Source organism: Salvia hispanica, unplaced genomic scaffold, assembly GCF_023119035.1.
Source record: "Salvia hispanica cultivar TCC Black 2014 unplaced genomic scaffold, UniMelb_Shisp_WGS_1.0 HiC_scaffold_321, whole genome shotgun sequence".
NCBI classification, from domain to species: domain Eukaryota; kingdom Viridiplantae; phylum Streptophyta; class Magnoliopsida; order Lamiales; family Lamiaceae; genus Salvia; species Salvia hispanica.
The window spans coordinates 10,482-142,724 of NW_025952049.1; the positions used below are offsets into that span (position 1 = coordinate 10,482).

A 132,243-nucleotide genomic window follows, 5' to 3' on the forward strand; every position below is an offset into this window, starting at 1 on the left:
TCTTCCTTTCAACAAAATAGAAGCAAAATTACGAGAGATGGTAACAGTTTTGGGGCACCAAACATTGTTGTGTTACAAACTTGACAGAGATATATTTTCTTTGTTGATTTTCCTGTGTTTTAAAATTAGTAACTTTTGTAAGTAAAATCAAGATGTCCTGATTCTGTGTTACTCAACAATAAAGCTATTAATGGACTTGTATAATTGTTTCATACCTAGAGCAACAATTGTTGCCGACCTTCATGATACTTCAGATACTTTGTCTATGCAAGATTGTCCTTTCCATCAACGATTGTTGTTTTATTTGCTCATACTGCATTCTTCCTATTATCCTATCAGTTTATGCTTGCTGCTAGCAATTGTATTGTACTGTTATCTATGTTAATCCTTTTCATTTTATTCACTCCAGAACTATATTCCAATTTTTCATTAAGGAGGGTGAAACTGATGTCATTTTGCAGATCACTATCTTCTCTTTGATTTCCCTGGCCAGGTGGAACTCTTTTTTCTTCATGAAAATGCCAAAAAAGTCATCATGAGACTTGTCAAGAAGTTAGATCTCAGGGTATATTGTTCATCTCTGCAATTGCTTCCATTACCTTGAAATTTTACAGGATGCAACTTCTTTTTCAAAATGATTAGTTTTGTTATTTGACGCTTATGTATTAGTACTTGTAACCAATGAGGCTTCCTATTTGGAACTAGTTGTTGAAATTCTTAATGGTCCCTCTCTGTTTTGCAGTTGACTGCTGTTCACTTGATTGATGCTCACCTTTGTAGCGATCCAGGGAAGTATATTAGCGCACTGCTGCTTTCACTGTCAACCATGCTACACATGGAGCTCCCCCATGTTAATGTTTTGTCAAAGATCGATCTTATTGAAAGCTATGGCAAGCTAGGTTAGAGCTATTTGATTAGCTAGGACATAAACTATCTTATTTAAGTTCTGATGTCATGCTTGTATTAACCCTTTGCTTATTTTGCAGCTTTCAACCTTGACTTCTACACTGATGCACATGATTTATCGTATCTACAGCATCATCTTGACCAAGATCCACGATCTGCTAAGTATAGGTATGAAACCAGTCTGAGTCATATATAGAAGTTGACGTTGATGTTAGAATGCTCTATTTGGCATCTAATGACTTGATGTATTGAAGTAGCATAAATCTCCTTCATATTAGTGATTGAGAATGAGCTCTAGTGGAATTTAATATCAAAGACATAGGTCGTCCATTTAGTACAATCATCTGTCTAATGTTTCTGTGACTTGGCTGTTGAAACTCTACTCATCAATGGTGGGATCTTGCAATCTCTGGTATTGCATAATTGGCAAGATATGAAATGCATTCTGTGATCACCTCTTATAAGCTTTTATGGAGGATAATCGTTTGATATCCAATAGCTCCAGCACACCTCTTTACTTGCCTGCTAGTTGCTTATAGAAATCTTGATACTTGCATATACATTTTGAACAGATTATTCAAAATTTCAATTTAGGGTCTGTTGTTAGGCCCGATCTGGACGCTATAATACTATATACGATGGTAGCATGTTTGACAAGCTTAAGCTATGAAAGATTGTAATTGTATTGTATGTTGGTTCCAACAAAATGGCTATCTGCTTTAACTTCTATAGTTTCATTTATTAATTGCTATGTTTTCAGTGGAGATTCACTATAATTTGGAGCCAGGAATACTAGCATGTATGAGTTCCACTAGCTATCACATGTAGAGGCCCATTTTTCGCAATTTTCATCCTTTTGAAGATTAATCTGGTTCCATAATTGTGTATGTTTCATGTAGTCAAGCTACCAATACACTGTTTCTTTACTTTCTCCAGAAAGCTAACAAAGGAGCTCTGTGAAGTTATAGAAAATTTCAGCCTTGTCGACTTCACCACTCTGGACATTCAGGCATGTTTACATCCCTGTATGATGTAATGGTCAGTTCTGAGTGCATATATACTGAGCTTCTACCCATGGTTTTTCAGGATAAGGTGAGCGTTGGGAATCTAGTTAAACTGATTGACAAGACCAACGGATACATATTTGCTGGGATTGATTCAAGTGCAGTTGAATTTAGCAAAATCGCAGTTGGTCAAGTTGATTGGGATTATTACAGATATCCTTTTCTCGTCTTAATCTTTCGTCTACACATGCTCCCTTCCTCATTTTAGTTCTTTATATTATTTCCTTAGTATACATATGCAATTGCTTTTCACATTATCTTGATTTTTGTACTTTTGACACAGTAATTTTCGTATAGGAGTATATTCTTGTTCGATAATTCAGTGCGAGCTAGATTTGCATAAATCTAAACCTCAAAGAGTCTTAGCAAGCAACATTTTAATTCATGTTCCAGATATAAATTATTGTTGCTCGTTCCTCGTCTGAAGCTGTTTCTCATTAAACACTTGAACATTCTAACATTTGATCCAACTATGAATTCAGTCTGGTTTTCCTTGACATAGCAGTTCACAGTGGCAGCTGTGCAGGAGAAGTACATAAAAGACGACGAAGTATTTGATGACGAGATCATCACTTCACCACAACCACCATCGTCTATTGCTGAACATGATCTTCAAAAGGATGAACGTTGATGATATTGCTCGTGCACTTTAAAACTGTAAGTTTCCTCTGCAGTTGTGCCATAGATTTCGACTACAGCTTGAACATAATGTAGTACGGAGGCAACATTATTGTATATGTGAAGATCATGAATTTTGTCTTGTTACTTTAGCTTTGATGATCGAGTTCAAGATCATGTCTACTGAATTGAATTTCCTAGTTCTTTCTTTTTTGGAAAAAGAAAAGATGTTTGATTAAATCAAGTCTGAAAGATTTAGGAAGATTCTTTCACTTTTGCCGATGTAGATGTAAGTAGTCTAGTAGGTCGCACGATTTATGAACATATTTTTAAAAATGCGATTTATCTAGAAAATGTAAGTAAAGCATGAACAAACAGCAGTTTCAAGTCGTCTTCTAGATTACCTTGATTTTCAAATTTATTTTTCTACTTCTAGATGCCTTGATCAAAGATGCCAATCATTTAATTTTCATGCATAATTTGACTTGCATAAATGGATTTTCCATTTCATACATGAAGCTTGAAAGTTCTCTCAAAACTTGTGGATAAATAATGGTTTTAAATTCTTTGGGATCTTATCTTCAATTATTACATGCTATATATGGAAAAAAGTTACTAATATTCCAAAAAAATCTCTCATTTTCATACATCATTGGCGAGCTGAAATGTAGTCATTCTTGAGTGGCTATATGTTTGGACTAATTATAAACAAACTAATTCTGAATACTATTGACACGTTCGCACAGTAAATTTAAATTTCTAATTGAACTACAAATATGCGAATGCGACGCATATTTTGTTATTAACACAAGCTTATTTCGAATAAATAAATGGTTGTATTAGGAATTGATTTTAGTTAAATCAATTTTCGCAAGTGATGTCGTGAATCCCATTTGCAACAATAATACTACTATACTAGTAGTAGTATTTAATTAGAACATCTAAATCTCATCAACAAGCTCGTGTAAAAAATCATGATATTCGAATAGGACAAATTGAAAGTTTGAGACATTGTTAAAACGTTTTCCATTGTGAATTTTTATAGTTCTTCACAACAGATTGAAAGGCTTTTATAGAATTAATTCACTTGAAATGATGAAAGTCATTTAATTTAGCCCATCCATGGAAATTTAGGACTCAAGCTTCCAAACCCTATTATCTATTATTACAGCGCGCCTTTTCCATATATTCATTGACTACTATTTCAAATATAAACTAAACCTTTCTCATTATCGTATCATTATTATACTACAAGAATGGGATTTATTCGATGATGCGAAATACTTACACAATTGTCCAATGCTGTGTCGGGAAATCTTGTCTACACCTCATCCAAAAAACCTGGGAAAATATCGGTGCACATATAAGATTGAACCCAAGATCTATCGCTAAGGAAGGTGTTTGTGGTACTTGAGCTACGTATTCATTGATGAAACTTTAATTAACATTAAATCCTATAAATGGCCGTCCATTTATAAAATACTAATTTAACCAGCCTTCTATACTATCGATATTTATACAGATTTAGGCAGAACTAATTATGCTCAATAAAGATATCCAAAACACACATATACTACTATTACGTTCTTTATTCGAATTATGTAAGATTATAACATACTGTCAATAATATGCTCCAAGTTTGATTTAACAAAATTAATAAGCTAGCTTCAACGGCTTATCTAGTGATCAGAAGAATATTTAATCAAATATAAACAAATCAAACTCAAGTTAATCTAGTACTAATATTCAGCTTGTGAGTTTGCTGGAAAATTAAAATATAAATTAAATTTGTTAGTTTGAGAAGTTAACATATTGTTTTAAATCCATAATTTGTTAGCAATATTCCCCTTGGAAATTTTAGTACTATCTTATTGATTTCCGTCGTACAAATACGTACAGCCTAACAAAATCATATACCAAAATTTATTCCTCCTCTCACTCTCCTCCATTGGCCTTCAGAAATTATATTATGTTTTTAGATAAAAATAAAATCGAAATGGATCATGTGATTGAGGCCTCACGAAGAATTGTTTAATACTACTGCAATTGTTTAAATAAGGATTATCTTACATTATTGACGTGGTATTTTAAATATTCCTATAATTTTGAAAAACAAATAATCGGTGGCAGTTGATAGCTTGCAAGTTACTCCACCTAACTATTTAATATTCCAGCCGCCATATCTACTAGTAATAACAAAATAGGGGTCTCAGTTCTTAATTGTCATCGGTTGTGAATTATCTGATTTTATTATTATCTTAATTAGCATTATCTATTTTAAATATATACGCAATATTGACTGTTGGGTAGCTTCAAAATAATAGTGTACTGTATTTTTCAATACCATATTTTTTTACGTTCGATTTGATAAGTTAGATTAAATTAAGTTTTATAAATTTTAGTACATTAAATAGATTGTATAATTTCATAGTCAATTTTGGATATTATGTAAGATTATTCTTGATTTATGAGTTTAATTTTTTGAGCGGTTTAATTTCAATACAAATTTAATTTTGAGAAATCGAACACAATAAAATTGTAATTAACTAAGAAAACTATAAACAAAAAAGTTAGAAGGATGTCTTGCCGATCTATTAAGTAGTGTAGTATTTTAAAAACGGTGAGAGGCGTTTTAAATTAATCAAATGAATAAACCAACAACTACGGTTAATAAATACATTAGGTATTGTGATTAATGCGTACATGCATAGGTAAGTATATCTGAACGCCTAGGACTCTCTAGAAAAAATACTACTTGGACTATTTATAGTTTTTTATTTAGGAGAATTGGACTATTTCTTTGAAATATCAAAAAACCATCAAATTATAAGATCTTCTAAATCAGATCGAAATATTTGACTAATGAATATGCAAATAAATCAACAATTGCACCAAAATCCGAATTCAGAAACATCCGAATTCATATTAGCATGATTTAATTCTATATTTCTATATTCTTTAGTCTAAGTTCTCGCAGTTTATAATCTTGGAAAATGTCTCATATTAATAAAATTGGATTAATTCGCAACTTTACTTTTACTATTCGATAATTTTTTAAAATGTTTCACTCTAAAATACTCCTAAAAGTAGGATCATAGTACACACCATGCACCATGTTCCCATTTAAGATTATGATCCAAACAAATAAATAAAAAAAAGAAGAATTATTTACAAACCACACCAAAGTCGAATACTCTTCGATCGACTTTCACAAAAATAAAAATAAAAAATTAGAAAAAATCAGCAACTGCTCTTACGATCATGCTGAAGTCCATTGATCACACTTTTTGGCGAAGAAGGTCCCTCACTATGCACAACCGCCATCTTCTCGCTCCTTTTCCTCACATACTCCTTCTTCCTCTTCGGCTTTCTCTCACCATCAGCCGCCGTCGCCATCGACGTGCCGCTGATCGTCGGGCCAAATACCACACAATCGACGTGCACAGGATCGCGAACGACCTGCCGTAGATCGCCAGAAACAGCAGAATCAGCACCACCATCACCGGGAAAAACAATTGAGGACATTTCAGATCCTCCAGCTTCAAATTCCCCTTGCATCTCAGCGATCTCTTCTTCTTCATCGATTTCTCGCTCTTCGCCTCCGGAGCGGCGTCGTCGCTCTTGAAGCTGCGCTGATCGGTGAAATTCTTGGCGGATTTCGGGGGAGATCTGTCCTTGACCTTGATTACGATCGGCTTGACGCTGTCGGAGTCGTTGTCGTAGACGAATCGGACGAAGGAGATGTCCTCGGAGCCTTTCTGCGTGTAGATCTTCTGCTTCTTATCGTCGAGATCTGCTAGGAGCGCGTAGAATTTGTCGAGGCCGCGATCGGCGTAGGGATTTTGGAGGCGCTGTCTCTGGACATGAGTTTGCAGAAGCTGGTGCTCCGCCGCGATCGCTTCGGGGTGGAGCAGGGGCTGAGGTAGGGTTCGTCATCGTGATTGCTGAAACTTCCACTTCCGCAAATGAACATCTGAGAATTTGTTTTGCTGAATTTTGATGATTTGAAAATTGTTTTTGGGGGTGTTCGGAACTTTGAATTCAAATTGGGGACATGAGGGGTATATATGTGTGGGAGGAGACTTGAGGAAGAAGGGCGAATTGGTCAGACAAATATTAGTTTATCTATGCCTGAATCTACGATTGTATATTTGTATGGAAGCTTCTATTTTTTTGCAGCTTATTCTATTTCTAAAGGTTTGACTTTTGTGGGAATTGGGAATTGAAATGGTATCAAATATTGCTATTAGCGCCATGTTTGAACTTGGCCCAGGGTCTTTCCAGTAATATTACTAGTGGTTTGTCACAAGTACAAATATACTCCCTCCTTCCCCATCACGACTCGCAGTTTTCTTTACATTATTATATATTTACCTTACCATTTCTCCACTTTAAGAGCATCTACGAGTGCGGCTAGTCGATTGTGTGGCGATCGGCTAGCCGAACCATTGCAATCGCCAACGCGAATCGGCTAGAAAACCGGCGTGGGCTAGCGAGTGCGTAGCATGCGCATGCACCCGCCATTGTGGCGTGCCGATCGGCCAACGCCTATTTTCTTTTTCTTTATTTTTTGAAAACATATGTATACGCGATTTTAGTTTCATTTTCATTTGCAACACTTGGTTTAACGAGTTTTCTCTCTCTCTCTAACTTCGCACAAGAGCATCATCGAGGGATGAGTCACGCGGGTGATAGTCGTGGGGATGCGAGGAGTACGAACGGAGATGAACGAGGCTATGGAGGCCTACATGAACCGCGAGATGGAGCGGTCAAGCGAAGGGTGGAACAGGCGGTCCCCCCGCCCTCCACGGTTGTCCACCGCGACGGTGATTGATCGGGATCACGTAGGCACATCGCGGCTATATGACGACTACTTCGCTCCGGACCCGCGGTTTCCGGCAACCATGTTCGGCGGCGTTTTAGAATGCGCGGGGGAGTTGTTTATGCGTATCGTTGACGTTTTGGAGCGTCGATATCTTTATTTCAGCTCGGGCACGATGCGGTGGCGGATCGGCCACACCTCTATCCAAAGTGCACGGCGGCAATCGGACGGTTGGCCTACGGGGGCGCGCGGACATGTGGGATGAGTACCTCCACATCGGTGAGACGACCTCCGCAATGTCGGAGTATTTCGTCGGGCGTGATAAACATTTTCGGTGAGCGGTACCTTCGAAGCCTACTCCCCAAGATTGTCGGAATTTGATGCGGATGCACGGGAGCAACATGGGTTCCCGAGATGTTAGGAAGAATAGATTGTATGCATTGGGAGTGGAAGAACTGTCGATGCTGGAAGGGGCCTACAAGACCGGCTACAAGGGAAAGAATCCCCGATGATCCTCGAGGCCGTAGGCGATTGCAGGCTGTGGATCGGCATGCGTATTTTGGGGTAGCCGGGTCGAACAACGACCTCAACGTCCTCGACTCGTCGCCCTCTTCAACGAGAAGTGTCGGAGGCATCGGTCCGATCGTCTCATTTGTGGCCAACGGCAACTTGGCATGATATGGGCTACTACTTGGCGGATGGGATATACCCTAGGTGGCATGTCTTTGTGAAGACGATCGGGCACACAAGTGATGAAAGGAAGGCCTCTTTGCGGAACGACGGGAGTCGGCGCGCAAGGATGTGGAGCGCGCATTTGGTGTGCTCCGGTCTCGATGGCGGCAATTAAGGGTCCAACGCGTTTGTGGGATGTCAAATGCGTTTCCCAAATAATGTATGCTGCATTATCAAGCACAACATGATCGTCGAAGACGAAGGCGATACAAGCGACTAGTTGGGCCAATGAAGATGAAGCCGGCCCGAGCCACGGAGCGGCCACCCCTAGCGTACGGCGTGGGGTGCCTCTCGATGAGTCGGCCGCCTCAAGGAATTTGCCGACATGCGCCAGTGGATGCTCATATTCAACTCCAAAGGATATAATTGAAGAGTTGTGGGCACGGAAGATATTGCAGAGACGATAGTTTTTTTCCTTTATTATGTAATCTATTTTTGTAAATGAATGTAATTTTTTTTAATGCAATTAATGAATTTTCCGTATATGTCTCGTACATTTAATTCTGCAATTTAATCGTAAATTTAATTGTAAATGTAGTTGTTTTTGAATTATTTTTATTGCGGTTTGGCTATGGGCCTAAATCATCGATGTGGCAGGTGGATTTTTAGTGCTGCTGACGTGGCGAGGTGGAGAGAGTGGCGGCCTATGGCTGGCCGATTTCTATTGTGGATCTCTAACTATTTATTATCATTTTTATAAAATAAATGCGAAACGGAAGTGTCACTCTAATGGGGGATGGAGGGACTACTAATTTAAATAGCAGAGTACTAGTAACAATTTTATGTGTAAAGTTGTAAATTGAAAAAAATAAATGTATTTATGTTACTATCTTAGTCTCAATTTTGTTAATGAATTCTTCATGAGTTATTAAGAAAATAGGGTGTAATGAGTTAGATGATGCGGAATTTATTTTGCGTATGAAAATTAAGAAAATGATGTTTAGTCGTTTTAATAAAAAAGAATAAAATAGATAAATAAAGGGAAAATAAAATAGCTGTATAAAATAAAGTATGAGAAATGACTCATTTCTCTCTGGGCACAAAAAAATATAACTCATTAACTTAGGTCGAAGGGAGTAAAAGATTAAAATGATCCTAATTACAAATAAAAGTGTAACTAAATTATAGATTTACTCCAAATTTGTAGTAGGAGTACTATATAATGGTTGAATACCAATGTCCTCCATCCACCAAATAAAGACTATCCTCAAGAGTGTGGCATGAGTTTTAATAAAAATTAATTGGATTTTTATGAGTGGGGAAATAGTTTTAACTTAACCATGTTGTTAGTAATAATTGAAATACTACTCTATTTTCATACCATAAAGATGTCTACACCTTTTTTCATTAATTGATCCATAAAAATTGGCACATTTTCCATTTTGAAAAGAGAATAAATAATTATTAATATATCCAATTTTATTTTCTGTTATTCTAATAATCTTTTCCTTATATTGATTTTGTGTCATCCATTAAGTGCGACATCTTCTCCCGAATGAAGAGAGTATGTTATGAGTAAAGAAAGTAGTAATTCATGTGGTAAAAAGAGTAAGTAAATTGTTATATTAAGAGGTTTATGGGGTGGGATGCTATTTACAAATGGAAAAAGACCATTTTTTGGGACGTGTAACAAAAGCTGTTTTTTTGTTAAAATAGAGAGTAGTATTACATTATTAATTTATTATCCTTAATGTAAATTTAATTTATTTCGGAATTATTAAAGTTAATAAAACAAGCCCAGCCAGTCACATCCCTTCATAGTTGGGGGGCAATTGTAATTTAAATTTATATTAGAGAAATTAGAGTATCTTATGTTGAATGTATGTTATTTAATTAAATTAAATAGATAAACGTGAGCACGATGGGACACGTCGAATCGGATACCTGCTCTATTAGTCTAAGCTTACTTATCAACAAATACATGGAGTATACTTTATCAACACGGTTTTGGTTTGAAATGCAAGTAACTACGTACTAGGTTGATTTTTCAATATTCTTTCTTCTTTTTCTTACTCGTTGTAATAATTACTACTAATAAATATGAATTGTATAATCCGTCAAGATAATACGTACGAACTTATTAGCACATTGTTTTCCAAATCCCAACTCCTTAAATTTGAGGAAGTTATATATTTTCAACAAACCATTCAAAAACAAAATGAAACACGGGATTTGGACAGTGTATATGTTCAAATTTGATAGCATTAATTATGTTTAAATATGCACTAATAAAATATTAAACTAATTTAAACTTTAAACCGTCTATGCGCAAGGATGTAAAAGTATTTTGTTTATAAATTACGTTCCCACTATAGCTAACTCAAATTATTATTTTATTCGTTACATCACTTATAAATTATAAAATGTTTTGTATTTTAAAACCGAACTTATTATGTTGAAATAGTTTTCCCTTTTAAAAGTCTTAGATATGAATCCAAAAGTTTTGTTTTATCTTATGTCAGTCTCTATTGGTGTCATCACTTTTTTCAGTTTTCGAGTTCACATATGCAACGCACAATTCGAAAACTAAATAAATGAATACAAATAAAACTTAATACTAGAATTTTATGAAGACAAATCAGAATAATAGCTAAATTTATTATTAATAAACTGAGATTTTCAAACAAATTACGCCATAAAATGGGACCAGGTTGCACGTTTAATAAATGGTAATGATAGCTAGATCAGAAATCAGTAAATAATAATTAAAGTCGAATAATGTATAGGCCATAGACGTAAGGCATAATTGAAAACAAATTTAATTTTATCCGACGCTATAAAATGTGGATGATTATCCATTTATTACTGGGATCAGCGCCAGATAATCATCTTCACCTCCCTTTCACAACTAAATTGAATTCACAACTTTAACTATATGAAAATTGGATTCAATATATAAATTTTAAAATTTTAAATGTAAGTTTAATTAAATATATTACTGTAATATTTACTACTTCTACTATATATATCTAGATTCATGTGGATGAACATATATTGTGTGATTCAAAATATGATTTAAAATTAATTCATACTCAAATATGATTCATAACGAGTATGCCTCGTTATGGATTTTAAAATTAAATTTCTGAAAAGGAAATGAAAATTTTGTGTTTATGAATGAAGTGCTCATGGCCTAATAAGAAATAAAGTGATTGGCCCATTGGACTCAGTTGGTCCAACTGGAGTTTTGAGTGAGTAAGTAGAAAATTAATACTCATCTTTTTTAAATCCAGTTACCCATATTATTATGGTCTTGATTAGTTACTAGAAGTATTTTTTTTGTTGAGATCTTGGTCTTAAAGAACACTACTATTATTAAAGAACATGATGGTAAATGAGAATTAATTATTAGTAACTTTTTTCAAGTCAAGCGAAGAAATGAGAAACTAACAATATTGTTTGCAAAAAGTAAATTAAATACAAAAATTAGTATTGCGTGGTCGGCAGGATTCGAACCTGCGCGGGCAGAGCCCACATGATTTCTAGTCATGCCCGATAACCACTCCGGCACGACCACACATGTTTAGTCATTATAAATTAAGGCTTTTATATTAGCTTTCTGTTTAATTTTATTTGAAAACTTGGTACGCTACTTACAAGCAATTTGCTCTATTCCAAATGCTATATACTTTCCCTAATCCCTACAAGCTTCCCTATCTTTTTATCAACAAATAAAAAAAGAGATTCATTTTTCTTACAGACATGGGTTTTACTTACTTAAGCCCTTAGCAACAAATTTGGATGCACTTCTGATACTTATTATTCATGCAAGAAATTTCACTAGTACTTTTGATTTCTCAACCAATTGCTCTGTTACTCTTTGTTAATAGAAGACGATTCTGACTTTCCTTGAAAGAAAAACTATGATGTTGCAAGCAAGGTGCATAAACTATTCAGATCATTTTATTTATGTATAGGAGTTAGAACACTATTTTATGTTTGCATAAGTGGACAGCAACTTAACAAGATAGCAAATTAAATACTACGAGATCAGCATACTGGGAAATAAATAGCAATCATACAAATTTTATGATACCTATTTTTACAATATCGATATGACATAGTTAGACAAATTTTACGATGGGGAATTTTCAATTTGTAAACAATAGATCAAGCCTAACTATTTGCGGGACATTCAATATTGAAAGCTTCAATAACTATTAGATGTATTACTATAAAAAAGCTTTTCAAGATTAAACAGCGAAAACTTTAGACTTGAAATATTTGGATTAAAGTGTCACCGGATAAAGGTTTCAAATGAAAATATTGATGTCTTGAAATCAACAACAAAAGCATGTCGTTCAACAGAATAACACAAAACTTCTTCAAGATTGTCAAAAAAACTAGTAACACAGGGACCAGACTTAAACTTGTTACACTGAAAGAAAAGGAGTTCAAGATCAGCGGTAACGACGGAGGGACAGGGTCTGGTTTCTCTTCCATGTGGCCCTCCTTGATGGGCGTGCCTTGTGGTGCAAGTGACCTCTGCCTCTGAGACCCCTGAACTTCTTTCCAGCAGAGGTGAGTCCTCGGAGCTCCCTGTGTTTGTGGACGGGGTTGCATATCCAGTTGATCCTTGGGTCATTGCGAATAGTGGTGTGAGCCGGGTCAATCAATATGACTTCAAAGTACTTATAGGTTGAGTCCTGCAGTGCATGAAACATTCAGGTAATTGAAGGGATAAACTTCACATAATAAATACAGTACATATTTCAAAACAATCAACTATTCACAAAGCACAGATGCTAATAAGAGTAAACTATTCAAGTCATTTGGCATTGATCTTAATGAATGGCCATGCAGTGACAAGAAGAAAAGAATAATACGGTGATCAGAGGTAAAGAAAAGGAGATGCAAACCTCATTGATCCAGTAAGAACTCAGAACCCTAAGACCACCCAATTCCGCCCGGCACGTTCCTCGGCAACAGATCGCTTGCTGCGTTGGAACTTAAGCTGGGTAACTCCCTGGTTGGTGGGCTTTCCATAGACAATGCCCTTGGAGACTGGCCTCTTCCTTCCACCTCTTCTGATACGAACTCGGTAGATCACATATCCCTGTGTGATAAAATCCATCGATCAATCACAACTCACAAAGCATCAAAAGTAACATTATGCAAATTAATAAATCAGTGATGAACTCAATGGGTGACATCCTAGAATGAAATAACAATCTCTACATATCGAAAGACTGCAAGTATACACATGAAACATGGGAATAAGAGTGTTTTTATACTATTGAATAAATCAAATACTATTGTTTTTAAGCACAAAACAATCATATTTCAGATGGGAGTTTGTGATGAATATTAAATGTTTCCTATTCACTACAAACCATATGACATACAAAATGAGTCAAATCATATACTACAACTCTAACATATCAACGAATAACCCAAAACGGTATCAACCATTACAATGTACACGGAGAATCATATCTTACAGGCTTACAGCTAATCCAGAAATCAAATAACATACTTGCTCATTTTTCCCCAAACAAAGAGAAATCATTTAGGCAATAAACAACAGCGACCAATAGATAAACCTAATCCACGCATCAAAAACACACAAAACATTCATCAAAAAAATGACCTGCTTGGCCTTGTAGCCGAGGCGGCGGGCCTTGTCGGGGCGGGTGGGACGAGTAACGCGCACAACAGCGGGAAGCTGGCGATACTCCCAGCAGCGAACCCTAAGTAGGAAGCGCATCACATCGGATTGCTTCTTCTTCCATAGCTCCGACACATACGTGTAAGCACCTACAATATGAGAAACGAAAGGGTAAGGTCGGAAAATGAAGTTAATGGAGGAGGAGGCGGCGGAGGAAACTCACCCATGGTTGTCTGCAGAGAGATGGGAGCCAAGTGCGATACAATTATATGTATGGCATTTGGGAGCTATCTAGGGTTTTAGATCAGAGTATTTGGGCCTCTCACACTCTTTGGGCCGACTTGGTATGAGATTGCACTTAAATAAATTAGTTACCAGAAATATGGATTTATTTTATTCAGATGACGACCCAATGGCCCTATATTAACATACAAAAACAGCAGCGCCAAGTGGATTTCCATAATCATCAAACAATCACATAGTTAAGCCTAAAGCAAAACCAAGGCACATGCAATAAACCAAAAAACATATGCACCAAATCAACAAATTTCAATAAATTATACACCTATGTATTATGTGTTGTGTCAATCAACATCTACCATGGAACAAGGCTCTAATACTTCTATTGTGGTATCCGATTATAAATTGGCTGACCTTGTTGGAGTGTGATGAATTCATGAATTACAATATTACATGATTACACTTCTTTCATCATAAATATCTTTGACAAGTAAAAAATAAGCAGCCAAACTAAGCCAAGGATCGGATAATAAAAATGAATAACAAACATAAAATTACAAAGATAAACCACCACTAAACTACAATAGTCATAAATTGTGCTAGTCGGTCACGAGTGTAGACGTGTCCAATGTTGCATTAATAAACAACTATTAGAACATTATAAATTGATGACTAATTTACAATGATACATAAAACTGAGCACTGTCCATCGTACCACTCGAATTCGCTTTGTGCCAAAAAAATAGAATTCGCTTTTTCATCAGCGTGGAAAAATAAAGGTTGGAACGTGATGCTATGATAGTGGATTATCTTTCTAAATGAGTACCATGCCTTTACTACCTTTCACTTTGTGTCTTGTGATGCAGTACTCCATATATTATCGCTAAGTCTGGTTGTCCATAATTTATAATTTATTGCTCCAACATTTGGCAACGAATACATTTGTGTGATTGTGTCCAATCAATAATGCACCATTTACTCGTGGTTTTCATAGTTAGCGTTATAAGAATCCTAAGTCACTTCAACATATACTCCCTCCGCAACGAAAAATGATATGTTTTAAAAATAAAAGTTTTTAACAACTTATCTCTTACTTTTTTCTCTTCTCTCTACTAATAATATAAATCCCACATTTCACTAACACTAGCACATTTTTCCCTTCTCTCTTACTTTACCAATTTCACATTAAAACTTGTGTCATTCACAATGTGTTAATTTTTAATGACGGATGGAGTAGTATAAACAATATAAACATCTTTCATTATTTCAATTTTCTTTAGCTTTAGTTAAGCAATATTTTGAAAAAGTAATTTAAATGTGACTGTATCTCTAGACTAAATATAATACTACAATAATAATATAAAAAACATTTAAAAAAATAAAGAATAAAAAAAAACAAAATTGACATATAGATAAGCCATTCAAATATTGGCTCACCACATGTTCTCATTTCTACATGGGATTTTCATAAACTCTTATTCTTAAGTTTTAAAATGTCATAATTTATGATATAGAGACATAATTTGCACGACAGCTATATAAGTACATATCATCTATCTTATGCGAAACTTCAATGAATTTTTATTCCATTTTTCTAAGGTTTAGCAACTGTAAACTTGTTTAGTTACTTCATCTGAAAATTCATAGTACTATCAAATAATAATTGAATCACGTGTTGAAAGTTTTAAATTTGCAAATAGTAAAACATTTGAGTCGTGGTAGTAGGTAAACCATTTTACCAACTGCGCTTTGTATCTTTTGTTTTGGTTTAGACTTTTAATTCCTACCTTTTTAAAACCAACTTGGGTTTGTCAATTTTTTTAGATTATTCCTTTTAATTTTATTACAATTGGAGGTTTTTTTAAGTAGCACTGCTACTCCACTAAAGACTAAAGTATTACTACTATATGTATGTGGACGTCAATTCAGATTGTGATATTTATGGGTTAAAATGTGATTATAGTCGAAAATTTATAGTCAAATAAATTTGCAAACTGACTGACATGTAAGTGAAAAATATGCATCCAATCGGATTGACTCGATGAGATCCTTAATTATATGTAACACCTCGTATTTGTTATGGTAAACTCATTTTCTTCTTAGTTCTTATGCAAAAATATAAACTCAATGTGTGTTCTCAAGAAAGAAAAATAAAGCTTCTTACCACAAACAATTTAAGTTTAATTCCGTGTAACTGTATAAAATATCAGTTATGATTCCAATTTGAGTTACACACGATAATTCAGTGCGTTAGGACTTAGGACTTAATTAGTTATAAGTTATAACATGAAGTCAATGACCAATTTGAATAAATATTTCAACTGAAACCAGTTACTCCATAAGGCAAATTAATACTCTAATTTAAATGCTAAGTAAATATGAATAAAATTGAATTTTATTACAACTTGGATAGTTGGATATGCAATTAGTTCCGACCAAAGTCAAACCATAACCATTATTTAGCGTATAAAACGAAATACTGGTCTGCTGTTTACCAACCATTTTGGCACGATACCACGTTTTTTTAGTTTTTTATTCTAACCATTTTTGGTAGTGACCCATATTCCACTAACTCATTCATACTCACATTTTATTATAAAACTAATACTTTAAAAGTAGGACCCACAATCCACTAACCTTTTCAACTCACTTTCTGTTACATTTATTAAAACCGTGCCCGGTCAAAACGGACAATTTTCGTGAGGAGGAGTAACATATTCAACATAAATCGAAGATTCACAATACACACATTCAAAACTACTTAAATAAAGAGAAAATAAATTATATTTGAATACAAATAAAAACTGAGGATTTTGATAAAATCTAAACTCTAGATTATATCTCGCTTTACTCTGACATGTGTTAAATTTGTAGGATGTGTCAAGATACGTCACATGATACTTATACTCAAAGGGTGTGATCAATTCTAACTTTCTAAGTTCACTTAGTATCATAACGATAGATTAAAAATGTCAACACAATAACATTAAAATATCAACACATAATTTTGTTGAACTTCAATATAATGTATTGATATTATGTGTTGACATTTTGATGTTACCATGTTGACATTTTCAATACATGTATTGATGAGAAGCAATAGTAGCAATTTAAATAGTTAGAAATAACGCACCCTATACTCAAATATATATATTTGTATCAACACGGCACACTTTTTTGTAACAAATTTATTTTATTTGAATAATAATACAAGAGTATTGATTAACATTGGTAATATTAATATTCCAAAAATAAGAAAGTGTTGTATTTCTATAACCGTTTTTTTCAGAAGTCACGAAAATCTCAAATCATCAAAAGTGACGAGAGTACAATACTAACAAAAGCAACTAGACTACCAAACTGAAAGAAAAAAGCCCAAGTAAACTAAATGCACAACAACACAACACAACTAGCGGAAAGATTGACTGAACTAGAAGAAAACAATAGGCAAAAAGACTAGTAAAGGATAAACAAACACCTAGAGGCTATGTAAAAATAATAAAGGATAAACAAACACCTAGAGGCTATGTAAAAATTATGGAGGTACATGAGAGAACACCAGTGGACACGTAGAAAACAAGAGTTGACACTTACCTGATTCGTGTATTTATCAAATAGTCATTCCTGGCTGGTATCAACTCTCCTGTGACATTCCAATTCTCCAGTATTGGATAACCGTAATATTAAATTAACTGAATAAAAATGAAATAATCATAATTTGAAACCTAATAGTATTCATATTCCCCAAAAAATAATTCTTGTACTTCCATAACCATAATTAGTGGTGAGTATTTAGATGCCAAATCAAAATTTATATCTTGATAATCCGAGTTTGGGAGATACAATTTGAAAATATTTTATGTTATTATCAATACTAGGTTATAGTAAATATTTGTATTTAATTCATTTAAATCTAATTAAGTCAATATTTGCGTTTAATTCGTGGGATTATGATATATTTCCAACACGTTCGCCACAAACTTGCTTTGAATGAGTCGCGAATGGTGGAGACTCGACCAGTTCAATACATTCTCATCTTCTTCCTTCCCAGCTCTGACGACTGCCGTCTCTTTTTCTGAAAAAGGCAAAACTAATTCAACTATATAACTATATACTACAACGATTCAATTGACTCAAACAAGTACGCAATTTCTACACTTTTCAACAATATTTTTCAAATAAGGCAGCGGCAAAAACTGTTGCGAATCACCTCTGTTTCATGATCTGCAGCTGAGATTCTCGATCGGCGGCGATGGGGAGCTATTTGAAGGATTTTTCCGACGTGAAGCCGAAGAACTCATCCGAGGAGGCGCTGCAGCGATGGCGGAAAGCCTGCTGGCTGGTGAAGAATCGGAAGAGGAGGTTTCGCTTCACGGCTAATCTGTCGAAGCGTTTCGAAGCGCGCGAGATCCAGAAGTCCAATCAGGTTTGACCTATTTTTTTCCAAAACTTTTCAATTAGGTTCTTCGCCTCGTTGACCTCTTTGATTTTTGCTCCGATTGGTTCAGTTTAACTGTGCTTAATAAACTATTTCCTGTGATTTAAAGTGGAATACTGAAACTGTGCCAATATATTTACACAAAATTGATAGTTAAACGAGTCATGAATTTCTGCTGTTATATGGATTTGGAATTTGAGATAGAATTGCTGAGGGAATTAGGTCGTAAATGTCGCCTAATTACCTGGTGACTGTGTTTCATCAAATAAAGGCTAATTTCTGCTGAGATTTCATCAAATAAGTTTTCATGTTGTTGTATTGCAGGAGAAGCTTAGAGTCGCAGTATTAGTTTCCCAAGCTGCTCTTAGTTTTATTCAGGGTAAGAATTCTACGACGTGAATTCCGTGTTTTGTCTCAATTTTTTTATCTGTAGTGTGTGCTGATTCTGTCCCATAATGCCCCAGGTATAAGCTACAGTGTGCCTGAGGATGTCAAGGGGGCAGGTTTCGGAATAGATGCGGATGAACTAGGGTCGATTGTCGAAGGTCATAACGTAAAGAAGTTGAAAGTTCATGGTGGTGTTGAGGGTTTAGTAGATAAGCTATCAACTTCAGTTAGTGATGGGATTAATAATTCTGAGGAGGCGCTTAGTCGTAGAAGGGAAGTTTATGGAATTAATAAGTTTGTGGAGAGCCCGGCTAAGGGCTTTTGGCTTTTGTGTGGGAAGCCCTGCAAGACACTACCCTCATGATACTTGCTGTTTGTGCCGTGGTCTCTCTGATTGTTGGCATTGCAACGGAGGGATGGCCGAAGGGTGCTCATGATGGACTTGGCATTGTAGCCAGTATACTTCTTGTTGTATTCGTCACTGCTACAAGTGATTATAAACAATCGTTACAATTCAAGGATTTGGATAAGGAAAAGAAAAGATTACAGTCCAGGTTACTAGAAATGGATACAGACAAAAGATTTCAATATTTGATTTACTCGCAGGAGACATAGTTCATCTTGCTATAGGGGATCAGGTCCCGGCTGATGGACTCTTTGTTTCAGGTTATTCGTTGTTAATCAATGAGTCTAGTTTAACTGGAGAGAGTGAACCAGTAAATGTATCAGCTGAGAACCCTTTCTTCTGTCTGGGACTAAAGTGCAAGATGGTTCGTGCAAAATGCTTATTACTACCGTTGGGATGAGAACTCAATGGGGAAAATTGATGGCTACTCTTTCTGAAGGTGGTGATGATGAGACCCCTTTGCAAGTTAAACTGAATGGAGTCGCAACTATTATTGGAAAAATAGGTCTATTTTTCGCTGTAATCACCTTTGCTGTTCTTGTGCAAGGACTGTTTAGCAAGAAGATGATTCAAGGTACCGTATGGAGCTGGTCAATAGACGAGGCACTGGAAATGCTCGAATACTTTGCTATTGCAGTCACCATTGTTGTGGTTGCTGTCCCTGAGGGTTGCCTCTAGCTGTTACCTTGAGCCTTGCATTTGCCATGAAGAAGATGATGAACGACAAGGCACTGGTCCGTCATTTAGCAGCTTGTGAGACTATGGGATCTGCCACAACTATATGCAGTGACAAGACAGGGACTCTAACTACTAATCACATGACAGTTGTAAAAGCGTGTTTTTGTGGGAAAATAAAAGAAATTAGTAGCTCTATGGAGAAATCTACCTTCTTCTCAGACATTCCAGATTCTGTTGTTACAATGATTCAGAAGTCTATATTCAACAACACTGGAGGAGATATTGTCCTAACTGAGAATGGAAAATCGAAGTCCTTGGCACACCTACTGAGGCTGCACTTCTTGAATTTGGCGTCCTCCTTGGAGGAGATTTCAAAGCAGAGAGACAAGCATCGAAGCTTGTCAAAGTCGAGCGTTTAACTCTGAAAAGAAGCGAATGGGTATAGTTCTGGAATTACCTGGAGAATGTTTTCAGGCACATTGCAAAGCGCGTCCGAGATTATTCTGTCCGCCTGTGACAAGACCCTGAATTCAGCAGGCGAGGTTGTTCCTCTAGATGAAGAAACATATAATTTTCTTAATGAAACAATCGAACAATTTGCTAATGAAGCTCTGCGGACTCTGTGCCTTGCGTATAAGGATATTGAAGGCGACTACAAGGCTGATAGTCCCGTTTCCTTTGAGGGTTACACTTTGATAGGAATTGTAGGTATCAAAGATCAGTTCGTCCTGGAGTGAAGGAGTCTGTTGCAATCTGTAGGTCAGCTGGAATTATGGTGCGGATGGTGACAGGAGACAACATTAACACAGCTAAGGCTATAGCTAGAGAATGTGGAATATTGACTGATGATGGCCTTGCAATTGAAGGCCCAGAGTTCCGAACGAAGAGCGACGAGGAATTGCAGAAGATCATCCCTAAACTACAGGTACTTCTCTACCAAGAAGCACTTCTGCTTTTCTTTGTTTTTTAATTCTTGAGTTTATGCATAATGTATCCACTTTACTGCATACATGGCAGACCATCACTTGTCTTAAGTGGCTGATACTTAAGCAGGACTTTGAGTTTAAGTAACTTTAGGCATCGGGTGGAGATTTGAGCATTTGTCCATCTTGTTAGTCATGAAAATATAACTCCTAAGCTGGCTAGATGGTCATATTTTAAGCATGATGATTATTCTCATTATGTACATATTTATCTTAGATAGATTGCTTGATATGGGTGATATACATTCATTAATGATACCTATTCTATGCTTCTTTTCTGAAGGTTATGGCTCGTTCTTCACCAATGGATAAGCATACCCTTGTCAGGCATCTGCGGTCCACATTTCAGGAGGTTGTTGCAGTGACTGGAGACGGAACAAATGATGCTCCAGCACTTCACGAAGCAGATATTGGTCTTGCAATGGGAATTGCTGGAACTGAGGTATTAGTTTCGTCCATGAGTAGGATTATGCCTTGTGTGCTGGAAGCCTGGAAGTCATGGGATCTTTATATGTTTCCATTATTTTAAGACTGCTTCATGATATTGGTCTGATCTGAAAGTGATTGAAATTCTAGTTTTGTACTTCTAAACACTTACTATGAAGAACACAAAATCTTGTGTATAAAAAATTGCAAATTTGTGGAAGTGCCTGTTATGAAACTCATTACATTTTTTTTTATCTTGATTATCGATTTTGGGTTGGTAAATTTTTTTCCCTGATTAAATGAAACTTGTAGTGTGAACAGTGATTTACTTGCTGCTCGTTAATTTTCCAGGTGGCTAAAGTCCCGATTTATAATTTTGATGAAACTTCTCCACTATTGTTACTGTTGCCAAAGGGGGCCGTTTTCTTTTTAGCAATATTCAAAAGTTGTCCAATTTAAACCCACGGTTAATGTGGTACCTGACGCAACTTTTCCTCATTGCTTGACAGGTGAATCACTTCATCAGTTTTTTTCATATGGATTATTTGTACATTTTTACAATGTAGAAGTTTTTCTATCACATGATAAAGAAAATCTGATCCTGAGTTATGATTCGCGATCGGGCCCAAAACACCCTCACTGCTGTACAGCTTTGTGGGTGAACATGATTATGGACCCCTTTGGGGAACTTTACCACTGAGCCCCCCCCTTACTTGATGAAGAGAACCATCGGAAGGAAAGGGAATTCATCACAACGTCATGTGGAGGAACATTTTTGGGCTCTATCTACCAGTTTGTCGTCATTTGGACCTCCAAACTGCTGGAAAGGCTGTGTTCCGCCTCCATGGAGACGATTCAGGCGATTCTTAACACAATCATATTCAACTCATTCGTCTTCTGTCAGGTAATCTTTGTTTGACTTTCTGCACGCCAAATTCCTCGTAAAATTATCCGGGGTTGAGCTTGTCTTTGATGCAGGCTTTCAATGAGATCTCCCGGGGCATGGAAGATAAACGTCTTAAAGGCATACTCGATAATTTTGTCTTTGTGGAGTTCTGAGCTGCACAGTCTTCTTCCCAAACCATTATTGCAGTTTCTGGGCACGTTTTCAAACACACATCCCTCACATGGGAGCAGTGGGTGGCGACATATTGATCGGGCCTGGGCATGGGTGCAGCTGATCAAAATGATCCCCTCGGGGCAAGGTAAAACCAGCCTTAGATTTAGACCTCATTGAACCAAACATTTGATCTTATTTTTTTGGGGCAAAACTTTTGTGCAGAAGTGTGACGTCCAATTCTCACCTTTATTGTCTGCTTAATTATTATTGTTATCATCATTTTAGAAACAGTTTAGCATACAGAAAGATGACAATTTTTGTACGCATCATTTACTTTGTTTTCATATGTTTAAATTACAAGAATATTTTGCTAGTGATGAGCTTTGTTCATTATTTTCCCCCCTTTTCATTTTTTGAAATATTACTACATTACAAGTTTCTGATGCTTTTGTAAGTTGAAGTTTAATTATCACATGCTGATTTAGCCTCTCTCGCTCTCACTAGTTATTAATATGACCCTATTTCAACATAATTAACTCTGAAATATTTTCAAAATTGTACCAAACAATACAAAGTTTAAATTTAAATTGGTAAAGGAAGGGAGAAACTATACGTTAAAGTACAGTTAGTGAAGTAAAGTACACATTAGTAGTATTTAGATTTTTTTAACGAGTAAGTGAATTTAAATTTAAAGATCGTGCTACGGAGGACTTATGCGAATCGAGATCTTTGGCCGGCGTTAAGCTCTTTGCGCTTGCCACTCAGACGCACGTGTTTGGAATCTTTAGATGTGGACAGTGGGAAATAAGAGAATAATTTGTAATAAGAAGATTTATGGATAATGAGTTGTAGAAAAGTTTTCATAAATAAATGTTAGACTAATTTATAGGACACGGAACAAAGTAGACTACAATTTTTTATTGAATTATTTTTCTCACTTTATACTTAAACTATTGAATATATTTTTTAACCATGATAGATTTTGTATCGATTCTGACCCATAAATTTTTTAATTACACTATTAAAATTCCAAATTATTTCTACACTATTAAACAATCGAAAATATTTTTTAGACCACACCTTATTAAATTTTCAGACTACAGAAAGTTGACGGGACATGCTGAATTAACCCAATGTGTTCAATATTTAAAAGAAAACTTACAAGGCAAAAATGACGGTGTTTTTTTTATTTGTAAATATTTTGTAACAAATTCATTATAGAAACAATATATTCTCACATCATTTGTTTGCAAATTGTTTTCTTCGCTCAACTAATTATGGTTAAAAAGTTTGTTTCGGGATAGATTTTGTCTCCAGTGTCTTTTTTTCGAAATATTACGCAATTTCGGGTGCTTTTGTAAGTTGGATTCAATTCCCAAATGTTGATTCAACATAATTAACTCAAATATTTTTCTAATTAATTAACCCCATGTACAAATAGAGACGGTCCCGTCCTAGAATTTGTTTAGATAAATATTTTCTCACATAGAAATAGAGACTATGGGATCACAAATTTTGATTGGTACAAGTAAAAAAAAAAAAAAAAAGATAATTAAAGTTACTAGTAGTATTAATAGAGTAAAGTACACTTAAGTAAGTACACATTAGTAATATTTAGAATCTTCAGAAGTGGACAGGGGGGTATGAGAATAATTTGTAGGAGTAAATAAGATAATTTTATGAGTTTAAAGGTCGTGGAAAATTTTTTACATAAATTTTGTCAAATTTGTGACTAATTTTATAAGATGGGAAAATAAAAAATTGACTTTTTTAGGGAACAAAAAGAGTTATCACTTTGGACCTAATATTTTTTTGCACTATTAATTACTCCCTCCGCCCTACTAAATCTATATACAATATTTGAATTTTAACAGAGATTTTGTGTAGTATATTGTGTGTAAAGTATAAACAAAATAGTATTTCCATTTTGGGAAAAGATGTAAATCTTAGTGAGATAATCTAAAAAGGAAAATTTTAAAATTTTTAATGGGACAAAGAAATTAGTATGTTTTAAATTAATTGAAAATATTTTTTAACCGATAGATTGATATTAATTTATTTATAAATTTTATAATTACACTATAAAATTCCAAATTTTTCTACACTTTAAACAATCGAAAACATTTTTTAAATACCTTATTATTTTCAGACACAAAAAATTGACAGGACATGCTGAATTAACCCAATGTATTCAACATCTTTTTAAAATAAAATAAAATAAAATAAACTTACAAGGCAAAAAAAAAACGCTGTTTTTATTTGTAAATATTTTGTGATAAATTCACTATAAAAAATACATCTTCACATGTTTTGTTTGCCGAAATTGTTTTCTTCACTCAACTTATTATATTAAAAAATTAGTTTAGGGTAAGTTTGTCCCCAATGTCATTTTTTTTCATGCCATTTTTTTTAAATTTTTTAATATATTGTGGCAATCCACTTGTCACCTCAATCTTTGGGTCGAAAATAAATGTAAGATAATTAAATTTAAAACTTAATAATTTAAGGTTTAAAAATTAACCCTTATTTTATAAGAGGCTTAAATACTGGCATTTAAATTAAATATACTGCAGGGATTTTTTAGGCTGATCATGATCATGAAAAAAAAATAATCCACTTTCTAGTTTCTACCAAATTACATTACCCCCATAAAAATAAAAATATTTTCTCAAACTATGGGGGGTAATGACAAAGAATCTTTATAAAGATTGTTTAAGTACCTTCTATATAGATAGATAACTCAAACTCAAAGGCCCTCAGTGATTATTAGGATATACTAATTTTTAAACCCCCAATTCAATGACATCAAACCTTTTGTTTTTGTCACTCTGAATTCATCATAAATATATCAATAAAAATACACATAATTCCTGAAAAATTAAATCGTTAAAATAAAATTATATTAGTATCATAAATATATCTATATACATAAATACACACAATTCCTCCATTTAATTTACACAGAATAATTTCCAAAAAGGGAGTGCAGAAGTCAACTAAAAACTACTCCATTTAAATGAAAATTTTCATCAGAATTTTTTTATACGTATGAGACAACTGCCAAATGATTTAATTTTGCTACTTTTGAAAGTTTCCTAAAAATATTAATGATATCATAAATACATATTGCAATATTCATAAACATAATTCCACCATTTCATTTTTTTTTCAGAATTGTCCAAAAGAAAAGTGCTGAAATTGTTGAGCAATGCTGGCAACTATCAGCCCTTAGATTGCCCTGCCCATCATCCTTCAACGGCTGAGATTGCATGCATCTTGCTACAAGTATCACCTCCATCTCTTCCACCATTGCACAATCAAGAGCTCTCAAACTACATACAATTTCATTTCTTCTGCAAATCATGGAGAATTCCATCTTTCAAATCCTTGAAAGCAGCTCCAACATTTGGCCTCAATCCACCTCCATTGATGACTTGTTCATCCCTCAAACTTTCACCAATAATAATATTTCTCCCAACCAAGATGCGGAAATGATCACAACTCCTGATCCAGAGCCAGAGCCAGTCAAGAAAGTCAGACAAGGGAGGAAGAGGAAAGAAAAGGAGAAAGAGAAAGAAACATGGTACAAAGGCCCTTGGACCAAAACTGAAGACAGGTACTAATTTAGTAAGAAATCTTGTTTTTGTCCAAATTCTTTAATTTTTAAAAAAATGATTGATTATTCTAATTGGAAATGGGAATGCATGCAGAAAACTGGATAGCTTGGTGATGCAATATGGCAACAAAAATGGGCATCAGTTGCTAAACACATGCCTCGAAGAATTGGGAAACAATGTCGAGAGCGATGGCACAATAATCTTCGTCCCAATATCTCGGTTTCTATTTTATTTCTCTTTCCCTTTATATTTCTCTTTTTCAGTATTTTTTAACTAAAATGTTAGAAGTAATGATTAGGGTTTGTTTTGTCACGAGTAATTTTCATAAGATTACAATAAAGCATAAAAATTTGTTAGAGTGGCACTGAGTTTTATGTTCCACGGAAACAACTTAATTAGTTGGATTTTGGGTATACTAATCACAACCACTTTACCAATTAGGATCTCATTCATCGAATTTATTACATAAAAAAAAAAATCATTTTTCAGTTATTATGTAGTAACAAATTTTGATGTATGCATTTCAGAAAAGTGTAGTGTGGAGTGATGAAGAGGAGCTGAAGATAATTGAAGGCCACAAAATATTTGGAAATAGATGGTCTCAAATAGCAAAATTCCTTCCTGGGAGAAGTGAAAATGATGTGAAAAATCATTGAACAAAACCAAAGAAGGCAGACTTCTTCAAAGAAACATCCAAAGGTCTAAGAAGCTAAGAGGCTTTTATCAGTCCACTGTTTTAGAAGAATACCTCAGAATGGGATCTTCAACACCGCCGCCGCCGATGCTCCTCCTCCGCCGCAGCAAATCGGCGACGATCAAGAGAAAATGACGGAACCAATGCTGAGGATGGTGATGTAATTCCCTTTCTGTTGATGACTATGACATTGACGGCGTGCCTTTCTTCTCATTCGAGATCACCCGCTTTTGAAATAGACAACTGTCTTGATGCCGCCGCCGGCGAAGCATCTCCGGTGATGGGCGGAGATGACTACGTCAGGCGTCGTATTTGGCGATGGATGAGGCGGTGGATGAGGAGATGAACTTCTTGAGAAGTCTGTTTAGAGATGATATGTAAAATGCTATCTTCAAAGAGTTAATTAATTAGCTCTTTTCTAAATAATTTAGAATTAAATAAATGTAGTATTAATAAGGAGTACTTAATTATTGTGGAATACAATCTTACTATTAATTAAGAGATTCAATCAATTTCGATTCAATTCTATACAATTTTCTCCTTTTTTTTCTAAATCTACTAGACACTATTTTATTGTATTTTACACAAAGTATTTTCAGCTGTTTTTTTTGGTTTATAGTTGCATGGAGTGATATTTTACTGAAAGTAATGTATGTGACGATTGAGCTATAGAAATCATAAAGTAATATAGGATATTTCGGAACTCCTCCACATATATAAATTCCCACGCATTATTATTTTAAATTTTAAATAAGGGAAGGACAGAGAAATTTAATTATTAATATTCATAAATATAATATTATGCATAATTAAATTTAATATACTTCATAGGATCATGCTCACTTTTATGCACACGAACTTAATCCTAGTAAAAGTAAGATAATGGTATTAATAAAAGTTCTATTTCTATTATGAGGTATGTGGATAACTGTATGGTCCCACCTTTTATTGTGAAGGAAACAAAATGTGGGCCATCTAAGTAGAAAATATGACATAAGAATTTAAGAAATAATTTTAAAGCAATTAAGCATGCACACTCTCGTGCCATAAGAAAAGCGTATATAATAATCAACTCCCTTTTTTTTTATAACTATATAAAAAAACAGAGTATATGTTTATGAAACAAAAATTTCATATGTTACACCTTCAACAAAAAAAATCAAATTTATTGAAAATTTTATATTTTACACCTCCAGCTTTTCTTTTCTATCATCTATGTATGCAAATAACTTTGTTGTAGATGAAAAAGAATCACAATTTGTTAGAAATGACACTGAAATTTGTGTCTTATAGAATTAATTGTTTGGAGTTATCTACCTAACACCACCTCATCCCAACTCGCCCATCATCATTTTCTTGGTATTCGATGAATAAACCAAAAGTATATGCTTCTTGGAACCTTTTTTCCGGATTATACTGAAAAAAAAGAGAAAGAAAAATGAGAAATAGAATCATAGGAAAAAACAAATTGAGGAAGAAAAATGATAACATAGTCACATTCAAAGCATGAACATTTTTTACATCCAAAAATAAAGAGGCCTATCTCAACCCACTAGTTAATTAAAATCTTGAGAAGGTGTCAAGGTGAACAAATTTTAGCTAACTTGATTATTTGGTCATTCGGTTGAATTTCAAGTTTAATTTAGTACTCTCGATTTTGTATAAAATGTGTCATTAATTCATTTTTTGAAAAAAAAATTACATGGTTAGTCTGACTGTAATATAGTTTGAGGAACATTTTTTTTAATTTATATCCTTTAATTATTAAAAATGTATGATAGCAAAAAAAATTGTGACGATAGCCTGAGCCCGCCAATTTTCGGAGCCAAAAATGAATGGGGAACACAATTGGTCGTCTACATAATGGCGGCGCCGCCTTATATCAATGACGTTGAAAGAACTTAATCGATATAGATACGAGAGAACGCCTATTTTAACACCTTAACGGTCCTGTAGATATTGCATGCGTCAGTTATTTTGTAATTGTCGATTAAAGAAATAATTGCGATACAACATCTAAACGTTCTATGCGTTAGCTAATTTGTCGTTATGGCGTACAAAATTATCCATCGTACATTTATCCGTTATTTCATTGATAAATAGTTGTAGTAATAAAATTGAGTAATGAAGAGATGGCAATCAAATTTTCTTTAATTTCAAATAAAAAATATATTAGACTACAATATTAATATTTTTTTAAAGTCATATTAAATTAAATTTAAAATTAAAATTGAGACTATAAAATGAACATAGTACTACGTGAAATCATTTCAGAATCAAAATGGGCCAAAAAAAGATGGGCCACATTTGGTCAAAAATTCAAAAAATCCGAATATACTCCTATAATTTTATTGGTTTTGGGTTGGGCCAAAATAAAGAAATACGGATTATTTATCAAATAAAAAAACATTGACTGAATATAATAGCACATGTAATATAGTAGTAGTAATTTTTTTACCTAATATATTCTACATAAAAAAAAATGACTTTATAAGTACTACATAAGAATCTGGCGTTGACATGGTATATAATTTAATTATACGTACTTGTTAATAGATTCCTTAGAGAAGGATTTTAGTCAAATAATGGGACATGACAAATTTCTTTGAAAAGATCACAGTTTATGCCTATAAAATGACTACGAAATTATTAATTAATTGTTTATATTTTATTGTCTTTCTCCTCAGGTTTCAACTGCAATTGTGTCGGCAAGAAAAATTCTTCCAGTTTGAGTTTACATAGCAAACTACAGCTATAAGAGTGACAACAAATTTAAACTAGCTATAACAATATTTTAGAAAGTGATAATAAATTTCGGTCAATATTAGATATGTTCAATAGTGTTATACTGATAGAACACTATAGTATCCGTTCAGTTCCCACTGCAATTTATGATTATATGTTATGTTTATTCTTAAAAAAAAGGTCAAGTTTAATTTTACCTTGATAAGTGCATATTAATTTTAACTAAATATTGCTAATTAGTACTACCTCCATCCATCCCATCCCATGCTATTCCCACTTTTATGTTTCGTCTAGTTCCAAATTAATTATACTATTTATATTTTAACTAAAAATTAGAGTATTTAATTAAATTATTGAGTTAATTAATTATTTTCTTTATTAAATATTTTTTATACTTAAAATACTAATTTAATTATATTATTAATTATTCAAATCTAAAATTAACAATAAAATAAAAAGTGGAAGTAATATGAGACGATTAAGTAATTATTAAATTATTTATGTTTATTTTATAATGTGTACAGTATTATTTTGATAGTGCACTTTTGCAAAGGGAATGTGATTTTATGTACTGTACTGATGCATGTATCCTGATTTAGAAATAGAGGTATGCCAGTTAGTTCAATGTAGATTTGACCAATCACAATATCAATCATGATTTTTAAAGTATTTTACTTTACCACAACAAAAGGTCAATAATAATAATATACTTTAGTAAAAGTCATACTACAATAGTACAACTTATTTGATATACTAATGTTTTGGAATCATAAGCTCTATAACAAAAGCAATTCAATTACAATCCCAATATTTTAATTTTTTTCTCCTCAAACAGAAACATTCCTTTTTACATTTGACATTTCCCCATAAAATTTTATTCGACGGTCACCCAAATCTATCAATTTTGTCATAAATACTCATTTTGTTCAAATAGTTATATTTTCCAGTGTAGTCGGCCCATTTTTTAATAGCTCTACTAATATTATAAAGAAAATGTCTATATAAAATATAATTGCCGCCATTAATACAAAAAATTAAAATATAATGATAGGGTGGAAATCGATTGGTTAAGCAGCACGAAAATAATATTAATACATATTGCTAATTTAGAAAACCGTGTTGCTAATTATGATTTAAAATATGTTTTTTTGAGTATTGACATGTTTGATTTATGAGAAGTAAAAGTGTAAAACTATCATTTTATAAAAAAAATTTTTTTGTACGAAAATAAAATTTGAGTAACTTAATAATTAATATATATTGGAAGGGTGAAATTATAATAGTTTAATTTATTATTACTAAATAGAAAAATTAAGTTTTTATTGTATAAGGTGGATGTGATCAAATGCAAACCATTAATCTGATACAAACTCCAAACTCCCAAACCTAGCCATTATTTTTTACGATTTGGGTTAAGATTGCGTGATATTTGATAACAAAACTCTTTAATTTGGCAACGAGGATATTTTTGGGTATTTTGTGAGATTATTTTGAACTTTATGCTTCCCGATTTTTCTCCCACCTTCAAAACTGAAAATATTGAGATCTTAACACATAATTACGGCAAAACTTAAATTGATTTATACGCCAATGAATTGAAGAATTTAGTTTATGACTTTACCATCACCCTTTTAAACTCATAGTATGGAGTTTCCATCGATAAAGGTAATGACCGTCGGACGTGATTTTGATTTTTCATTTCCATTCTTGTTTTCCATATGTTGAAGATTCCAATTCGTGATTCAAAATTTCCATACGTTGAAGATTGACACATTCGTGATAACGTTGAAGATTGACACATTTGTGATTTCAATATATTGAAGATTTTTTATTTTGGATCGCGTTTGTTGAACGTGTTGAAAATTTTTCGTTGAACTGTTGAAACAACGTTGAAGTTTTCATATGTTGAAGATTTTTTTAGTTGAACTGTGTTGAAATTATTGGAATTTTTGTTGATAGTCATATCTGATCCCATGTTGAAATTTGTAAGCTACGTTGAATTGCGTGCATTCGTTGACATTTTTGTTGATTCTATATTGATATATATTGTGTGAGTCCAAATTTTTTTTTGTTGACATTTGGCGTTTCTCTTCAATCATTTTAGAATGTAGATTATTCACAAAAAACTTAGTCGTTCTTTTAATCCCAAAAATTTTGGTGGATGGTTTGTAGTGGTTGGGAGCGTCCCCGTTCCGAAGCACAATTTTTGGGTTTTTTTAACTTGTCCCACCCGCATCAATAGATTTCCCCTTTCCCCAATACAACCATTCTTACAAAATCAACAACAATCAATGAATTCAAAATAAAAACCAAATTCCACAAAATCAAAAATAATAGAAAATCAAACTCAGAAAAAAATTCAATAAAAAAAACAACATAAGTAATCCTAAAATCCGGAAATCAATAAAAAATTTAAAACAAACTTAGCAAACCAAATTCAACACTAAATCAACATAAGTAATCCAAAACAAAAACAACATAAAATCAACAAAACAAAAAAACCCACAATGATTTAACACAATTCAACAAAAAAAATTTTAAAAATTTAAACAGATTTTTTTAATCAAAATGAATCTACAAGATTTACCCAAAATTCAACATCAACAAACAATGCAATTTGCAAAAAAATTTAAAACAAGTTTTTTTGGGAAAAAAAATTTTAAATATTGTTTGAATAAGGGTTTTGTAAAAAATCACTCTTGAGGGCCCGCCCGATCCCCCCTAGGGTTTTGTCCACCATAACTCATTGAAACTTGATGCCCGTGCAAAGAATTCCTGTCGTTCGTTCACAAATTCGTCCCGGAGAGAAAGAGGGGGGAATAGTCGAAAGGATAGGGGAAAGAAAATTGGTGAAGGGGGGAAATTAAACGTTAAATGTGTTTTGGGAAAATAAATCGGGTTTGGGGTTCACCTATCGAAATTTTAAATAACCCTTTGTTGCCAAATTCAAGCTTATTGAAATTTTAATCGTTAATAACTTGATCATTAATAATTGTGGCTAATTAAGTTTAAGTTTTATTGATTATAGTTTTCATTATATCACTACCCCCGGGGGGGCTTATTTATAATTAGAGCTTGGGGGTAATATATCATGAAATATGTTTTATATAAATCTTTTGAGTCACATACAAAAAAAAAAATCACAAAATATATTATCATATTATGCTGGATAATAATATTATTATCCATAAAACAAATAATTTTGGGGGTAGAATAAATATTTATACAGTTAATAAATTTATTTTGTATTTTTTTATTCGGTGTTTTTTGGGCTAAATAACTGTGAAATTAATGATTTAATTAGGTGTTTTTTTAAAATATGAGACGGTGTGTTTTGGGCCATAACCCAAGTCCATGATTAGTTCAATAGGCCGCCTTAAACTTATCAAATTCACTATTTCAATAGCATTAAAAAACTTATCTAATTCACACTATTTCAATAGCATTAAATTTAACTATATAAATATAAATTGTTCTTTAAAGCATCATATTAAATTCTGAAAAAATAAAACCAATAAAATTTTTTACATACTATTACCGGAATTGATCCCCAAAGTTATTAATTAAAAAAATGCCCCCCAGATACAACCAAGTTATAATTAATTATCTCATCTAAATAAATAATTAATTAAGAAATAGAGAAAATATAATATGTCTTGTACAACATTTAAAATTGTATTTTCCGCAAAAATTATGCAATGCACTTCATTTATCTCATCCCCAATCAAAACATTTAAAAATTTAAACCCTAAAAATCGATAAATTACAAAAATTGTATAAAATATTATATTCCCTTTTTATCCCTATAAACTAGGGATATTTTTTTTAAAATAAAAATAAAAATAAAAGTATCTAAATAAGTGGATGGACTAATATAGTTTTTTTCTTTTGAAGGGGGAACTGATATTATATAATTGATTTACAAATTCCTGTAATGATTGTGTATTGCCTTAAAAGCAAATTAAGTTGAATAATTACTATCATAAAGTTGGTAGTAAAAAATAACATTATTTAATACTATATAAAATTTTAAAAGTATTTAATTTGGGCTGAAAACTGGCTGTCTTAGTTGAAAAAAATAAGTCAATAAGGGGTTTAAAAAAATTTTGTCCTAAACTTCAAGCTAAGTGCCCTATTCACTAAATAATTAACTTTTAATTAAGACTATACTTGAATAATACAATCATGTATCGTTCCATTTAAATTAAGCGCCTAAATATTGATTTATTTTTATAACATTTAAGCACTTTTAGTTAGGTGTGTGATTGATGGTTTATAACTTTATATTTATGTTCATTATATTAATCTAAATTTTTTTTAAATGCTCATTCCCCTTGGGGTCTTTTAATTTGATGGAATACATTAACAAAGGTATTTACCAACTAAAATGACGTATTTGGGTAATTCCAAAAAATTTAATTTATTGTTTTTTTAACCCTTTGATATATATGAATACGTATTGTTTTTTATATTTGGATTGTCACCATTTTTATTGGGTTTGAGAATGTTATGTTCTATTAAAAAAATTTGTTTATATTTGAATTTTAAACATAATTTATCATCATGCTATTTCATAGGATTTAAATTTTGTTAATAATTTCAAAAATCCGCTGCAAATTCCCACGATAAGAAAATAAACATTACAAACAAAAATAAATTTTAATAGGATCTGTCATTTGCTCATTTATAAAAAAGGGGTACGTGGTTTAATACCCTGAATAGCTTCGAATTCGTTCTTAGTTTGATCAGACGATTGCTGTCATTCTTCGAATCTTAATTAACTTAGTTCATATGCAATATAATAATTGATGATTAATGTCTTAATTAAAATGATGTAACTTCCCCCCCCCCCAAATTGTGCCGGCCAAACTAACCCCTAAAAATTTTTTTAAGAAGACAGAACAATATCTGATTTTGGGGTTTTAAATTAAAAATTGGGAACAAATGGAACTTAAAAATTAGATATTATTCCCATATTATTTTTACTATCAAATTTTCTGTTGGGGTTTCCCCCCACCCCTCGATGGCGATCGTGCAATGGGAAGGAAATTTATGTCTACTACTTGTAAAATTTTCCCAATACTTATCTTTTTTATTAAATTCTCTTTTATCTTTTTTTGTGTTTTACTTGTTTCCCAAATTAAATAAATTATTTTTGAGTTAGTAAGTTTGTGTGCTGGGAAAAGCTGGGATATTCTTATTGAAAATTTTATTTTTTTATTGATTAATTGGTTTTTACTTTTTTTTTCTCTGGTTATTTTTTTTATACATTCTTGTTTTTTTCTTGTTGTTAAAGCTTTGCTTCTTTGGAACAATTGATTATTCTGTTTAGAGGTGTTCGATTAAGAATATATGTTGTTGATTAATGCATATTCTGTTCTCTTACTAAAAAAATTTAGCAATGCACCAAAAGGGAGGGACAAATTAAATGGATGAAAATTATGGGCAAATTAAGTGTGCTCTAGAGCCATGGTCCATGATTTGATTTGGGTTTTTTTATCTTTAATATTTTTATTTGAGGACAAAATTGGGCATTTTAACTACACCAAAAATCCCTACACTTTCCCCTTTCCCAAAAAATTTCCCAATTTATGTACATCATTTTCCCAAAAATTTTTCTAAATTTGTAATATAGTAGTTTTTTTTTTTAAAATTTTTTTCCCCCCCAAATTTCAAATTCCTAAAGTTTATTTTCTTAAAAAAATTTGTTGGGGTCCAATAGTTTATTTTCCAATTGTAAAGGGTCGATAGTAAGATTTTTCCCATTAGAATCAAAGGGTCAATAATTTAAAGGGTGTTTTTCCAAATTGAAAACCAAAAAGGGTCAATTTGGCAAATTTTCTTCAAGTGACTTATTTCAGCTATCAAAAGGGGGAACCCCCCAAAAAGAGATCCCCAAAAGTTCCCCCAAAAATTTAAAATCAAGGGGGCCATCCACCGAATTGACCCATCGAAATTTTGGTAAGCAGAAGAAGAATTCCAGCTATTGCAACAATAATAAAACCCCCTTAATTTAAATTTTTACACCTTAATTGGGATAATGTTTTTCAACTTTCCCCTTTTTCCTTTTCAATAAACGCCCCTTTTCCCAAATTTTAAAGTACCATGTGTTAATAAAAAACCGGGGACAATCTCAAAAAGGAAAAAGGACCCCCCAAAGACCCGAAAATTTTTAAAATTGAATTTTCCCCACAAATTTTTGATTTAAAATAATATCACAATTTTTACCCGGTTTTATTTCCCCCAACAAAAAATTCTGGCTATTTTAAACGGAGAAAAAAAATTTTTGGGAAAGGGTTGTACTTCAAAAAAATACCCTAAAAAGATTGAAGCCCCCCAATTTAAAAGTCCCAATGAAAAAAATCAAAATTTATTTTAAATTTTTTTTTTTTCATTAAAAAACAAATGGGTGAAAATTAAATACCCCCTCTCGCCCCCAAAAAGCAAGAATTTTTTTTTTAAAAATTTTAAAGGTGGTGGTTTTAAAAAAATTTAAAATTATTAAAAGTGAATTTTTTTTGGCCTCTATACTTTAATTTTAACTTTCCCCCCACTTTAAAAAATATCATTTGGGTTATACTTTTAACCATTTGCTCATTTGGTCTTTTTTTTTTTTAATTTTTTTGGGCCCCCCCAAAAAACCCAGGGGAAATTTTTTTAACCCAAAAGTGGGTATTTATTTTGATATTTATTTTTTTTGGGGGTACTTTAACTATGATTTGTTTTTTTATTAAAAATTTTTTGTTTGGTTTGGGTTAAAAAACAAACCAAAAAAAAGGGGGTGGGGGAAGGGTGTAAAAAAAAACCCCCAATTTTTTTTTATTTTTTTTTTTCCAGTTTTTTCTTAAAAAATTTTTTCAAATTTTACAATTATTTAAACCTTTTAAAAATTCCCCAAAAAAGAAAATGGTATTGTTGAATGAATGAGAAGGGTGAATCGGAGTAATTTTAAAAATTAAAATAATTAAAATTTGTTTTTTTTAAATTGCTTTTACTCTATACAACCCAATATATTATTAAATTAGTTGTTTTTTAAAAACCAAATATTTTAAAATTTAAAATTTTAAATTGTAAATTTTAATTTTTTTTTTAAAAATTTTTTTTAATTGATTAATTTTAATTTAAAAATAAAATATGTGTTTTAAAAATTAAATTTTATTAAGTTAAAATCCAAGATTAAACTTTTAATATGTTTTATACTATAATAATCCAAAAAAATATTTGAATAAAATATAAACCCGGTTAAAAGTATCAAAATTAACATAAATATCAAAAAAATTTCCTATTTTTTTAGGTGAGTGTACAAAAATGTCCTTTAGACTTTTGGGGGTGTTTTTGTCTTAAAATTTGGTCAAAAAGTGAAAAAGACTAAACGAGCAATTGGTATAGATGGAGACCGCAAATGATATTTTGAAGTATAGGGACGCAAATGTTTGTTTTGAAAGATGAGCTAAAAATGTAATTCACTTAATTATTAATAGTAAAGTAAGAGAGGAGTAAGGTAAGATAGAGAAGAGAAAGAAAATAAAAGTAAGAGAAAGGATAAAGTAAAAAAAAAAAGAATAAAGTACGGAGATGAGTGAGTTGATTATTGCCAAAAATGGAAACGTCTCACTTAGGTTGGGACGTACCAAAAGAATACGTCTCACTTAGACTAAGATAGAGTGAGTATTTGTTAAATTCAAAGTTAATGGGAAAAATTCAAACTTTTTTAAGGTTCCACAATATTAAAGGTCAATATCTCAAAAAGAAAACGAAGAAAATACTCATATTTTGAAAAAATAATTCGTAACATAATATGGCTACGTAACTTTTTTAAGAGAATGGTAATTAGTAAATTAATTGTTCATTTTATGGGAATTGATTGCGTCTCTATCCGAGCGTAGAGTTGAAGCGGTAAGAACGGCGGAACCAAAGGTGACTAAGTTCATCTAATCTAAATAAATTTTGATTTATTAATTAAGGAACTTGTGTTTTTAATGAATCGTTAATTAAGTTTTTTAAAATTGAGATATCACAGCTAGGAACTCCCACTTCATAATAAATGGAGTATTATTATTGTGCTTTTCGTTGCCACATAATCCCAAGTTCACTATTAAAACACCTGTATGTGTAATGTCCACCAACATTTTTTTAACCAATAGATAATACTATTTTGATGGATATGAATCTTCCTATAATCTCATAAACATGTAGCCAGCCCAAACACAAAATAATTCCCACTACATAATATAATTTGAGTATATATTATAACACAAATCATGTATAATAATTCCAACATGGATATGTGGTGGGATTTAAAATCGAATTTTTTGAAAATGCATGATTTACCTATAAATTCCTATTTTAATAAAAATTGATTTTACATATCAACTTTAAAAATCGTCCGTAAATTATCAAATTAAATATGTAGGCAAGTACCGCCTTTGGAAAGTAAATTAAAATGGGTCACTTAAAAACCTTGCAAGGGGAAAGGTCGTCGTGTGTATGAGTTGGCCAAGCAATAGATAGATAATGCCTAAGACCAAATGTCTCGGTTCGAATCCTCCGAGCACGACCTTTAAATTATATCCATTCACTCATAAAAAAAGAGGGGGAGATGGAGGAGAATGGGAAGGTTTTCAATTATTTATGAGACATGATTATCAATTGCTTAAATATTCTTAATTGTAATTGTGTTTATCTTATTTTCAATATAAAGTACCCTCCCTATTAGAGGTTTCATTTTGCCATTTTAGTCGAGTCCCCATTAAAGTTAATACTACATTATATTTTTACTATTTTTAGGAAGTGGATGCACATTCACTAACCTACTTCACTCAAATTTTATTATAAAATCAATATACTCCATATGTCCCTGAAAAACTATGAACATTTGGTTCGACACGAGTTTTAATGTTTAATTAGTAAAGTAAGAGAGGAAAATAAATGATAGTGTAAGTAGTGTTAGTGGAGAGTGAGCTCCACATCATTAGTAGTTCATTAGTAGTGTATATGTATAAGTTGTAATAAAATGATGTATTGTGTATTGTGTATTTTAACTATTTCAAAATTAGGAAGTTCATATTTTCAGGATCGACTAATAAAGAAATAATCATAAGTAGTTTTTAGGGACGAGGAGTATAAAAGTAGGATCCACATTCTACTAATTTTTTGTATCTCTTTCATTTACAAAGTCAAACAGTTTTTAAAAACCGCGCCGGTCAAAAATCGAACTTGAAATGAGGACCGGAGGAAGAATTGGTATTAATTTGTAAATATCCCAAAATATAAAGATAGTAAAATTATTTTTGTATAATTTCTGGGTACATACAACAGACCACCACCATGTACGTGTTGTGAACAGGTGCAATTGATTACTAGATCGAATATATATATAAACACTTATATTTGCAACATGGGTTGGTCACATAAAATAATAAGATGATGCAAGTAATTCGAAGATGATACCTAATCTCATGTGATTTTATCTTGATCGAAATTGATTGATCGAAACGTAGTACGGAATATTTGATTTTATGGATCTTGTTTGAATAATTCCAACTATATGTGATCATTAATGTGCAAACACCTCGAACATGTGAGTATTTTATTTTTGCTAAAAACATTGGTAAAATTCAACACAAAATATATTGTTTTACTTGTAAATTTCAAACAAGTATGTGGATAAAAAAAAAAAATCAAGAATAAATTATATAACTGCAATAAATAAATCCTTCAAAACCAATGTCGTCTTAGTACATGGGTCCTGTGGTCGGAGGAGCAACCACACGGTATGTGTGGAAGTTTTTGGACTCAAGGCCACTTAGTGCTCGGATCAGACTTGACCTATCCAGCACATGGAACGGCTGCGATTACCTTGCACGGCCTGTTTGTTTTATCTTTCGTCCTGGTCGGTGCACTTAACTCGACTTCTATTTTTCTCCGAGCTTTGCCCTTTCTTCACTATCCATCGAGCCACGACCTACGCCAATCCATTAACACCAAAGTGAGTTTGTGAAATACATAAAAAGTACAATAAATTAAAGGAAAAGATACTATAATTTGATACACGCCAAAAATAGTTTGTGATTTTGGACCATGAAAGCTAATTGGACAACTCTAAAAACCGTTAATTTGATAAATAGAGAGTAATATTATGATGAAGTAGCTAGGGTGGTCAAAGGTTAGGTTTAAGGCAAAGAGCGATGTTCGCGGGAATCATGTCGGATAGTTATTGTGTTGCTACACAAATATTTCATACTCATCGCCACGATCGATCATCACCAAAAAAGCCCACTTATTTAAATTCTTTTTATTTATTATACTATTTCCCACGCTCTTCCAATCTCTAATTTATGGAGTATTTTTGTGATCGTTGTTATATGGATCTTCTCTTTGGCTTGAATTTATTGTTCATTTTATTGTGTTTTTTCTTATTTTTGTGTAGTTGTTTTGGATGTAGTATTTTCTTTTGTCGATTTCTAAATTATAAAATACTTTCATGTAATTGTAGTTGTCTAAGTTTTTTTGTTTGTTTGTTTGAAACTGTTGTTAAATAACTCATATTTAGTGGATGAGGTTGATAAATATCGATAAGATGTTTGTTGTTCATTTGATTTTTTTTTTCTTGTTTCTATGTGATATGTTATTTTATTCTATTGATACGTTGATTTCGTTTTTTACACGACTTATATACCGAACTACTGGTGTATTGATATTACACTATTCATATTTTTCTATTTGAATATTTTATACTTCATCCGTCCATGATTTATAGTCTTACTTTGATTCGCATGTGTTTTAAGAATTGTGAAGGAAAGTGATGGAAAAAGTTAGTGGAATATAAGTTCTAATTTTATATACTTAATTTTATAGTAGAATGTGAATGTAAAAATTTAGTGGAGCGTGATTTTAAATTGTAAATGCCCCAGCAAATTGAGACATTATTTCGTCACGATAAAAAGTAACATATAAGAAAACAATACTTAAATCAGGAAGAAGATGGATGGATCATCCCATCAATTATGGGATATGATTCTAATCCATCTTGATTTAATTAAACTTGTATTGTGTACATGTTTCATTGTGATTACATATATTTAAACTTGTAGTATTGTGTTCATGTCAATGTGATCACATATAATCTTAGATGGAGCGTGAGCACATGAAATATGAATTTAAATAATATACTAGAGCATTAATTTATATTTTTCACGATGAATTAGCTTTTAACAATCTTATTCATGTACACAATCATCATGTTATATATGCAACGCCACACATTTTAATTAAGATTATATAAACAATTTGTATCCTAGTTGATTCCAATGAAGGGATCTATGAATGCATTTCAAAAGTAAAATAGGGGTATTCAACAAATATATAGTTTCAACTTTCAATTAATTAATTAACTACAAGTGATATACTTTATGTTGATGAGAAAAGTTGAACATATGAGTTTCTGATGACAATTGAAAAAAAATGAACCAGATGTAACATTAGAAATCATATCCTTTATAAATCTAAATCGATTGAGTAAACATCCACAGTACATTCGATAAGAAGACGATTCAAATCATATCCTTAATAAATTCTGTCATTTACTCATTAGTCCTAAATGACATCACACTACTTAATAAATAATAATCAATAAATTCATAAACATTAATATCATTAATTAGGTTATAGTTAGTCGTGTGATCAAATGATTAATTAGGTGAGATAGTTAACATAAACTTATATCATAGAGAGGGAGAAAGAGAAGTTGCATGTTGGGATACATTAATTTGGTAACCAAAAATAATGCAATAAAAAAAATGAAGTCAATCACTTCTACTACTATTCTTCCCCCCTTTATCTCCTATATAAATATCAAACCAATTCATCCACATTTCCAACATCAAACCAATATCACATTTCAAACAAAACAAAACAAATACCAAAACATTTCTTGTTAAGAAAAGATGGAAATTGCAGGATCTTTCCTGGATGAAGAATGGGAATCTCTGAGCCAAATCTTTTCGAGCGGCGGCGAAAATCTGGATCTCTTTCACCAATACGGCGGCGGTGAGACTCCATCGCCCTCATTTATCCCCTCCGATCAAGCCAACTTCTGCTCAATCTCTCAAGAAAGCAGCAACACTACCGAATTGACAAGCCCTTTTCCTCAACATGCATCATCAGCCTCCTCTCAATGCTGCTTATGATCATCAAGATACTATTACTAACTCATTCGAATCCATGATCATGAATTTACACAACAATGCCGGTTTCGTGGAAGAGTGTCAACGTCGCCTTTGGAAACGGCCGATTTGAAGAGGAAGTCCGAGGATTTCCGCCACAAAATCCTAAGAAAAAACCAAGAAATGTGAGTGTAGAATTGTTACAGTCACACTTTGTCTGAATTTTCTTCAAAATTGTTGATTGATTGAGAGACTTATTAAATAAGGTGCAGGCACAGAGAAATAAAAAAGTGCAGCCAAAAAAGGGAAGAAAATGGTTCAAGAAAAGAATAATGAAGAAGAAATGAATGGCTACACCTCTGAAGATGAGTCAAATGCTTCTCAAGAACTTGTCAATGAAGAAATCAAGAACTCGAACACGAAGCGAAAGGCAGAGCTAGTAGAGGATCTGCAACTGATCCACAAAGCCTCTATGCAAGGGTAACTATATTATAATCTCAATCTAATGGAGATAATTAAGGGTTTTAAATTAATGTTTTATGTTTGTTTTTTTCAGAGAAGAAGAGAGAGAATCAATGAGAGATTGAAGATCTTGCAGAATCTTGTTCCCAACGGAACAAAGGTTGACATTAGCACAATGTTGGAAGAAGCTGTGCAATATGTCAAATTTTTGCAGCTTCAAATTAAGGTATAAATTTTATGCAATTTTTACATTATACAATTTGATTTCTTTACATGTTTTATTTATTTATTAATTTTTGTGTGGTTTTTTTTCAGTTGCTGAGCTCTGATAATATGTGGATGTATGCTCCACTTGCTTACAATGGAATGGACATGGGAATCTATGAAAAGCTTTGTTCAAATCTGAGGCAATAGAATCGAGAGTTATATTGCTGAATTTAAACCAAATGAGGCTATATTCTCTTAAAAAGTACATGAAAAAATTTAATTTTTGGGATACCAATTTGGAGGAAGGTCCAATAATAAGTATCCAAATTCATTGGTAATGATTCAAGTGTATAGCTATCCTCTTTGATTATGTAATTTGATCGGCATTTTGGTATAATTTATGTTGAGCATTTTGATAGTATAACTTATGCTGATATAATTTGATCCACAAGTTTCATTAGTATGACATTTCCCTCCTACCAATAGATTAAGAGATCGAATCAACACAACCACAAACGATTAATCATATCAAATTAATTGTTCAAGATGATATATGTTTGATATGCTAACTAGATTGTATTTTACAATAGAAAATGATTAATCATATCAAATTAATTGTTCAAGATGATATATGTTTGATATGCTAACTAGATTGTATTTTACAAAAGAAAAGAAGTTACAAATAAAATATCACGATCTGATTAAGATTAAAATTCTGAACAACAAGAGGCAAACTCAAGTCATATATCTATCTGTCAAACTATGAAATCATACACATAATTATATACTCCCTTTCTCCCATATAATTGGTCACCATTTGACCCAAACAGTTTTAAGAAATGTACTAATAGAGATGGGTTGAAAAGTTAGTGACATATGAGTCCTACTTTTATATATTTTATAATAAAATGTGAGTGAGATTGAGTTAGTCGAATGCATGTGTGCCATCAAAAAAGGTACTCCTCTTTCCCTCATAGTTGAGGCGAAACTTTTCGCCAACGAAAGTTTAAGAAAAGGATATTGAGTGTGTTAAATAAATAGATAAAAAGTAAGAGAAAGAAAAAAATAGAGAGAATAAAGTAGAAAGTGAACAAAATAAGAAAGAGAAAGAAGTCACTATATATGGAAATTACTTCATATGAGGGAATTTTCCGAAATAGAAAAATGGCTCAACTATGAAGAAACGGAGAGAGTAAAAATGAAAATGGCAAATTTTTTGGGGCAGCAAAAGTGGAAATAAGTGACAATTTTTAGGTACAGGGGAAAGGGAGTACTAATTAATAAATTTTAATTAGATGCCAACAAATTCTTAAAGATTAACAATCATGCATAATATAATACTAATAACTAGGGATGTTAATGTAGCCCATGAACCCGTGAGCCATGACACGAATAGCCCGTCAAATTTACAGGTTAGAGCTGAAAATTTCTAGCCCGATAAATTAGAGCCCGATTAGCCCGAGTCTCATTAGGGCCGAGACCAAAACCCGATGGATGCCCGAAAATCCGATAAAATTTCTATCGTTCTATTTGTTTGACTCTAATTCGACATTTCATTGGTTATTTTATAATATAGATTACTAAAAACATAACTTTCAATTATATATATTAAATATATAAATTATATATTAAATTTTTATTAACATAATAATAGATATATACATTAGAAACTTCAAATTCACTATAAAATAATATTTAAATTTCTAAAATATGCTTTAAATTTTTTTTATGTTTATGTTTTATTTTGTATAAATTGTAATATTAATATTTAATCATGTTTATGTTTGAGTTTAAGCATAATATCTCAAATTTATCATAATTAAATATATTACATTTATAAATATACAATTTTACTATTATTTATTGGATTAATGGTTAATTTTATCGGTAGTATCCTTACATTGGCTACCAAAACCGGCTTAGGGTTGGGGTTGAACTTTAAAACCCCAACAAATAAATACCGATTAGCGCATCCGATTAACCACAACCCGAATATGTTGGCCGAAACCGTGGGCTAGCCGATTGACATCCCTATAATAACTATGGGCGATCGAAAGTGAGAAAAAATAATTTACTACAATTAATCCATAATGAAGTCTTAAATATAATTATAATCATGCATAATAGAATATTAATCACTCCAACTGTCAATATTAATTGATGCTTAATGAGTTCGCCATCAACAAGGTGCGAACTGCCCGCACACAAATTGTGGCTCTTTATAACAACTATAGGCAGAACTTTATTCATAACAAGAGCACGATTTTATAATTTGTGGTGTATTTAATTCGATAACGTATATCTAAATAGATGGTAAAATTTTATCAAATTTGAGATATGAAATTAAATTTGAGAAAAATCTAATACTATTGATACGGATCTCATTCGTATCTACCTAAATTTGATATCTATTTAGCTTATATTTAAGATGGGCTGTTTGGGTTTTTTTTTTCTTTTTTTGATCCTTTGGGCTAAGAATTTGCAAAAGCCCAAACTAACTTCGAATTTAATCATTTTTTGCTCCCCTTATCTCGAAGATTATGCTGTACTAGTATGTTATTTTATATAGAAAAGAAGTAAAGAACAATTGGACATAACCAGAAAAATATTTATAAAGGTAATAACAATAACTTAATAATAAAATTAATTTCAACTATTTTTAGCATAGAGATAAGTATAATTTATTGTCTGATTCTTCTTACAAAAATTATTTAGAGGCAAAAACTAAATTAGTAGAGTACTACTAATTTTACACCAATAGTATAAAATTTTAAAAAGGTAAATATATATTTTCAAATTTTTTATTTATAGTTTTAGAGGTCGAAACTAACATCACTCTTTTAATTACAGTATTTATTAGTGCATGATTCACCGTAGTAGTTGTCACCAAATTGCAAAGAAACGTAGAAATTTTCCCTAAAAATGACATAAGATATCACAGCAATAAGCAAATAGTAGTAGTACTATACAAACAAAATATAGTATTTTAGGTGAACCATAAAATAAAAGAGTTAGCTCTCCAGACTCCATTGACCACGGAAATGAAGACCTGTCACAAGTTGATAAGTTATGACTAATCTAGAAGTCAGCATCTTTAATTTCTTATCCCTAATTTTTACCAGAAAATTAATACTAGTAATTACTGACTTTTATTTCTACAAGCAAAAATTAGGCCGAATTTGGGTCGAAAAGTCAATTCTTTATAATTCCCAAGCGATCAAAACTTTACCCATTAATACACATTTATGCACAATTACCAAGAGAATTATATATGGATATTTCTAATTACTTGATATCATAGTTAAGCTTAACTCAAAGCCCATTATAAGACCACGAATTATCTAATCTTATCAAAATTATAACATTAACCTTGTTTATGTATCCCATCACTTTGTCAAGTTAAGTCATGTTATTTAATATACAATACAAATTTAGATAATTTCTTTTATATCAAACAACAATGAAAAAATCATATCTTTCATATCTCTTGACGTAAACCATTTCTTATCTTTTTTACATATCTTCCATATCTATCTTTTTTATCAAACGAGTACAAGTAGCAGGAGTACTATTTTTTTTAGAAAAGGTAATGAATAATGGTTTCTTGTTTAGATGATCACAAAATCATCAATAGAAGAAAGTTTAGTTATTTACAAAATTCAATATTATATGCTTGATCATGTAAATAGTGTACACTAAATTTCTACTATTGGATCTACTATAGTATATTATTCACACGTGTATCAGTAATATAAAAATGATGCATCCCCTTCCCTTTTCATACAAATATATCTTTTCCAAGATGCCAAAATCGTAAGAAACACATTTATTTACGAAACGTTCACTCAAAGTAGATGAATTGTACTCTTCTTTCTCAGCAAAAAGTTAGATACATTGTATATCTATGAGTTAAATAGATCACATTCACAAGTTGGATATATTAAAAAAGATCCAACAATTTTACTAATACATTGAAATTAATTATTTAAAACTATAGAATTGTAAAATTAAGGAGGCGAAGAAGTAAGACCGCGTGTGTGTTTTGACTTGGTCCAACTCAACCTTAGAGTTCACACTCAGTCTTCAGTCATAACTAAGTTGCCCAAATTGTACACCGTCTATCCACTAATACACTCTCTCACACACCACACACACTATTTCCTCATCCTTATCAACTACCTCACCCCACTACCTCATATTTGCGGATCCACAATTCGAATAAATATAGAGAATTTTTTAAAATAATTATACAAACATATTCATATATTAGTTGTATTACGATAACAATATAAAGTAAAAAAATTCACTTTGTAATGAATCACCCATCTTAGGAGCAATTGATTTTTAGATTGAACTTCATTATGATTTTACTATATCGGTGTACAATATGTAATGTCTTTCACATGTGTGTTTTTGAATCTCTATTTTGCAAGTTTGATCAATAAGATTGGGTTGGTCTTATTTTTACGTAATTGAACCTTATTAATATTTTATTGCTCATATATTACGCTTTAACAAATGAGATTGTAATATTCAATTAATATCAACTGATTACATAATCTTATAGTATATTACAATTTCTGTTTTGATTTTGACTATTATATACTTACATTCACAATATATAAACGCATAATAAGTTTATAAATACCATATACTATAGTGAAATTTGTAATTTACCATAGAAGTATCCATAGAGAAATGAATAGTCAACTTGCGGAATCACAACGTGTTCATATAAACATATATGTTTATTAATTTCCTAGTAAAATTGGTAACCATCTCACTTTCCCACCGCTTGTCACGCAACTTCCACTCATTCACCAAACACCCATATATAAAAACTCAACACCACACTCAATTTTTCATATTCAACAACAAAACAATACAAACTTTCTTCCCTTAGCAAAAAGAAAAAACAACACAAAAAATGGCCCTCGAAGCTCTCAACTCTCCCACCACTCCGGCGCCGCCGTCGTTCACCGCCGCCTCCCTCGAGCCGTGGTCCAAGGGCAAGCGGTCGAAGCGCTCCCGCAGCTCCGACCGCCACGATCACCCCACGGAGGAGGAATACCTCGCTCTCTGCCTCATCATGCTTGCCCGCTCATCCACGGCGGCGCCACTCCCTCCGCCGGCGGCGCTGGTCTACAAGTGCTCGGTCTGTAGCAAGGCGTTTGGGTCCTACCAAGCCTTGGGCGGCCACAAAGCCAGCCACCGCAACAAGCTCAGCTCCGGCGCCGGCGCAGACGAGCACTCCACCACCTCCGCCTCCGCCGTCACGTCGACCTCCGGCAGCGGCGGCGGGAGAGTCCACGAGTGCTCCATCTGCCACAAGTGCTTCCCAGCGGCCAGGCCTTGGGCGGCCACAAGCGCTGCCACTACGAGGGCGGAAGCAGCGTGGTCAGCTCGTCGGAGGGAGTGGGGTCCACCGTCACCCACCGCGATTTCGACCTGAATTTGCCGCCGTTCCCGGAATTCTGGCAGAGATTCGGAGGCGAGGACGAAGTCGAAAGCCCGCACCCGGCGAAGAAGGCGCGGCTGTCGCCGGCGAAGTTGGAATTGGTCTGAAGAATCTTTATAGAATAGTGAAATTATTAGGGAAAGGTTGATTTTTTTTATTTTTTATTTTTATTTTTTTTTATAATTTTGTTTGGTGGTGGAAATTGTTTGTAAATGGAAGTGGGGAATCATTGCTGATTATTTATTGATTCTTTGATTTATTGCAATACAATAAATTGTTTTGATTAAATGATGATAATGTTTAAAGTTTTCAAGTTGAGTTACAAAATTGACATTGTCAATAAGAGACTAATCTTGGATAAATTAGACTTCAAATAGTGGTCCAATCGATATTATCCGAAAATTAATTCATTTTACTTTTCTTTTGAATATAAATTATTTTAACATAATCAATTGGCATAAGCAAAAATTATTGTACAGAACTTGTATAACCTGTAGATAGGGAACTTAGTTTAAAGGTGATTAATAATTTAATATGACCTGTGGCTATCATTTCTCATTACTTTTCACGTTCTTCACGTTTTATACACTAGACTAGCCACGTTTCAAATTCTCAATATCAATATTTGGATGTTGTGAGAGAAAAGGAGATATTCATGTTAACTTTTACAAAGCATTTCAAACATATTTTTCAAGCCAGTTGGTAAAGAAGCTTCTTCTCGTTGTTAATTTTATATTACATGTGTAAAAGCCTCTCCATGAATTGATTAGTTTCTATTACAAAGTATACTCATGAGGTCAAATTAATAATGCATTTACTGGTTATAATAAGTTATAAGTAACAAAAGGCGTTACTTGAATTTGGCAAAATTGGGACAATTAAATTAAATAAAGGAAATCGTAGTTTCTTGCTACGTTGTTGTCAGTGAAACTCATAAAAGTCTATCAGAAAAAATAGTTTCAATCATGTGAAAGTATATCTAGGTGATATGGTTCATGTTAACTTTTGTATTAACGGCATTTGATCTTATTTAGGGCAGGTAGTTCGGTCACGGTTAGTCGGTTAACCGATGACCAACCATTTATCACATTTTCTTAACCGATAACCAAAATTCGTTATCTGTCGGCTCCGTTCCAAAAGAAAGGTGTCTTTCGGTTATCGGTTCGGTTCGGCCAATCGGTTAAACCGATGGAACCGATTGGAACCGAATTACACATTTAATATTTATTTTTATTAAGTATATTCTAAATAGGTTGTTTTTATTTTTTAAATTTCTAATACAAAGCACCTACATAATTTTTTCTACAAATTTAAATACCAAAAACTCAATGCAATGCTAAATGGTGGTGGCTAGGATGAGAATTTTCGTATGCGATTGATACCTATGAACTGCATATATATATATTTTTTAATAATTCGGTTCCGGTTCGTTAACCGGAACCGAACCGAACCTTATTCGGTTAGAACCGAACCGAACCGAGCCAATTCGGTTTCGTTTCGTGCTTCAATCTCGTTACTTTTGTGCTCGTTAACGGTGTCGGTTCGGGTTCTAACCGAACCGACCAATTACCTCACCTAATCTTATTTCGTAGGATTTGATATCATATAAAACTATCATTAATTTATACTTAATTTAGTAAGTAAACAAATGAAGGGGAGAGGAGTGGGATTCAAGTCTATTAAGATACCAAAATCATAATGGTTTGCTACTATAGCATTTACTTAGTCGGCACCACCCACCACGTAGCAAATATATATATTTAATGTTGCCTTTTGTGGTCCAAATGGCTATATACAATATTATGCATAAACACACGTTAAAAGTGAAAGCTAATGTAGGCCAACCAAATGGAAACACAAATTTATCATAAGAGATTTAGTGTCAAACTCTTTTATGTCGTGTTGCATTCATAAATGAATTATTAAATTTATGTTTAAAATAGAACTTATCATAATAAATACTCCAATTAATAAAATATTTGAAATTTTAAAATATTAGTATATTTTACTACTAGTTTTTTAATATAGGGAGCGGGAGTGTTATATTCTAACTTATAACTTAATTGTTTAACTACAACTAAATAATAGCCATTAGATATTCAAATTAAGGGCTTAGGTCATCAATCCTAAATGCCCAATACGATCAACGTAAAAGCGTCAATAAGGCTATAGGATTAATTCCAAAAATATCAATAGGGGTATTAATGTCAATTAACTACATGTTTAGTTATAACTAACTTTTAAAAAACCCTCAAAACTTTAAGTTCATATAGCATATATATCAAATTAAAGATAATTTCATAAGGATTCAATGATATCCTACATGCATATGTTCGAATCAAAATTTGAAAAAAATTCGAAATTTTTTAAATGCAGTAAAAACGTCAACATACTATATAAAATATGTCAATATAATACATGTAAAATGTCAATATAAGCTTAATAATCTGAAGCATTGTCGATATTCTCAAAGCCTTGTGTTGATATTTTTGAAACATATATTGACATTTTCATCAAAAACCCCAATTGGAGTTTTTTATCTTTTTTATTTTATTAATAAAAACGAAAATTACACGCTGGCAAATTATAGCCCACACGTTTTCTAAAATCCTATGATCTTAAATTAGTTGTAGTTAGCAATTAAATAATGAGTTAGAATTGATCACTCCCTACGCTCCTAGGGAGTGCACTATATTATAAAGTGAACGACTTACAAATGAGAAAAAACATTGTGCGTGGGGTGGTGGGCAAAGAAGTTGAAAGTTAATCTGATCTCTATTGCAATAAATATACAATTACATAAAAATCTAAAAGAGATAAACTGAACCAAGAAAATTTGTAGGATATGTTTAATTCTGTGTTACTAAAGCTGATTAGCGTTGTTTGGTAAGAAAATGTAGGACCATTTAGAGAACAATGCATATTCACATATATATTTGATGGAAAATGAAGATGATTAAGTGTGTACAATCAACCTAGTCGACAACCCCAAATTAGGATCGGAGATGCTTCAACTGACCTTCGATCGAGCATAAAAAACCGCTATCTAAGATACTATTTGACCTACCATGTTAGCTGTAAGTCAGGATCAGCATGTTAGGTTTTATTTGAGAAGCTTTCTTGTGAACATTGAACCTGCATTACTTGGACTTTTAAGCTCCAATTTATCACCTGCCATCACACCTTATGTTAGGGAGAGGATACTAGAGAACTAGTTCTGGTTGAGTAGAATGGTTTACAGATGAACCGGCGATGTTAACAAGGAAGGAACGTGTATTCTAACCTGTAAGGGTACGAATATTGTTGAGAACAATTCTTTGCATTGCTCTAGCAAACCATGCTCTCTTGCACTTAACTTGGAAATGTCTGTTGCCAGTGAGTTCATCCGCTCCACCTATTGAGGCATAGGAATTAAAACCCAATTCCAGAAGGAGACGTTTAGACAGTAGACCAAATTAAGCAGTTTTTCTTGAAGTTCAGTCACTCTTAAGATTTTTCAATTTCAATTGATCTTCAAATGTTTCTTTATTTTTTACAACTCTATATTGCAAAGAGTAATGGCAACCAGAAAGGAAAGTAATGTGAAGCATGGTTTGGTTCAAGTGGTAGAATCATTAAATCAAAACATTAAAAGCATGTGATGTTATGAACTAAATGAAGAAGTGAATTATTTAGTTAGTTGCAGATTACGCCAAAGCACCAATAGTCATTATAGCATCAGTTATTACTCACTTGGGAATGAGTAATTACACACACCTTATAGCAGACATAGTAGATGGAGTCATAAAGCAAAGTAGCAGATTCAGTAACTACCATGTTTTATATTGACTTGTCAAAATCCGACGAGTAGGTATTGGTATTATACTACCTCAATTACCCCAAATGGAGATATATATAAACTTCGGTTGAGATTCAATACCTTCAACTGTAAAGAGTAAATTGAAGATTCCATTGCTTGCATAACGTCAACAGCTGAATATATTGCTTCTTGAACTTCATGAACATCAGCCTGAAAATGTTGAATAAGAACGAAAATGTCCTTAGTTACGTGTTAAGCTATCCAAATCGGAAGAAATGAATGATGCATTTGTCAGGAGAAAAGCTATCATACCCTGGCACCATCAACAATAGGAAGACGGACAGTGCTAGCTTCTAACGCTTTTATAGCACCAGAAACTGAATTCCAGTAATCTCTATCTAGCAGATTCAATCTCTCCAAATGTGGCAGCTGTGTCCAATGAAGCATTTTAAACACTTTGGCAAGTATTACAATTTGTAACCAAGTTCAATTAAGATTCCAGAAAAAGTAAAGAATCTACAGACATATGTATATATACTGAAATCAAATCCAACGGTATTAGAGGTTAGTTAGAGGAAGGAGCGGGAAAAGTCTTACTTGTTCCTTTAACATTGAATAAAGCTTCAAATACATTCTCAACGTTTGTAGTTCAATCCTCTTGGACATAACAGAGTGCTGCAATTTCGAAGTGTTCACCCAAGCATTGTAGAGGTTTCTCTGATGATGTGAAAAGGAACAGAAAGATATGAAAATAGTTTCCCTCAAATGCCCACTAAAGAAATGCAAATAAGAACCAATTAAAGTATCGGACGGTTAGTCGAATAAGATTTCGATGTTGGGACATAAATCAATGATAAGAGAAAACTGGTCTAGTTAAGACACTGTCATCAAGCCGTAAGAAGTAATATAGCTAACTTATGAAGTGTAAAAACTAAATAATGCACAATTCCAAGCCCAACAAATCCTAATTGATTCTAAATGAAACTCTAAACAACTTGAAAACAGATTAATTTTTTTGGGTTTGGCGCCAGCAAAGAAAGTGAAATTAATATGCCAAAAGATTTTAATTTTTCATTTCAACCGACATGACAGATACATCAGCAGGGTGAAAATACTTCAAAATATTTCAGACTTGAGACAAAATAATTCATGTTAATTACTCTTAGAAACAACCACATTTAGTAATCCCTCTAACTCTCATAAATGTTGTTCAATACAGATACGTTTATCAGCCGATTAAATGCTCTACTAACTGAACTCAAATTGTATCTAGTTTCCCACAAGAGTCTCCCTATTTGCATTAGTTCTCTATCAAAGCCATCATACAGATACGTTTAAAACACTCTCTTTTCCCATCATACGTGCACAATGAAAACTAATCAAAGTAAAAATTTTGTTACCCTTCCCTACTGGAAACTACTATGAATTAATAAATATACCCGCGTAGGCTTAGAAAATTTCATATAGAGATCACCGACTTATGGAACTCAAGGACCCGAAGTGAATATAAATAATAGACAAGTTGTTGGTGTTGCCATAACTTTCTGACAATTACCAAATTTAAACAAGAAACAGTGTGCTGAACATAAATCATCTGTAACTGTCAACTATGTTATAGAGCAACACATTTCTGAAAATAGTTATCTACTAGTAATAAATTAACTTCTAATAGTTTGATGCACTTACTTTAATAGTAGAGAACTAAAACCTACCTTCAAATATCAAAGACTAAGTTTTGTCCTGCTCAAGTTAAGGCCTAATAAGGCCAGAACAAAGGTCAACTTCAATAGCATCTAATTTGTCACTCTGTAATATCGAGTTCCTTTAATTACCTAGCAAATTATGCTTACTTTCACAATATTTAATTCTTAATTATGAGGATCATTTGCAGCATATAACGCAAACCATGCACTAATATTCTCATGACAATTGAAAATGAAATGTAACATGGTTGAACTTCTACTTATTTTTATAGCATTAAGAGTGTTGGGAGCAAGTTAGTACCTCGGCTGCATGTTTTTGCACCAAAAGGGTATTCTCTACCTTTGCATTTGTTAATCGCCACTGCAACTGCCGGTTATAAAGCATCCTCAAGTCATGCGCATCAGCTATTCGACTTTCTCCGAACTTTCCTCTCCTCAATTCAATGGGAAAGCTAATCAAAGACGGTGTACTGACCATGTTATTGTCGTTCATCACACTCCCTGTGCCATTTCTAGCCCTTATTGGACTAGCCATGCTCCTCAAGAGAGCACCACTCCCGAAGTCATGGCCCTACTTGGTGAAGCTGCTCTGCTAACACCTCGAAGTGGCGAATGGCCCCTATTAGCATAGACGTCCCGCGGTGATGACACAGGGCTTTCATTTTGAACCTTCTTTGCCACGATTAATTTGGCTGAGCCCGTCATTCTGCTAGAGGCACTGTTTGATAAGGGTGAGACAGGATCTACTACTTTCTGAACTCGGTGGGTAGCCTCTTGCCAACTTCTTGCCGGTAAAATCCTCCACGCGGCCAGTTGCATCGGTGCCCTCGGAAGAGACGCTCTCAACATCGGAATTCAACGAACCTCCTAATCCCGATCGACCTTCGTCGATAACTGCTGGATCCTCAATTTCTCTATTCTCAAGCGTATTCACAGATTTTCTCAATCCCGAAATAGCAGGGTTGGATCGGTTCCATTTCGCTCTGTCGGTACCGTAATCCAAGCTTCGATTCGGATTCTCGCTGCGTAATCTCCCAGGCCACAGATGTCGCTGCTGTTCAATCGGCCTCGGGGTGTCTCTATCCTTTGCCGTTCGATCTCTCACAGGAGAGACCCCTGATTTCCGCCTCTCCGGCGTTCCCTTCCTCGGAGGCGGCTTCTCCTTACACACCGGCAATGAATACGATTGCCCCTGAAACGACACCGATAATCTCCGCACCGACTTCACCAGCATTTTCTCCGCAAAGGTCGGCGTCGCCGCCGCTGCCAACGGCCGCCGTCTCTCCTCAGAAACCGCCCGCGGTTGAGTCCTCGGGTGGCCATTGCGGGCGCCTCTGCCTCCGAGCATCGGAGATATGGACCTCCTCGGCGGAATTGGCGATCCGGAAGCGACGGAGGACGACACCGAGGAATGGAGGAGGAGGAGGAGGAGGACGTCGAGAGAGACAAGTAGCGCGAGGTGACTTCGCGTGCCTGGGGCGGCGCGGGGCGCATTGTCGGAGTCGGACGGCAGCAACGGCGGCCGTTTCGATTCTGCGACGGCCGCTGCTTCGGAGTGGATGCAGCGGCGGTTACCATTTCACATCGTCAGCTGATTCAGCTCAATTACCGCACTGCTCCGAACCCTAATTTCACTACAAAATCGATTAATCGTCGAAACCCTGCGTCTCCGATATGATTTTGGGGAATTAGGAGTTTTAGAGAGAAGACGCGAAGTGGGTTTGATGAGTGGTTAGAGAGAGATGGAGATCATATGACCGTTGCTATAGCGCCGCGAATATATATATTTCCACATTATATTTTTATCAATATTAATATTTGCTATAATTAATGCGCGATCGAGGTTTTGGAGCATAACTGTCGTGTACTGTGTGAGTGTGTGAGACAGAGATTAAATATTTAAATAATTAGATTCACAAATGAATGGGGTCGATTAATCTAAGTTTAGTAATATGCATTCACTTATGCAATAGGGGCCAATAGAAATTATTTTGGTAATAAATGAATAGCAAATTTAAAGTTGCTAACTACAAACGTATAAAGCTTCAAAATTTTAAATTTATAACACTCACCGATAATTGGCAAATCATTTATTATAAGGAACACACAATTTGAATTTTCCAAATCATAAAAAGTTAAAAGCCAATATAAGGAAAGTGAATTTAAATAAATTTTTTATCAAAAAATGTATAATCGGGGGCTGACAAAGAAAAATATTACTCTACTAAATCTGATTTTAAAAATAATATAAAAAATCATATCAATATTATATTTAATGCATTTAAAATTAGCAGTAATATATTCCCATTACTTCTTCACAATTGATTTGCATTTATGTTAATTTAGTAAGGGCTAGGGATAATTTCGGACAATATAAAAATGAATAAACGACACGCTAATATGATGTGTTCGCCAATGCATATAATGTGACTCTTAACAAATGGAATGCATCTTTCGGTAAAATATTTGAATACGTACTTACATATAAACGATCCCAATAGATTTAAATTTTACCTCATTTGCGGAACTTTTCATGCGAATCAAAGTTCAATAACTAACAACAATAAAAAGGAATAACTAACAACAACAAAAAGGAAGTATCTTATTCGAAGCTTAATGCTTGGACTTATATTAGATTCTAATAAGAGTAATTTATTAGTTTCATTAAGTTGCTCTAACAACTTTGTTTCAACAACATTAGCACAACATATCTTCATTTCGGAAATATGAATGGGATTTTTAATTGACGAATATAACATTTGAACTAAATAAGGACAGCTTGATTATGAGGGTTCGTTTGAAATGATTATTAAGATTTATGGGTTCTTTTCTTATTTTATTTTTTTCTCTGAAGATTGTGTTTCAAATTTTAGTTTTTAGATAAACTGGTCAAAAATATAGCTAGAATAACTCTACTATTGTTTACAATGTTAACTTAGTTACTACTTATAGTTTTTCTATTAAAATACGATTTTTTTGTTCCCTAAAGCGAAAAAACTAAAGCCAAAATAATATTCACAATTTCTAATAATAAATTCGGTAGCAAAAGTTGTTTTTTTTTTCAAGTGAAATAATCAAATTTGTCTCTCTACATGTTTTTGCTAGATTTAATTATCTCCAGTTGTAGGGACTAGGGATGAATAAATAAATAAAACACAACATAATTATGAAGAAATGAGAATATTTTTGAGAATGCATGTCTACTAATTAAAGATAAAAGCATGGCTGCAAGTATGCAACTTCAGTGATCTACATGAGTACTCTATTATTTTATTTATTCCTTTTCCCCTCAATGGATACATATATGATTATAGGAAAGAAAAAAAAATCAAGAATAAGGATTAGTTTATTACTACTATAATGGAATAATTAGGATTTCAAAAAGATAAAAAAAAAAAAAAAAAAAAAAAACTGCTGGTGTACTGATTAAAATTTTGACCCAATTTGCATTATTTAACTAATTATAGACTAGTCATTAGCTAGAACCTTAAATAAAGGCAAACAACTTCTTGGATAAATCAATTTTGCTAGTAAAAAAAGTATGACCATCATATTTCAGAGAAATTCTTTTTTTCTTTTTAAGATACCAACTTTGAGTTCTAATTAATCTACACGCTTTATGCAAGTACGAAGTTATTAATTCTATTATAATTACTAATTATGATAATATGGGTAAACTTAAACAAATGCAAAGCCATAAGATTTTGTTAAGAAATAATTAACATCCAAACCCAACATGAAAGCAACTTTTGAATGGTAGAACTATTGAAAACTGAGACCTAAACCTTATTTTAATGGGCAGATATTAGTTCACCAATCTATATCTAAAATATGGTAAAAAAAATAAAATAAAAAGAGAGGAAAATTTGAAAAAATAAAATTCTTTCTTTAAAAATTTCTCTATATGGATAAGGTCAAGTTATGGATAAACAACTTGCATTTAATAGTTAGTAGTAATATATATATTACTCCCTTATGTTTAAATTTTGCCCGAATTTTATTTGATCCGTCTATGAAATGTTATTATAAAACAAAAAGATATAAAGTGGGACCTACATTTGCCTAATTTTTTTCATTCGTTTTTCTTCTCATTTCTTAAAACCCGTGTCAAGTCATATTTGGACAACATTTCGTTGGGATAGAGTACCATTAATTCAAAATCCGATACACGTGTATTTTATTGTTTTCGGTAACTATAATTACCTGGTATGATAATGTGATTTTGTAACAAGTTTTACCTAATACATTACTCAAATATATAATAAATAGTGTTTGTGCAGTTTTTCAATTCCAACCCTTTTTAAATAACGACTTATTTGGACTTAAATTAAATCATTTTAATAATTATAGATCTATACAGGTATATAAAAGGGAGTTTTTGGAGATTTTGAATAATCATTTTATCTTGGGGGATGTAAATGCAATCAATATAAAATTAAGAAATTAATTCTAATAAATATATAATCATACTTAGTTTGTTTTCTGGAGATTAGTTTCTCATGTTTCATATATACGTGAGTGTAGCATGATCTCATAGAAACACCTACTTCCGGTGCCTAATTATTTCCTCCCTACTTTTGCGACATGATGCATTGGATGGTTCCGCAGTTCGCAAGTCAATCGAAGCCGACCTAGCCAACCGGAAATTTTGTGAAAATCGAAGACTGATTGCTGTAAGTTAATCAAAAGCATTGATGCGTTTCATTAAATCAAAGCCAATAATCACTAAATTTGCTTGTTGAGTTTTATCTAATTTGGTAATTAGAGTAGTATACAATAACTACTCTTACTAAATTTATATTTGATTTTGGTGAAATTAACAGTATTTGTTTTGGATTTGCTTCTTATTGATGTTTTTGGTTACGTTCATGGAATCATTTATGCTATATATATTCTCACCAAGACATATTCACCTTTCTCTCCCATTCCCAGGTAAATAAACTCACCAGTAGACATATTCACCTCTCTCCCATTCCCAGGTAAATAAATACTTTTATTTCTATTGTCACTTTGATTGATGTTAATTTGTAGTCTTAAAGCTTTATCTTCTTGATTTGGATGGCTAGGGAAGCCTCCACAAAATCATGGTGTGAAGTGTTCGATTATGTATCTTCAGGATCTACGTATCTTATCTTTCTTCTACGGATGATCCGTTTAATACATATTGATTATTGATTTTGTGCATTGTAGACTGATTTTGTTCTTTATTTTGTTGTTGTTTTAGGTAAGGCAGACTGACATTACCTACGAATCTTTGAAAAGTACGAATTGTGAATTGAAGGTTTTAATTTATAATGATGAGATTGATTTTAATTTTAAAGTTAATGTAGTGTACAAAGAATTTTTAAAAATGATGAGTAATTTTCCATTGTACATTTAATTCTTTATATTGATAGATTTTTATCTTCCTACTCAATGATTTATTATTTAAACATTATATCATGTGATTTGTTTCAAGTTTATTATGCTTCAATGTTGATTTGTATAGATTTTTTATTCTCATATGAATAAAATTAATTTATTTAATTAATTTAAAATTGAAAATTAATGTTTTAAAAATATATTTATCTTTATTCCTTTTTGGGGTGTCCACTATAAGTGATTTATTTCTATTTTTAAGAAAAAGTCATTTCTCTTACTTTATTTTCCACCAACTTTATTCTCTTCTCTTCTACTTTTCCCTCTCTCATACTTTTACTCTCTCCACTTTAACTTATTTAAATACCATTCCTTAAATCGCTACCCAAAAGAAGTAGGTCACTTATCTTGGGACGGAGGGAATACTACAAACTTATTATATTAGCAAAATAAAATATGAAAATGAAATTTAATTAATAGAATATTAATGATATCAAGCATGGCATGGAACGGCCACCATTGATCTATAAAGCTATCGCATCTCCACCGTCGATAGATTCTGTGGATTCTGCTGCAAGAAAATTATAGTTTAACTTGCTCCTCAACTTTAATTCTTTAAGTCCTTTTATTTCCAATACTCGATCAATGAAACAAGTGATAAAGATATTATCTGTCTTGAAATATAATTATATTGATCGTAGGAAAAGTTCTTGATTAGGACTGGTTACTGCGCTAATTACTTTGCAATCAAAAGTTGAAATTAGAATATAATTAGTCTTTGAATAAATTTCAACCTCAATTAATGCTATTTTTTGGGCAAAAGACAAAGTTCCGAATTTAAATGCATGGTGAATATTGTTTTTGCATGTACATATAGAATTTAAATGGTGGATGCATCCACTCATGTTTAAAATGAAATTCAAATTGAAAATAGCCACCATGATTTATTAAAATTAATAATCACAATTAGAGTGGATGCACCATCCATGTTTTTACACAATTAAGTAAAGCCATAATAAAGCCTGTTATTTACAAAAGAAAATGAAGAAGCTCAGTTGTCAAAGGGAAAAAACATGAAAAGATATGAGATATTGATTAAGATCAGGTATTTACTTTTAATCAAAAAGAGCAAATTCCACATGCACAAAGAGTGACAAAGCCATCATTTGCAAGCTAAGTCTCAAAAGCAAAATGAGTGAGTCCTCTTTTAGTGTGCGCTTCTATGGCCTATCCCTATTCTTCCCATTGCTTTGTTACGGACCCACACTTTCTCCATTGTAGGTTGAGGGTATACAAGTCATTCTCTTCAATGCACAAATTATGTTCTAACGCATACACAAATTCAACGATAAATAATGGGATACGGAAGAGTGAACGACATTCAGCGCGTACACAGGGTGCGACAAATAATCACATAGCGTGGAGTTATAGTCATAGCAGTGATAAAATAGGCTGTGCAATATGAATATTGGATAATGGGATGTGTAAGAGTGAGGAATAAATTATGAAGTATGAATGTTGGATAATGGCTTAGTGGATAATGAAAATTTGGAGTGCAAACTGTATGAACAGAGATGGTATTTAATTTGTCCCCATTTAGACTAGTGATGTAGCATGTGTAAATTTGACATGATTATTTATTTTCTTCTCTAGGAACAGAATCTCTTGATTCATTATTGTTGGCTGTATAGATGCCCTAATTGGTAAAAATGAGGTTGAAGTTGAAAGCATGTTCACTCTCATGGAAAGCTGTCAGCTCAAAGAGGATTCCCATTTCACCTTCTGTCTGTTTCAGTGGTTGTTACGGTTAACTCTATCACATAATAATGAGCAAAGAGAATACTTCTAGGTCACTCCTCCGAGGCAAAACGTTTTAACAACTAAGCTACATTTCATCATTTCCACAATGTTTAAGAACAACACCTACACATAGCATCATCGCAAAACTATACGAGGCAGTGAAGGGGTAATAGGCCCTTCAACCTTAAGGCATGGTGGCCAATGACTAAAGTGATGGAATATGAAGAGAGATTCAATGGAAAATGGTCCAATTTGTTCTCTTTTCTAGAAACTTATCCTTCACTTTCAATGTCTAGGGACAAAGAATAGAAGGAATTGTAGGGACACACATGAATTCCTATCACAATCACAACCAGAACTACTTTATTAATGAGGACAGAGAAAGATATTTCTACAGACACATATATACACACACTGATTAAGTGCAATATGGTTGTTTAAGGGATAAATGCAAACACTGATTAAGGTTGTAACAATACACATATCTGACACAAATGTTACATTGAGAAAATATGCAAAGGAAACACCAGAGAGAATATCTTCTTGAAACTACATAGTTATTAGTACATCATTTCTCAGTGGAAGTGGTATTATTAGCAATGAGGAGAAAGTGTTAGCCGCCGTGTTGTGGTTTACCAGGAGCAGGTGGGATATAGGGCATTAGAGGAGTACCGTGCTGGATGGGTCCGTGTCTTATTGAAGCCTTCGAGTTTGGGACTGGATCAATGGGCGGTAATCCTCCAGACTGAAACGATCTTCATCTTCGTCTGGTGTAGGAGGATGCCTATTCTCCTTAAGCTTCCTGCTTTTCAGTACCAATGCCATAGCATTGCTCCCTCTTGAAACCATACCTTGAATCATGATAAGATCAAAAATATGTTGAGGAAAATCATATGGATTAGGGCAAACATCAAGCAATAGCGAGGTGAAAATTCATCTTCAATACTAGATTAACTTGATGTGCTTTATCTATATGTGCATTATATACGTCTCTAAAAGAAAATAAATATATATTCTAGCAAAAAGATCAAATTTTTCACATAAAAAACCGTCAAGAAGAGCTTCTGTGGTCAATGAAGACCATAAATTTATGATATCAAAAGCATAAATTTCATTATTTTGAGGTAGATAAAGATTGATGGGATTGAGGAATTTTAAGTAATTGTTAATATACAGTAAAATTGAAATCCATATTTCAAAAATCCTTCCAAAATGTTACCTCAAAGCTCTAAATTTTAAACTCCAGCTATCAGATTCCATCAAAATAATTCTGCAAACATAAATTATGTCTCGAATTCTATTTTTTTATGCTGTGTTTACTTTCAATGATTAACAATGATAACTGACTAAGAAAATGATTTTACCAATAAGATTAATAATTAGATATTCGATTCAAATAATTAATTGATTGCAATATCTGTTATCAAAATTAAACCATGCACCCAATCATTTTTTAAACAAAACTTTGCATTTACATGATCACCAAATTGCATATATTTTATCCAAAACGTTGCATGCAGAGACAATCAAATTTCCCAACAATCAAAAAGCATCACTAATCCGGATTATAACTTTAAATTCATTAATTCCCTTATCCAACAAAGCAAGTACTTTATTATCTATAGATTTTGGTAGATTAATTTTTTAATGCAAAAAAAATTATATAAAAAAAGAAAAAATATCAGACAAAAGTTACCTGGATTTGAGCTCAATTTTTCTCCACAAGAAAATCCATGGTAAACAAAAGCAGCTGTCCCAATCAACAAGAGCAAACACAAGAATCCAAAACCTCTATTTCAAAAACAGAAAAAAAAGTTTTCTCGACACGAAAATGCCAAAAAAAGGAGAAATTGCAGAAATTACAGAGAAAGAAACAAAGAAGCAGCCCCGACTTATATAACAAACTCAACCCATTTACAAATTTCTCTCGATTTCTTCTTCGATTCAGTCGACCGCGAAATCCGTAGAGATAAGGAGAAACAGCCCATACCCTAAAATTAATGAATACAGCAACAAAAATTGGGAGCGAAATAGCAATCGTGATAAATGATCATGTGAGCTTTCGCTGTCTATGGGATTTAATTTTCCTCAATTTTGCTGCACAAATTTGCAGAGGTGTAAATGTGTGAGGTGAAGGAATTCAATGCAAGATTGGTGTTTTGATAAAATACAACATGGCTATTTATTTCAACCACATTAAATCATGTTTAAAAATTATCTTTATCTTGGAGGATGTTGGGCTTGCATGTGGACTTGGCATTTTGCCATAGAGTAGAATTGAGGCAAATTTAATAAAATTGAAGAAGAATGAAGATAAAAACATAAAGAAACAAGGTTATTATGTAATCATCATATAGGAAGATAGAGTGAATTTGTAAAGCCTTTAAAGGTCAGACAAAAATAATTTCAGATGCTGAAAACTAAGAATAATAAAAGAAACCAAGAGAAGGTAATTGCAGCATCCCAAGAATGGGAAAGGGTTTTTTGATTCCAACAAACATACAGTTGGAGAGCCACCATAACATCATACATTAGCCATCTCCAGTATCCCTTCTACATAAAGAAAAAACCCAAAAAGAGAAACCTATGTTTGAGTGTAGGGAGAAACATCATAGGACATTTACATGAAGATATTCACAAATTCTCCAATGAACAAGAGAAAATAGGATACCGAGTACTGTATAAGACAGCAAAATGGTATGATCTTCACAGCTCACACACACTGCATATGCATGTTGTTCAAAAGTCCAAAGCAGGAGCAGGTTAATTAAGATCAGGGCAAAGCAAGGAGGAGCACTGCGCCCACTGGAACCTCCACGAACGCCCTTTCTGCTTCTGGCGAGGTCTGCCTCGTTCCTCTTCAGCAAGTCCCATAAGATATGGACATCCTCGTACTCACATGTCCTCACGTCTTTGTGAAGTTTAATGAGCCCTGAAAGATGCCAAAACGACGCTAGGTATTTAGAAATAGCTTATATCTAGTGCAATCAATATACAAAGCTAATGTAACCACATTACACAGAATGAGAGAAAAATGGCATCTTTGATTTTACAAGAAGCAAAATTTGAAAGAACTAATTATGTCACAATTGTGCAATCTGTTTATGATAATAACTATGCTAATTTCACTCCTCTTGCCTTACTCCACCTTCCTCTACTTTAGGCATCAATTCACTGTTGGGAGTTCCATGCCATAGTTAAAAGTGATGATACAGAGTTAAGCTCAATGAAGTTGAAGTGATGATACAGAGTTACTCTATTTGACAATAACTAACAACTCCATCATTCATCTATTCTTCATTTTAACATTTTTTATTTTTCCCCACTTTTAATCAAATTGGCTCCTCCTTAAATCAATTTACACCTACAAGCTACAACTAAACTATTTGAACTATTAATATTCTACATGCTCAATTTTGAAATAAATAAGAAAATAGGAGTAAAGGGAAGAACTTGGGGAATTCCTAAATCAGAGAAGATTAAACCCTCGATAGCAACAGAATTTCATGAAAATTGAAAATTGGAAACAAACCTGTTTTACGAAATCCAAACCTTCTGGAGACTCTGCCCCAAACTTTCCGCATCGGAATCACCATTTTCTCCCACCAAATCACCTCCGTCATGACCATCTCAGTCTCAGATCAAATCAAACACACTCCACTCCACAAAACCCCTGAAAAGTATTCAAAAAATTTTAATCAAACTAACCGAAACAACATCGCAATCTCAACCAACCTCACGCACAAACAAACCTCTGCGTGTGTGTACGGAAATTGGCCCCTCTGAATGAGAGGAGAGATGGAGCCTGGAGGATTGAATAAATGGTGATTGATAGCAGCCTGAATTGGTTTCCCGTTAGATTTCATTCATATAACTGCAATGGGGGACGCGTGTCATGTGTGAGTGGTGGGGCAGATATTTCCTGCACCTAGTGTCCACGTGGAGGCCAGAGGTTGGGAAGCGTCGATATCGTTTGTGGACCTGTGTTAGTTTAAGGCCGCCCATTGCCGTCACTGCCATCGTGCTTTCAATTTCATAATTCTATAATATATTTATGGTTCTCATAATTTTATTTTTTATATATAGCGGTATTAAAGAAGAGCTTTTAATTGGTCATGTAGTTGACAAATTTGACATGTTTATCCCTACAGAAAGAGAGATACTTATGTCATCACCATTTTTTTATTTTTTAGTAATTGTTATTATTCGTCAATTTTATTTTTGTACATTTTAGTTTAATTTTTCAATGAATATTTGATTAGTGGCAAAGAGAAACCGCCCAAGGCCCAAAATAGTTATTTCTTCGCAAGCCCAAGATGAAGCCCTGTTTTCGAATTCTGACGCACCATTGTTGTCCGTACAATCAACCCAGAATAAAAAAGAAAAAGAAAAAGAAAAAATAAAAATACTATCAGCTGCAAAAACGAAATCTCCACCGGAGAATCCAAGCTTGTGATGTCGCAAGCTAGAGTGTACACTGACGTGAACGTTCATCGGCCTCGCCAATACTGGGATTATGAGTCTCTCGCCGTTCAATGGGGTATTTCATTGCCGCTCTTCTATTTTTTGCCCAATTTTTGTGCAACTTTTCTACTACTATTATTTATGAGTTATAATTCATAGTTGATACATAAATTTATGATTGAAAGTTAAATGTTGAGTTAATTTTAGTTGGAGGTGTTTGTGAATGATTTGATTGAGATGTATGGTTTTGTATGCACATAATCATACATCTCGTTTTTTTTTTCATTCATACTTGCCTTAGATTGATTGAGCATATGAATAAGGTTTTTTGGTCACATAAGTTACTAATTCCGGCTGGAGTTGATTAGAATGTTGCCGGGCAGTTAAAAATTGGACATATGTAGTAGCAACAGAGTGTTTGTTTTGGTCTCTTTCGAGCTTTAGCTGCTGTAAACTACTAGTAGTTGTTTTAGCTTGTTATAGGCCGGATATAAGGAGGTTAATACGTTAAGCACAACTCGTTCGTGTTGTTTTTGCTGTGTTTTATGATAATATCCTTTTGTATTTAAGTGTTGCTTTTAGATGTTTTTTGTTGTTTCGGTTACATGATTGTGCTTTCTGGTTTATTTAGAGATCAAGATGATTATGAAGTTGTTCGAAAAGTGGGGAGGGGAAAATATAGTGAGGTCTTCGAAGGTATAAATGTGGCAAATAATGAAAGGTGCGTCATCAAAATTCTCAAACCAGTCAAGAAGAAGAAGGTAATTTTGTATTTTTTTTGTCGGGTGCCGGTAAAGGGAAGAATGTTGATGGAATTTTTAGTTAGGTGCCTACTTAGGTTTCAGTATTATGCATAAACTCTCTACAGTGGTCATATATCTGCATCATGTTATCTCTTTTAATGTATTTTATACATGTCCTGTTATAGCTTTATTGAGAACTACATGGAGATCTTCTTTGAAATTTATTAATTACATTAGTTTGGGTCCTCCAAGACGGATAGTTCCTTTTGCCTTATGCTATATAAAACATTTGTTGCAAGGATTATTTTTTGGAACTTCATTTAGTTTAACTTTGGGGCTGAAAGAACTAAGAAGTTCAAATATCAGTATGCAACTTCTTTGTAGACAAAATTCTTTAAATTTGATGATACACTCTCTACTCTGTTGGCTTCTTTTTAAGTTAGATCTGATCAAAGTAGTAAATTTTAAATTCAATCTCTATATAATTCTTTCCACATATCGGAATATAAGAAGTATCGGGGATATGCAATAGCACATCCTTATTGCTTATTTGCCTACAATTGTAGTGAATGTTGATTGGTAACTCTTTTTCAAATGATGCAGATAAAGAGGGAGATTAAGATACTTCAAAACCTTTGTGGAGGTCCAAATATTGTGAAGCTTCTAGATATAGTTAGAGATCAGCATTCAAAGACGCCTAGCTTGGTGTTTGAATTTGTGAACAACAATGACTTTAGAACCTTGTACCCAACATTGACTGATTATGATATACGCTACTACATTTACGAGCTTCTGAAGGTCTCTTTTCTATCTTATTAATATTTCCTATACATGGAATTTTGTTATTTTGTACAGTATCTCTTTTTTCTTGTTAGGTTTTGTTTTATTATTCATTTATTTGTCAATGATCATTTTATGCAGCTTATAGCTGGGTTGTTGTGAATCAATGTATTGTTCCTGAATAGGAATTGCTTTGAGAATCTGAGATATTGGAGTATTGCCTCACTGCTGTGTGATTATGGAAGTATGCATTATTGTTTCCTCTTGAGAAGATTTCATCTCTCAATTATAAGTTATTTTATATTCTAATAACTATTAGGTTGGTCCTGCCAGGGTATTTCATGTTTGAACGTTTGTAAGTATCACGTGATTATGCAAAAGCTCCCGCTTCATGATCATAGATGAATATGCAGTACCTTAGTTTTTTGTTTTTCTTTCCCCTCTAATATATGTAAGACGCATCTATTTGCTTTTAGTTATGTGCTGTTTTATTCTATTGGAAAATTGAGTCACAATTTTGCATCGATGATGAAATTCCAGGGTTTGGGAACTTGATCTGCTATACAAATCTACTTAGTTACAGCATTGGCTTATAGCTTCTATACAGGCATATCCAGTTGCACTGTAGAATGGCAAGGCTATTTATGACCTGCAATATTTTAGTCCCTTATCTCCTCTTATAACTTGCAACTTGTTAATATATGCTTATTGTAGATGACTTAGCATTTAACTCACTTTTCAGCAAGGGTCACATAATCTACTTCCAGGATGACTGCAATACCAAAAGCACAAGCACTAGTTCTTGCACTGAATTCATTTTATACTTATTAAATGATAGCTTTTATTTTATTGAACTTGGATTCTATTTCGTGTATTTATTGTATCTTTTGAGCTTTTGTATGCAACTCTGATGGTGTTTGGGTTAATCTTCAGCAGCTACCATCATACCATGTTGATTTGTGCTAATCTTATGGTTGATCGGGTGGTTATACATTCTGGATGACAATTGTTATATCAGTTTATTTTTTCACCTGGGTAGGTAGATATTCTGGTAGTTGGTGGCCTGGTTTAAGAGATTATTTTGTATCCAAATATGCAGGCTCTCGATATTGCCATTCACAAGGGATAATGCATAGAGACGTGAAGCCTCATAATGTGATGATTGATCATGAGTTGCGGAAACTTCGCTGATAGATTGGGGCTTGCTGAATTCTATCACCCTGGCAAAGAATACAATGTCAGAGTGGCTTCAAGGTCTTCAATTTAAATTTTTTAAGTTTTAGTCCTTTAAATTTGGGTTGGGACCAGGGAGCTGTAATGTTGAAAAAGGTCATGGCCATAACATCCTTAGCAATCCCACATGAGCTGCTTTTTCTTCTGAGTTTTTCCTGAAGTTTGGCTGATCCAGAAAATAATGTATTTAATCCTCTCATGTTGCTCGAAAGCCTGTGTTGAATTGTGTTACTAACTTGTGGCATTTTGTCTTTGGAATTATCCTCAGATATTTTAAAGGGCCTGAACTACTTGTGGACTTGCAAGACTATGACTACTCTCTAGACATGTGGAGTCTTGGTTGTATGTTTGCTGGGATGGTAAGAATTAGTTTTTGTTTACTTGATCTGTATTTGCTATAGTTACAGTTGCTGGACAATAATATTCTTCCAACTTGCAGATTTTTTAAAAAAACCATTCTTTTATGGTCATGATAACCAAGATCAGCTTGTCAAAATTGCCAAGGTACATTTACTTTCTAGATTTTCCATCATCCTGGATAGTTATTTTCAAAAAGTTGATTGCTTACCGGGCAAATTGCATTACTTGCTTTGAAGTAAACATATATGATTTATCTTCTTTTATTGCTCTTTTAACGCATGGCATGGCATTATGTGTTACATTGGTTGGTGATTGAGGACTACACGGTAACAATTTAAACTTTTTGATCACGGGTTCTAGAATTAGAGGGTTTTGTACCATTATCGGTCTGATGCATTCATTCTAGGGCTGTTTATGCTGTAAATATGTCAAACTTGATAATTGAAGATTATTTTCTCTTGGTAATAAAGGTATGCTTTTTTTATTAACTTTTGACTTCACAGGTCCTTGGTACAGATGAGCTGAATGCATATTTAGACCATTACCATCTTGAGCTGGATCCTCAACTTGATGCTCTTGTTGGAAGGTAGTTAAAAGCATATTTTTCTCTTGTTGATTATGCTGAATGCAGTTATCTTCTCTGTATGGTTCAATGAGTTGATACATGCAACCAATTAATATGCACTGGCTTGAGTTAAGATAATTTATTGTTGTCGACTTGTCGTTTTTTCCCCAGGACACTAGGAAGCCCTGGTCGAGTTTGTTAATTCAGACAATCAACATCTCATCTCACCAGAGGTTATTTAGTCTTTGAAAACTTAAGAAGATTTTCTTTCTATTTCTCTTGTAAGTTGTAAGACTAACATTTCTGTTGATTTCTTTGGTTTCCAAGCGTTGAGCAGGCTATAGATTTTCTGGATAAGCTTCTCCTCTATGATCATCAAAGTAGACTTACAGCCAAGGAAGCAATGGTAAGTATATGGCTTCTGTCTTCTATTTCTGTTACCCTCTCCAAAATTCTAAAATATTCTAATTAGTGCGGTTGTCATAATAAAAAGAAATTTTGATGATGTTTTTGGCTCCATGTCTTTGTTTCCCAGAGGCTGCATCCATTTTTTGATGATGTTTTTTTTGGGTCTTCTGCAATTAGCACTGTTGTAAAACACTCTTGTCACTCTCTGTTACAGGCTCATCCATACTTCAACCAAGTCGGGCTGCTGAAACTAGCCAGGGCGCGGATGCAGTTGCAGTAGCTCGAATTCTCACATTCTCCGGTTTCATATAATCGTTTCTAATATGGCACCGAAGGGTCAGGCTGAAATCCAGTTTCATGCCTTCATTCCAAATTTTCCAACATTATCAAAAGATTGTACAATATAAATCTCTACTTAATTGTTACACCAACTTTGTGGTTTTAGTTTATAAAATCAGTGCATGTTTTATTATTTACTGATCCATCTTCTCAAATTTCGATATATGAAAACTGCCCAAATCTTTAGATGTTATGGGAAATTTTGGAAAAGTATCAAACATCAACTGTCAACAGTTGTGATATAAAAGGACAGAGGAGGGATATAGAGTGAGAAAATATGACCTTGTTTCAGATTTTCAAGACACTAAACAATCAAAAGTTTAGGATATTATCTCAGCAACAAAACTGAAACAGCTTCAAAACATTGACAGACTTGAGATATAGTTGAAACCCATTTCACGGTAGCTTCTCGTCACTTCTTCAGGTGGGAAACAAGTATAGGCATCGGCCTTCGGATGCTTGCCTCTGCGTGTTCTCTGCATTTCACCTCCGAGTAGTGCAGATGAAAGTTGCATACAAACCTTGCACTGCAATTTAGGACCAGCAACAATGAGGTTAATACATGAACCGGCACGAAAATGGTCAACGCTATTCTGGATTTTAAAAAAATGCACGAGACTAGCGACATTATCAAACCACACTGTTTAGAACCTACAGTAATGGATCATGTTAAGTTCATCCAAATATGCACCTACTTTCCCAGCCACTACTCGACGAGACAAGTTGAAACAACTAAGAAATGTAGTCCGTCAAGAGATTCATTTCGAGCTTCAGTAAAATAGACCATTAGATGAGAGAAGTTGATACTTCACAAGACAAATGAGCTTGGCCGTCTATCTACAATATCAAGATCCAAGATAAATTGTGGGTTGGACTTGGAGCAGCGTTGCAGCACAAAACACATAGTCCATCTTCTGAACCAAAACTAAAACTTAGAAAGGCTCTAATCGGATTCGATTCGGATTCGGATCAAATCAGAACCAATTTGCTCTAGCATTTTAATGGGCACTTATCAAACTCAAGATTTATCATATATTCATATGTAATCAGAAATCAGAAAATATTTATGCAAAACATACTATTCAGACATATATCATGAAAACTAATTAACTCTGGACAAAAAAAATAGAAGTAAAATAGAGAAAAGATCAGGGTGTCACATTTCATATTGAATCAATAGCACTAATCAGGAGCCATAACACTCAGCAGTAATTTTTCAGTTCACCAAAAATTCACAAAAACCAACAATAGGAAACCACATAAAAATCAGACAAGACATTATTCGGCACATAAAAACCCGGAAATGCAAGCAAAATAAACAAGATATCACAATAACTCAGATTAATCAGCAATAAACATAGTAAGAATAAGATTTATACAAAAAACAATAATAATAAAAAAAACCGGGATGGTCAGAGCCTTCTTGTTAGTTTCGAGCTGACTTCCTGCACAGAATCCGATCAATTATATAAAAATAATAAAAAAAATTAAAAAAGGAAAAATAGATCAGCTTCCGATCCCTACCATGAAAATCGAAACACTAATAAAAGTGTACAGAAATGTGAGGTACCTTTCTGGCCTTTGAGCTTCTCCATATTTCTCTCTCTAGCCATCTTTGCCTTCTGGCCATTGCCGCCACCCATGGCTTCTACCTCCTTCCTCTCTCTGCCTCTCTCCCTCTTTTTTCTTTTTCTTTTCTTTTAGGAAATTTAAAACATTTATTCTTCCTATTTATCATAGCTCATTTTTCTCTTGCGCATAATTTTATTAGTAGTAATTGAAATAGAATCTTAAAAAAATACTCGTAGCCTCTTTTCAACTTTCTATAATAGAAATTCACGCCTTATTTCGAAAGTCGATGGAATTTAATCTCAAGTCTTGAATCAAATTTGTATTTTGGTCATATATTTAAAATTATTTTTGGCATTTACTCTAGATTCTAATGAATACGATTAATAGATAACATGAAGATATGTGTTCCTCCTTGATAATGCTTTCTTTCTTATAAGTATTTGTGTGTTGTTTTCTTAACTATTTGGAACTTCTTATATATTTAAAAAGGCATTAATCGTAGCATTCGGTATAGTTGCTGCATCATACATCGGTTTTACACATTGCTTATATTGCTACAAATCAATGTATGAACTATGAACAAAACAAGTACTTACTTAGTAGGAGTATTTGATTTTGGGACACTAATTTCTGGATTCAAATACTACTTATTACATAAATTATTATTTTTCAGAAAGTATACTCATAAGTCATAACTATATTATTTAGCAAATTCAAATTTTATGGGCTGGAATACCCTCCATCACCGCCACCGCCACCGCCATGAGCAGCAGCATTTTCAGGCATTACGGAAGCGGAAAACCTTGCCGCCATAGCAGCTCCGGTACCGCCGTAATTACGAGACAGGATCACAACAATAAAAACAGCCCACCAAGAAACTACATCACGCCTTTCCATGACTGCCAAAAAAACAGAGAAGAAGGATGTTGTAGTGGTAAATGGCGGCCATTCCCATTATACATATATATAGAATCATGGCGATTGAGTTGTAGGTGTGGAGCATGCTTCATCACTTTGGTACTAAACGCATTCCGCACACAAATGCTGATTTTTATAATTATAAACACTCATTTACTCCACTAATTCTTTTATTTACCTAGGATTTATTATTTTAAAATAATCTCTAACCTATATTCATATAGTATTAATTTTATAATAAAATATGAGTGAAATGAGTTAGCAAAGTGTAGTTTACTTATCATTTATGATAAAAAAAAGTGAAAGTGAACAATTAATGGGGGATAACCAAAAAAAGCAAAAGTTGACAATTAATAGGAGTAAAGGCCAAAGCTATGCGAGCATATCTTATTTTTTATTTTGGTCCTAAGCTTTATCTTTTGAATTTTTTTGGTCATGAACTTGAAATCGGATCACAATTGGTACTCAGTTAACAATTCAGTTAATATTTAACGATCAATGATTTTAATCACAATTTTGATCAACCTAAGCAATTTTTAATGGAATTACCAACTCCTAATCATAATCTTAATTATTTTAAGGATATATGGAGACGTTTAATCATAACCCTCTCTAAAGTAGTACTCCTACATAAAAGGTATTAGACACTAACTTTTGGGGTGTCAGACATATTAACTTCATTTCCTTTTTAAAAAAACATCTATCTTATTTTATTCACAATCTACTTTTTTCTTACTCTCTCTCCTACTTTTCCCTCTCTACTTTCTCTCTCCACTTTACTATTTAAATATCAATTCCAAAGTCATGCTCAAAAAAGTGAGTCTAATCTTCCGGGACGGAGGGAGTATATACTCCACATTAATATATTTGTGCTTGCCGGAGATGTCTAATGCGGTGAGGTTGCAGGCCTCGAATCCAGTCGCGCTTCGCTCTAGCTCCCGCGGAAATGGCGGCATTGTTTCCCCTCCTACCCGGCTGAGTCTCCGGCTTCCCGCTCCCCGCCGCGCTTCTTTCACTCCTCTCCGTCGAGTATGCTACGTCGGAGCCCTCCGCCGCCTCGCAGCTCACTGCCGCCGTCGGATCTCCGCCTCAGTTGACCCTCTCTCACCGCCACATTCAATTCCTCAGTCTCACCGCCTGCGCCGCACTCTCCATTTCTATCTCTCTCTACCTGAATTTGATAAATTTGGGGAAAATCTACGTACCCAGCTTGTGATTGATTCATTGCATTTTGGTTGGAGTTGCTGGCTGCGTTGTTCAGCTAACCTATTGAACTGATTGATGAATATCTCCACATTTTGAAAAATTAGGGTTCTTCGCTTCCTTTGTTTGATGTGTATTTTCTTTAGTTATACAAATTTAGGAATGATTAAATAATTAAAAATTGCTTAAGTTGGTTAAAATTGTGTTTAAAATCGCTGCCTGTTAAATATTAACGGAATTGTTAACTGGATCGATTGTGATCCGATTTAATATGACGGGACCAAAAACTGAAAAGATAAAGTATAGGGCCAAATTCAAAATGAGCATATGTTCATATAATTTTAGGCTATCTTACATTAATAGAGTACATAAAATATGAATAAAATAGATTCGAGTAGCAATTTTCGGTTACATCAGTGTTTATATATTATAACAATAGATTATATTAAAATAGTTAATTAATATATTTAAGAATCATAATGTTAGTCTCGAGTTATAGTTGAATTGACAAAAGGTGAAATTTCAAGCTCAACCCATCATCCAAAATAATTTTTGGCCTGTTCCGAACAAACAAAAATACAAAATATTCCATTCAATTTTCACATAGATTAAGAATGCATTTAATGTTAAGAAAAAGTTTTAAGTGTAAATATTCTATTTTATGCCCTTATGTATTACTCCCCATTTTATTTTCTTTAGTTACATTTATGGACATCCCACAAATGGAACAATAGTTATTGGGGACAGATTTAGACGGGTTCGAGGACAACGCCCTATGCCAGCTCACAAGAGTCGAAAACTCATTGAATTCGGTATTTGGAGCTCCTGCTAACCCCAGTGTGGCTGTTTGCCAAAACCGAAAGAACTGACCTATTTCCGACCATCGTCTGCTTTCCTACTACCAGCGACGACCGCCACACAAAATTATATTCTATGAATACATACAAATTTGCATGACTTGAGATCTTGCAAGAATTCCACTCAGGAGAATCTTATCACAAAAGCACAAAAGTGAGGGCACTATCCTAATCTTTTCCCCTGTTATATGCCAATAATTCACTTAAAACACACAAGCACCATGATTTTGCTATTCATGTAACATAACATCGTGCCACAATTCCCAAAAGAAAAAATGAATGCCTATCAAACTAAGAGGCTGACAGCCCCTCTGACAGCCCCTCTCCCACAAACAGTCCAATCACATCTCCCATAAAATGTTTGCAAATTCTTGAAAATATTCAATCTGTTGAGAAAGGACCACTCGTAGGATTTAAGCCACTCAAAATTCTAGAATGCAAAAGGGATCACATCAGCCAGTTGTTCTGATGAAACCACCCATGTTTCCAATAACATGAAACATCAAACCGTCCAAATCACCAAAACAGGGCATATAGTTATAACTTACTATTATACAAACTTACAAGTAAAAATACAAAAGACAAGAATGCCATTACAAAATAGGAGAGAGACCAAAAGTAATGATGCAAAAAGATTCTTATTATTACATGATTGTAGATGAATAATGGAATCTTATACCAATGGAATCATCTCTCTCCAATTGCTTCTAACTTAATGTGGGACCAGATTATGACTATATATGTATGTATGACTACTTGGAAGCTCTCCACACAAAAGAAGTGATTGGCAGTATGAGTGTATCAATTTAAGACACAAAACACATATCTCAAACTCTTTGGAGAACTTACATGATGTCTGTGCTTATTATCCTCACACTTGTGTTTCTTTGTCGCTCCTTAGTTGATGCAGAGATTTTGCATCAGCAGACAGAAGAAGACGACATTCATAGTTCACATGGACAAGTCGAGCGTGCCAGAAAGCTTCGACAATCACCTGCAGTGGTATGACTCTTCTCTGAACTCAGTATCACAAACTGCCAGCAAGCTCTACACCTACAACAACGTTGTCCATGGATACTCGGCTCGCCTAACAGCAGACGAGGCTCGGTTGCTTGAAGAGAAACCGGGAGTCCTCTTGGTTCAAGAGGATAAGAGATACGAAATCCACACCACCAGATCACCTGAGTTCCTCGGAATCCTCAACAGTGATGAGTCCAGCACGCCAAGTGACGTGATCATTGGCGTGCTGGACACAGGGTGGCCCGAATCAAGTAGCTACGATGATAAGGACATGGGCCCGGTCCCTCCCGGCTGGAAGGGGCGTGTGAAGCAAGCAGAACCTTCATCCCGTCGAGCTGCAATCGCAAACTGATTGGCGCAAGGTTCTTCTCGCAAGGGTATGAAGCAGCATACGGACCAGTAGACGAGACTAAAGAATCCAGATCCCCAAGGGACGACGACGGCCATGGAACACACACGTCGACCACAGCAGCTGGATCAGCCGTGGTTGGAGCAAGTCTCTTCGGCTATGCTGCAGGCACAGCACGCGGAATGGCCAAGCACGCGAGAGTGGCAGCGTACAAAGTATGCTGGCTGGGAGATCCTCAGCAGCGACATACTAATGGCGATGGACAAGGCAATCGAAGACGGTGTCCACATCCTGTCGCTGTCACTTGGTGGATCAGTCAATGACTACTTCCTAGACACCGTTGCAATCGGAGCGTTTGCAGCAGCGTCTAAAGGAGTTTTTGTCTCATGTTCAGCCGGGAATGGAGGGCCGCGTCCAGGTAGCTTGTCTAATGTCGCGCCATGGATAACTACAGTGGGGGCTGGCACGATGGACCGGCAGTTCCCATCGTATATCACCCTCGGAAACGGTAGAAAGCTAACAGGGGAATCACTCTACAGTGGGAAACTATTACCTGTCTCATTAGTCCCATTAGTTTATGCTGGCAATATCAGTAAAGCATCCAATGGTAATCTCTGCATCGAAGGAGGCCTAATCCAGGAAAAGGCCAAGGGGAAGATCGTGGTGTGCGACCGAGGGCTGAACCCGAGGCACAGAAAGGTCTCGCAGTTAAAGAGGCCGGTGGGATCGGATGATTTTAGCAAACACTGAGGCATTCGGAGAAGAGCTGGTTGCTGACGCGCATTTTATACCCACAGCAGCAGTAGGCCAGGCTCCAGGCGAGGAGATAAAGAAATACGCCTTTTCAGAAGCGAATCCGACTGCCACAGTTGCATCTGGGCGCACCCAGCTCGGAGTCCAGCCATCACCTGTCCTGGCAGCATTCAGCTCAAGAGGTCCAAATCCAATCACACCTGATATACTGAAACCTGATTTGATAGCACCGGGTGTGAACATACTTGGTGGTTGGACAGGGAAAGGTCGGTCCGACAGGATTGGCTGAGGACACCCGGCACGTGGACTTCAACATAGTTTCTGGCACGTCCATGTCCTGCCCTCACATAAGCGGACTAGCAGCGCTCGTTAAGGCCGCCCATCCAGAATGGAGCCCTGCAGCTATAAAATCAGCACTGATGACGACGGCTTACAATAGATACAAGAATGGAGAAAGGATAAAAGACATTGCAACTGGAAAGCCATCCACACCGTTTGGTTATGGTGCTGGACATGTGGACCCTTTATCCGCGCTACACCCTGGTCTAGTATACGATGCAACGACCAGCAACTACGTAGATTTTCTGTGTGCCATAGGATACAGTTCTAGAATGATAAAGCTCGTCGCGAAGCAAGAATATCAATGCAAGGCGGGCGTGAAATACAGCGTCGCAGATCTTAATTACCGTCTTTTGCTGTTCCACTTGAGACGGCCTCAGGGCCTCGAGGTGGAGGTGGTGGTGGTAGTAGCGCGCTGACATTTGTCAAATATACGAGGAGCCTGACAAATGTGGGAGATCCAGCAACTTATAAGGCCTCGGTCTCTCAGGAAACGGATTCAGTCACGATCAAGGTTCAGCCGGAAGTGCTCAGCTTCAGCGCTCCCAACGAGAAGAAGACTTACACGGTGACATTCGCTGCAACGTCTATGCCCTCAGGAACAAGCAGCTTTGCTCATCTGGAATGGTCAGATGGGAAGCACACTGTTGGTAGCCCAATTGTGTTTAGTTGGACATAGTAGTATCAAGCAATAATGATTTGATTGTGAGACATATACATTCCAAAATGCATACATCATTTTCTTTAAAATCTTGCCACTAGATCTCCTCTAGAAGCTAACTGCTTCCCCAAATGTAATGAATAAGCATAGCACATTGGTTTAATTAAAATAGCAATGAAGCTATTAAAATTGCAACTGTTATTGTAGGTCTTTCCCCAAGAAAGGGAGACCTTCCGAAAATTCTCAACAGCCCGAGTCAAGCCCGGGCAGGCCGAAGAGGGGTTTGGAAATAGTTTTCAACCAGCAATAGACGCGCCTCAGTTAGAACCTCGCTAGCTGCGTCATTGCCCCAAGCGCAAAGATACTTTTCCGGTTCCACTTATTCGCCCTTTTATACAACAAGCTACACTCGCATTTTCAGTGTAACAGCGATGTGGGATAAATAGTATGCCTACCTCCCGAGCAAAATGCTGTAGCATGAGCTTCCATTAGTGGCATCTCCAATTGCCGATGGATTCCTTTTGGTTCTCCGACATCACCGCGCCGGCGGCTGTATGACTAAACATTCTCATTTATTAGACCATTGTGATCCAATTTATAGTAATTTAATTCTAATTAAATTTTTAATTGATTTTAGTTATACAGTACATACATACTACTAATCGATAAAATAATGCTTTAAAAAGTTATGAACATCATCAGAATTTTAATCGCATGTGAGAGTAACACATGTCAATCAAAATTTATGATAAATGCCAATATTTCCTAAATTAAAGATAATTATGAATCTATGATTAATTGGAGAGCATAGTCTACAATAAAAAGAATTTCAATTAAAAAAAAAAAAAAAAGCACAATCATTTTGACCGCAGACACCAAGAACCGAAAACGACACCGTTGTATTTAGATGATTGCAAAAAGGAAAAAACCTCTTTCTCCGTAGTTGCAGCTTCACGATACAACAATTGTTATTCCCAAATCCAGAAAAAGACCGCCGTTTTCCCACAATTCCGTTTTCTCATTCAATTACACCTCAATTTTGTCCCGGTAGATTGATCTGCGCCAGCTAGGGCTTTGCTTATTGTTTTCTGGGCATCTTTCATTTGCGCCAGTTTTATTTTTAGCTCCAATTTGTAGATTTAATTTAAGGGCCTGTGTTTTTGGGTGAGAAAATGACATCCACATTTGATAGATGGGAAAAGGATCCGTTTTTCTCTGCTGCAGAGGACGTTCAGGAATCTGCCGACAGGTGCCTTCAACAACTTTCCTATTTTTTCATTTTTCTCTATTGTTTTGTGGTGGTGAATTTTTAAATTGGGCAATTCTTCGGTTGGTGTAACTGATCGAATTTATCAAATTAATTGTGAAGGATGGAATCGACATATAGAACATGGATTCATGCCATCAAGGAGCCCTCCGGTTCTTGGAATTTGGATGAGCTTCGGAGAGATCTTCAGAGAAATCATGGCACAACCAAGTGGCAGGTTATTTGCTTATGTTATATGATTGAAATGATTTATCTCTGTAAACTTGTAGTATTGTGTAGCGATATGTTTTCTGCTTTACGTATTCGAAAGGGTTTTGGGATTGCAGTTGGAAAAATTTTTGGACGTGCTGAAAAGATCGAGTTCCCCTTTGGTAGAACCCTGGGCCGATGATGAAAAGGATAGGCATAGAAATTTCATTGTTGCAATTGAGAATCAAATAAAAAAAGTTGAAACCTTTTTGAATGAATCTAAGTACGACAAGGCAAGCCTCCGTTGCCTTGGGTGCGGTTGGATAAAGGGAGCGAAATGAGCTTGCACTGTTTCTTTCAGGACAATCATTATTTTCCCCCGAGTAAACTCTATGGAAAGCTCATGCTACCCCCGGGGGCGGGGGCAGGAAAAGGTGAGGCTGATCAACAAGTGAATAAGGGAGTGTTCGAGGAGTTCATCTCATTTGGTTGAATTGGCTAAAGGGTAGAGGGTAAGGGGGACAAGTTTGCAGGTCATCGGAGGAAAAAGGGGAAAGTGCAGACATTAGCCTGGAAGATTGTGGTAGCTGATGATGCTCTGCACGATTATCTAGTGAAAAACCCGACCCTCCCCGAAAGATACCTATTTTTTCGGGATTCTTAAATACCATGGAATCATCCATGTGAATTAAGTGGTAAAAGAAGGGGTTACAAGAAACTAAAGCTTACTGATGATGGGCCTCAGGAGGCTGGAGCCTCAAATCTGACTAGAGTTAGAATCAATTATATCTACTATTATCTTCTATTGTTAAGTTGTTATCAATCTATGTATAACTGAGTTGCTAATTTGATCATAACTTTCTTTGTACATGAAGGGGGGTTACTACATGCTATGAGAAGAGTAAAAGTTGCCTTGAAGGCTGTGATGATTATGAAAAGCAATGGTATGGTTGGTATGGTACTATCCAGAGACAGCTTGAGATCCCAGTATCATGTGCAAATAGCCCGGCCCCCTTTTCAATTAAGTTTTTTCCCTCATTCTCATATTCTGCTTACTTGGTGAGCCTCCGATTAGCTTGTTTCTATTTGATAGTGTCATTTCGGGAATGGTTCAGTTGGGGTACTTAAGATTTGATCGAATCTCAATTTGATAATGGTTTTTTTGATGTCTTATTGTGTTTTTGACCCTTCTCCTTGAGTTATAGGTTACACAGTTTTACTAGACTAGATTAATCCCCCCTCCACTTTGCTGTATGAAGTGTACATATGAGATTATTCCCTTACCTGTCCCTTAAAAGTTCTTTATACCTTTTTCAAATTTTGTCCTGATATTCCTTTTATGGGCCCGGATTAAATGATGCAAAATTTTCTGGGACATGAATGAACTACAGTCCAAATTTTTCATCCATTTTTCTACAAGGTAGGGGAAAATATGTAATTTTGTATCATAATTTGCTCTTTTTTGTTAGTCCCTGCTTCATGCAAACGATTGGAGTTGCTTAAAATTTTGTGAAAATGTGTAGATCATTTATTGAGAATTGGGAAATATGAAATTTCTAGAAGTCTGGATCCCCAAACAGTAGTTCCCTTTTCCTGAATTAATTTAAAGTCTTAACATTTTAAATTTGTAGACAGATTTAGCTCTTCAAACTAAGATTAGGGCCTGTCTTTATATCATTTTTTGGCTTAAAACAAGTTTTTATGGTGCTGCCAATAATTACAATTTTGTTTTTTTTACTTTATAAAGAAATTAAATAGTACTAGGATTACACGATTATGAACCAAGAAATAAAGAAATGGAATCTAGGTGAATATGAAACCTGATTATATCTCAGCATACTTTTTTTCTTGAATTTAAAAAAAAGATGAGTGTTTTAACACAGTAGTGTTTCCCAAATTTTTTGTGTTTTGAAATAAATGGCAAACCATACATGAATCATGAAAACCTGATGTGTATATAGAAACTGCAATTTTAAATTCACCTTGAATTGCTGTTATCTTCTGTACTATGTTGCATTTCCTAGTACTATAATTGGTCTGTTCTGTTATAACTCTGTAATTGTGCTTTAATATAAACATACTTATTGTGTTATTCAACTGCAGTTTTTTTTGGGTTTTTGCGTTCAATCTGAGGAGGAGCTTCGTTTCTCCATTCTAATTCAGATTCATCTATGGAAAAGATCGAGGGGCAATGGCTTCACCTGCCTCCCTAAATGATGATACACTGCATTCATAGAACTATTTGATAGAACTGTAATCTAGCATTCATGCTTATGGCAACACCATGAGAGGTCCCACTACCCCGTTTTGTTTTTGCGTGTTGTAGCTGATAGAGCCTTGTACCATTATATCTTTGAAGCTGCTGCTTTTGACCGATATGTTGTAGTATCAATCTGTGTGTTGTAGCTGAAGAGCTCGTTGTACCATTATATCTTTGGGGGCTGCTGTTGTACCATATGTTGGTATGATCTTTTAGCCTTTTCCCGGCAGAAACTTCTGTCATTTTCGCTTCTGTTGTCTCATTGGTGTCATGTATCGAAGACAGCTTGTATATAAATTTTTTTGATTCTGTATAGTCCAGTTCTGGACATCTACAAAACATATGTTTGAACTAGAAAACAGCATTATCGTATAGTTATCTAATGTTTTATATAGAAAGGCAAGTTTTTGAGATGCTATTTTATATGCTGCAGGCTTTGCAATAATACCTTTTATAAATATCATGTTTAATACATTAGAAATCAGCTGCCAAAAATAAGACTATAAGTGCAACACAACATGATGAACCCTTTTTGTGCCAAGCAAATGACATACGAAATCAAACTATTCATTAAATTTCCAAACACAAAAACTTTGAATACAATGGAAGGTAAAAGTACTTTTCTACTACTCCTTTGACAATTTTTTGACATCTCATTCTTCACCATGTTTATTGGCAAATTCGACACCTTGGAATGTTAAACCGGACTATAGTACCAACTGCCATAAGCCAAACCAAATCCCCACCCAAGCCCCAACCCGACACCACAGCCACCACCAACAATGACATAGTAAGTAGCATATTCTTGCAAGATTTTACCTGCACCAAGTCCAAAGATGTTCAAGGGTGCACCTGAAAGAAAGAGTGACGCAAGTTCAAGAAAATATCTTCTTTCTTGCTGCATGACCAGCGCAGAATATAAATATATCCATGTCTAATAAAAGTTACTCCCTCTGTTCATATAAGACCTTATTTTACATTCTTTTTCTGGGAAAAGTGACGAAATCTATCGCTGCCTAGACAAGCATTCTGCATTCTGATGAATAAAGCAAGGTAATGGTTTCTACATGTCTCAGTCACTATGTCATTTGATACCATATATTACCATTTCCATATCATAGGAAATTGCAATCTGGTTTGAAATCACCCATCATGAGTCGTACGAACCTATGGATCAGGTTTCGTTTGAGATGGAGATACAAGGAACATTAGTTGACCATGCAGGTTGAGTAAATGATAAACAGTGATCTATAAATTGCACCCAAGCAGCTTATTATTTTCTACGAGAGGTCTGTCCTAATTCTTTGTTCATATAACAGCACTAATTAATCTCTAGTAAGTTGGCAAACAACGGACCACATACAGTTCTACCTTTTAAAGTGCAGCAATTCAAAGCCCGGGGGGTGGAACACCGTTAATGATTCATGAAGTAGAAATAACTAGCAACGAAAGCGAACGTCTTCAGACATTTAAATGCACGAAAAATCTAAACTTGACAGGCTTCACGAGCTTAATAGCATCATAACAAGTTGGATGAATGATGAAATTAAAATTTTCATATATTTTAGTATTTTTGAATTTTTTAGAATTTTCGTAAACAGTGAATTACTATCAGATGTTTTTATTTCGGTCCACTTTTAACACTTTATTTGATACTCCATTAAACATGATTTCTACCAGTAAGCGTGGACCATGTTTTAGTGTTTGCCCCAACTTAATTAATCAATTTTCATTACTGTACCAAACGATGTTAATATAATCATTGTAATTTGTTTATGACCAATAGATATATACTATTTTCTACTATTATATATTGTCAGTTGCTTAACACGTTTTTGGGTATTAAAAATTAGCCTCAACCTTAATAATAAACTAGGTTCATTTAGTGTGTCGTCATTATCAAATTCAAATGTGTATCGTTGGTTTTAATAAAAAGGGCCATGCACTAGAGTAATGATGAGCCATCTCCACACTCAAACGCAATTAAATACTAGTATATGATTAGTGCTTGTATTATCATAATTAACTTGGAACTATCGATTTAGCCATACTCAAGCTTCTATATTTATCATTCTAGGCTTTTATTTGATTAATCTACACATATTAGTATTACTAACCATATTATTGTCAAATAGTTGATTGGGCGACAAGAAGGAACTAAAACATCATTTCCCCACAAATTTAAACATATCTGTAAAACTCCCTTTCTGCAGAATCTCATTGCAATAATCATAACCACCCAACCACGCTTAATCATCATCACTCCATATTTCCCACTCCTAGTTTTCCAATTCACACACACTCCAAAACTCTTAACTCAAGCTCATCCAACATAAAGATAACAATTAAATTTAGACAAAAAGGGGAAATTTTGCTAATTGTTGACATAGAGAACCAAAGACTCATTTCCCAAAATATATACAAATTAAACAGAATTTGGCTAAGTTTAGTTTCCCAACTTCACTACTTACCTCAGTTGATCAGCCTTCTATTTTCCAACTATGCTACTAATAATTTTCTTGAAATGGAAGAAGCTCTTCAATTGCTACTCACATGTCATCACACATCCATCCTCACCACAATGCCGTCGTGGGACCCCCAGCGCGGCCACCTTGGCCCTATACGCGGCCGCCTCTTCGCCCTATCCTCCTGAGGCAGGTCCACGCCTCGCTGATCGAACTGAACCTCAGCTCGGCGGGAGGAATGAAGCAGTCCATGGACAGCCCGGACACGTTGAACGCCACCTCCTGGATCGGCCCGCCTCCTCCATCCTCGTCTCGTGTGGCTCATGGCCGTCTCCCAACCTGAACAGGGTCGCCTCGGACCTCCCCGAGTGGGCGATCATGATCCCCTCAACCGGCCTGTAGTCATCAAGGAGCGAGTTGATGGTCGCCCCCCAGTACACGGCCTCGCCCCGTTGGCCTGTATCCGCTGCCAAGTGAGAGTCCTCCAAGTGCACGAGCAGCCCCGCCCGCTGGCTGAAGTACCCGAACAATACGTGTCGGATGATCTCCGCCGGCCCCTCGCTCCTCGCCTTGAGCGTGTGGGGTCGCACAGAGCTTCAGGATGAAGCAATCCTCACCGTCGATCTTCTTCTCACCCGTGCACCTCGAGTTCACGAACATGCTCGCTGTCGTCCTCGGATCAAGCCCCTACAAAATCCCAAATCGAGTTCAAAGACCTAACAGGAAAACTCATCCCAAAATCAAAAGATAAGATTCATTTAGGGCAGTTTGGCAGGGAAGATAAATAAACAAAACATGATTAAACAACACATTTTATGCCGTTTTTAGTCGTATAACTCCAAGATAGATGAATTATCAATCCTACCAAACTGCGGACATTCAAATACCTGGAGGGCGCGGCGGAGGGGGGCGCCACACGAGGCTCCCGTTGCAGCCAGCTTGGACCTTGCTATCTCCGAGGGCTAGCTCGACATACCACATGTCGGGATTCATCTGCCACAACTCGAAGCTACCAGACTCGGCCTCATTGGCCGAGTTTGTGCTCTTCAGCACCTTCGTGTCCGTCTCTATAAACAGCATTTATTGCTCCAGTTCATCTCAGGAGCCCAAGCTCATTAATGGAGAATATTCATTATTCACACAAATACGAACACATTTAGTGAAGTTGATGAAGAATTGGATGATGCATCATAGATTCTCACCAATTTCTATTTAATCATCATAAAAATCGAGTCTTTACACCAAATTGGGATTTTCAAGAAGGGAAAGAGAGAGACTAACAATGGGGGTATCTTTGATGCAGAGGTGTGGAGGGGTTCGTTGTTGCTAACGTGCACGGGCCGAGCGGCGCACCCAAGACGCCGAGGAGAAGGCGCAGATCGGAGGCGGCGGAGGCGGAAGGGGCGCGGCAGAGCCAATTGGCCCACCGCTCGGATTTGGGGTCGGAGGAGTCCGGGCCCTCGCGCAAAGGGGAGAGGGCCTCGGGGCGGGGCGGAAGCTGCCCGATCTGGACATGTATATGTCGGGCGGGCCGAGGCTGCTGGAGCGCCTGCGGCGCGGAGGAGGCCCGAAGCGGAGGGGAGGGGCTGCGGGAGCGGGAGCGGGCCGGGGAGAGGCCGCGGACGACTTCGTGCTTGAGAGCGGAGAAGAAGCCTTGCTTTCGGTCCATGGTGGCAGCAATGCAGAGGGAGATGGGATTGGCAGCTGCTGCGCTCTGCTGCTGCTAGTGTGTATGTATAGTCAGGAAAAAGGAGAGAGAATGACGTTTGGAAGAAGCACAGCATTTTTCTTTTTGTTTCACCCTTTTTATACAGTGTGACTAACAAACTGCAAACAGAGTAGTGAACAGTGACTTTTTTTTTTTTTTTTGCTTTTTCTTTCTTATTTCTTTTTCTTTGTCATTTTATATAAGTGAATGGCAAAATGCATGAAAAATCATAATTTCGAATTACATTTTCATTCGTCCAACTTTAAAATTAGCAGAAAAAACATTATAACTAAATTTATTTGTAATTATTAAATAGTAACAGTAATTTAACATAATTTATCTCGTCTAAGAAATGTTTCATTAAAATCATCACCTATATATTATACGAAGACGGTTTGATTTTCTGGACGTAAATCAAACTATATTATTTTTCTGGCTGGTTTTTGAGTGTGACAAAATTTGTTTATTTTCTGACATTTAAAATATTCACAAAGGTGGTTTTTTAAAGATTGATTTTACTCTAAAACTCTAAATACAGTATTAAAAATTAAGACAAAATTATTAAAAGCTAAAAATTAAATTGCCAGAGACACAAAATTTAGATCAAATATGCGATTGAGTATCACACGTATACATAAAACGCGTATTCGCATTTTGATATACTAAAACTAATTACTATGTACAACGTCAAAACAATAATTAGAGATCATGCAAAAATAGTCATATTTAATCACTTAGATGATGAGGATAGACATCTTTAATTGATGTGGATTTTATTTGTTTTTACGCCACTTTTAAACCCTCGTATTTCACTAGTCACGATTTGTACATAATTAATGCAGAATTCATTGAATTCAGCTATCCAATTAATGTGAAAGCTAAATCCTCAAACAAAAAGCATCAACAAAATGCTTTTTCGATATATAGGCCAAATTTTGTTTAAATTACCATTTTGATTGAATATGATCAAAGTCATAATTATAAATCAAAGCTTGCAAATTAAATCGATTTATTACAACAATTTGCAATCATCAAATAACGAGACTAATTTTCGTTGAAATTTATAATCACATGGATGGGATAATTTTTTTCATTTACGACTACGGTTTGTAACTAAACCTATTGAATAACCCCAAAAATTAGTCTCGTGAGACAATCGAAAAAATGCAGTATTATGATTTAATTGGCAACATATGAAATTATGGAATTGACTAAAAATCAACAAAGGGATCATCTGGTTTGTCATATATATTTGTGCCCAACACCCTTTAAAGCACTGGGCCGGACCGCCTCGCGATTCCCGGCCCCGAAAAAATTAGGCACGCATCCCCCCCGGGGTTTGCTTCCCCCCGGCCCCAGCCCCTCCCCCCGGGGCGTTATATCCCGGGTTTCCCTTTTTTCCCCTCCCGACTTTAAATTGGTTGGGCCCGGGCGCAAGCCCCCCGATTTTTTTTTTTTTCTATTTATACATTTGATTTGCTCCATTATAATACTTTCCCCATAAACTACTCTCAATCCTCTAGTATTTCAACATTTTTTGGTTCTTATTGGTTTAACAAAAAACGCCGTGGAATTTCGCAATCCAGAACGGAATTGCCCCCGACACCCGATCCAAATGCAACGCCAATTGGGTTCCCTCCCAATATGGACATGGAATGCCCTTGATGAAAACGAGACCCGGGGAAAGGAGCCCACTCAAGGAGGGGGGAAAAAAGGGCAAGGTTGCCGATGAGGAGGGTAAAAAAATATCCAAGAACAAGGGTCAAGAACTTTGTCAAGTCTCGGGAGCTTGACGGAACCCAAACCAAAGCGTTCCGGGGGTTGCAAAAGACAACGGGTCGAGACGGCCGTCGAGCATACCACGGTTTGGGGGGGGTCCGGGGGAGATGAACAAGGGAATGGCGGGACAAACGAGCCCCATGGGGACGGGCACCAGAGGCCCTTGTGGACAAGGCCAAAAAATTCCACGGGAAGAAGCACCCTCTTCGACTTTTGGAAGTTTGGGGTCAGAAGAGCCCGAAGTACCCCGGGTGGGGGCGGGGCAAACCAAATTTTCCCCCGGACACTACCCCGGGCGAAGGAGGCCCGCCAATCGATCCATGACAAACATTTTTCCCTCTCCCCCGGTACTCAAAGCCGTCCGATGGGCACAAAGGGGGGCAAAGAAAAAGAAAGGGAAAAAGGAACAAAATTCCCGATGCCGCCCCCGCCCAATCCTTCCTGGACAAGATTCGACTTTTGTCGGAATAAGTATTATTGCAAAGGGGAGAGGATTTGACATCGAGGATACCGACAATGTCGGGAGTTCGAGCTCGAATTCACCGAGATGATAATCCTTCGCGCACAAATGAAAAAAAAGTAGTTCTTTTTCTAAGATTTCAATTTTTCTATTTTTGGGATTTGTAATTTTTTTTTTCGGGATTTGTAATTTTCTTTTTTTTGTAACAATGAATTTTCTGGGTTTTATTTGTTATCGTTTTTATTTACGAGTAAAATAGGCATAGGTGTAATAGTGCAAATGAAAGTTGTGGTCCCAGTTGTGGCCGGGGTTTTGGGGTTGTGGCCAGGGCCCCAAATTTAGGGGGAAAATTGACGGGGGGGACTTGGGGAAAAACCCGGTTTGGGGTTTAAAGGGTGCCCTAAGATCATGTCTATTTTTATTATCTTTGTTTAATTACTTTGTTCTCAAAAGATGGGCTATGATAATGTATCTTGTTCCCTTTACGATGTCAAAATATAATTTTAGTATATCGTGATTATTAACCATTTTCACTCATATTACTAATTTAATTATATTAAAAAAAAAATTTTTTTTGTCTTTTTCTATATTCTCTCCGTTCCATAGTAATGGAGATGAAACTTTTTTTGGGAGATTAAAAAATGGGGGTAGTTAAGTAAAGAGATAATAAAGAGAGAGATGAAGAAAAAAAAAAGTAAAGAGAGAAAGTAGGTGTAAAAAAAGTTTGATTTTTTAAAAAGGAAATGACTTTTTCATAATGTCAAAAAAAAAAAGACCTATTCTAAACGTTAAAGGAAAATTTTCTTCTGGGGAAAGGGGGTATTATACTATCTCGCTATTATATTAACTAACTAATTAAAACCATCTAAAAATTAAGTAGTATGGTGTAGACTAAACAACATTTATTATCAAATTTATTTCCAAACTCACCACATGCCACATGGGAAAAAATACATAAAAATAGAGAGAAAAAGACTAAAGTCAAAGTCAACCGTTCCAAAAGTTGAGATTCTAAAAAAAAAAAAGAATCAGCAAGATGTTAAATGCCAAAGAGGAAAACGGAGCAAGATCACATGCTCGCATACTATACCCAACCATTATTCCATTATCTGCAATGTATTCTATTTCGTTTAAAAAAAAAGGCAAATTTGTGTAAATTGGGTAATTACGTTATTGGATTATTATTCCCTTTACACTTGCATCTATCCAGTCGTTTTTAGAGAAACCCAATGAGCAGTTAATTTTTTAAATTTTTTTTGGTAATTATAATATTAAATTTACAAATTCCAATCATATGTAATTTAATTACTCCCTTAGTCAAAAAAATATCCGTTTTAAAAAGAAAGAATTTTAATCAAAGAAATTAGTAAAATAAAAAAAGAATAGGTAAAGTAAGAGAAGTAGGGAAAAAGATGTAAAGTATGGAAAAAAAGAATGATAAAATATGGGAGGAAAACTTTTATTTTAGAAATTAAATGAAGCTATTTTTTTTTGGATATTCTAAAATAATAAAATGAATATTTTTCATGGATGGATGAACCATTAAGTCACACCTTGATAGTGTACAATCAATTGATCTTAGCATTTCAATTAGTATCATTTGTCATATTGTGTTATAAAATGCATTGTATTGTTATTTTTGGGGGCTCCGTGCACTTCGTAAGTATATTTGAAATATCATCCAATAAAGTTATACTAAATATCATATTTAATGGTGTCATATTTGAAATCAAAGACACCACCTAACTAATCATGCATGATGCAAAAAAAGTCAAAACAGATTTTGGTGGTGGTTGTAAAAGAATAGTTTCTCCACACCGTTTTCAAAAGAAAAGTTTATTACTGAAATTCGTTTTGACAACCAATAATCAAAACATATAGTGGTGTTAAAACTTGATTAATAGTCATAGTTGTAACATTAAATAAAGAAACTCAATAAAAATATAAAATTAAATTGAGAAGTACGTGAGAAATTTTTTTAGTGTATGCCGCGAATGGCGGGGGAATAATTTGCACCATTGTTTTCTTTGGCGTTTTTTTTTTAAAATTTATTTTGGATAATTGAAGTTTCATCTCTGAATTAGAATGCCCAACTATGTATAATTAGAATTAAGAGTAAAAGGGAAAGTGTTTAACACATGATCATTTTAATTTTGGTTTTAAATTTTTTTTTTTGGGTTTTTTTTCTGACATTTTAAATCGAATCCCTTGTAAATTTCAATAGTTTGTTTAATTTTTTAACTCAACGGTTTAACTCAATTTTGACCAAATTAGACTTTTAATTCTTTTAAGTCACTAATTAATTCCCTAATTTATTTGAAGCAAAAAGAAGAAGAAGAAGAAGAAGAAGAAGAAGAAGAAGAAGAAGAAGAAGAAGCTGATTTTTAAGTCACTAATTAATTCCCTAATTTATTTGAAGAAAAGAAAAAAGAAGAAGAAGAAGCAACTCATCACATAAGCCATGGCTTTTGAGCAGCAAAAACCACCTCTCCCAGGAAATGCCCCTTTACCCGACCACAACCACCCCTCCGCTGGTATCAAGATTAAAAATGATTCCTTATACTTTTTACGGTGCCTTCGCACTTGCATTTGGGAGGAAGTTTTATTGGGATAAGAGGGTATTCAAGTTTCTAATTACTTGGGCCCGGTCCAACTGCTATTCAATAATTGTAGGGGAAAAAATTAATTATTAATTTCGGAAATAAAAAAAACGCCAAATGCATTTAACGGTAAACAATTGTCCCCCGGGGGATCGTTAGGTACGGATTCACTTTTACCTTTCCCTTTTTTTTCTTCATTAGGAAGCTCTAAACTCTAATCAAAGGGTTTTGTTTAGTTATCAAGATTACAACCAAATAACTATCAACTATTACAACTATAGTCAATATGCTAATTTGGGGTTTTCCCCGATGTATCAACAAAGTCTCCTAAGAACCTCACCCCTAACACAAAGCCCTTTAAACACAAGTCTCCTAGGATGGCATGCTTTTTTAGAATATTTGGCCTTAGCACTCATGGACCTAGCCTATTATGCCACAAAAATGGTTTTATAAATTTAACAACTTTCAAAAAGCTTTTTCACATGTAAAGGGGGGCACAAAAAAAATTTTTCATAAAAACCCAAATTTTTTTTTAGCTTTAAAAAGGCACATAGACCCTTTTTCTTTTCATACAAATTTTCCCCCCATTTTCCCCCCCATCCCCTCATTTTTCAAGAGAAAAAGATAAGACATTAAAGGGTTATAGAAAGACCCGAACATATTAACACCCTTTTAATTTGAAAAACATAACCATTTTAAAACTTCAAACACAAAATTGCCAATACCAAGAATTTACATTTTTTGTCATCACCATTGACACAAAAGTTTTAGTTAAGGTTTCAAAGAAACATTTCCCCGGGAAAACTCACATGATAAGTACATCCAATCAAAATTCAATCATTAAGGAAAAGGGGGCCCAAGAAAAGGGCATTCAAAAATTGCGATCATCCCAAAGAAAAAATCATTCAATTTTTTCATAAGTAGCCACATTAACAAAGGTTTAAACCCGGGGGTATTGTTGTTGGGAAACTTTTCTTAAAAATTTAGTGCCTTCTTTTTTATAGTGCCCAACTTCACCAAAAATTAAAACATTTCCCCATTTTTTGGATCCCATTTTAGACCTAGACCTAAACTTCTTTCTAGAGTTTTTTCAAAAGCCATTACTTAACCTCCTTTGGGTTTTCCTTCCCCCCCTCTAGATTTAGATCTACCTTTGACATTTAAAATTTTGTTATAAGTTTTTCCTTATAAAAGAACCCTCCCCCTAAGCTCAAGTTCTTTAGATTTCAGGAGCTAATAATAAGGTCTGGGAGATTTTAATCTCTACCATACTTAAGGGAAACCAACGCCACTATAGGAACCCAAATGCCATTCATCAAAGCTATGCTAGTGTATTCATCTATTGTTTTATCATTCATCTTTTAAACCCAACAAGCTTCCAAACCTATCTACATTGTCATCCATATCTTTTGCAAGATCGTTTTAAAATTTTAAAAAACTTTTTAAGGTTTTAAATTTTTTGAAGACATCGAGGTTTCAAAAATAATAGTATCAAGCAATTTTTTAATTTCAACAAAAACTTTCATGATCAACCCTTTTCCAATCACGAATCGAAAATTTAACACAATAAAAGCCCAAGGGTCATTCATTTCATCAATTTTATCCTTTAAATAAATATCCTCGGGAAAGTACCATCAACAACTTTGAACACTTTTTTTTGAATTAAAAAACATTTCATTTTCATTTCCAAATAGCAAAATCATTTTTTCCATTTTTAAAAAAACCCTTAACAGGTTTTAGCCATTTTTCCAAGAACACGGGAAAAAAGACAAAAACAGAGCCTTTTCAAAATAACGCAAAACATACACAAGCAAACAAGGACAAACACACAACCAACTTAGAGGGGACCCCAAATCCTTGATCCCCGAGCAAGATTCAAACCTATCCCCCCTGAATCACTCACTACCGGAGGGCGGGGGGGTCACTTGGGGGCAAGAAAAAATTTTGGGCAAGTAAAATGAGATCACAAGATCACAGAGAAACAAGAACCAACGGAAGCAACACATAAAAGAGCACCAAAATCCTAAGTCTTTTCCAAAAAATGTCTTTTCCGTAAAACAAGAGCCCAAGCCTATATTTGGCACTAAAAAAAAAAGAATAAAACCAAGAGCGAATTTTCCGAAAAGGGAAACCCCCTCTCGAAGGAGGATTCCACTTGCCCACTTGCGACTTGGGGGTCACCCATTCCCCCCTGTGGCTCCATTACCACCGTAGGGACCGAAGGGGCGATTAAATTTACCAAGACCCCCCTTTTTTCTTCTAAGCTCACCCAAACTTTAACCACGCGATCGATTTTGTCAATTGTCAAGATTACAACCAAAGAACTATCAACTATTACAACTATAGTCAATATGCTAATCTAGGGTTTTGATGTATCAACAAAATCTCCTAAGAACCCGCACATTGAACACACAAGTCAAAAAACCAAACAAGATCCTCTTGGATCTATAAAGAAAAGGCAAGTTAAACAAAAGAACAAGAGATAACATAATAGATCAAAGAGGCTCGTGACCTCCCAAACCTGATCTATTCAACCAAAACCAGTTCAAGGAGCACCGTTGAACCCGACTAGAGATCAATCCTCACCGGAAAAACAACAACCCACGACTCAACCACACGGATAGGAAGCACCGAACACAATCTCACGCAAGAAACCCACACACCAAACCCTAGTTCTTCACAACCCCTCACAACCGGCAGTTGCCTTCACCACCACTCACACTTGTTCAATCACCGAAGAAACCGTGAGAGATCACCCAAGAATGGTGGAAGATCCATCGGAGAAGAAAGGGAAGACAGAGAGAGAGATTTAGGTCTCGGTAGCAAGAGAGAGAGTTCGATAGAATGGGGACTCAAGAGTCTCTCCACTCACATAACTAACACACTCCACAATCCAACGGCTCAGGGGCGGATCCGAGGAGAGTGCACGTGGCAAAATCTGGGGCAAGAGGTAGTCATTTGGGCTCAACTCAAATCAATAACACATGGGCCAAATAAATAATCATCCCAAATGAAAGTCCATCAATATCCACCCCATCAAATACTACTACAATACAAACTCAACTCAAATTGATAAAATTTCTAGGCCTTGTCGTCGTCAGGGGATGGAGCGGAAGAGGGCGGAGGGTGGTTGTGATCGGAGTAGAGGGGGATTTCTTGGGGGGAGGGTGGTCCCGCGTCAAATGTCATCGATGTGATGAGCTTTCTTCTATTTCTTCTTCTTCTTTCTCTCTCTCTTCTTTCTCTTTGCTTCAAATAATTAGGGAATTAATTAGTGACTTAAAAAACAGAATTAAAAATCTAATTTGGTCAAAATTGGGTTAAACCCTGACTGCTATAAAATTAACTAATTATTGAAGAGGGCCAAATGTGATCCGATTTGAAATGTGCAGGGCCAAAAAATCCAAAAGATAAAGTTTATGACCAAAATCTTAAAAGTCCAAAATTCAAGACCGTTTGGCCTTTACTCTAGAATTAATTGTTGAACTATCCACCTTAGTGAAAATATATGGTACATAAGTAACGTTTAAGAACTCAAATTATCCTAACACTTCAAAAAATGTCTTGAAATTTAATTTCACTTTATGTATACATAACCTTTTTCATCAAAATTTACTACTACTTTCTTTGTTCACGCCTAATTGATCCATTTTCAGCTGAATCGAGAATAGTAACAAAATGTCTCCAAATTTGATTTTCAGTATATAATTCGTCTTTCATTTAATCTATATTCAATATAGAAATCGTCTTTTCATTTAATTTACTATAATACAGATTTCATCTTCTTTTAATTTCGATCATCCAAATGGTACATTCAATTAACAATAAACAATAAACAATTTTGGTTAAATATTAAAAGGCGAATGCAGTTTAACACGTTCTTCAGTAATTAAATAAATTGTAGGAAATATGGATATGGGTGGACATGTATTTGAGCATTGATATTTCCTTTCATCGAGTGACAATTCGTAGTAGAATTTTGTACTTACATTTGTCAATATCAAATATAAAAAAAACTACTACCTCCCCACGAAAATTTGTCCCATTTTTCCATTTTCGTCCTTCCCAAAATTTGTCCCATTTCACTTTTACCATTTTTGAGGACTCATATTCCACTAACTCATTCCTACTCACATTTTATTATAAAACTAATATATAAAAGAGGACGACAATTCACTAACTTTTTTAACTCACTTTCCATTATATTTAAAACTGCGTCCGGTCAAACCGACAATTTTCGTGGACGGAGGTAGTATAACAATCGGCTACCCAGAGTACTACTATAAGTTCATTTACAATCATTAAATTTTATATATAGCCCATTAATTTTTTTCTCAGTATAGCCATCCTATTTAAAAAAACATAAATATGTTACTTTTCTATTTAAATTTTGCTTTGGGGGCTATATCATATACCAAGATTTTAATTTGGATTTACAAGAATATTTTATTGCATCCGGTATAATTTATTATTATTTGTTATATTGGCATATAAATGACAAAAAGAGCTATATGGAGTATAAAATTAACCTTAATTTTGTAGAGTTTTGTCAATGGGGATGGATGGAGAATGACCCATTGATGGTCCAAACGAAGTCAAGATGGGCTTCTACTGTTTTCTCAATGGGCTCAAGGCCCATTAAGTAAAATCCAAAATACTAGACTATTAAGTCTATAATCATTTTAAATTGATCATGGTTATTATTGGTTAATAATCTTAGAATTTGGAAACTAGTTTTCGATTATCCGATTTCATGAATTGAGAGTGACTATCCATATTTTTAAGTATTACGACCTTACTTGAACATGATCACTTCTATAGGCTCATAGCTTTGTAACATTATGGTATTTGCATGTGTCAGCTATGCGATGTAGTTGCCGATATCCGCATCAAAGATCAAGTTCGAGTCCATCATAGTCCTTTAAAATTTATATTTATTTGGCAATCGAATATTACTTACAACTCACACATACAAACTTTAGACGTTTGTCCTTCCACATTCTATACTAGCTGTACCGCCGCTACAGCCGGCTCGCAATACGCCATCAACGGCGCGCTCGCTCGCATCGACAACCCAACCCTCGCTCATATCAATGAGCTCCCCGGCCTCTCCCAATCAAAGCACCGAATAAGCGTCCCCAGCAGCTCCCACCATGCGCACTGAGGGCTCACCGGGCAAGCCGCCGGCCGCCAAACGGCATCGAAGCCGTCTCTTGTAGCCGCGAGCTTCTCGAACCGCTTCGGCCCGAACTCGCGGCCGGTCCTGGGCTTGGGGTCGGCAGATGGCCCACGCGTCACCAAGCAAAGATCGTGCCGAGGGACGCGTAGCTCTCCACGACGCACTCGGCGAGGACTCGTGGGGATCGCAGCTGCCCGCCGGAACATTCGCACTGCTCGTTGATGATGCACCGGAGGTATGGGAGGTTGGCGATGTCGGCCTCGCAAAGAGGCGGCCGTGGCCGACCTTGGCCGCCGATCTGCCCGGCCTTGCGAGGTCGTCGGGTGGTTGAGGAGGAGAGAAAGAGCCCATTCCATCGTCCGGCGGAGTTGTGCCGGCGATTAGCATCACCTGAACACAAGATTAAGAGTCCATATAATTTTAATTTTAATAAATCTATGAAGTTAATTTTAATTATTTGGACAATCATACTTCAATTTTACACTCTAGACGGAAATGTTGACATGACTATAATTTAAGTACTCCACTATTTCCCTTTTACTATTATTCAAACCCTTGGACTTGTTTTTCCTACGGTAGGTCCTGCCAACTTTGACTAGAACCAAACAATTAATTTGAGCAGTTGAATTAACTTTGAATCCAGAAAACGTTTATCGTGTTGGGATTAGACAAAAAGGGTTGGGCAAGACGAAGCTGTGACACGTGGCATATAGAAAGCCTGAATTCAAAGGGTAAATCGGCAAACAATATTTATAAAAAAATATAAATATTGATATTTGCAATTTTAAAAAGATACTCCCCCTAATCGCACTAGCTATCAGTCATTTTTTCTTTTTTCGGTAAGCTCCAAATTAATAAACCCATTTTAGTTTTATCTAAAAGTAATTCATGTTTTTACTTTATTCTCTGACTTTATTCTTTCTTATTTTTTTCACTATCTTTTCAACACACTATTCTTAAATTCGCCAAAAAAAATATTTTTATTAATAAGGAACGGAGGAAGTATCACTCAGAGTGAATCATCTCAAAAGCTAAAACGTACTCCTGTGTCACTTTCAATAGAACCAAGGAAATAAAAAATTTTTCCCGGATGGAAGAGTCCGATCTGCACGGACCCACCTCCATCTACCAGTGACATGAGGCATGTGCTACATGTATCATTGCACATTAAAGTTTTTGCATTTATTATGATTCAACCACTCAAATATGATTAAATTCATTCAAGCTCTCAATATGTGTTAGAAGAGTTCATAAGTACAGTATATAAAAAATCAAATAAATCAGATTAAAATGATGGTAGTAGAATTAATTACCAGCATTAAGCTCCTAATAATGGCATCCGTATAATACTCAGGCTCCTTCTCCTGCAACGCCAGCAACATTTCAATCATCGTCTTCATCCTCCCCTCCTCCCCATCTCTGTAGTTCCTAAACTTCCTCTTCCTCTCCTCCACCAGCTCCTGCATAAACACATTCCTCTTCCTCTGCAGCTCCACCATCGCCTTCTCCACCCCTCCCACCCCAAGCCACCTCACCACCGGCACGAAATCCCCACGCTCGACGCCGCCAGCCGCAGCGACTCCGCCACGATCTCCTTGAACTGCCGCGCCTCTCCGCCCTCCACCTTCTCCCCGTAGTACCTCTTCCCGGCGATCATCCGCATCATCACGTTCATCGTCAGCTCCGTGAACGCCGCCTTCATGTCCACGGGGCCGAGGCTCGGGACAGGGCCCGAGCCAAGGCCCGCACCTCGTCCGCCCGGATGCCGTGCAGGAGGTGCAGGCGGTGGGTGGAGAGGACCTCGATGGAGGCCACCTTGCGGAGGTTGCGCCAGTGGTCGCCGTAGGAGGTCCAGGCGAGGGAGGTGTAGTTGTAGCCGATGTGTTTTCCCGCGAGGAGGCGGGGGCGGTTGGCGAAGACGACGTCGTTTTTGGAGAGGCAGTCCTCGGCTGCGGACGGGAGGAGACGAAGGACGGGCGGGGGCCCAAGTGGAGGAGGACGACGGGGGCCGTGGCGGGCGGAGATGGCGGCCAGGGAGCGGTAGAGGGGCTTTTGAGGAGGGGGAGGTGGCTGAGGAGGGGGAGGGAGAGGAGAGGGGTGGGGGAGGTTTTGGAGCTTGTGGAGGAAGTGTTTTGTGAGGATGTAGAGGGCATATATGAGTGGGAGATATAGAGATTTAGTGTTTCCATTTTGGAAGTGAGATGGGATTCAATCATCTTTCTGGGTGGGGATTTAGGTATTTATTTTGGTTGGATGTGTGGGAGCTCACAATCAATAGTTTTGTATAACTGATCATGATCCTCTCGAGGAACACCATCACTATATTAATGTGGCCTAACGATACTGGTGATGTATAAGAGGCTAAAGATATCGTATTTGAGTCCATCGTGGTGTAATCTTCAAATTTATACTAGTATTCATTTGCCTATAATTTTTTTTTTTACTATTATGTGATAACATCAATTACTCAGAGTGTGTATCTCTATGGTCGCTACATATATAGTTGATGTGGTACGTCGTATGCCTCACCAAATCCAACATCACCAAAATATGGTTGAGCGGTCTTCGTATTTTTGAATAAGTTAGTAGTACTTACGCTTGACATATCAAATTAATAAACAAAAGAAAGAAATGAGTGTGTTAATTTCACAATAAAATTAAGGATAGTAATTACAAATGCTATGTTAAAATTACAAAATGGATGAACATTTGTATACTACTACTATGTAGTACTCCTCTATCTCGCGATTTTAAAGTCACACTTTATCATTTTTAGATGTCCGTAATTTAAAATCTCATTTGCTTTTTTTTCATTTTAGGTATGTAAACCCACCATTCAACTAAATCATTACTCTCACATTCTAAGATAAAACAAATACTACTATATAAAAGTGCGTCCACATTTTATTAACTCTTTTTCTTATTTTTTTTCACAAACAAATAATTTTTAAAACTCATGACGAGTCAAAATAAGACTATAAATGTTGGCAGAAGGAGTAGCATTTAGTAGCTTTTGATCAATACTAGTATACTACCCATCGTATATATTCACAATGTAGGTCTTTGTAATTTGAACCTTACCATACATATTAATAATCATAATTAATGATGGAAAAATATACATACGAGAAGTGCCAAAAAGACTTGCGTTATGAATGGAGTGGACTGTGGAGCACTAAATTATCACTTAAATACGCTAGAAAAATGTGATCTTGCTTACCCATACAATAAGCAAAGATAAATAAAAGTCGAAGCCACCTATGTTGACTAAGGAAAAGACAAAGACTCATTACGTTATTTTAGCTGCCAACTAAATCTCTTATATTTTAAGTTTATCGGTATTTAAATTATTTTTATGCAAATTAAATATAATGTTTATCAAGTAATCATGCAATAATCTAGGTATTACGCCAAATAACTTTAATCTGTGAAATACTCATAAATAATTCATGACGTACACAAAATTACTATTACTAGTATGTATAATCGGTTTCTAAAATTTAAGGTGACAAATGAAAATTAGGGTGGGTCGAATATCGAAAAACGCGATCGTATCAGATCTAAAATATCGATATGAAATAATTTCATATCATTATCGTATCGAAAGTTTCGATATATCGAACTTTCGATATAAAAATTTCATATCGTATCGATCGATATTTCGATATATCGAATCAAATTCGATATATCGTAAATATCGATATATACAAAAATATCGATATATCGAAAATTTTCAAATATATCGTATTTTCGATATAAAACGATATATCGCGATATAAGGAAATTTATATCGTATCGATCGTAAAACTTACGATACGATATCGATCGCATCGAAAATTTCAATATATAAAAAATTCGATAATTTTTCGATATTTTTCGATACAATACGAGTGATATATCATTTTTTTTCGTATTTTTCCCCAGCCCTAATAAAAATGGTGGTCGTGGTCTAACTAGAGTCAATTACGTTTTCTAGAAAGTGTGTAAATTTCTTCTATATTCTTAAAATTCTTTGCTTTTGTCTTGGTAATGTTCGAATATTGAACCACTTCAACTTTTCTTCACTTCATGGAATCAAGAAATTCTTCTAGATGGCTTTTATATGTATAAATAATAGTCTTATACTATGTAATCCTATCTTTTAGTATCGAACTTCGTATCGAATTATGCATATCAAGTCCGAATAATTTTATATTTCGAGCTTCTGGAAAATGGTTAACCAAAAACATGATTTTGTAACAAGCATGATATACATATAGCCAAAAAGAACCCGTGTATTTTTTATTTTTGAGAAAACGATCAAACCATCAAAGTGAGGAGCAAAACATTTAACGGCAAAATAAAGCAACACCAACAACATAAACAAAGCAAAAGCCTAAATCAAAATAAATTTAAAGTCAAACAACAATATAGACAATAAAGTTAAAATCATAGTAACTACTACATCACTCAAGTTGGCATCCTCATGTAGATATATCCATCCTCATCGAACCGATATAGTACAAACAACTATTATACCAACCGAGACTAGTTGATAAAGAAATGAGAATACACCGTCTCATGTTTTGTCTTTGAAACCTAACTTACCATTTCTCAAACCTATAATTTATTCTCGCTTCAATCATTATTGACTTATTGTTACTATTTACTGTTGCGTATATTCTTCATTCAGTTGGCTTTGTGTTTCAAGGGGCAGTTTGAGCACCAAATTCTAGTTCACAATTCACCAACCAAACTGCCACCTAATTTATTTCTTCATAAAATTCATGTTTGATTAAAATCCTTAAATTGTCTGATAGGGGTTAAGTTTCCTATCGAGGTTTGTAGAGTACGCGAAGATTGAACGTAGCAAAAGTGATAATTCCCTAATTGAAGTTCTAGCAAAAGTGATAATTCCCTAATGATGAAAAATACCATAGAATTTTATTATTTATAGAATTCTAAACCCTGAAACTTATCTTGTTAGTCAAGATAGATAATTAAATAAAAGCTTACCAAAAATATAGAAAATAATCAAAGATATGCTAAATAGGAAAATATATGCCAGTGTTGATTGTTGAGGAGAATGTGTAATCCCTATCATTGTCATTTTATTTTAAATATTTAAAATTTTCGGAGTTTGAAAGTGATAAAGACTTATTTCCAACCGAGAAAAGCAATATGTATTTACTAATAGTAAGTTATAACGACAAACGTATTTTAGAAATAAATTATTTGAACATGTTCATTTGGGGTCATTTAAATGGTGAAAACTTTAACCTTTTTTTTAAAAAAAGAATAAAACCCTGTTAAAAGAGAGTTTCAGACACTAAAAAAAATCGCCAATTAGTGGCGGAAATCAGCGGCGGAAATATTCCGCCGGTAATACTGGCGGAATAGTGGCGGATTTTCCGCTGGAAATGTTAGTGGCGGAATTCCCACGGATCAGTGGCGGATTTTAATATGCCCACAGTTGTGGCGGATTAATTCCGCCACTACGAATAATTTATTTAATAAAATATACAATATATTATAAAAATAAAATTTAGTTGCGGATTTTCCGCCACTGCTATAGTGGCGGTTTATGTTCCGCCACAGTTTTTGTAATACCCACTATTTTATTACCTTTTTTCTTCAAGTTTAATGTCGAACTAGAAATGTTTGTTACTTCAAATTACTTTCGAATTAGAAATATTAGTCGATGACTTTGCTTGTTTGCTAATTTGAAGGTTGTCTATTAGGCTAAAATAAATTCGTATATATGTATTAAATTAAATATAATAAACGTCAAGAAAGAATACGAGGTTACTTTGCTGATCCAGAAAGTTCGAATACACATCAAGCTACTCTCTAGTTACAAAATAATTTACACACGTGTTGATGAGAAAGAATTTAAAGAATACAAATATGCAAATGTTGGGCCTCTCTTCTTAAGCCCGAGCCACACCTTGCGCAGCCCGAGAGTTTGGCCCGTCGGCCCGAAGGTCAGCCCAATAACAGCCCAATAACTCTTTCTCCTATGGGTACAACCTGCAATGTATAGACAAAAACAAATAAATATTGTAAGGTATATTTTTTTCAACATCAAACCAAGCAAGGGAAGAAGGCATCCTCACTTTATCAAAGGAAGTCAAAATGATCCCAAAATGGCAGCTGCACCAAATCTGCCTGAATCAAGCAACCACCTGCACCCCTACATGTCCAAACAAGTGATATTATGAAGGGAGTACTTGTGCTTCAAGAAAGAGACGAATGTATTAATTAAAAGCTTAGTGAAGATCTTAAAAAGAAGGATTTGCTGCAAGAAGAGAACAAGTAATACAACAGCTCCATTAAATTCTCACGAGTACACATTCTGCTATAAATTCCCCTCCACACCACCCTTGAACACTCTCCTACACACCTTCAAATTTTTCCAGCAACACAGCAAGTTTGAGTGGAAGAAAGATGAGGTTTTAAGAGCTGAATTCTCAAAGCAGCCGCAGCTTCAATAGGTAATTGCCTCAACACCCAACATCATGCTTTACATCATATAAACCAACCCCAATAGATAGTCAAGAACTTAGAACCATAGATGCTCAAGAATCAAAATGCGAACTTAGCAATATCAGCACAGTAGGTCTCATGTGCAAGTTAAGACATCAAGGCCTCATCAATTTAGTTGCTGCCCTAAGCTTCATAATTAGTGATCTTTTGCATCAAAGCCAATGACTAATTGCAAAATATTAAGCTCATCCTAGTGACTAAGAACACCCAAGATGTTGAATCGAGCATCAACCGAGAACTCCAGATTTACGGAATAATTAAAGGGGTTAGGGGAAAGGGACTTATCTTAGACGACGGACTGCCCGGCATGGAGAAAACGCCGGCGTGAGGCCAACGGCGGAGACAAGCGGCGCTGCTCGCCGAGGCTGACGGCGTAGGCGCGATGGCGACCCCGGAACTTCCACGCGCGACGGAGAAAGAGACGGAAGAAGAAAGGCGACGCCTTTCCCTTGTCGGCAACTTCACCGGGGAAGAACGAAACGAGAGGAGGGAGTAGACGCTGCTCGCTTCTTCAATTTAGGAAATATACGAATTTGGGGAAAGTGTGCGAATCGGAGAAGGGAGGCGGAGCCGGTGTCGCTCCGGCGACGCAGTAGGCGGCAGCCCTGCTCGTCGGACAGCCGAGGACGAGCGGCGACCGCGAGGCGGCGGTGGCGGATGGCGGCGATTTCCGCCAGAGAGAAGAGAGAGAGTTGGATTAGGTTTTGTGATGGATTTGGGAATTTTGTGAAAATGAGAGAGAGAAGGGCCGATAGATTAGGGAAGACAGTAGTGGGCTTCATCTTTTTTTTTTTAGTTGTTGGGCCTCTAGTAACTAAAAGGATGGGCTAGTGATATAAGTTTTAAGTTGTGCCCTTGTAAAGAAAATTTAAAAGTATGGGCTAAGAAATTAAATAGAGAATTGGGTTGCTATAGAGTTTAATTATGGAGTTGGGCCATCAATTAAAATAAAAGAATAGGCTAAGAATTTAATTAATAGCCCGCATTTTATCTCCACGAGGATAAGTCGTTTTTCTTCCGGAATTTTAGTACGAGTGCTCAAATAATTAATTTTAAGAGACTACAATACGCTAACAATGAATAGACCTCGAGCTTATTTTAGTATGTTTAAATAAATGGCATGGGAGGTAGCACCCTCTAGTTAAGTGAATAATTTTTCTAATTTAATTAAATCTACTGATTTAATTAATACTCAAGAATTTTAGAACTCTTCTAGAAAATTTAGAGAAAGAATAAAATGATCATCGCACTTAGGATGCATTCATGTTTAAGCTTAATGGATATCTCAAAATCTAATTAAGTATCATTTTATTTCCTAAAGGGACGTCTTCGAACGTCATCTAAGACCAAGTTAAGGAAATTTCAGAAGGAGCTTTAGCTTTTGAGGTGGGCATTCTTTTAAAACGTGTTTTTAGTATGAAAATGTGATTCTTTGCTCAAGTATGTTGTCATGCCATGTTTTGTTTTATGATTACCCGTGGCATCGACAATTAAAGATAGAACCATTTTTTGGGAATGGCCCACCGTAGTATATCAAATACTCCCTTGCATGTTATTTTCAAATGTCGTGTTGAACGTGACGAGGCGAAGGTGTTGGACAAGCATATTAAATAAGTAGTTAGATAGCCAAAGTAGCATGTCTTCATACGTTTATTTTGTCTTGGACTCTTCCTTCGCAAAACTTAGAATTATGTCTTAGAAGCTTTGAACTTAGTCTTGTTACTATGATCACGTTTTGACTACGTACCCATATGCCTTTGATACTTTTTATTTGAGTGATTTCATCCTTTTTATGTTGTCCCTTGATTATGAGAATTGTTTAGTCACGAAATAGCTACGCTACTAGACTAGGAGTTGTGGTTGTGACAGCTTTGGACTCTTAATTAAAATTAAATTAATTGGGCACACTTAACTTACGCATTTCATTTTATTACTCTTGTGCGAATTCTCCTTGTGTGCTTCCTATGCCCGCCGACGTTCGCGTCGCCGCTTCACCATCAACAACAAAGCTTGCTACACTGTGTAAGCAAAGTTATACGACTTTGTCATGGCATAGTGAACTAAGAGTTTCGTGGTAGTAGTGATACCATCTTCGTAGTTGTGGCATAAAGGGCTTCTAATCGTGAAACCATTCTACTTGTACTTTTAAGTTTTAAACTAATTTATACTAGGGGTTTCTAAGTGGCTGCTGAGATGGTGAAACCATTCTAATATGCATGAACCCATGAAAAAGTGAAGAAAATGCATAAAAAACAACCATGGCAGGAGTATTGAGTAATAGGCACTAGCATTATAGGAGTATTGAGTATAGGTAGTATTATAATACTAGTATCGAGTACTAGGTAGTATTTTAATATTAAGTATTATTTCACCTAGATAACAGGTACTACTAGACTTTTATGTTTTAAAAAAAATTTGTAGGAGGAATTCTCGTGACAGCTATGTAAGTATAGGGGGAGACATGAAATGCTTTATTGCTTCAACAATTTTATAAGGAATAATAGTATCTTTTTACAATACTTACTCATTTTTATTATGTTGAAGTAACTACAAGACTTTAAATTAAATTCATTCGTTTATTCGAGTTAAAATAAACCTTCAAATTATAACCATGCTTATTATTTATTTCATTCTTTAGGTTACATATATGTACTAGTTTAATGTCTTTGAAGTTTTTTGTCTTGTATATTTTTTATGATTGAAATTTAAAAAAAAAATAGGAGTCCCTTTTTTTCTATGGAAATGGTTAGTGGATTTTTTCTGTTTTTAATTTTTTTGCCTTGTTAGAATGATACAAAAAATTTAAATTTTTTTTCTTTTATGTGTTTTCATGAACTTATATAGCATATAAAGGGTTTAAAATTCCCCAAAATATGCATTTCCGGTTTTACATTGAATAAACTAATTTAATGATGAATTATAGGTTGTCTATTGGGATTTCATCCCCAAAAGTTTAGAGAAAAATTTTTTAATTTGATTTTGGCTTGAAAAAGTTTTGGGGGGATTTCTTGGAAAAACACCCGGGTCGGGTTAAAAATTATTGATGTTGAAAAATCTTGAAGCTTTTTAAATCATGTATATATAATTATATATATATTGTTTAGTTGGTGGGGGCTTGGGGGGCCTTGGGCCCCCGACCTTATGTCGAGAAGTGGGGTGATGTTATTGGTTGATGTTATATTTGTTTAATTATCTCTTAAGCTCTAAATTATGTGTTTAAATATTTTAGCTAGTTAGTAGATTTTTAATATGGTATCTAGAGACAACTATTACCCCGTTTGGGGGAATTATTAATTAGGATTTATAACAATGAGAGAAATGTAGTGGATGTATAGGCGGTTCTTTAACGGTGAATTTAATCCCTTTTTAAGGAAAATTTCATTACATTTAAGTGGTCCCCTACATGGCAAAAAAATAAAAAGTCCAAGAAAATGTGATAACAAGTTATTAAAAACAAACCCAAAAATTTTTTCCCATTTCAAGTTGGGTTTTTTTAAATAATTACCAATTGGAGGTTTCAAGGTGAAACATCAAAATTTTATAGGGCTTGGCTATGGAAATAGATTATAAGCCCTGCATATATCGATGGTATTAGAAAAGGTTTGGGCCCAAAATAACTTGGTAAATGGAAGACCACCAAATCCAGGACAACGACTTTATGATATGTTAAATCTTTGATTGAGTTGGGCCTGGTTGTAGAAGTTCACGGTTTTCATATGTGGTCCGTAAAGAGTTTGAAGGGGGTTATCGGCCCGGGGAGGGCAGATCGGTTGGAATTGATAAAGAGGGTTTCGCGATGACAATTTCCAAAATATTTTGTAAACGAAAAAGTTTTTGGGGCATGGGTTACCCCTTGGATTTTTGAAATAATTGTATGATTTTTTTCACATAAAGTTAGACAAATGTAGATATTGTGGGAGTCCCCAAAAACCAAAAAGTTGATTCTACAAAGAGGAAAAAAAAAGCTTTAGAAGGGAAGATGTACTATTTTTTTTTGATTCCTAGTACAAGGTGTATGCATCAAGCGCCACGGCGGGAGAAATCGTTGGCATGCTTCATCACCCGATGATGGAGTTATGCGCCACCTGCTGAATTCCCAGTGATGGAAACACGTCAATAACATATTTCTTTGAATTTGCGTGAGTGTCGTAATGTGCGACTAGGCCTTTCAGCGTGGTTTCAACCTTTTATTGTCCGGAAAACAATACTCTTCATGGCCGGTTATTATAACACCTTACAAATCTTATCCTTGGCTTTGCTTACCTTGAAGGAACATTTCATGTTTCTCACGGTGTTAGTTCACGGACCACGTGTCCAGAAGATAAGCTGGATGTTTTACCACGGCCATTAATAGAAGAATTGACTGTTGTGGGAAGTGGGTGTGCCTACCTATGACATTTCATTGACGGGGAATTTTCAAATGCGAGGCAATCTTAATGTGGACCATAAGCGACTTTCCGGCATATTCCATGTTGTGGATGTAAGACGCTGTGGGGTCAGCCATCCTCATTGCATGGATAACACGGATGCATTTACACTAGAGAAAGTGGAAAACAATCATGGTTTGGAAACCATCGGAAGTTTCTACGCTAATCATCCATTTAGAAAAAACAAAAAAGCTTTTCGAAAAAACAAGATGGTCTTAGTTGACACTTGAGAAACGAGTCGGAGTGAAGAAATCTTGAATGGAATAGATACATTGGGACTAGTAAGAGTGATGGATGACTACAATGACATGAATAAGATTATGCATAAATCGTGCTAGATCTGGATGGAGGAAAAGAAGCACCATCTTTTAGGATCTCCATCTTTGAAGGAACTACTAATTCGACATAATTTAGATGTGATGCATATTGAAAAGAACGTTTTTGATAATGTATTCAATCTTTGTTCTTAATGTTCAAGGGAAGACTAAGGATACAACAAAGTCAAGAGAAGAGTTGAATCGGTATTGTGCAAGACTGAATTAAAGCGTAATGAGATGGCTAGGCAGAAGTTTCCAAAAGCTTAGAAATACACCCTAGACAATTACGAAAAAAGGGTTTATGTGAATGGGTCAAAGGTCTTAAGTTTCCAGACGGAGTATGTGTCCAATATGGGTAGATGTGTTGATTTGAGGCTCGAAGATGTTTGAATGAAAAGTCACGATTGTCATGTTTTCATGCAACGCATACTACCTGTTGCATTTCGTGAACTTCTTCCTCAACATGTTTGGAGAGGCTATCACAGTTACATGTTTATTTTCAAGGACTTGACCTCCCGAGAGGATAAGAATTGAAGATATGTGTAGGCTAAGTGATACTATTCCAATAATTTTGTGTAATCTTGAGAGCGTATCTTCCCACCTAGTTTCTTTGACTCAATGGAGCACTTACCGGTTCACTTGGTAGATGAAGGCGCACACGGGGCTGTTCAATTTCGATGGATGTATCCATTTGAAAGGTATAAATTGGTATTATTTAGATAAATTAAAATATGATATAATATAATTAATTTTTATTTCTTTACGTAAATAGGTATCTTAGAAGGTTGAAAAACAATGTTAAGAACAAAGCTCGAGTTGAAGGATCCATATGCAATGCTTATTTAGTAGAAGAAATTTCTACATTTTGTTCGTATTATTTTGAGGATCATGTGAGCACAAAAATTAGGAATGAACCTCGCAGAGTTTGTGGTGGAGAAAGCATTAGTAGCATTCCTACGCGAGGATGGGATGTTCTTTCGATTTTCAAACAAATGGGACGCCCACTTGGGAAAATGTCTATGAGATACATGGATGATAAAGAATGTCTGATCTGCGCACACATACATCACTCCAGTTATTAGGAGGTCACAACCACTTATCTCGGTAAGTAATAATATATCTTAAAATGTTTGCTTTCAAATACATATTTGTATACGTAAATTACTATTCCTTTAATTTTGATAGATTGTTTGAAAATCAAATGAGATGTTCAAATCCAAGACTATCGAGTGAGCTTAGGAATTTTTGTTGACACACAATTTGCTGATTGGTTCAAGCGATGCGTAAGAAATCAATCACCCAGTAAGCGTGAACAAATATATCAGAGATCTTTATGAAGGGCTTTACTAGAGGTTACAACATATCAAGGATATGTTGTTAATGGACATATAGATTTCACAGCGTATCCTCCCAGAGTCGATAGGGCCACCTATAGATAGTGGGTTGTATTAAAGGTGAAGTATTTTCCAGCGATGAGATGGATTTTTATGGGCGATTGGTTGAAGTATGTGTACTTAGACCATCTGCTATGCCAATTAAAGAGGATTCACTTTTATTCAAATGTGAGTGGTTTGATCCATCAAGTGTGCAGGACATTGGTTCATAACAACTTCAAGTTTTTTATAAACCATGCGTAAAATAACAAGTATAGCCTTTATCTTAGCAAATCGCCATTCAAGTGTTTTTTTGCTCCTTCCAAATAATCAAAAAAGGGGTTTGGGGGAAGTTGAAGGTTAAAGCAAGATAAAATTTAACCCAATCGGATACCCCTACCCCATTAGAACCACCATTTAAAGGGGATAAAATTTGGGTCAACTCATGGATATAACTTGCCAATAGGGGGCCCAATACTTCATCCAAAGGGGGCGATCGACTTTGATGATGAGGTTTCCATTCGGATAAGATTTACGTTTTCGAGTTTTAATATTTTATGTGAAGAATTTAATATAATGATGTAGGTCTTTTATTCCTTACTATGTATTTATATTAATTAAATGTTGAGTTTGATTTTAAATTTAACAATTTTTTTAAGATTTTAGATATGCATCGTCGGGTTGGTCATATTATAAGCCCTCTCGACGAAAATCTTTCCCAACAAAGAGGCCGGACCCCTGATCATGAGGACCCCACCGGGGAGAATTTTTTGATGATCATGAACTTTTTAATGGAGGATGCATTTAAAAAGGGATCCAAATCCGGTTAGTTATTGGGTTTTTCATTATTAAATAAGCTTTTTTTTTTAACTAATCGATATTATTTGGGTTTTATAGGGGATTCTTATCCATCCTAAAATGTCTGGATAAACTTTTATAAAACATTAAACGACATTGGGTTTAACTGGGAAATTACAGGGAAGACATCGGATAGAACTTTTAAAAATTTAAGTAAATATTGGTTTTAAAAGATAAAATTTTGTTAGAAAAAATAATTTTATAATGTTTAATTTTCCCATAGAAATATTTTTTCCTTCAGGGAACAAGATGTCCACTTTGGGCGTGAGGCAAAGAAAACTCCCCATCTCAACCCCTTAAAAATTGAAAAAGGGTCAGATTTTTTAAAAAGAAAAGTGGGAAGGGGCCCATGGGAAAGATGATCAAATGGGGAACTCGCCCGGACGAGATTTCGAAAGGTGGACCCGCCGGCTATAAAAAATGGGGGCCAATTTTGTTTCCCTAAAAACTCGGGAAAAAAAGAAATGCCTGTAAATAACTCAAATTCATTATTTATATTAATATTTGTTTTATTATCTTTGACAAACGGGGAAATAAAAAGGGGCTCTCTTTTGGGGATTGTATGTATGACGCCTACCGACACTACACTTCAAGAATGGAAAATATACATCTAAGGAGGCAAGAGATAGATGTAAGTTTATTTACATGTTTATATGCGATTAAATTATTTTCATATAATATTTATTGTTATTTTCATTTCATAGGCCAAGGTAAAAGAGATTGCGGCTACAAAAGGTGAAGGAGCCAATCTAAATGATATATATGTCAATCAAGTCATGGGAGGCCGCCTTAACAAGAAGCGGATGTTGGAAACAGAGCCCTTTGGACCAATGCTCTTAGTAAGAATTTCGGGCCTCTGCCTAGCAATCAACAACATGATGCCAAGTGGAAAAGTGAGAGCAACAAAATCTCAATGAAGAGCGTGAGCGTAGAATAAGTTGGAAGGATGTGATCAAGATGCGAAAGGATTTGTTGGTGAGCCAACAACATTCCACAGTCAATCATTTCAACCTAATGATGAATATTCTACATGATGCTAAAAGGAGGTTAGTTGGATTAGCTACTTGAATTATTTTCAGAAATAAGCATTACTTGATTTAACCCTGGTTTTAATTCTTTTGGGATATGTGTGTGGCTTCAAGAGGTGGCTCAAAGATGAAGGATAGTTTCATCCAAGATTTGGAAAGAAATGAGACAAAGTTCATGAGACTAAGAAAGAGACAAAGTTCTTGAGACTAGAAAAACAAGCCATGAGAAGGAACATGCATCACTATTTTGTTATTAATTAAGTTTTAGAATTTGCACATTTGCTCAATAGTATTAAACGTGGTGTTAAGTAATAAATGAGCATTCGGGTAACTATTGTTATTTTTACTATGAAAAATGTATTGATTTGTTGAAAAATTATCGAAAGGGTGGATAAATAATAAAATAAATATAACCAAAACAAAAAAAAATATGGCGGATTTTTCCCAATGTAATTTTGTGAGGAAATTTCAAGGAAACAAGCGGTAGGCAGGATCAACAAACGAAACTGGCGGAAACAAATTCCGCCACTAATAATGGCCCGAAATCCGCACTATTTAAAAATTTCTTGGGGAATTTCTCTGGAACTTTATTCCGTGAGTAATCCGTCGCTAAAATTTAGTGGGAAAATTTTTTCCCTTTTTTATTTTAGGCGCTTATATTGCCGCGTCTGTTCAACCCCAATCCGCCACTAACTCCATTTAGGAAATAGCATTTAGTGGCGGGTATTTCCGCCACTATTTAACGATTTTTTTTTGTAGTGAAATTATACCTCCACGTTTCCCTAAAATAATACATGAATGGTCTAAATTATCTTTAAATCAATTGATATCTATATGTAAATATATAAAGAAGAGTTTTGAGAATAATTACATAAATGCTATTAATAATATAAAAACATTTTTTTAATATACTTCCCATATTACTCCCTCCGTCTCACTTTATTAGCTCCGTTTGACTTTTACGCTCTCTTTTTGTAAAAAAAAAAAAAATAGTTAAAGATGAGAAATGGTAAATTAAGAGAGAGAATAATATAAGAAGAGTCTTATCTACATTAGTGCTCTCTTACTTTACCATTTCACCACTTTAACTATTTTTTATCATTTTTACAAAAAGATGGCGTAAAAGTCATCGGGCTGCTAAAGCGAACAGGAGTATTAAATTTAAATATTAGATTATGTAACTTAAATGAAATATTAATACTATAAATCTTCATTTTTTTCATGATTAAATACCCACTAATGACATTCATGACCACTTATCCACTAACCTATTAACTTCGGAATTTGTAAAGAGATTTTTCTTTTAATATTGCTACTCTTAATGTTTGATCATCAATCGTGTTGTTTATGCTGCTCTGGAGAAGCAAAAACAACCGCCTTCTTGTCATGAACCTTGAGGTTCCGGTAAGACCAAGAAATACAAATTGTGTTAGTAGCTATCCAGGAGGCCGGGATTACAAAGGTTAGTGGTGAAAGCATTGAGATATGGATTCACCTCTGTCTCACATATTGTAATGTCCAATCGTATAATTTTTTTCAAGAGCTTGCATGAATATTAGGTTGATGGCACTCTTATTCATTTGTCTTTCTTGGATGTGGTATGGGTGGTAGCATACATGGGAAGTAGGCGATGGGATATACTATTAGGGTATGCAACTAATTTTTTTTTTTTTTCCGCTAAATGCATGCATATTAATATCGGTTGTATATTCCATGCTATTTTGCCTGTATTTTTGTTGATGATTTTGATCGATTTGACTATCTTTTAATATATATTTATACATTATTTTTATTGACATGTGTTTGTGATTGATCTTTTGTAGTATAGATCTAAAAGTGATTTAAATGATATGTGATTTGTGTGCATTTTTTGGTTTATAAACTTATTTAGTTATATGAGTTTTTATTGGTACAATAAATTGCTATTTTATAAATTTGTCATTTTAGAACTTGAAATAATAATATTGTTTCTCATTCAGTATACGTGTTATTTTTTTTCTTTGTTTGATTTTATATTTTTTAATAATTGTTTTTTTATTTTATACACTTATGATTTCGATTTCATATAATGATATTTTTATAAATTTATAAAATCATTTTACAGATAAAATAAGTTTAAATAAAAGAAAATGGGTCAGTGCATCACACATGGGTGGTGATACTAGTTATGACTAATCCTCAACAATTACTTCATCAGACCAACGCAAAACGTTTTATTGTGGATGGGTTTGCCCACTTATCTACTCTTGAGACTTTACCCAGTTAAGAATTGAAAAACGAGAATTTATTGATTGTTCAATTCATTGGATTTGACTTCCAATTTCATTCTAGATTTCATTTATTGAAAATGATTAAAGGCTTTTAGTTAACTCAATTATGATCTACAAACTAAAAACATAATCAAAATAACATATCCAACTATTATTATCCAACACTAGTTTGATAACCTAACAATTTCAATAGTTCAAGTTGATTAATTTGTTTTTCACATACATGCTACCATGTAAAATACAAAACTTGAAATAGTTGTGGAACACCCTCACTAAGCACAAATGAAAGCAGACCAAGCAACAACAATAAATCACATTAAATGACACACACACGAGTTGTTGAATTAAGAGTTACATATTTATAGCTCAAAGAAAAAACCACAACCTGAATTAGCCTAACCGAATAGCCCGCAATGTGATAGGGTTGGCCCGGAGTAAACCTGAATCCCATAGGGTTGATCTGAACTGAATTAATTCTCATTAATTAGATTATGATTTTTATTAGTGATTTTTTAAATCTCTATAGATTAATACTATATAATTGTTTTTCAATTGTATATGAATATATTGACTAATTATTATTTTATTTCTTTATATTTATCATAAAACATTATATATAAAAATAATAAAATTATTATTATTTAGAAAAAAATTGTATTATCATCACTCAATGGGATACATATTTATTTCAAGTTGAAATAACACTAGTTTGTATATGTAGTCGCATATTATAGATACTAGTGTTATCAAGCTATCTATCGCAGTGACAAACGATTTTCAAATAAAGAAAATTTTTAAGGTAAATAGATTAAAAAAGAGGATGATAAAAATATAATGAGATTTATGATTAAGAATATTTGTTAATTACATTTAGTATTCATAATATTATATACAATTAATAACATTATAAACAATAACAAAAAGAAAAATTGCACTTCTCCCACCTCACTTTAAATGAAACATTTCATATTCGGCAAACGATGTCTACAACTTTAGTTTATGATAGTGAAGCACATAAAAAAGAGATGGACAAAAAAACTGTAAATGGAGTAAAATGAAATAAAATAAATGAACCATGTATTACCAATGCTATGCACGGGACATAAGAAATCTGAGTCTAACTCGTCCCGAAACCCGACCTTATAAGGTCCCAAACCCTAAACGTACGTGTCCGTATCAGGTTAACTTCGTACAGATTCGTGTTCGATAAAAAAATTGCCAGCGTTGCTTTGTTTTACCCCTTTTCTTTCATTAATTAAAATATTCAAAGTCCATCATTTATTCTAGAAAATATATAAACAATTTATTATATCTCTAGATGTACAAATAATTAATTCAGTTGTCGTTAGATTAATTAAACCCCACCACTTCTTGGGAGACTTTCGGCCTTAATCCAAGTCCGATCCAATATGAACACATGTGGTCAAACCAAAACAAAAAATTTATGAGTAAAGATCTAAAGTTATTGCTAGATAAATTTAAATTAATTACAATGACATTTACTAAGTTTCTAGAAAACTTTTATATATGTATAGATATTGAGATTAAATCACAATTATTAAACATATGTAAGTGCCAAAAATTTATAAACCTTTATGAAGGAAACTTGCATGCCACATTTATCACTCTAATTAGTGTAACCACCTATTCTATTTATGCGATGAAATATAATTAGTACCCTTGTTCCATAGATCAGAATTTCATTCGACTCATTTTGAAAAATAATTATAAATAATTAAAGTAGAGAAAAAAGTAAAGTAAGAGAAAGAATAATGTAGAGAAGAGTCGTATCTATAATATTCTTTCTCATACTTTATTTTTTCTCCATTTTAACTATTTATAATTATTTTTTTAAAGAGTCTAAATTAAAGCTTCATTATTTATGGAACAATGGAGTATATGAGATTGAATTGATTTAAATGATGTTTATAATTAGTGAATTGTGACAGTAATTGAATTAATTTTTGGTAGGCCAATCAAAATATCTAAATTTTACAATACAATCCAAAACTTAGAATTATTTGCAATTAAAAGTAAAACTCCTTTAAAACTCGCTTTTATATATGTATAGATAGATAATGATTTTTTTGAGCGTGGTTGGCCTGTCAAATTAACCCAAAACTTGAAAATTTAGAGTTAGAATCGATAACTTATATCTTAAAAAATTATAATTCGAATAACCCGTAATCGAATAGGCCGATAACTCAAAACTTTATTCGTGATTGTGCACACATGCATTAATTCCTAAATCTTATATTAACCGTGCCTGTAACACGTCTATAGTCCTTTATTTTGTGGTACTCAATCCGAGTCCATTGAGCCCAAACTAATGTTCGTAGCATGCATGCCCATAAATAGTGTGACAATATATCCACACTTATGGTATACTCCATATAACATGAATTTGGCATATTTAAGTGGGTTTAGTCTTTAACCTAAAAATAAATCAATCTTTAAAAAACTAGTAAAGTATGGTGTAGTAAATCACAGAAGTACGTAATATTGAAATTGAGTGATGTTAAACGACCACATTATGTACAACCACACAAGGTTATATTAGTAAATTAAAGCATTAATTATATTATTATAATATTCATTATAGTTAGTGGACAAATAAAATGACTTTATTAACCCTCAGCCTCAATTTTCATTTTTGAATCAAAATTCCTCTCTTCTTACTCTTCAAATTTAAATTAAAGTTGTGCATTAATCAGATGTTACAGTTCCAATAACAATAAATTTTAATACACAAATTTTTAATATAACCACAATATTTTGAAATAATAGTACCACCGTATGAGAATTTTGAGAAAACTTTTCCATTTTACTGTTTTCCATTTTTTTCTTCTAATTGATTCATTCCAAAGTACTTGATTCATTATATAAATTTTTATTCTAATTGATTCATTTCAAAAGTAGCGTAGTATAACCTAAATTCTAATCATTCACTTCAACTAATTTTAAGCATAAGGTAGTACTTGTCGAATGATGTATAACCCAAATGGCATTAAGGAAAAGAAAAATGAGTCATATTACAATTTAATTGAGGTATTAAATTTAGGATCTTGATTATTTATCGGAATTTAAAAATTATTATATAAACAATATGATTGATACTTATATTCAATTGAATCATCTGAGATATTAATTTTAAAATGATTATATTAAATAATATGATTGATACTTATATTCAATTGAATCATCCCGATATTTCAATTTAAAAATGATTATATTAAATAATATGATTGATACTTATATTCAATTGAATCATCCGAGATTTCAATTATTCTTATATTAAATTGAATCAAAATTTGAACAATTTAATTGAATTTTAATTAGATCGAAATGAGTATTTATGCTTTCAATTAGTCTTATATTCATTTGAACAATTTAAGTATATGTTGAATTCATTTGTTAAACTTAATAATTCTTCTTGTCTTAATGATTTTAAGTTTTAGATTTAATTGAGTGCTAAATTCAATTGGAAAATATAAACTAGTTTTTCATATTCAATCGACCGATTCAATTGAGTTTACATTCATAATAGATTCAAATTAACTGTTAAGTTGTAGTTTAGCAATTTAACAATCCATTCTAACATGGACTCATTTTTAATTCAATTAATCTTAGATTCAATTGAATGATTGTAAATGCTTTGATATTTGATTCAATTCAAGTAATCAGATTAATATTGGTTTCAATTAAATCCAACAGAAGGATTTTGATATAATTTGAATTGAACTATTCAATGAATAATTAAACATTTACTCTAATTTTAAATTCAATACAACTTAAATATAATTGAACAATTAAGTTGAATTTTAGATTCAATTTAACAATTCAGTTTAGTTTAGATTAATATAGTTTTATTAATCTGAAATCTACTCAAAATATTGAGATATTTTGGTTGTGATTTAATTGATATATACAATCAACAAATGAATATTAATATTCATTTGAGCCATTGATGAAAATAATTTAGTATAGTTAATATCATTAAGATTTTTTAATAATAGTTAGATGAAAATAATTTACTAGTTGATCTATATATTTTTCAATATTAATCTTGACTTGATTTATCTATTTTTTGTGATAAATCTTAAGCACATTGAAAATCTAGTTAATTTAATAAATACTAATGTCATTGGAATTTCTTTTACAAATAAAGTAGTTGTATGAAATTAATTTACTAATTGATCTATCTATATTGTAATATTAGATCATAGGGAATGTTAGGTCATACCTTTAAAAAAATACCTACCATCATTTTACAATTATTTGTATCTAAATATAATAACCCACGTCCCAAAAAATCTGAAACTGGCAGCAATTTGTTTTCTTTATACAACAATTTTTTTTTTCGAATATCCGACACACTATACATAATCTATAGATTGTTGTGTAGTGTTTGTAATATTGATGTGTAGCTTTATAATATTCTGTATAAGTGATGACGGTGTCCACTTTATAGTGGTTGTCATTTAACCTTAGATCCATAACCACAATTACAATTTATTTAATCAAACACCATTAGAATTTTTATATAAACCAGATAGTTTGAATGACATCTATTTTTATGATATTAGATCTTAAGCATATTTAAAAAATTATTTGATCAAACACTAATGTAATTGAGATTACTTTTACAAATAAAACCGTTGAATGAGAATAATTTACAATTTAATCTGTTTAATTTCATGATAGTAGAATTAAGCACATTAAAAGTTATTTAAACAAACATTATTATAATTTTTTAATCGGAACAAACCCCTCTATGTACCACTAAAAATTTAAGATATTATTCAATTAATTTTCTAATCTTATTTTCAGTTTTGACTCGAATACAATATAATTTTTCAGTTGCTAATACTATATTTTAATTTGGAAGCTCTAACTATTCTAACAATTATTTAATTTAATTTAATTTAATTTAATATTATACTGTACAAATTTAAAATTTAGATTCAATTATGTTTTATCATAATACAATTCAGAATATATATTAATCACGTTTGATAGCTTAGAAATAAAATTATCATAGGAGTATTTTTCAAATAAATATGAAACTCGGATATACTTCATTTCTATCCCAGCAAAGTTAAAAAATGTACCGTGCTCAAGTAGGCCCCATCCCACTAAAATTGTCCCATCATTTATACCGACCCATCGTCTTCCTCAACTTCCATTTACTAATTGTAATATATTCTCTCTCCTTTTTATATCTAAACTCCAATGTCGATTTCTTTCTCGTTACTCAGTTAACAGAACTCCGGGTTTAAAATTTGGGGTGAAGCAGCTAATGGTGGGGTCGAAGAAAATTAAAATACCGAACAAAAAAGAAATTTCTATACTGTTTGGATCTATACTGTTTACAAAAACATAATAAGCTTAGCACCATAATGAATCCAAGAGTATTTATATGTACTTATAAAAGCTAATAAGCCAACTCTGCGTGTTGAAATTAGAAGGGTTATGTATGAAAGCTTGTATCCTCAATTCGACAATGACCAAGCTCCGACCTTAGTTAAAAAAACAACATTTAATTGTAATATTCGACGTGCGTTCAATTCAACAAAGGCGCGAACTCATGAAAAGGAAATAGTAGATGAGAGGGAAAAGATGAAAGTAAAACAATAAAACAATATTAGAGCGAAGAAAAGATGAGGCCAATTTCCACAAAAAAAACAAAAGGGTATAAAAGTAAATTGGCGGATGAATCGGGTTTTTTAAATAAACATTTTTTTCATTAAACTATTTATGGTTGTACATAATATATATGGTTGTATAGCTTTTCCAAATTATTTTGTGAACATGCAATTTTCGCCAACAGTACTTGCACAATTTGTAGCTAACTTTAACCATCATTCAATTTCAATTGCTCCATTTTATATCTAAAATACTAGCATGCATAGAATTAGGCAGCTAATTAATTTGGCGGGGGTAATTAAATAAATATATTTATGATATTTTCGTAATTAATACGCCACATTTACCACTTGATATACTATGTCACATATCCTTAGCAACGCTCTTTAGTTCATTATAAAACTATTAACGCTATAATAGTAAAACTTGATCACATTTTTTAATCATTTATTGAATTTATAAATAAAACTGATAAACTGAAAATATTAACAAAGTTGTAAATATTAGATTAAAATTTATAAAGAAAATAAATACTCCTAAAACTAATGTCTTAACTCTTAAACACTATTATGCCAAGGTGGCCAATGGATAACAATTTTGTTGATAACAAAAGAGGATCATTTCTTGCGTTAGCATAAAAGAACTAAAAAGAGCGATATTGAATCTCAGAAGAACTCACTTTACATGGAGTAGTCTCTTGGCATTTCAAAAATGACTAGGGTTGAAATCGACTTCACAAAATCATTGTTTATAGATTATGCTCACATAAAATATATAGCGATACTCCATTTGTTTTGTTTAAAAAATGTACATTTTTTTTTAATCTCCGACCTATCATGATACTCCATTCGTTCCCCAATAAACTTTTTATTTTGTTATTTCATCGTCCACCAATAACTTCTTACTCCTCCATTTCATAGTAGTGGAAACATTTCTTTACATGCAGATTAAGAAAAATTGATAAGTAAGTTAAGTAAGTAAGAATAAAGTAGGAAAGAAAAAGCTAGAGACAGAGAAGATAGAATAAAGTAAGTAAGAAGAAATATGTTGAGTTTACTAAAAAGAAATCTTACTCTCTTATGGAACTTATCATAATTGTAAAATGATCTCACTATTATGGGACGGAGAGAATATTTATTTTATAATACTATACTACTTTTGGTAATATAACTCACCTTCCACTAACATTTTCAACCAACTTTCTATTTAGAACAGGCGAGATCAAAACTCCCCTTGTATCGGAGGATATAACTCACAGAAGGAGTATATTTTTAAAATAGAAAACCATTCTTTTTAATTTATTTGATTGTTTTTATTTTTTCTTTACATAAGTAAAAAACAATGCATAAAATGTGGCGTAATAAAAAAATAATTGCTCAATTTAAATGTGATTTGAAGGGGTGGGGAGAGTAACAAATTTTTTATTATGTAGTACATATAAATGTAGGGTGATAACAAATGTTATCTTATCAAGAAACACAACATGGAAATCTCAATCTTCTTCGTATCTCTGCTTCTATCTTTTCTGTATCTATTGCTATTAGCATTTCGCCCAATTTTCCTCATAAAATCCCTAAAATTCCCCCCAAGTCCGCCATTATCACTCCCAATCATCGGCCACCTCTATCTCTTCAAAAAAACCCCTTTCATCAAACCTTGGCAAAAATCTCCCAAAAATACGGCCCAATTCTCCTCCTTCAGTTCGGTTCCCGCCCCGTTCTCGTCGTCTCCTCCCCGCCGCGGCAGAGGAATGCTTCACGAAAAACGACGTCGTCTTCGCCAACCGCCGAGGCTGCTGGCCGGGAAGCACCTCGGCTACGGCTACACCACCTCGTGTGGTCCCCCTACGGCGACAACTGGCGCAGCCTCCGCCGCATCGCCACCGTCGAGATTCTGTCCACTCATCGTGTCCAGATGTTCGCCGACGTGCGGCAGGACGAATCCTCCACCTCGTGCGCCGCCTCCTCAACGGCGGCGGAGAGCGCGAGGACGGATACCGAGCGGTCGATTTGAAATCGGCCTTCTTCGAGACGATGGCGAACGTGATGATGTTGACGATCGGCGGGAAGCGATACTACGACGACGTTTCGGGGAATTCGGAGGAGAAATTGAGGTTCAAGGAGATCGTAGCGAGACTTTCGCAGTGAGCGGCGCCACCAATATTGGGGATTTTGTGCCGATTTTGAGGTGGATTGGAATGGATAAGATCGAAAACAAGCTGAGGGCGTTGCAAGTGAAAAGAGATAATTTCATGCAGGATTTAATCGAAGAGCACAGAAATTTCAAATCGGAGAAACAGAGGAATTCAACATTGATCGATGTGCTTCTGTCGTTACAAGAGAATGATCCTCAAAATTACAATGATGAAATCATCAGAGGCATGATGCAGGTTTAGATTATAAATTAATTTACTAATTTAATTGCAAATTTCAAATTTGTAATGGTTGATTTTGTTATTAATTTTTAACCAGGTGATGCTGACAGCTGGCACGGACACGTCAGCATCAACAATGGAATGGGCAATGTCGCTCTTGCTCAACAATCCAGACGCGCTAACAAAGGCGCGAGCCGAGATTGACTGTCGATCGGTCATTCTCGCTCGTGGATGACTCTGACCTCCCTCGTCTGCCCTATCTACAGGCGGTCATAAAAGAGACGTTACGCCTGTGTCCGGTGGGGCGATGCTTGTCCTGCAGAGTCGGCAGCTGGTTGCACGGTTGGGGGATACAGGGTGCCTAGCGGGCAATGTTGCTTGTGAATGCGTGGGCCATACAGAGAGATCCTAAGGTGTGGGAGGATGCGATGAAATTCAAGCCCGAGAGATTCTTACTTAGATGGGAAGAAAGAAGGATCGTTTGTGATGATGCCGTTTGGATATGGGAGGAGAGGGTGCCCGGTGAGAACATGCGTTGCGCGTCGTAGGCCTAGTCCTGGCATCGCTCATTCAGTGCTTTGAGTGGGAGCGCCTTGATCGGGAGACGGTGGATATGTCCGAGGGTCGGGGCTTACCATGCCCAAGGCTCAGCCGCTTGTGGCGAGATGCAGGCCACGGGCGGTGGAATTGCTTCAACATGTTTGAACGTTAATAATTAAGTGTTTATAATTTGTATAGAAATTAGTTCATACTAGCAAAATATTTGAACATATTTTGTTTATGCTACATGCAACAGGCCACATTATGTGCATGACAATAATTGACGTGAATTTCTTCTTTAAAAAGTGTTTCTTTTATGCAAGCAAATATATAATCAAATGATGATACAAGTCAGAAAACAAAAGTTCCCCAAAATTGGTTTCTTCTGCAGAACAGCAGACAACACGATACAAAAGCAGCTTAGTGAAATTCGAATTGCTGTGTCCAATTAATATCCCACACAATTGCTGTTTTATCAACACTTCCACTAAGAAGAAAATCTCCTTTTATGTTTATTTAGTGTACTGACTACTGATCAGTTCCCTGGAAGAAAAGAAAGCACGCTACATCACGCACATGTGAAACGAAGAGGGCCCTAATCATCATTTGAGCTCAAAATATACAGTTCTAAAATATGCATTAAGCGGCAATGAACTTTCCATCCAACTTTAAACATAGTGAAAAACATACAAATTGTAAAAATACTACTAGTAAAAGAGTTATCTCTACTCACAACTTTACCACTTAGACAATCGTTTTGTTCACATGATTCAAAATTATCACAGTAGATCGATCAAGCTTCAAGAAGCATGAAGCTTTAGAAAATGACATTATGAGGAAGTCTTACCATCTTTACTCCATATCCTTGCCTGGCCTTCATAAGACAGTAGCAACATGCAGATGGTTCATTTGTCTTTATAGGCATCAGATTGACCACATCCAGCACAGAGGGAGAATTGAATGAAGAAATTGAATAATATACATACCAAATTGCATATAAAACTCATTCAGTCAAGTGTTGTACGTCTTTGCTTTTCTCATTTGTTTTGCCCTTGAAATGCCCAAGTACCACACCGAAAGGCCCAGTTTTCTGTAACGAACTAGACGGTCCAATACTACAAATTCTAGCAGTCAAGTCTCCAGATCTATCAATGATCATAGGGTTTCTATTAACATGACAGAAGAAGAAATTGCACATGATACTAACACAAAAGGTTTTAATATTAGAAGAAGAAAGCTTCAGCGATGATATGCCAGCTCTGGTTTCATCAGATTCCTTAATTAACTATGTGGTGATAAACCTCTATATCTAAGTGTGCCTTAGTGTGCAGTCCTATATCTCAGCAGCCAGCTACAGTACATTAGGCTGGAGACCACACTGAAATTTAAATTCTTCTTCTGACAGCCAATGACAACGAAAGAACAAACTACACATAAAGGAACAGAGATAGTGAAGTGTGTGATATACTATGAAGTGTGCTTGTTTGGTAGTCTACATAAAGCCGAGATATATGAGTTATATGGGTTATTTGGCTGTTTAGTAGATAAAATAAGTTCATGTTAGGCCATCAAAGCCCATCTTGGCGCTAAAGCCTGAAGAGATTAGTTCCAAACAACCCAAAAGATTGAGATAGCATATCCTTATCTTAAAAGCCCGTCTTAATTAATTATCTTGTGCTAATTTAACATGCCTACCAACTAAGGAAAAAATCGCTACGGGATAGCAGACTATACCTTTTCTAAACCAGCCACATGTTTTCGAATGTTTCACCTTCTTTTTGTTTGCAGATATAGGTTCAAGTATTATTGCTTCAAGAAATTTGTTATTTGTCATGCCAGAAGTGACAGGACTAATGCTTAATAGAAAAGTTAGCAATACAGGAATATAGTTTCAAAAAAATTATAGTAACCGCGAAACACTTGTGAATTTTTTTATGAAAACCAATAGGATGGTACTCGGAGCATAATATGAATGAAGACAAGATATTTGAAAAATAACAACAAAATGAAAGAAGGTCAAGAGGTCAGTCCAAGACATGAATGATAAGCTACATAATCTGGAGGGAATGGTATTTATGCTCTACTGATATGGACTGGATAACAGAGAGTTCCATAAAGTCAACCAATCAAGCCAGTAAGTAAGCATGCAATAATGCCTTCCCAAATTAGAGAGCAGTCACTTGTACTTGCAATATCAATAACAAGATGATTTTGTGCATGACTGGTTTCAGAATCATTTTCCTATTTAGACTTGTCAAGACTTCATTTTTTTCTTCCATTCAATTGTCATGACAATAACTGTCTTCTGATATCTTGAATTAATTGTTCTACCATTACTTCAAACCTAAACATGACAACACGCGTTTGCAATTCAATCACGATTTGTACCAATAATTAATTCCAATCACGACATTCAAGAATGGAGAGAGAGAGAGAGGGGGGGGAGAGTTACCGGATTCGTTAAGATGAGGTAGTTCAACTCAGTCGAGGTAATTGCAATCATTCATTGTGGAAAATCCCTGCATCATCAACTTTCTCTCTTATCCGTGAATTTGGGAGAGGAAGAGCTGAGAGCATCCGGCGCGGCTCGTCGCCGTCCTATCTCGTCCCGCAGAGAGCAGAGACGCCGTTCAAATGTCATCTCGTCGTCCGGACCAGCCATCCCGTCCAGCTTCCGCGCGGAAGGTCCTGACGAGCTATCTCGCACGCGCCCGCCACGTGGCGGCGTGAGCCCACTCGCGTCGTAATTATAACGTCCCTAATTTGATTTTTTCTTTAAAAAATTCGATTTTTGAAATAAAAATAAAAATAAAAACGGTAATATGACCGTTCAACGGTCGAATTTTTAAATTTTTCATTTTTATTTATTAATTTTTATTCTATAAATACTCTTCATTCTCCATTTTACACACAACACACATCTATTCTTCCCCATCTCTCTTTCTTTCCTCTCCAATCACTTCTATAAATCATTCCTTTATTTTTTCTTCTCCCAAGTTTAATCCATTCATGGATCCATTTGAGCAAATGCGTCGAATAATGGAAGAAGGTTGACGTAGGGAGGAGGAAGTCGCCAGCCCTCTCGCGAGCCCGGACTTACATCCATCGTAGAGGGAGGAAGCGCCGCAAGGTTGGACGTGATTACTTGATCGGAACCGGTATGGGGAGATATCTACTTCGTCGCCGTTCCAGTATGTCACTGGCTATTTTGCACATCCATCCGTATGTCACGTGCGCTATTTTTGCATATCGCGAATACATTGGCGGCCGGGAAGAGTACTCTAGAGAAGGGTTCGAGGCTTGGCCGTCCTAGCCACACGACGCTCGAAATGTCTGCGCGATCGTCGCTGCTCTTGGACAACGACGGATTCGTTCAACGAATACGCACGTCGGAGAATCCTGGAAACTTTGTTTGATGAACTTCGCAAAGGCGTCGGGCGCCTTCACGATGAATTTACGAAGAAGCCATCCACCGCAGATTGTGGTTCTCTCCAACTTCACGAACAAGTGCACGGATTCCCGGGATGCTCGGGAGTGTCGATTGCATGCATTGGCAATGGAAGAATTGTCATGTGGCGTGGAGGGGGTCATACACGAGCGGCCACAAAGGCACCCCCCCACCTTTATACTCGAGGTCGTCGCCGACTACCGGCTATGGATTTGGCATGCATATTTGGGTCCGCTCGAACACGACGTCAACGTGCTCAGATAATTCCAACCTCTTGCGAAGTTCGAATGGTAAAGCGTCGGCCATCAACTTCATCGCTAACAATCGCCGGTATAAAATGGGGTACTATCTTGCCGACGCATCTATCCAAGTGGCCAACCTTCGTGAAGACTTTCAACGAGCCTACGACGAAAAATAGGCTTTTGCGAGAAGCGAGGATGCTCGCAAGGATGTGGAGAGAGCGTTCGGGGTTCTCCAAGCTCGATTTAACATTATCAAAGCCCGGCTCGTCGTGGTTTATGGATAATATGGTCGACATCATGTATACGTGCGTAATCTTGCACAACATGATTGTCGCCGACGAAGGACTTGAGGCGGAAAATTGGTTAGACCACGAAATCCGGGAAGCTCAACCGCAAGTAGTCGCCTCGAAGGGAGTGCATCCGTCTTTGCAAGAGCGGTTGTCTAATCGGGCAGGACACGTGATTCTACCGCCCGCTGACTCGGGAGGATCTAATGGAGCACATTTGGGCAAAATTTGGCAACCGTTAGATGATCGTCACTAGAGAACTCCTTCTTCGCTTTGCCTCCATTTTTTTGTGATTTGAATTTAAGTGTGCAATTTGTAATTTCTAGTTTTTTAAATTATTTTTTATTTTTTTAGGTTTTTAAATTGTAATTTATTTTATTTAAGGAAGTGTGTTTTTATTAATTGAATTTGTTGGAAATAAAAATAAAAAATGAAATTGAATGAATAGTTAAGGGATGAGATGGTTAAGAGATGGATGGATGCATGATCTTTGTCTCTTGGTTAAGAGATGAAGTTTGAAAAGTCAGTGGGACCCATGAATAGTTAAGGGATGAGACAGTTAAGGGATGAATAAGAGATAGGGATCGGATGGTGCAGAGGATTTGGGACACGGGTGGGTTTTCCGAATATGGATTCTTGAGATACCGAATGTGTGGAAAATACCTCAATACCCTTGACGTGCTACCGTTTAATAAAATTTGTAACTATTTAAAAAAGAAAACTAATCCGATGGTGTGGTTATATTGTGACATGAGACTCATTCATTTTATCTAAATGATCAAGAGATCGATCTGCTTTTAACATGAAACAATTTTAAATTTACGGTCAATTGTCTGTCCGAGTCCACATAGGCTAAAGTACGAGTGTGTGATGAGTGTGATCTAACCATTGGCCGTCTAGTGATGTTCAAGTGTGGATATGTCGATGTCTTGAAGTTCGGTTGTTACACTTTGTGTAATCTTCTATTTTCTTGTTATATTTCATAGATATTGTGTAGATCTTCTTGAATTTGTTAGTTTTGTTTCATATTTGTATTATCTAGCTATATTAATTACTTCCTCGTCCCAAGTTACTTGAGACGTATTCCTTTTAGGTTGTCGCAAGTTACTCGAGTCATTACTTTATTTAATTAAAACAAAACATCTAATCACACTTACTTTATTCTTTCTTTTACTTTACACTCTCATCTCTCTTACTTTATTCTCTCATCTACTTTATTTAATTCAATAACACAACTTTCTTAAATCGTCTCTTGAAAAAGCACTCAAGTCACATGGACGGAGGAGTATAGATTTGAGTTATATTTTGTCTATATTTTGGTGAGAGTTGAGCACCTTACCATCATCTCGGTGAAAAAAAGAAATCTCAATTTAAATGAACTTCAGCAAGTCGAGCCTCTCAAAAGTCTTTCATACAAAGAAATGAAGAATAGTTTCATCACCAAAGCACAAAAGCTTCATAAATCTCTCAATTACAACAAGTAAAATATGCAGATACAAAAGATTTCTATGAATTAAGGATGAATATCACATTTGTATGATAGTTTGAAAAAGTGTGAAGTAGAATTGAACTTAGTATCATGAACTAGGTATCCTTTTCAATGAATAAAATCAAGAATGTAGTGAAAAGCAAAAGACATGCATTCCAAAAGCAAAAGATGCATCAGAAGTGGTGAGACATACTTGTCTTATAGCATATATATGTATTCACGAACAAATGCAACATTTGTTCTGTTTCACACTGTCACTATTTCGACTAGTTTCCCAAAATACATAAAGATTAAAACTGATAAAAACCAACAATCTCTTTTGCATCATTTCCTATATATGAAGACTAGGAGTGTGAGTCTGTGACCCATATTTTAGGGAATGAAAGCAATGCCCAAATAATATGTTTTCTTTTACAACTTGACATATATAATTAAAGCTCCATAAAGTTCTCGTGATGCACTCAAAAAATAATATACATGTATAAATATAATAAAAAAGCTAAAGCTGAGACCAACATCGTGTAACGTGTCCCATGTTTGCGGGGCGTGTACCTAGAAATTGAATAAATTACGTAAGTTGTTATATTTATTTGTGTATAACTAACTCATTACAATCAACTTGATGTGTTTGTGTTATTGGAGAAATATTTAGGTGAACTCGTATGTAAAATTAAAATGAAATCAATTTGAACACGTAGTGAGACAGTCCTTGTTAATTATAGTAGGAGGTTATCTTTATTGAGAAGTACTGAGTGGAAAATGAAAAAGGTAGAGATGAGAAGAGAGAAAAAGCGAGAGAGAGTAAAGTAGGTGTGGAAAAATGTTGACTTTTAATAAAAAGAAAATAATTCTATTACTATGGAACGTACAAAAATGCAAAATGACTCTATTACTATGGAACGGAGGGAGTATCGGACTAGGCTATACTCGAACCAATTAAGTGTTATTGGAGTGAAAAATGTGGGGTGACCATGTTCGGATATTAACAAATGTGATTGACTAACATATGTTGGGACATGATATCAAAGCAGACTCAAGCTTGAGCCAAAAGTACCATCGGATCAAAGTCAATACGCACATAGAAAAAAAAATACTTGTAGGCACTATATTTTTAAATTTTTTTTTTGAAACTTGGATTTGTTCACCATTATTTTATGACCAAAAAAAACTAGATCTCCTTGTGTAACATGGAGTACTTGATATTATCAACGAAACAACACCATTTTCTTTACAATATCGTTTACCTCCGACGTACAGTGATGTCTACGTATGATTTCTCAGCTATTATAGATATCATAGTAGTATAATAATTTGCCAACAAACACACACTAAAATAAAAAATCAAAAGGGCCCATAAGATCTGAATCTTTCTGCCTTTTACATGTATATATAAACACACCACTTGTACTCAAAAAGACAATCCCTTTTGTACAAAATCCTCCTTTCCCAACACCATGCACTATTTCAGAGTCTTCTTCCTCCAAAAGTTATCCATTTTGTTTCTGCTAACGTTGCTGCCTCTTCCGCAACAATGGTTGTCTGCGCCAGGCAATTCTCCTCCTCGAAAATTCAACACCAGCACTTGCAGGTTGAGGAAAGCGTGAAGCGCGATTTCGATGCGTTTTTCTCTAGCAAAAGGCGAGTTCCCAATGAATCCGATCCCCTTCACAATCGCTGAAGATCCATCACTGGTTTTCGCTGAAGAAAACACTGTAATATGTAGTACTTATGAGTATATGCTTGTGAATTTTTTGTGTATATTTTCAGAAATATATTTAAATTGTGATCTTTTATTTTTTAAAAATGTTGGAATTTACCGGTTTGTTGATTATTCTTGGCCGGTTTTTTGAATTATTATTTTTTTTGGGTTTGATTTCTATGTTTTATCAATTTCATGTTCGGTATTACTATAATTAAGCAAATTGTGTTATTGATTTTGAATTTTCTTCCCCAAATTTAGAAGCTCATTTTTTTTTTTTTGACAAATGCATATTTTCAGTTGAAAGTGGATAAATAAGAAAAATAAACAGAAGAGAGGGGAAATGGTTAATCATATGATAAAAATAGAAAGATACTAGCTAGAGAGTGTTAATTTTTGTGGAAACATTAAGACTATTAATTAGTTATGGACAAAAGTAGTGTAAAAACAACTTTCGGTATTGTGATGTGAAACAACCATTATATTTTAATAAAAACTATATCGCCAATTTCCTATATTTTGACCAAATTGCGTTGAGTTTGGAATGGCAGAAAGAGGACATATTTGGACAAAAATTAGGAAAAAGGGCAATTAATTTTCATGAGTTCGAATCTCTAGTTTTTTAATACTATAAAAAAATAGTTGGGAGGGAGCATAATTTCAGGTTATTTTAATTTTTGATGATTTTTTTATTTGATAAAAATTTTGATTTACCACCCTTTTTTAAATTTATAAAAAAAAAAAATTTTGGTAAAAGATATAGTAGTAGTAATTTTAATGGACAAGGTTACTTAAAATATGGATAAAGGGGAAAAATTTGGAAAGAGTTAAGGGTCCCTTTTTTTTCTCTTGTGTATGGCCCCCATGTTTCTTGTTTTTTTTGGAGTTTGTTTTTTTTGTCTCTTCTATGCTTTTCTTTTTTTTCCCCTAACTTTCCCTTTTACAGTTTTTTTTTCATTCTATGTATCATCATTATTGCCTAAATTTTTGAAAATTTTGAAAGGGGAAAAAAATTAAAATGTAAGATCACATTTTTTTCCCTTTTAAACAAGTGCATGCGCGAAGACCCCAACATTCCTAACTTAGTCTTCAATTGTAAAAAAGAAACTTGCTTTTTTTGTTATAAGAATAAAACTAACACTGTAGTAACATTTTATTTAGCGTTATTAGTTAATTGTTGTTATTAGTATAGTGTTGCACTTAGGGGTGGTTTCGGGGACGGTATACCGTACTATGAGTGTCATATCGTATAAAAGACCGAAAATTGATATGACAAAAAACCATACCGAATTTTTTTTGGGACACCGAAGATCGGTATCTGAAATTCGGTAAGGTAGTTTTTCATACCGTCACCATACCTTGTTTTCGGTATACCGTACTTTTGCGGTATACCGAAATGCGGTACGACATACCGTTATACCAGAAAAAAAAAATCTATTATACCCGAAATATTCGAAAAAACAATTCTAGTGTTCAACTACTTCAAAAAGTTCAAACCAATTAAACTTCACCATAATCAAATCTTGTTCATACAATCATTCTTTTTTAAATTTAGGTATAAATATAACACAAATATATATATGGGGAATATTAAGGTCCTACTACCTCCTTAGTATTAAGCATCAGATCATAGCTTTTGGATCATTGGATTAGATAGTTGTGATAAGCTACATACCGACTAAAATGTTACATTATTAGTCAAGTTACATTATTACACTAAAATGCTACATTATCTTACTAAAATAGTACATTATTAGTTAAGTTTTATTATTAGACTAATAATCTACTACTTTATTAGATGACATGTGACATTAATCTTACCGTTAGATCACAAGATCTAATGGATAACAAGTGTTTTACATGTTGAAAATGAATAACCCCTATATATATGTTTATATATGTAATAATCAATCGGTATACCGATATACCATGGTATAACGAAGCGTCGGTATATATCAACGATTCGGTATGCCGATTATACCGGTATACCGAATTTTCGGTATACCGCGGTATAGGAAATCTAATACCGTTACCGTACCGAATCTTTCAGTACGGTATGATACCGTACCGAAAACTACTGTATACCAAAAAATCGGTATTTTTTCGGTACGGTAAGTCTGGTATTCCGGTATTTCAGTATAATTCCCTACCCCTACACTTGATTATGACTTATGAGAGTGAGAGTATTTGATTGTTTAAGATTATATTATCTTGAGATTGTCAAGATCGAATTACTCTGAGATTTATGTTACCACTTCATATATAATCGATTACTATTATGCACAAAATTGCTATAGATATATTCAAGTACATTTTCCTAAAATATCTTATACTACTTCACATTGAAATGTGGACAAAATTATTAAAGTTCTAGTTACACCTATATTAGTAATCTATAGGCAGTAATTAAGATTCAAAACTTAACCATTAAGGGAAAAATATATCTTAGTGTGGGAAAATATTCATAAACCATTATATTTGACTATTTGAATGATAAAATAATCAAATACAACATCAATTAAGTCAACAAAATATATATTGAAATATTTCAAATTATTTTTATTGATCCATGCATCTTATCGTTAAAAATAAACACTTCCCAAAAGTAACCAAAGTTAGGACTAATTATTACTCCGTAAATAAGATTGAATGTCACATCAAATGCAAATTCAAGATTTGCCTAATTACATCTCTTTAATCTTGTTAACTAGTAGTGCTACAAAATATGAGACCAAAAAAATTCAAATTTTAATGAAAATGAATAAAATAAATATAAATAAATCAAGTTCTTTATAACTAATTCCGTTAAGGAGATTAACGAGGTACTAATGATTAGTGTTGGGGCACTCCATTTGTCACGTATTTAGCGTGGGAAGGCAGCAAAAAACAAGCATGTTAATTAACAATTAAGCTGCTCCTAATTCAGCTTTACGAGTTACTAATTATTTTCAGCTTTTCATCGATAAACTGAATCTTGCTTTTCTCTTTTTATGGTTTGACTACTCAATGGAAAAATCTCTCTCTAGACCAGCCAGATCACAGATTCCTTGTTAGATTCCATCTGCCATGCTTTCACACACTAACTAGTTCGAACAGAACCAACTGCTTTGTGTTGGTCCACGAGGGTCGGAAAGCTTCATTACATGTGCAGTATATAAAATGGCAATAAACTCAATGTGGACACTAAAATTAAGATATAATTATTAACATTTAGAAGATTTTAAAAATAATCATAATTTATGACGTAAAAGAAATTGTCCTTAACTTATGGGCAAATTATCTTAATCATTTGTCTTTTTAGGAGTTGGGACATTAACAACATAGACACTTTATGAACGTTGGTGGTATAATTAGACATACAAATTAGCATCCTTAATAGCATTAAAATGTATCGTTATCCAATTTTTTTAGTGATATTTCCGTTTTTTTCCCAGTATTCATTACTATAATGCCTCTTTCTTTTGATGGAGTACTACGGAAATCTTCTTGGTCTAATCCTACAATAAATCCGTCATTATGCCTATGACAGAGGTTGAGATGTATTACATGTTGTCATGTTGATCACATACTGATGGTATAGTTTAATGCTATGGTTCCTAAAATCATAAACTTTGGATAAAATTTAATACTAGTATATTCTAAAACTTAATTTTCTCCAAAAAATCATGGTTTTTTGCAGCATAGTGGATTTCATGATTTACAATTTTAGCGATATTTGAGAGGAATTTAATACTTAAGAGGTACAAACTAATATAGTTTACATCCATTAAAAACATTATATTGACCAATTTATCTACCTACATAATCCGACTTGTCACATCGAATTTAATTTAGAGGAAAATTGAATACGTGGCAAAATTTGTCACAAGGCATAAATTCTTGATATTAACTACAATTCGTGGAAAAACAAAAATACTTTCTACCAAATTTATGATTTTATGAAACTTACCCATAACTTATGTAGTTCTCCATGTACTACTCCACGAATTATCACTAATAATAAATACAATCACACAACTAATAAAGTTAATTTGAAACATCTTTCTTCAATTAATCCCAATTAAGATTAGAACTCTCAAGATTCTTAAATCAGCCTCTCTAAGCAATTCGAACAATCAAAATTTTAAAACACTATTAAAACATTAGGCTAAATTCCACAAAAAAGTTTATAGAGAAAAAATAAAATGCAAACTGAATTTGTTGAAAACTATTATGGAACAAGGAAGATTGCTGCTTGGATTAGATGTGTACATACAAAATGTGGTGACGTGGTTCATAAGAATAAGGAAGCTTCTAGATGAGAGTTAGTTAGTACCTTTGTTATGAGAAATAATTGTGTATGTGCAAGTGTACATGCACTGATCTACACTCGAGCTAAGAGTATAAAGTAGCTTTTGTATCTCGTTTCTTATCCATTAAGTAAAAATACAGATTTACATTTTTAATCTTCATCTCTTTTATTCTCCACGATTATGGAGCTTTTTATCTTTTATATTTTACATGGTATCAGTGACATTTCATGCTTCCGCGCCTGATTTTGGCTTCAATCCTCTGTTTTCTTCCTTCGTTTTTTCCCTTTTCTCCTCACAATGCCGCCGCGTCGCGAAATCATCTATCCCAATCAATTTGAGGATGTCTCCAGCCCATATTACTTGCATCCCAGCGACAATCCTGGAGCTCAGCTGGTTCCTGAGATTCTCACCGGATCTAACTTCATTAACTGGAGTAGATCTGTTACTACTGCTCTCCTAGCTAAGAACAAGATGCCCTTCATCAATGGCACTCTTCTTCGCCCGGATGAAGATCATTTGTTGCTTCCCGCCTGGATACGCTGTAACAGCATGGTAGTCTCCTGGCTGAGAAATTCTATTTCT

At 34.5% G+C, this 132,243-nt stretch overlaps 3 protein-coding genes, 3 long non-coding RNA genes, 2 other non-coding genes and 11 pseudogenes across 9 annotated transcripts in view; 9 read left to right on the forward strand and 10 right to left on the reverse strand.

Annotated features, from left to right (window-relative positions):
- The window catches only part of LOC125198902 (GPN-loop GTPase QQT1), a 4,292-nt gene extending 1,516 nt beyond the window's left edge, over window positions 1-2,776 (forward strand). For both annotated transcript variants that reach the window (XM_048097144.1, XM_048097145.1), the window contains exons 5-10: window positions 462-565; window positions 743-899; window positions 987-1,074; window positions 1,843-1,915; window positions 1,993-2,123; window positions 2,481-2,776. In XM_048097144.1, the coding sequence (XP_047953101.1) occupies window positions 462-565; window positions 743-899; window positions 987-1,074; window positions 1,843-1,915; window positions 1,993-2,123; window positions 2,481-2,601 (674 nt within the window). In that variant the 3' untranslated portion in view covers window positions 2,602-2,776. The remainder of the gene's footprint in view (window positions 1-461; window positions 566-742; window positions 900-986; window positions 1,075-1,842; window positions 1,916-1,992; window positions 2,124-2,480) is intronic.
- An 8,801-nt stretch (window positions 2,777-11,577) lies between these two features.
- Window positions 11,578-11,659, reverse strand: TRNAS-AGA. The gene has a single exon. It is a non-coding gene; the product is annotated as a tRNA-Ser (tRNA).
- A 691-nt stretch (window positions 11,660-12,350) lies between these two features.
- On the reverse strand, window positions 12,351-14,100 carry LOC125198898 (annotated as a pseudogene).
- Window positions 14,101-17,964: 3,864 nt separating this feature from the next.
- Window positions 17,965-21,439, forward strand: LOC125198901 (annotated as a pseudogene).
- A 4,291-nt stretch (window positions 21,440-25,730) lies between these two features.
- Window positions 25,731-26,641, forward strand: LOC125198911 (transcription factor MYB98-like). Its single transcript, XM_048097148.1, is given in 4 exon segments — window positions 25,731-25,984; window positions 26,079-26,109; window positions 26,112-26,204; window positions 26,513-26,641. Coding segments are annotated over 4 exon segments (507 nt in total).
- A 14,728-nt stretch (window positions 26,642-41,369) lies between these two features.
- On the forward strand, window positions 41,370-42,506 carry LOC125198903 (annotated as a pseudogene).
- Window positions 42,507-47,129: 4,623 nt separating this feature from the next.
- On the forward strand, window positions 47,130-48,003 carry LOC125198907 (annotated as a pseudogene).
- A 2,617-nt stretch (window positions 48,004-50,620) lies between these two features.
- Window positions 50,621-54,900, reverse strand: LOC125198906 (annotated as a pseudogene).
- A 6,278-nt stretch (window positions 54,901-61,178) lies between these two features.
- Window positions 61,179-62,754, reverse strand: LOC125198905. Its single transcript, XR_007172484.1, has 2 exons — window positions 62,072-62,754; window positions 61,179-61,226 (listed from the first exon to the last, which is right to left on the reverse strand). It is a non-coding gene; the product is annotated as an uncharacterized LOC125198905 (long non-coding RNA).
- Window positions 62,755-62,899: 145 nt separating this feature from the next.
- Window positions 62,900-64,043, reverse strand: LOC125198912. Its single transcript, XM_048097149.1, has 3 exons — window positions 63,908-64,043; window positions 63,047-63,307; window positions 62,900-62,928 (listed from the first exon to the last, which is right to left on the reverse strand). Exons 1-3 carry the CDS (start codon window positions 64,002-64,004, stop codon window positions 62,900-62,902), a joined length of 387 nt encoding a protein of 128 aa, XP_047953106.1. The 5' UTR covers window positions 64,005-64,043.
- A 1,160-nt stretch (window positions 64,044-65,203) lies between these two features.
- On the forward strand, window positions 65,204-69,208 carry LOC125198913 (annotated as a pseudogene).
- A 568-nt stretch (window positions 69,209-69,776) lies between these two features.
- LOC125198897 lies at window positions 69,777-70,945 on the reverse strand. The gene is made up of 3 exons (XR_007172482.1): window positions 70,838-70,945; window positions 70,647-70,712; window positions 69,777-69,794 (listed from the first exon to the last, which is right to left on the reverse strand). It is a non-coding gene; the product is annotated as an uncharacterized LOC125198897 (long non-coding RNA).
- Window positions 70,946-74,543: 3,598 nt separating this feature from the next.
- Window positions 74,544-77,134, forward strand: LOC125198904 (annotated as a pseudogene).
- A 12-nt stretch (window positions 77,135-77,146) lies between these two features.
- Window positions 77,147-77,302, reverse strand: LOC125198918. Its single transcript, XR_007172485.1, has one exon. It is a non-coding gene; the product is annotated as a U4 spliceosomal RNA (small nuclear RNA).
- Window positions 77,303-77,836: 534 nt separating this feature from the next.
- On the forward strand, window positions 77,837-79,530 carry LOC125198914 (annotated as a pseudogene).
- Window positions 79,531-80,625: 1,095 nt separating this feature from the next.
- Window positions 80,626-84,789, reverse strand: LOC125198915 (annotated as a pseudogene).
- Window positions 84,790-94,752: 9,963 nt separating this feature from the next.
- LOC125198916 lies at window positions 94,753-97,015 on the reverse strand (annotated as a pseudogene).
- Window positions 97,016-100,612: 3,597 nt separating this feature from the next.
- On the reverse strand, window positions 100,613-102,102 carry LOC125198900. Its single transcript, XR_007172483.1, has 2 exons — window positions 100,942-102,102; window positions 100,613-100,855 (listed from the first exon to the last, which is right to left on the reverse strand). It is a non-coding gene; the product is annotated as an uncharacterized LOC125198900 (long non-coding RNA).
- A 16,661-nt stretch (window positions 102,103-118,763) lies between these two features.
- Window positions 118,764-120,375, forward strand: LOC125198917 (annotated as a pseudogene).
- The last annotated feature ends 11,868 nt before the right edge of the window (window positions 120,376-132,243 follow it).

Bases quoted from the DNA above. Each gene is read 5' to 3' on its own strand.
- LOC125198912 (XM_048097149.1), bottom strand. From the start codon at position 64,004: ATGGTCATGACGGAGGTGATTTGGTGGGAGAAAATGGTGATTCCGATG. The intron at 63,308-63,907 runs GTTTGTTTCCAA...GGCATCTTTCAG, and splicing joins GTTTGGATTTCGTAAAACAG to GGCTCATTAAACTTCACAAA. The intron at 62,929-63,046 runs GTATCCTATTTT...TTCTTTATGTAG, and splicing joins GCTGTCTTATACAGTACTCG to AAGGGATACTGGAGATGGCT.